Source organism: Anas acuta, chromosome Z, assembly GCF_963932015.1.
Source record: "Anas acuta chromosome Z, bAnaAcu1.1, whole genome shotgun sequence".
Taxonomy (NCBI): domain Eukaryota; kingdom Metazoa; phylum Chordata; class Aves; order Anseriformes; family Anatidae; genus Anas; species Anas acuta.
The window spans coordinates 28742487-28886665 of NC_089017.1; the positions used below are offsets into that span (position 1 = coordinate 28742487).

At 38.2% G+C, this 144179-nt stretch overlaps 1 protein-coding gene across 18 annotated transcripts; it reads right to left on the minus strand.

Annotated features, from left to right (window-relative positions):
- Positions 1-6759: 6759 nt before the first annotated feature.
- On the minus strand, positions 6760-111908 carry MPDZ (multiple PDZ domain crumbs cell polarity complex component). Of its 18 annotated transcripts, none has more exons than XM_068666168.1 (50): positions 111677-111905; positions 103497-103571; positions 102717-102883; positions 94048-94269; positions 92998-93137; positions 90881-91094; positions 88537-88653; positions 86318-86521; positions 83275-83389; positions 78796-78884; positions 76922-77117; positions 76009-76098; positions 73885-73964; positions 69027-69173; positions 68155-68322; positions 66946-67131; positions 61222-61431; positions 59038-59154; positions 56489-56647; positions 52118-52402; positions 51159-51282; positions 47556-47754; positions 44579-44620; positions 40232-40336; positions 39340-39435; positions 38678-38855; positions 36429-36539; positions 35820-35903; positions 33088-33189; positions 31838-31909; positions 28965-29127; positions 28155-28351; positions 26020-26111; positions 25670-25754; positions 25256-25336; positions 23428-23520; positions 23250-23324; positions 22167-22338; positions 19434-19579; positions 19034-19117; positions 18732-18925; positions 18348-18495; positions 15407-15493; positions 13824-13917; positions 13119-13162; positions 11981-12103; positions 10961-11065; positions 10694-10806; positions 9770-9893; positions 6760-8922 (listed from the first exon to the last, which is right to left on the minus strand). In XM_068666168.1, exons 2-50 carry the CDS (start codon positions 103510-103512, stop codon positions 8776-8778), a joined length of 6402 nt encoding a protein of 2133 aa, XP_068522269.1. In that variant the 5' UTR covers positions 103513-103571; positions 111677-111905; the 3' UTR covers positions 6760-8775. The 18 variants fall into 18 exon arrangements, 17 of the variants coding, with proteins under 17 accessions (XP_068522269.1, XP_068522266.1, XP_068522268.1 ...); XM_068666165.1 differs by having other exon boundaries at positions 39340-39432; positions 88537-88665; XM_068666167.1 differs by having other exon boundaries at positions 13119-13159; positions 88537-88665.
- Positions 111909-144179: the final 32271 nt, after the last annotated feature.

A 144179-nucleotide genomic window follows, 5' to 3' on the forward strand; every position in this document is an offset into this window, starting at 1 on the left:
GTTATGAGGGGGAGTGAGAGAGTGGTTGTAGTGGAGCTCATCTGCCCAGCGGTGTAAAACCACCACAGATGGTTAGAGTACCTGTTCTATGTTTTCATATACGAAGAAAAAGTAAAACAGATATATCCGCAGGCTAATAATTAGCACTTGCACGGTACTGTTCCCCAAACCTTACACTATATGTGTATATATACATACATCTTAATGTGTGTACACCTATGTATTTGTGTATATATATATATACACACATTATGTATACACACATATGTGTATACACACATACACATACACCAACACAAACATACACAAAGCCTTTGACAACTTCCCCTTATACATTACAAAGTCTCCTCCTACACCCTTTCCTCCCCTCCGTTAAAAGAAATGGGGGAAAAAAGGTATGAAGTGCAGACAGAAATGATGTGGTTGCTGGCAAAAGCTGTGAATGGTCTGATTTTTTATGTTGGAAACAAAAGGACAGCAGGTGATGACAGCCAGTAAACTTCTAATGAGTTATTTCTACTAAATGTAAATATTCAGTAAATCTGCATTTAAAGACAAAGGTCCAGTTCTATTTTTTATTCCAGCCCTGGTACCTAGGAAAAGTAGAAAGTTTTTTCTCAGAGGGCAGATATAGTCAGGTGTAGTTTAGTGCTAACACAAGCCAAGTTGTTACTTGGAGATAGGGCACAGATTGAAATAAAAATATACTTAGTTTTAACAAGAAGCTCAGCTCAGTCCAGGAGGTTTCCACCTTGTCTGGAACAATTCACTATCCTGGCCAGGAGAGATTTACACTTAATGGAAATGATTTGTTACTCAGGTACAAAACATAACACAAAGGCAATTACTGCTGTCATTCATCGTTGTGAACACCTCTGTAAAATCTCCACAGGAGACTGTGTCCACAAACTTTTTTTCTGAAGTAATTAATGCAGATGATGCTGTTACATACTTGATTAGAACAAATTCTGACTCTATATTAACAAGAAAGCTGAGAAGATAGCTACTTAGAAAATTGTAAGTATATGATAGAACTAAAGGTGGAACAAATGCAGATTCTCTGCATAATCTTTAAATTGCAGCCAAAATGCTCAACAACCCTTTTAAGACTGCACTTAAAGATGGTCAGATTTATGGCACAAACCTATATGACAATGAAAAATAACTGAGGTCCTGCCATGCAGTGCTGTGGAGCATGCTCTCCCTGGGATTTTTTTCTAACCACCACAAAGCTCAGAGAGGAGGTCTGGCAAAATAGTTCCAGAGTTTTGTCTGCTTGGGTCCTAAAATGCTCAATTTCTCATACAGACAGAAATCTGCAGTTATTCTTCTGAAATGCTGCCGGACCTTATTTTCCATTATAGCATGACTTGCAAGAGAAGTTGTGGAGCCTATGCACACTCATTAAATAATTTATCCATGATACGAGGATTCTATACAGTTATATGCAAAACGAAGAAGCTGCAGAAGCAGCTGTTTTTATCCAGCATTTAAAATCACCACAAAATAACACTAATGTACTAGACTAGATGTGTTACTTGTCTAATCTCAGTCCTAAACTACTGAAAATGAAGTCTCTGATCCAGATGCTTTGTCTGTATTTGCTTGTATTCCCTAGGAGAATTTTAGCATTAAGAGCAACACTTTCCTCTGCTACTTGTTTTTGTATGTATCCTGCAAAGTCATTAAAAATGACTTATCTGAAACAATGATCAATTCATTTTTTTCATTAAGAAAACATCAGAAAAATAGCACCTTATTAGGTCTTTGCAGGCACTTTACACTTGGGATAAAGTACAAGATCTGGAGAAAGAGCTGGTGTGCAGTTAATATAAAAGCTTGACAAAAAAAAAAAAAAAAAGAGAAAACACTATCATCACTAACCATCTTCTGATCTTGGTGATGGTAATAAAGGTTAATGCTCATCCCATGAGGCAATCTTTAGTTACCAGCTCTCCTTGGTAATTCCTATCATAAATAGGACTTGTCAGTTAATGCTTGCTGCTTTAATCATTGGAATTGTACAGATATTGATATAACTGATCTGCAACACTCCCTTTTCTACTTCCATCAGACATATTTTCATATTCACATTAACAGAGTAAAAAACATTTGTTTTCAAGCCAAACTGAAATATGTCTATGTCAGTTTTAGTCAAAGATTCTTGCAGAACAACTAGGGAGTAACTCATCTCTTCTTTACTGGAGATGCTGCTCCCACTGCATTTTTAATCATGTAAATACTCTTAAGTGTTGGATGTGGTGGCTACAGCAACCCCATAATGAGAAGGTATTTCAGAGTTACACTCTGCAAAGACTTTTAATGAGCCCCAGCCTAAATACTCATGCAAAGTGCACAACAGGAAACTCTTACAGGGTCTTTCATACATTGTGGTGCCCAAGCTGCACACAGTACTTGAGGTGAGGCTGCACCAGCACAGCACAGCAGAGCACAGCAGAACAATCCCTTCCCTCAACCAGCTAGCAATGCCATGCCTGATGTACCCCAGGGTATGGTTGGCCCTCCTGGCTGCCAGGGCACACTGTTGGCTCAAGTTCAACTTTCTGTTGACCAAAACCCCCAGATCCTTTTTTTCGGGCTGCTCTCCAACCTTTCATTCCATAGTTTGTACATATAGCCAGGATTGCCACATTCCAGGTTGTTCAGAATATGGCACTTCCTCTCATTAAATTTCACATGGTTATGATTGCCCAGCGCTCTAATTTGTCAAGATCTGTCTGCAAGACCTCTCCACACTCAAGGTAGCCAACTGCTCCTCCTAGTCGAGTATCATTTGCAAACTTACTTAGTATGTATTTGAGTCCTGCAACCCAAACATTTATAAAAACATCAATTAGAGCTCATCCTAAAATGGAAGTCTGAGAACCCACACCAGCAACTGGCTGCCAGCCTGATGTAACCACATTTACAATAACCCTTTGAGCCTGACCCATCAGTCATCTGTTCACCCATCTTATCAGAAGGGTACTGTGAGAAAGAGTAACAAAATCTAAATAGCTGAAATCCAAAATAAATGCATGTACTGTTTTCCCTTGATCAAGTAGATGGGTAACCTTACTGGAAAAAGAAACTGAGTTTATTAAGCAGGACTTTCCCCTCATGAACCCATGTTGACTATGACCAATGACTGCATTGTCTGTCAAGTGTTTTTCATTCACCCCCAGAAAAATCTCCATAATTTTACCAGGCACTATAATGAGACTGACAGGCCTGTAATTACAGGTGTCTTTTTTTCTTACTTTTCTTGAAAACTGGGACAACATTTGCCGACTTCCAGTTGACTGGGACCTCTTCAGATTCCCAGGACTGTTGAAAAATAATTAAGAGCTACACTTAATGAAGTGTAGTCAAACTGCCAAATGCTGGAATACCAGAAGACATGAAAAAGTGCTGACAACTTTGAAGCCTTCCATCTTAAAAACCTTTCATCCTTTCATTTTTATATCTATGGGTAAAATGGATATGAACATCTAATAGCAAACACTTAAAATACACAGATGACACTTTCATAGGTGATCCAAACACTACCTGGACATAATCACACACACAAAAAATAAAAATAAAATTAAATATTTATGTATCTGAAGACCAAAAAAATGAAGAGATCACAAAGTAATTAGACGAGCCAGATTTTTTTTTTTCTGAGTCAAGTGAAAACCTGCTTGTTTAAGTTTTTAAAACTGATTTGCTACTGCAACTTAATTAAAAGGATCTCAAGCTAAAAATTAATAAAAATTAATAATTCAGATTGGATAATTGTTGTATGTTGAACAGCTTTTAGGATCAGTAGTTTATCCAAGGTTATTTTCCTCTTCTTTATACCGAAATAAGAGGAGCAACATCTGTTTTTCTCTACCTGTTTAAAGTGATCATTTTTGCTTGAAGAAACTTCAATAACATTGAGGGAGATTTTACCATAAGAAAATCACAACTTACGGCAAAAATTTAAGAAGCTTGATCTACTTAATATACCTAATATGATGCCTGCTCTCCAGTGTTCAAAATGTATCAGTTTAACCTGCTACTGTCAGCATTTTCTGGAATATCAGCTGCATAAGTCTGCAAGCTAACAGATAACCCTACAACAATGTCTATGAACTAAAATGCGGTAAAGTCAAGATCTATGCAGCTGTTGTGGAAAAGGCATGGTCTCCAATTCTGAAAGATAAAAAACAATTATATATACACTGCAGGTGTTGAATGTGCTGAGGACAACAGTGTTCACAGTTTCAATAGCATCTGTAAGAAAGTAAAAATTTTTGTCTATTCTTAGCAGTTTCAAATGGTGCCTGAAACAGAAGTGCTCCCTACACATGAATATTTTAGATGTTTCAAAGGATTTATTTTTCAAAAGCAAGAAAAGAGATGGGGAGGTGGGGGGGAAGGTGAGACCACAACCAGCCTCTTTCCAATGTCACTTAGTTTGAGACAAGACGTGCCTTGCAAAACAATATTAAAAACAGTGAGCTCATCCATGTTATTTGCAAGTCTCTGTCACTAAAACAAAGCTTCTTTTTGCCACTCAAGAACATCTTTTAATCTTCTCTTTTCCCCCCTTTTTTGGGGGGGGTATGAAGGGGAATAAAAGGGAAAGGGGCAAGTGTAGTAGGTATAAGTGGCAAGGTTGGCAAGGTTTTAGTAGCAGGGGGCTGCAGGTGTGGCTCCTGAGAGAAGAGTCCACAAGCTGCCCCATACTAAGGGCCAGCTCCACATGGCTCCAAAGGGACCCACTGCTGTCCAGAGCTGGGCCAATAAGCAATGTTGTTTGTGCCTCTGTGAGAGCAGATTTTAGAAAGGGAAAAACAAACAAACAAACAAACTGCTGCACAACAGGAGCTGGGAGAGAGGAATGAGAAGCAGCCTTCCATATAACAAGGTCAATGCAGAAGGAGGAGGACAGGAGGTGCTCCGAGCAGACAGCAGCAGTTCCCCCGCAGCCTGTGGAGAGGCCCCTGGTGGAGCAGGCTGTCCCCCTGCAGCCCATGGGTCTCACCTGGAGCAGATCTCCACGCTGCAGCCCCCCCATGGGTGGAGGAGCCCCCGGTGGAGCAGGTGGCTGTGGCCTGGAGGAGGCTGCGGCCCATGGAGAGCCCCCGCAGAAGCAGGCCCCGGGCCGGAGCTGCAGCCCGTGGAGAGGAGCCCATGCAGGAGCAGGGGGTCTGGGGGGAGCTGCTGCCTGTGGGGGACCCATGCTGGAGCAGTTTGCCTGGGGGATGGATGGACCCCGTGGGACAGAGCCGTGTGGGAGCAGTGCTTGAGGAGCTGCTGCCTGTGGGCAGCCCCCACAGGCTCAGCTGGGGAAGGACGGCATCCCATGGGAGGGACCCCACGTGGAACCAGTGCAGCGAGTGACCGTGAAGGAGCGATGGAGATGAAGTGTCAGGGACTGACTGCAGCCTCCATTCCTCATTCCCCTGTGCTATTTAGGGGAGGGGGTGGAAGAAGGTGGATGGGGAAAGGTTATTTTTAGTTTGTTTACTTTGTTTCTCGCCTCTCTAGCTTGTTATAATAGGTAATACATTTCTGCAATCTCCCTATGCTGAGTCTGTTCTGCCTGTGATACTAATTACTGAGTGATCTCCCTGTCCTTATTGCAACCCTTGAGACCTATCCATCATATTTTCTCCCCCCTTCCCTATGAGGACGAGGAGTGAGAGAGTGGTTGTGGTGGTGCTCGGCTGTCCGTCTGGGTAAAACCACCACAGCAAGTCTGAGTCTACAGAACACATATCATCATATATCATTATTTTAAAAAGAGACTGGATAGGATAAAGGGAACACAATCCTGAACGGTTATTAATTTCTGCCTGTTCTCTCAACTTGCAATTAACATTTCCATTGTTTCCACAAACCTAACTGAGAAATAAAATCCAGCAGGGGAATGGGAAAGCAGCCATGACAATGATATCCAGTCACTGTCAAGGCATTAAATCTGTGCATTCCCATGAGCCAGCTGTCCTCTGTCCAGATGCACAATTACAAAACATGAGTCTCTTTCATTAACACCACCCTAAGATCACTGGCACTGAATAGCTTAGACCGAAGTTAAAAGAAAAGGCTGTGTATTTGAACAGACTAGGGCTTGAGCCCTTAAAAACCCAAGACTTTTAGCTCCAATCCTGTGAAGTCCCAAAGTTAACATGGTTACTTGAACAAAAAGCTAACATAAACAAAAGGAGAACTTAGAACAGTACCAGTATCTAGCAGCTTGCAGAACTAAACCCTGTAATAGAGAAGTTGCACTGAATGCCAAATGATGAATACCAAACTAATCACCCTAAGCCTGCTAACTTTATTACACCTCATAATGCATTGCACAGCAGACACTAAGTCGTGATCATGAAACAGCTGTCCGGTCACAGGGGCTGGGGGAGATCCTGTGCTCTGAAACAGCACCATGGTCACAGCTAAAAGCAAAATTCCAGGCTACTCAGCTCAGTGTTTTGATTGCTCGTGTCAAGAACCATGCCCAACAGACGACTTTTTAAACAGATTGAGAAATTATTAAATACTGTCTTAAACAAGCAAAGCACTTTCTTACTCCTCTCTAAATAGTTCTGGTATCTTGCCTTATTGATGTGCTAAAAGACTGTGAGTGAAGCTAAAATCTGAAAATACAAATAAAGCAGCTTTTACTGGATGGCTCACAAAAAGAGGAATATCATTAACTTCTTGTTATTAATTAAAAAGTTTGGGTTAATCTTTCACAACAAAATGAACAAAGCCAGCACACACCAGAAATGCACCTGCAACTTTATTTCTTCATCACTGAGAGTTTGCTGTTTATTTAATTAAATCCCCCATTTAGACACAACAGTAGTAACAAAATATCTGTACACTACTTCTGTTACAAATATAGATACTATTTAAAGCAACCTTACACACTCTAATGTATGCATCTCTCATTCTAACCAAGGAATAAGCACACAAGAACAATTCAGTAACAACAGTCAGTAATGGTACCATCTGTGTACTTTCATTTTTTGCCAATCACAGTAACTTCTGGAACAGTTAATGAGACAAAGCTGTTTGTTTGTTTGTTTGTGTTTGTTTTTGTTTGGTTTCAGTTAACTCGCTTAGATCTAGCTACCACCTTGTTAATACTATTTCACAGATGTTCTTAATACTGTTTTTGTTTCTCACTAACACAAACGCTAGTCTTTCACATCTTCCTCTAGTGACGGCCTGCCCACTGCCTGCATTTTCTATTCAGAGAGTTCTCTTAAATGACAATTGACACACATATATATAGCAAGAAGGCCGATATTTTTTTTTTAATTTTTATTTTTTTGCTAATCAACATGAAGGGTCTTGCTGCTACAGTATATGTAGCAGCAAGTATATGGCATGCCAATTAGCTAGGCGGTGTCTTTCACCTTCAACACATTTACTGGCATGCCAAAGGGAGACTACAATCAGCCAGTGGTATCAGTAGATACGATTTTGGGATAAAGTTTTAAAGACTCCTTAGTAAACTGAGGATGTTGATAAATTTATTGACAACTCTGCTATCCAAATAACAGCTCCATGGCTGCACCTTTTTTACCAGAAAATATCTTGCATTTGCACTTTTTAAATTAACAACCCCCAAATAATGTTTGTGATCCTCAGCTGTCCTCTTCAGCTCAATGCTGATGCAAAGACTTTCAGTGCTGTCTCACTGCTACCCTCTTCTCCACTGGAACTGATCTTCAGCTGTCTAACCACCATCAACCCCTGGTTATAGCCCTCCTCAGTCCAGGAAGGACCTTATCTTTGCTGCTATTTATTTTAGAGTGACAAGCAACATTGTAACACTATCATCTTCTGCATTGTATTAACCTAGGCTGTATATTCAGCTAAGTAAATATGTCCTGAGTGGTTTGTTCACGGCTTTCATTCAAGCAGCAATCAGAAACTTCTGCACTAAGACAGTATTTAGGCTTCCCCATTGCAAGAGGACAACCTTTGCTTACACACATTTCACGCTAGGGAGATTGCTTTCACTCCCACATAGTCTAGAAAAAACTACTGTTATGAAAGAAAAGTTTAATCCTTCTAATACTGCATCTGCTGGGCACTCTCTCACCAGGATAAGTCTCCACTAGCAAATAAATTTTCCAGCCTGAGAACAAATCCCCAACATCCAAAACACAATTCAAACACAAGCAAAAAACAAAGCTAAACACAACAAAAAATCCCCTCCCAACTCCTCCTACTTGGTCATTGTAGAGTAATATAAAAAAAAAAACAAAAAAAACCAACAACATACAAGTAAGTCCATTAATTATGTGCCTCCACATTACATGCTTTTCCTCCCATTCCCTAAATTCCACATTTTGTTAATACTTTCTTTCTCCAATAATCTTATTTCTGTTTTCTGACTCTACCATGCCATCCTGTTGTTGTTTCAGTGACTTTATTGTTCTCACATATATGAAATATTCAAAGCCTCTTAGCAAAACATTTAAATTTTGTTGTGAGGTTATTAATGAAAACATTTTTTTAGTGGCTTACAAGTATTCATTACAATATTACTAGGAAAAATATTAATGTCTTTGCCATAGGTGACATAACTCCATCTTCAGTGTTTTGACAGAGGGAGAAATATTTCTATTGCATACAAAAATATGGTTAAATGTTATTTTTCTTCAGTGACGTAACACTGTCCTGTGAATCAGGAAGAGCAAGAAGGCTATACAAATTTCAATTCTCTTTGCTAAGTAGAGCGTAAATAATATAGTCTTGTCAATCCTACCCCTTTCAGCAGCTAGTTCATGACAAAACAGTCAAAGTGACTGTTCCTTTCGTCCTTTTCAAAATAGCAACCGCTTCCTCATGGGTCACCCCTTCTAAACTCTGCCCGTTCACAGCAATGATTTGATCTCCCCTCTTCAGGCGTCCATCTTCTGCAGCTGCACCCTGAAACAATACAACATGTAATTGCAGACTCATGCATTTCTTTTTCTCCTTGCCGCACCATCCCAATGGTCTGAATAAGATGGGTACAGTACACAAAACCCCTTAAACATTTTTTGATTGAGAGTGATTTGACTAGAGTCAATCATAGAACAGTCTGCTAGTGCTGCAGTATGTCCTGCATTCTCTAACTTTCACAACACTTAGATCTAGAGGATGGATCTAGAGGATTTTTATTGTACTTTAATCTTGTTGGTCTATCTAGTATAACTTCTAGTCTCTGGTACCATAACAGCAAGATTTTCATGACCTGAAATAGCTTCCAGAAACTGGAAATCCAGTAATCAAAACCCACCTATGAACTTTGACTTACAACAAACATTTGGTATTCTTCATTACATTTTTTTTTTGTCTAACTCAAGGCTGCTCCCTGAGTTAGTAAATTCAGTATGGATTCAGTTCCACCTGAACTTCTCCAAAGGTCCATATGAGTTCAGTTATTTTATGCTGGTCTACCTTTCAGACTGTAATAAATTGGTCCCTTCTATTACTTGAAGAAAATGAATTCTAAACATAAGGTAGGGGGGCTGTTTTTCGAAGTATGTAAACATTTCCAGTTTTGAGAGTTGAAAAAGACTCTGTCATATGCAAAGTCTCATGCATTTGAAAATTCTAAATCTTCCTGAAACTATATCTTTCAAATGTTGCAAGCACATTTTGATCAGAACTTGCACTGGGCAAGAAAAGCTGTGAGAAACCACTAATCATTTGGCATTGAACTCAGGCCATGCTTTAAGAAAGTGGCTGCTGTGAACTAATAAATGAATTGACTGAACAAATTTACACTTACCTTTGCAAATACTGTCTTCACATATATTGGTAAGTCTCCATGAGGACTGCCATATCCCCCCACAATACTAAAGCCTAGGCCATCTGGTCCTCTATCTAGAGTAATGGTCTTGTACTGAGGAGGCCTAATGAAAGGGAAAAAGAGCATTGATATATTGTCTGAACTTATGATTTAACATGTATAACGTTCAACCAAAAACATTTTTCGTTCTAGTTAAGCAATTTCCATTTCCTCTATAACTACAAATGTACCTCAAATCTCCCTAGCAAACACCTTTAAAAATCCTGGAACCCTTTATGCCTCCTAAAAAAAAAGTCCAAAATTAGCAGTCAATCACTTTGTTGCAAGATTTAATTGTTTCTCTCCTCCTCTGCGTTATGATTGTTTATTTGCACGTATGTGTTTATACAGATAACTCATAGATGTATCTCCACACATACACTTTGACTACATGAATTTTGAAGTTCTATCTTTTAACGTGGGTTTGTGTGCCTAAAGAACCCCATTCCTTCTTTCCCTGTTCCTGGAAAAATGCCTCAGATTTATAACATAATTTGAGGCAATACTTGTTTACGTAGCTGTGCTTTGTAGTATACCAGAAGTGGTAACAATTTTATACCCCAAAAGTTAAATATTTTTGATAGCCTAGAGTTAAAAAAAATACATCACAGAAACCAAAATACCGCTGTGGAAAGAACCTTGCTATGTAAGTCTGAGAATAGCAATTTGGGGTGTATCAACTAATCTCAGGTACTTAGGCTCAGTGAAATGAAGAAAGCTGTATTTAAAATGAAATCAAATAACATTTTAATTCTACTGAAGAGAAAACAAAACAAAACAAAACAAAACAATTTGTAAGCATTTTAGATTGAGTTCCACCTTAAGTAACCGGCTACAGAGGCCAGTTATTATGTATTTACTGACCCTAAATCATCCTGAAAAATGCTGGTTGAAGTTAGTCCTGCAAATGTAAGACTGGATGTAGGTGGCTCCTGCTGCTGGCCAGTTATGACACTCACATCTCCTCCAGCTACAACCTAAGAACAGAGTTCAGTAAAATGAGTTTTTTTAAAAAAAAAAAGCCAGTAAAATAAGAACACTGATACTAAAACAATATATCATAGCAACTAATGTTCAGAAAATATTCCAAATGTCACTGGAGGATTTTTTTTTTTTTTTTTTTTTTTTTACCTGCAACTCAATAGTGCCTGAAGCATTTTTTAAGACACTAACAGCTTGGGAGTGAGTCATGCCCTCAGTAGATGTTCCACATATGCTAACAATCCTGTCCCCAACCTGCAGAAGAAAATGTAGAAAACATAACTATCAATACAAGTTTAGTTACATACATTTATTTGGCATTTTCTTTCAATAAGTGCAGGTTTGAGTACTTGGAGTTACCTACAATGTATCAGTGACAAAGGGCAGAAAGAAAGAAATTAGGAAGAGTGCATGGTACACTTCTCTCAAAGGTACAACATCACTGTGAACACAAGATAACATCACAACAACATTGAAGTGATGGAAAAGTAGACAATCTGACATCAAAATCAGCAGATCAATGTTTAAGTTTAGTGTATTCAGTGTAAAAAAATATTTGTTCTTTACAGAATTAATATTCTAGAAGGATATGGAAAATCATCTGAATACAGACAGGTTGAAGTAGTACATTTTCTTAAGAGATTATATATTTAAATTAATCCTGAAATAACACTGTCTATTTTCCAAGGAACATTAGTCAAATTCAACAACCTCTGATATAGATTGAATACAGTACACGTGTAAGTGCTGTGTGAGTTAAGACTGCCTACTTTGACTTGGAACCTAAAAAAGAATTGTCTATCCTAAGACAGGTAAGCACAGAGAACATGAGATATGAAACAGACTGCACATACAGGAATGACCACAAGACTCACCAGTGTAGCTCACTTAAATAATCCATCATTCTGAACTAGCCTTCCTACTTTGAATTTTCACAAGTTTATCAGCTCTATGACCCAAGATTTCTTTAGGACTTCCTACCTTTCAGCAATTACCTTTTACCATGTCACCAATCTGAGTTACTTTATTGTCAATCCAAATAGTAAAAATTCTTGTCACAGCCAGAAGCAATCATGACTGCATCATTAAATTGCTACCTTATTACCTGTCTAGAGTAATTATTGTGCAGAACCCATGCAATCTTTATAACCTTCTTAACGATTAACTTACTCTGAGTTTCTGAGTCTGAGCTGCAACTCCATTTGGATGCATCATGGCGATAAATATAGGAACATCTCCAAGGGGACTTCCTACACCTCCAGCAATGCTCACTCCTAGTGAATCTGCAGGGCCCTATTATTGTCATGAAAAAAAAGATTATTTTTTTTTCTGGAAAGAAAATACGTATAGAATTGTAGGCTTACCTTAAAAATTAATAAAAATCCTATCATATGAAAATCAGAATATGCTTATCTCAAGCCATTTTTTAAAGTTAATATATTTTGGGAAAGCACAGAGTGTACAATACATTGTTCTTCCCATCAGTGAAGGGTGACAATTTACTGACTCAGTTATATGTTTTTTCGTAACCAAACTGAACACTTACAGAAGTCAACATCAAACCCTTACTGTCAGTATATGCCTGGCAAGAAAAACTGTAGAGATGGGATTGATTGTCCTTTATTATCAGTCTCCTACTAGGAACCTCCTGCAGATGAGAATTAATCTTTATGCTCCCCCTAGCGTCCCACAACAAAACCAGTTATTCACTGCTGTGCAATGCTCAACTACCTAACCACCAAAATTGCTATCTTAAATCAGTATTCACAGATTCAATGTTAAAAAGAGTATAGTTAAACACAATCTGCGTAATCAAGGAAACTGGATACCAGGCAAAGTCAAATAAATATATGTGCTTTACAGAAGCAGTCTATAACTTAGGTCTTATGCTCCTGTTAATGAGAAAGGCAATTGAAACCCAGTTGAAAACCTGGCAGCTGTCATATAAAGGCCTATCCACTAAAAACACATGTCAAACAAATGTGAAATACAAAATAATGGACTTGCAAGTTTAGTACAGTTCCCTTGGCTTCACTACAACTGTGCCTGCATTTAACTCTGTTTGGTAACAGTTACTAATTCTCTCTCCATTTGCTTTAAAAACAGGTCACAAAATGTGATGGTGGAAGTCACGTTATTTTACCTAAAAATATGGGTAGTGGAGATCAGTAGAACCAGCAGACAAATAACTTAACTATTGCCACATCGGTTCCTCCCTCTAAATGATTAACTGGGTGGCCAGACTTCTTCCTTTACATACACATAACATTTACAGAACCCTTACATATCACATTATACTATAACTTACCTTTTTTATCTCAACTGTTCTTAATCCCTGTATTTCAGAAGCTGCTGTCAGATAAATTTAAAAAGTTAAATCAGTATAGAAAATAAACTTTTTCATTAAAGTCATCCAAGCCACTGTGATTATTCTAGCTTTCTACTGTTTCATTACAGACATACATTTTAAAACAGATTTTGAAAGCAGCTGTCATTAAATTAATAGCATTGAAATACTTCTAGAATGGGTGAAAAAGTCATTCATTCTTTCAATTTAAACAACTGTTGGAGTAAATGCTAAGCAATGCTCATGTAGAATAGAAACTATTTGATAGCGATACTTGGGTCACAAGTAACTGGTGTAAATCTGAGCACTGGAGAGCTATTACACAGCTATTCTAAGGTAACGTAGTATCCAGAATTGACCACATACTTTCCAAGAGTGAGTAAGACAGCTCGACTGAAGACATATTAAGATAAAACAGAAGATAATTCTCATTCAACTTAGATTCTCAACATCTAAACTGCTGATGTAACACCTGCTGGTTTCTTTTATAAAAAGTGATTCAAAGAGATATATGATGTACTGTATAATAACCACCAGCCCTGCAACAATTTAATGACTAAGGAATCACTTTCAGGCAGATAGTATGCTACCACTATGTGTTAGAGAAAGCAGATCTCAGCTACCAATACACAGATATAAATTACTGAAAGGGCCAAAAAAACTTACAGGTTTTCTTCAGACCACTTTCAAAGACCTCAGGTGCACTTGAACCAGAAGCTGGAAAGCTGAAGGATGAGAGACTGCCACTTCCTTCACTGACCTAAATACAGTATTACACTGGGATTAGAAAGCAGCTTCAGACACCCAATTTGATAAAATTATAACCCATTGTATTCAGTCTATTTTACTGTATCTTGTTACTTTTTCTGTGCCCAGTTAAAGCTGATACACTGAATTTCTATGTTTCCTGGACACTCTAGAGGGCTCCTTGTTTGAAACATGTCATTAGACTAACAGAGATTGCATAATTACAGACCCATGCAACACTTTGCTTCTGACTGTCCCCTTATTTCTAGATATTTCTACATATTTTGTCACTTGAAAGACCTTCTGGTGAGTACGAAAGTCACCATTACCAAGGTAGGGACACAATACAAAAGACAAATCTTTACGCATCCCCACATGCATCCAGACACTCCATAAACTAAAACTATGACTGGACTCTCCACTCCGTTTCACCTACACAATTTCCAGCTTCCCCTAAACAATTTCCAGAATTTTCACTACGGCCTCAGGACAATGTAAAGGAACAACATAGCTCACAGTGGTTTTAGTTCATTGACTATTACTGACTCTTCTAAACATTCAACACTGTGAACTTGTTACTTAGTAGCTTAGATTAATATCACACAGAGCTTGTGTATTTTTGTCTGGACTGGCATTATCCTTTTCTGAAGAGATACTGACACTTAGTCCTTAACCAGTCTTAACCTATTCACTTCGAATTTCAGAAAGAAAAAGTCCCAGTTTAATTAGGATTCACCTTAAACTATTTACATCTATGTTCAATCACTGATGATAGTGATGGTGCTGTATACCTGGTTTGTAACTACAAAAAGTTCTAAGGTAAGTTGTGAGCTCTCTCATTTCAATAGCTCCTATTGGAAATCCCAATACATACATTGGCACAGAATCACAATGAGAGCTGCTACCACATCAAGGATGCATTCAAATGCAGCAACTGATGTGAGTTATAACATTTAACAATATTAATACAACAATAAAACAAATAAACTTAGGAAAAGCCTGACAGAAAGGGTAAAGGTTTCCTGTTTCTTGTGACCAAGATTATGTTAAGAGTATGAAAGGTACAGAGAAATTCAGTAAGATTACTGAAACAATACCCTACTGCACTCAGCTCTCTCCAGGTAACAGGTTTAAACTGTACATCAACTTGTTCCGGTAATGAAGACAATCAGCTCTCCCTACTTCTCATGCGAGAGCTCTAAAAGTCATACTAGACAACATAGTAGAGCTTGGAATCTCATCTATTATTTCTACTATCTACTCTAGTATATCTGGAATGAACTCTTGGCTGGATCACGTCTTTAACTGATACAACTAGCTAAAATGAACATGTAAAATTACTACCAAAAAGTTGCAAAGTGCATAAAAGCTCCTACTTCTATTCATCTTGGATCAGGTGCATGGAAAATCATTTTAATCATAAAATTAACTATTTGTATTTGCTTCCACTGTTTAACCACATTTTTTTTTCTTCCAGACTAAACAGTTTTACAGTTACAAACCTGGCTGCTCTGGGATGTTCTCCTCTCAGAGTGGAACGGACCAGCTTTTATTCTTCCAACCTCTAGTCTTACCGTACCTAATGAACACTAAAGAAAGAGTCATTTTTAATACATCTCTTGTATCTACAACATTAAAGCCAACAACAATATTTAAGTAACTTATTAGATGGTAGAAGAAGAAAGAAGTATGGACAGAGGGGAAAATATAGCACTAACAACCCTCCAATGAGAACTGAAAAGACAGAATTCATGGCAGGTCCAGAACCATACCAACTATGATTGAATGATACTATTGAATGATATTCAATACAGAGCTGAGAACTTTTTGGATTAAACAGTATTCCAATACAGATGTGAGGACTACATATGAACTTTTCTGTATCTGACTCCCCAGAGGAACTTGGGTGATATGGATTGATTGCACACTGGAATATCTGTTCCAATGTTTCCATTAAGCATTGAGTTCCATTAAGCACTGAGGCATTTCATGTATAGATACCTACCTCAGATGAAAATTCACCATGCAATCAAACATTTAGAAACCAAAATGTTAGGCTTATTTTGATAACAGATAAGTAAGGTGTTATCACAAGAACACTTCAGAAAACTAGGACTCCAAAATGATACAAGTAGTGTAAAAAGAACATCTATCTATCTGCAACATATTTAAATACAGAAATTTCAAAGTATTGTTGCTATTTTGCTTTTCCCTTTTTTCCACTGGGAAGTTGTTACTATGATCTCTGGTACCTACGCAACCAAAGAATTTACTGTTACAGATGTCTGCCTTTATTTATCATACCTTAGCAGTATTACCTTAAGAGAGGTTCAAAAATTTATCAGAAAATTCACAGTAAGAAACAGACCAATATATCAAACTCAACAACATAATATATCCATTCAAACAGGGTTTCTAAACCTCTGTAGCTAGCATATACTAGCATAAACTATTGATATTCTCTTAGAGCTAAGAGAGATTTACTACTAAATTACTTTTTATTTTTTTTAAGAAATACTGACTTCTTCTTGTCCTGGAAAAGACTTGATCAGAGCTCAGACATTAACAGTCTTTCCTGCTGCTTTCCTCCTGTAAAATTACCACATCTTCACATAAAATGCAAGCCCACAAATGAGATTTTAAAGTTATTATGTGTGAAAGTGGGAGGTAATACTTTCCATCTGAACTTGTGAGTAAATCACTTCACATTCTGTCTTCTTACATTTTTTTTTTTTCCTGGAGTCTCCTATTTGATAAATCTAAAGTCAAATGAGGGGGAAAAAAAACTATCAACTTTTCACGTATTTGGGGGATACGTAACAAGAAACACTGCAAGAACGGGAGGAATTTTCACACATTCTTGTGGTTTTATGGCAGTTTAAATACATTTGGATTTTACAAAGATTGTAAATAACTTTCTAACAAAATACATTTTAGGCAATTCAAGACAACTCGCTGTAGATCATTCACTTGTGAATGAAAACCTGAACTAAAAATGATGACTGCCTGTGTGTGAGTGATCATGCTTTTATCCATTTTTACTGTGTGAAAGAAGCAGAACCATTAATAATATCTGAGGTCTTTTAGACACCACATTTCTCAGGGCCAGGACAATTATTTAGAAGTACCACTGAGTGGGATGAAGTATCAAAAACTTAAACATGCATATAATAAGTGAGACTATTAATTAAGTATACTTAATTGTATACTCCAAAATTCTTGCCAGCTAACAAAAATGATAGAAACTTTCCAAATGAAATGGTGTTTTAATTATGTTTTAATGGTGTTTTAAGAGGAGATTTAGAAGTGCAGCATATGAGGAAGAAATACTTCATCCAAAGTGCAGTATGTGAAGAAGAAACCCATTGTCCTTATACAAAATAAAGTATCAGGTAAGAATTGGAAAGTACTATTACCCCAAAGGAGCACATTAACAAGTTCACTATCAGAACACAGATGCAGTTGTGACATTTTCAATTATGGTCACACACTGAAAATATTAAAAAAAAAAAAAAAAAAAAGTGCTCACCCTAGGCAAATAAAAAAATAAGAAAATAATATAAAAAAAGGCTGGAGGAACAATTTAAGACCTGGAAAAATATACCTTTTATAATAATGCAAAGAAGAATGATTATGGCTACATACCCAAGAGTCAGCTATCAATAAAGGCTGTTAAATTTTTTCCAGTGGAAGGTTTTCATTGGAAAACGTTGACTCAACAGAATCCTGACATGCAACCGAGTATTTCAAAACTCTATATGGAAAACAGACAAACTGGCTGACCAGTTGGACTTCCTGCCAGGCCACAGAAAATGTTGTAGTTATGACTTCATTCTGATTTGGAAATGGAGGAGATCAGATACACAATGTTTACTGAGAACAGGAATTCTCGTTCTGAGAACAGCAGCCAGGAGGTTACTTCAGTTATCTTTGTGAGAAAGTGATTTCTTACCCTAGATGCCTTGCTCACTGAGAAAGGCATTATAAAATTTAATGGATGTAATGTGACACAAGATAAACACAGAAAAAAAAAAAAAAAAAAAGATGAACATTAATAACTGTGAAAGCAATCACTTTCTGGCACAACTACACTGATGAGTTCTGGATATTTTAAAGGCAATTCTACGTATCTTTCTAAAAATATGAGATAGTTAAACAAATAGGCATCTGTTGCATAAAACACAGTATTAAGTTCTCGGTTGCTCTAGGTATTGGTCTTTTATTATATAAAGATATGGCAGTTTGTGCTACCTCTATTCTCACTTTTATCAGGCAAAATATGAAAATCTAAATGCTCTAGCCTTCAGGAATTTAAATTCAGATCCAAAGCTTGTTCTCCCTGACATCTCAGCAACAGCTGAACACAGGCTGAATAAAACTTAAGCTTTCAAAAAGCTGGATCTCATTCTCTTCACTTTTAACCATCTCCTGTTTTCCTGATACCTTTAGCAAAGCTGCAACAGCCTCCTGGTTAGCATTTCGAACATCTTCTCCATTCACAGTCAGTATCTGATCTCCTTGCATCAATCTCCCATCTGTATCTGCTATTCCTCCTTTGACGATGTCTGACACAAACACCCCCGTATCATTTCTGTAAACACACACATGAATTTTGAATTACAATATTGTTTAAGGGTCACTTTTATGGCTTGCAGTTGGGAACCCAATAAATATGGTCTCATTTTCTGATGACTCATGTTGGGCTAGTTCCTCTAGGAATGGCACAAGAATGACACATACTGCCTTTACAGGATTTGAGCACAGCACTGCAACAGAAACACATGCATGCCCAAGTCCCAGACATAGACTGTCCATGTATGTTCATACCTTTTCCCAACGATACTCAGGCCAAGGCCTTTACCAGGCTTCTTTTGGAGCTCTATAATGAGTACATCATACATATCTTCCTCCTTGTATTGGGCCTCATCTCTGTATACTGTCAGACGAACTTTTTGGGGAGTCTGTCGTAGAACATTTATTGCTTCATCATGTGTGGCATTCCTGAGGTCAATCCCATTCACCTACAATGAAAGCATACATAGATGAAATGTACAGGACTTTCCAACAGACAAATGAAAGATGTCTAGCTAGCACATGAAAATAAACATTGACCAAAGAAGTAAGTGCACCTCTAATATCTGATCTCCAGCCCACAGTCTCCCATCTTTTGATGCTGCTCCTTCTTCATATACTTCATGGATAATGATTGCTCCCTGTGGATACACAACAAAAATAAATTGCATACTGAAAGAAAATTCCCCAAACTTTGAAGCAAGAGCTACAGAAAATTCCTGCCAAAAATCATTGTTAACAAAAAGTCAGAATAATGACAAATTACCAAAATATTTAAGAAGTTCACTTACACTTTCAATTTCAAAAGTGCTTTTATATTTTTTCTCTTTTTTTCCTGATCTTCAGTAACTTTCTATAAAAGTGCCACAGAACAAATGAAGACAAAATCTCTTCTAACAGATATTTTCATTCCTATACTATTATTTCATGCGAGTAACAGGTATTTTTCCAACCAACCAGCAAAGTGTCTGCTCCTCCAACAATGCTCAGACCAAGACCAGTCCGTCCTTTGGAGATATCAATGGTTGTTTCACATCCAGGAATAATGGGACAAGTAGCGGGGTCAGAAGCTAGTGTGGCTGGAGTTGAAGATCTGCTTGTATCTAAAACAAAAATTAAACATCCTAGTTACAGGATTAACTAAACATCCTAGGTCAGACAGCTTACTATCAGAAAAATGACTTTAAAATATTGTTTTGAGGGACCATACTCTACAGTAAGAGCTCAAGAATCAATCTCCAGGAAACATTTCTAAATTTCCATGTAATACCACTCTCCCTTGCCCTTAGTCAAGTACTGTCCTGTGGTTTTAATAGCAGTTGTCCTGCTTCTAGGTCAACAAGCACCTGGATCACAGTTTTAAGTTTACTGAGATAGTATCACATACAACATGCTGTATTTGTACAACCTACAAATGCTTTTTTTGGATAGCCACAGAAGCTATTGTACACAACAAATGCTATTTCAGAGAGAATTTAAATATCTGTACCAGTAACTCTGCAACACAGATCACAGATAAATGAAGTGCATACAATGTGTTACATACATGGATGCAAGGATGTCAGTCCTACCCTTTTGTAATGGGCTAAGTCAAGGCCCAGCTAACTAAATATTCTGTCTCAGACTCAGATTTGTACCATGAGAAAGAATGTGAAATACAGTGATGTATTCCAAGTTTACCAGTACTTGGTCAACCAAAGGTTGTACACACACGTCATTATATCTAGGAACCCTCAACAAGAACTTCTATACACCACTCATACTTTTAACTGACCATTGACACAGCTTTAGGAAGCCATATGTCTCATGGTATAAATATCATAGACTCGTAGAATGTCTTAGATTGGAAGTGACCCAACAATCATCTTATTCCAACCTCTGTGCCATAGGCAGGGATACCTCCCACTAGACCAGCTTGCTCAAAGCCCCACCCAGCCTGGTCTTTAACACTCCCAGGGATAGGACATCCACATCTTCTCTGGGCAACCTTTTCCAGTGCCTTACCACTCTCATACCAATGAATTTCTTCCATATAGCTGATCTACCCTCTTTTAGTTTGAAGATGTTACTATGTATAAATAATATATATAAAGTTAAAGCCACAATTAATGTAAGTTCCTACAGCGTATACAGTGTTAAAAAGTTCCTTACAACTTACATCCTTATGTATTGATTTATCTGTGATCACAGATAAATTTTTTGAGTAAAAGTTTGCAAATCATACTAAACTGCTAAGAGCTGTAGACTTCCTCGAAGGTGGAGAGGCCTTGCAAAGACATTAGAGACAAATTGTAAGGGCTGGGCAATCACTAACAATATGAAGTTCAACAAGAGCAAGTGACAGATTCTATACCTGGGAACGGACAACCATCACTGTATGCACAGCATGGGGGATGGGAGGCTGGAGAGCAGCCCTGCAGAAAGGGATCTGGAGGCTCCGTTGCACGGTAGGTTGAATATGCACCAGCAGTGTGCCCTTGCAGCCAGGAGGGCCAACCTTAGCCATCAACCTTAGTGCATCAAGTGCATCAACCTTAGCGCATCAAGTATATCATTCCTAGCTGGTCGAGGGAAGGGACTGTCCTGCTCTGCTCTGGCACAGCCTCTCCTCAAATACTGTGCACAGTTTGGGGCACTACAGTACAAAAAGGACGTAAAACTATTAGTATCCAAAGGAAGGCTACAACGATGGTGAAGGGTCTAGAGGGGAAGATGTATGAAGAGCAGATGAAGTTGCCTGGTTTGTTCAGCCTAGAAAAAACTGTTGGAAGGCTTAATGGTGGCCTACAGTTTCCTCACTGGGGGAAGGCAGAGACAGGTCCTGATTTGTTCTCTCTGGTGACCAGTGGTATGACCTGAGGGAACAGTGTGAAGCTGTGACAGGGGAGGTTCAGGCTGGATGTTGGGGAAAGGTTCTTGACAGAGAGGGCGGCTGCACTCTGGTCAGGATACCAAGCCTACTAGAGTTCAAAAAGCATTTGGACAACGCTCTCAGACATATGATCTGCTTTTTCGATGGTCCTTTGCAGACCCAGGAGTTGTAGTTGATGTTCTTTTTGGGTCCCTTACATCTCAGGGCATTCTATGATATTATGAACTTAGTAGTGATATAATTGTGTATCAATACTACTACTACTACTAGTCAATAGAAACATGACTCAGCAATCCTTGCAGTGATGTACATACGAATTAATTGTGAGGTTTCCATTAGTCAATTAAGCTATTAACTTCTCAGTGGTGTGTTGCTTAACCAGTAACTATCATCAATCACTTGCATCTCAAGTCTCCATTGAAAGGGGGAGACTGAAATTCAGCCAGTTCTGAACAGTGAGACCGCCTCATTCATTCTTCTGCTCTAGCAAATATGAGGTGAGTTTTCTCTCTGCTTTAAAGGAAATGGCTCCCACTTCTAGTCATCCATGATACAAGCACTTGCTACACACCTTTGGGACGCAAGATGAAATCCCTCCACCCTTACAACTCTACTACAGGCCAGTGGGAAAGCAAGAGTGAGGTCTTCAGCTTGGAGCCTTACTGCTTTATTTAGATGGATCTGTAATCTGGAAGTACTAGAAACTGAAGTTCAGGAAACAGTTGAGTGCATACAAAAAGAGATAATTTGTTTACAGGCTAGGTCTATATTTTTATCTCATAGCTCTAGTGAAGCTAGACAAACAAGGAGAACCTTACTTTTGACCGCTTCTGGTTCGGGTGAGCTGGAAGGGGGGACAGTTGCTGGTGGTTGGATATTCCTCCTCTCTGCTGGGGTAGTGCTGACCGATGCTGTAGTCAGGCTACCTGCCTCTGCTGAGTTGATTGTAAGCCTCACCATGGTTTTGGACGTCTTCAGAAGACTGATAAACTGAAAGATTAAGAGAAAATCTGATGAAGAATATATATAAATATATGTATATATTTGTGTATATGTATGTGCATATGTATGTATATGTATGTGTATACACATATACATATATATATATGCATGCATATATATATGTGTGTGTGTGTGTATATATACATACATATACAGAATATAGCTGGAGTATCACTTATAAAACAAAAATACAGAAAAATAACGATTCTACAAACGAGCTAGAAGTCACCATCCTGCAGGTTTTCTTCACAATGAACAAGGCCAAACATTTATGCTTTGATAATAAACAGTGTCAGAGTTAACTGTGGGACAGATCTGGCTGAAGTTATTCAATTAGCTTCCCTGAAACTCTGTCATGTTGTTATTTAGAAAGGGAAATAGCTTTCTCCACAGGGTTGAAGTATCAGGCTTGGAATATAACACAGTGATTGTTACAGACCATCCCCATGTATAAGCACAGTACATGACCTAATTTACCACTGATGCAACTTAACACGCATAATACAGACATTTACATTTTACTGTTTCTCATACTTTTAAAGTGTTACATATGAAAATACATTATTCAGAAATAGTTCATGCCTTTTATCCCACATCTAAGTGCCTCTGATTCATCAGATCTGAACCACAGGGAAAAAACAGCCACATGCAGAGAAATGCAGAGAAAGACTATTTATGTAGTGCATTAATACAAAACAGCAACTGAGCTCTAAATGCAGGATTTATCTTATTCTACAGTAGTTTCCTTATCCAGACAAAGCCTCTAGATATTTGGTTCATTAGACAGCTTTGAAAATGAAATCAGAGTACAGTCACAAAAACCTCAGTGGTTCTAGACATATTCATCTCCTATATTTAGTGGTGTGATTTCAATGCTATTCTTGACACTTCAGAAGCACCTTTTCTACTGGATAGCCCACAACAATTTCATCATCCACTGCCAGGATCTGGTCCCCAACCTTGATTCTTCCATCCTGGAAACAAAATAGAAAAAAAAACAAACAAACTATGAGTACTACAGATGCTACTCCAAAAAACATTTTTAATTCCCTATATGGATTTAAAATGTTCTCACACCTTTGCTGCTGCACCATGATCTGTTAAGCTCTTAATAACTACTCCATTAATTGTGTCTTCCTCACTAATGGCAATTCCCAAACCTCCTTGATCCTGGGATAAATAGAAATATGCAAATAGTTAGGTACTGCATTTACCAAAATGCTAGAATACATTCAGAAATAACTAGTGAAGCTTGCCGACGTAACAAAAGTTTTCACAATGCATCAATGTTTTCCTTTTAAACTAATTATTTCTGAAATAGCAGATTTTTCCAACCTACAAATAGTGCATTGGCTACCAAGACAGTTAGCAAGACAAGTCTGAAGCAAATCTAAATTCAAACTTATTCTTCTTGAAACTCTGTACATCAACTGTGATTCAGTTGTTAAATTCATAAACAGACATAAGAATTACAGTAAATCACAGAATGGCTAAGGTTGGAAGGGACCTCTAGAGGTCATATGGTTCAAACCTCTGTGCTTAAGTAGAGACACCTAAAGCAGGTTGCCACAACCATGTCCAAGCAGCTTTTGAAGATCTTCAAGAAAGGAGACTCTACAACCTTGCTGGGAAACCTGTACCAGTGCTCCATCACCAGTACAGTAGAGAATTGTATCCTGACATTTAGACTGAATCTCTTGTGTTCCAGTTTGTGCCCAGTGCCTCTACTCTTGGCATTGAGCACCACTGAAAATACCATCGGTCTCTCCTCTTCGCACTCTCACTTCAGGCATTTGTACAAATCAGTAAGATCCTCCCTTCAAGCTGGACAGTCCTAACTCTTTTAGCCTCTCCTCATAGGAGATGTGCTCCAGTACTTTGATAATCTTGGTGGCCCTCTGTTGGACTCCTTCCAGTATGCCCAGGTCTCTCTTGCACTGGGGGACCAAGAACTGGACACAGTGCTGCTGGTACAGCCTCACCAATGCTGAACAGAGGTGAAGAATCACCCATCTTGACATGCTAGTGGGATTTAGCCTAATACAGCCAAGAATATGGTTAGTTTTCTTAGCAGGAACTCAGAACATTTGGAAACTATAGACTAAGGTAAAACTTCACGATATAGTTTAAATTCTCTATTTGAAACCACAGAAAGAAATACATACAGCAATGGAAAACATAGCGTATGGAAAAATGCATGCTCATCCCTTGAAATTAGCAAATGTTTGGGACAGAGTGAAATTTCCCCAGTGTTTTTAGCTAGAATTAAATCATCTGGATACCATCATCTCTAAGATACTGTGCTGGTTGACAAGGGAAGGCTAGGTGCCTTCCAAAGAGACAAACTTGTGAACCTTTGTGAAGTCTAGTCTTATGTCCACTGAATGTGACTCTTCTTCCCCATGCCAATAAGCAGGAGCTTATTTTTTCTACCCTCATGTGGCAGCTTCACAGTTATGTAACACTTGGCCATTTTCTCTCAGCTGCACAGTTTCAGCAAAATATATATATTATTTTCAGGGGATTTGCTGCTTATACTCTAATGCTAATTAATTTACTTGGAACAATGCAGGCAATGTTTTACCTTAGGCAGCAAACAAACAAACTCTCTGTTCAACTATAGCAACTAGTTACTGAAAATTTTGTCATTAGGTCAAGAGATGACTTATTTCAGAGTTACGGATCACACAGAGAATTTATGTGAAGTTTAAAAGGCAGTCATTACATCAGCAAAGTTTTTGGTTCACTCACAAAAACAAAGAACAAAAGACCCCTAGAAATCTCTATCGTTACTTCTAGTAAGCAAGGGACAAAGTTTGTTTCCCATTAAGTGGGACTCCGTTACAAAAAAATCAAGCTGGTGAACACAAATGTGGCTGGTGTAAATTTAATTTTCAGCACATACCTTAGGGAGTTCCACATACTGAATATTTTTATACGAACTGAAGTCAGAACTAACACTGGAGTTTCCAGCACTGGGATCAATCTGATAATGAAAACACAACTGTGAGCAGCTGTTTTCAGCATTTTTCATCAAAATGAACTAGCATGCATACATTTAAAGTGGGACTGGTCATTTTATGGATCCATTTAAACTGCTATAACCCTATTCATGGCAGTATTAGATTTACTTCTCAGATAGGTGAACATAAAGTAAAAAAGAAATAGGAACAGTAAATGTAGCAGCTGCACTAAAATCTCTTTGTTTTTCCATTGGATTTCTTCTTTTTTTGTAGTATTTGCTAAGTAGACAGAGTATCCCTCTATCTAGAACAGTGTCAGTATCTCAGTCAAATGAAGAAACAAATATTTACTTTACCTCTTGGTTTTGAAGAGTCCCTGAAGTACAAGCCTCTATTGACTTTGTAGGGCAAACGGCCATCTGATTTACTGCATCTTTATTTCTAAAATAGATTCAGTTACAGCATACGGTAAAGCAATGCCATGTTTCTTAGAACATGTTTAAGTCTAGATCTTTTTTTCTGCTTTATTTGTGGCAGTGCCAACACAAATATGAAAACAGAAAACTCAAAACATATTTAAAAACTACTAAGAATTGGGTACAAAAGCATACCTATCTCACCAAAGTTAAAAAACAGAAACATCCCTGCGCAAGAACTTGAGCATATTAAACATGTTTTTTTAATAAAACTTTTAAAGACAACTTACCTGATAAAGATAATTTTTACTTTAGATGGTGCACATTTGATTATTGATGAAGCATTCTGGTGAGTCCTTCCATAGAGCATTTGCCCATTTATCTGTGTAAAAGAAAGTAGAAATTATTTCCGCAAGTATTCCAATTCCCTTAATCCTTTGATTAGGCTTAAAAAATCCACTATCCCACATCAGTGGCTAAAACAGGAAATGTATTAAAATTAAGGAATATGGTGTGTCCAGTTTTCACTCACTTTCTTTAGTAAAAAAAAATCCTTATAGTTTAGTTTCAGTCTAACACTGTCACATAGCTAAAAATGTCATTCTCTGGGTTGTACAGTATTGACTTAGCACATCGTCTGTTTCCTTTTTTTGACTGATGGAGCAACAAAGCAGGGCCATGTAAAATTCTAACCAAAACAAATAAATACATACCTTCAGCAATAAGATTACTACTCTTTATTGAATCACAACTGTGAGCAATGCACTTTATGCAAAGGAGTCTGAATGTTGCTGCATTTACAATCTGAAGATTTGACCTTAGAATCATTGTCTTCATTTAGCTGAGCAGACTCACTGAAAGCCCCTGAAACTCACATGATTCAGATATGGCTGGAGATATCAGTGTGAACTTGCAGAATATGCAAAGCCATAATTGGCTTACATTTTATTATGTTTGTTCCTGCAAATGGAAAGCCACAGTGGATAAGTCCATTTTAAGAATGGGGAAATTATTTGAAAAGGACTGCTTGGACCCACACAAAGGGTAAATAGTACAACATACACCAAGGTAGTACAAACAGAAGCAGAGACGCAGCAAACAGGAAGCAACAGAACGAAGACACTGAACTGAGTGTTGAGTCTAACAGCAAACCCTCAGCTCCCATGCAAGCTGTACCTACTAGGCACTGTCACAAGATTACTGAGCCCTACCATTTACACTTGAAATGACAATCCAGACACAGTAGTGCTTCCAGTGTTTACCCTGCACTTATGAAGAAACATAGTCAATCTGTCAGCTGGGGGATGAGACATGATCCACCACGGCTGATGGGCAGCAACTCTGGAACCTGAGGAGCAAGCTTAGATGCCCCTTTCAGAAGATCCTAAGAGGATCTCTTAGCATTAGGTTTCAGGTTCACAGTAAGTTTATATGAGAACTGGCTCAGATAGATGTGTTTCAATATGTTCTAAGGATATTCAGCATCTGCAATAGTAAGGTTTTTGAACTTTAAAGCTTTAACTGAATCAAGAGAAACACCTAGCATATAACATTGGACTCTGCAGATAGCAGGCATGAGGCTAGGTACCTCAAAAAACAGTAACGCAAAGCCGCAGACAGGCTGTAGGAGTTCAGTATCACCCTCATGCTTTATTCAGTCCCACCATGCCTTTTCAACTACAGTGCATTATTAGACCTCAACATACAGTTCTGAGGTTACAGAAAAGCAGTTCTGTGATGGCAATGTTAACTACCATAACTACTGCTGCTGGACTGGTGAATGCTGTAACAGAATACATCTGCAAGAACATCAGTTGAACTGTAGCAATATAAAAATAAACATTATGCTCAAACATATTGAGAATGTTAGTTGCATAGTCAGTGGTTGTGTTCCTTCGAAAAGCCACTAGAGAAGAACTCAAATTTGTCATGAGATGACAGTCCTTGATACAAATGGATCTGCTCCTATTTCCCCTATTTAATTTCCATTTCATATTTAACACAACGTTAACAGCATTCTTATATTACCACATTTCCACTAGACAAAGAATTAATTATAAAGTCTTAAGCACTCCACAGATGGATGGAGTACAGGACTTCAGTGTTTTCATGGTCCACAATGCATTGCTCTTCCATACATCTCCATGACGCAGAAACTGCTGGATCCCATCATTTTTATCCGCTTTAAACACACAAGCACATGCACTTTTACTCCATACTACTGTAACCAGGAAGAAGAAAAAAATCCCAACTGCAACTATTTCCCATACACCAGCATATATATTTGGTAGCCAGTGTTGTCAATGTGGGTACCTTGGGAATTTCAAGGTCTACTGAAAAACACCTATTTTGCAGCAAGAATCTTATTTTTGTATATATTTTAAGTCAGTATGTTTTGTTGTCAGAATAAATTGCAAGAACTCACCTCTAGCAACTCATCTGCAATCTGTAACCTGCCATCTTTGCCAGCTGCTCCATTTGGATCAATTCCCACTATAAAGACACTCATCCTGGATCGGTCTTTGTTACCAGCAAGACTAAGTCCCAGACCTGTCCTTCCTTTTTCCAGCTCAATCATGTGTAGCTCCCCTGGTAGATTTCCATAGCGCTGCATGATCTTTTCTAAATGTAAAGGTGTGGGCAGCAGAGGTTGGATTTATATTAGAAAGTCTCACAAACCACCCAGACAGTCATGAGCAATATCCAACAGTATCTGATAGCACAATTCCAAACTAGATGAGAAATTTTTAACTATACACCACACTATCATTTCAGCTAAGTCTTAGGTGATTTCTAGTTCTATGTTTTCTTTCCAACTTTGGAAAACAATAAATCTTTTCTTAAAAAAAAAAAAAAAAGACTTTTAATGTATAAAAGCAATAATTTTAACTCTCTTTACTCCAAAAACACTTCAAGGAACAGGAATTACAAGATTATATATCACTGCCATCAGTTCCCTAGATTACACTGAAATTCTGCAAATAGTCCTGAATGAGAAATAGTCTAGACAATGGAGGAACACAGAGATCGAAATGCAATTTAGAAGAACAAATTACTTCTGTATTTTACTTTGTTCCTCTAATCAACCACAAATGAAAGCTGACAACAAAGCTTAACACCCAAACCACAAAACACACAAGAACAAAGTAGTTCAAACTGGACACCCTGTATTTTCTGCTACAATGTTATTTCAACAATGAATATTTGAAAAAATGATCATCAAGGATAAACTTACTCCAGCTGTAACCGAACTCATCCTCTTTCTCCACATCTTCTTGGACTTTGCTGGAAGATGACTGTGTAACATCACAGCTCATTCCTGAAAATGCTGGAGGAGGGGGCAGAGGCAAGTTACAAAATGAAGTCTTTTCTGGCTCTGAATCTGACTGACTGAATGCCTGTGGAGAATAAGAAAAATGCAGTGGCTAAGCAAACGCAGACTCTGCGTAAGGCAACCTAGTATACAAAAATGTCAAAATGTCAATGACTATAGCTTTGAAGTTTAAATACCAAGCAGCTGGAATTCTAAATGAGTAACACGGCACAGAAAAGCTGCAAGAGATCAAAGATGGAAACAAATGCTATGCGAGGTAAGAGAGAACTTCACTCCAAAATGTGTTGAGAAGCATACAGAACCAACAAGAAAAGCCCAATTCAGTAAAGTTTTATGTGCCACTTCACATGTCAGAAAAAAGTCTCTTGTGAAGACTCAACTTATTTTTTACAATATGCCGTATTTGTAAAAGACTTCTATTGTATTTTATTTTTAAAAGCTGCCACATGTATTTTTTCTTCTGATATGCTTGGGAAGCCAAATAGGAGAAAAGGGAGCTCAAACAGAGAACTTAGCGTTTTCAATGGAAAGGACGATTTAAAAACAAAATTAAACAGATAACTGAAAAAATCCACAGTAACTGGACTTTCTCAGTTCTATTTACTGATTTCCTGTAAGTTACATGAGGGAGATCAAGTAAAGTAAGACAGAAATTAAACCACAAAGAAGAAAGATACTTTTGGCCTTGATGTATGTCATAGATTCATGTTCACAAAAAATTAGAAGTATAAACTACTGCAATATAATGCTCAAATGCCATAATCTAATCTAGCAATCCTCCATTCCTACCAAACGAATACGGGAACATGGACTCTGGTCAAGGATTTGGCTAGGCGTTTTAATTCGTACCATTTCACCTGCTCAGAAAAACACACGGGCAAGGAATTCATGCCTGAATATCATCATTCTGAAGCTTATCTATGCCCTAAAGATTTTGTTATTTAGCAAATTGTCTGGTGATAAACAAGATTTTTTTTCAAGAACTAAGGCATTCCAAGTGTTGCACTAGCTTCATAGCCCTGTTCTTATCATTTCAGTTTTCACCTGAAATATGAAATCACCTCTACTACAAAAAATTTGAATACAACATCTCAGATGTTGTCTCTGGGAGCCAAAAACACTGAGATGCTTTCCTTATCAGATGCAACAGCACACAGAATAACAATATACACCTTGGAAGACTTCAATCCTCTTTCAACTAAAGATGTTGAAAAAACCTATAAAGTTAACAACTTTGTGGCACTGAGATTTAAGGAAGTTCCAATTTCACAGGAAAAATTAGTTCTTTTCATTCTCTTTTTACTACAAAGATCTAACGAAAATGAAAATGCCATATTTTGGTTCCCTCATGCTGCTTCTGCTTGAAAAAAAAATATTCTCCTTTCATTCACAAAGTTTGCTTGGAGCTTGATGAAGAAGTCTTTAAATGTCAAATGCCTGGAAAGTATTAATATGGCACACAAGCCAATGATTTACATTAAAATTTCTGATAAATGCCATGTGTTTTTCTTTTGTATCATTGTATCAGCTACGCTGGTCTGTGCTTGAAATCTAAGGCAATGCATATGTTGTGTCACTGAACAACTTACAGTTCATGCAAATTATACTCTAAAACAAAAACCTCAATTGAAGGAGCAAAATTACAGCAAAGAAATTGTATCCATCAGAATCTGAGAAGGCTGGAAACACCAGTTAATAGCAGAGCAATTATTTTTTCATAATAAAAAGTTCATGTATTCAACATGGAGAAAACTTGGTGGCAGACCTCTACATTGAGCATGGATAAAAGGGAAAGTAGTTCTAGAAGCACTATAATTTTTCAGAGTGCTTTCTAGAGGTTTAACTAGAAAGCTACATACAGAAAAAATGAGGAAACAGTGTGTGAGCAGACCAGATTGCTAGATCTTACTGTAGTCTCTGTGTTTGAAATAAAAATCAGCATATCAATTTACTGATGTTCTCGGTAAATGACAGTGCTTCCAAGAACTTTGCAGAAATAAAGAAATGACAAAATATGACAAAACCAAACCAACTAACCAACCAACAAAAAACAAACAAACAAAAAAAACCCACACTGCTGTCAAGGTCTTCTGGAAAAAGATATACGTGTGGACATATGGCTGTATCCTGATGAGTACTTAGGAACTGCAGCTGCAGCCACTGTGATCTGACTGACAGAAAAAGTACTTGTTTCTGTATCTGTATGAATGTATACATACATCTGAGTATGTCTGATTTTTAGGAAAATGCTGAAATGAAAGTAAAAGCAGGGCTCCCTTGTGAAGAGGGTGAGGAGGGTGTTCCTATGCAATTCAGACACTGGGGACCAGGTTCTGCCTTCAGGACTCAGCCTGTCACATGTGCACATCTATCAACAGGAGCTGGCCCCTCAGTTTATGCACACATAAGACTTTTGCTCCCTGAATCAGGCCATACACACACAGAAAAAAAAACAAAAACAAAACAAAAAAAACACTAAAATGCTTTTTTTAACTCATGAAATACTTGCAGTATGCCATGGCACAGTATTTCATATTACATTACTTAAAACACAAAGCATCATACAGTGCATGAACCCATTTTGCTATCAGGGTCACTGATCACAGCCAAGCAAATATTAAAAGTGGCAGCAAACTTGGAGCAAGTATCACACTATCACTTTCAACATAGGAGGCACAGATAAAGAAGAAGCAGTACTTCAGGAGGTATCACAGGCCATGTACAAACACACAGCACACATACAGTATGACCCGCTCACTAGAATCAAAACAAACCTTGAATGGTGTGGGAGCAAAAGGGTTAGTTGGGGAACAACGGAAGGTAACCCTAATGGGATTCGATATCTCCTACAGCAACAGAAAACAGCAATCCATATGTTACAGTACCTTTGGCAATACGCAGCATTATTAATGACAACTCGATTTCATTTTATTAACTGCAGTAGATTTATTAAGTCCATTTAAAAATGGACAAAATTACATGGGGGGTTAAGGACCCTGATGCAGCAAGGTTTCTTACTGTACATGAACCTTATTTCACTACTAAGGAAGCTAACAGACATGGCAAAGACCATTATCTCAATGTAGAAACTGCAAAATCTTTTTTTTTTTTTTCTCTAAAAATATGTGCAATTTTTTTGCAAATACTTTTGAAAATATAGAAAATACAAGCCATTGCTTATGTTATGTTACTACTCCCTTTCTTTTTAACTGTAACACAGAGAGATTTCAAAAACATACATGCAATTATATACCAAATATTGTAAAAGTTCAGTGTACATTTGAGATATCTGACAGACTACAACATGGAAAAGAGAGAGGTTACAATCACTCCCAAGATGTATAGCCGGATAGAACTTCTATTAAATCAGAAATGCATGCACAAAAGAATTAAGCCTTTATTTAATATTGTTAGAGGTTAATTCTGTCCCCAGTATAAGTAACATGCAGTAAGCACTAATCACAAAAAAATAGAATCTAACTTTTTTTTCAGATTTCCAAAGATGCAAGTATTCTGTTCATGGTGCATTAAAAGAATTTTCAAGAAGCACATTTTCAGCATCATAAAGCAAAAGCAGTCAATGTTTGTTGTTTTTTCACGGAGGGGGCAAAAAAAAGTGGTATCAAAACTGTAAAGTTCAAAGCACATAAAAAGAAAACAAAGTAAATAGAAGCAAAACACCTCAAACTGATGAGAGATTTATACCCAGGTGGATAATTTAATAGATCCCACATGGACTGATTTTGTAATTGGTAATCCACTTCTTTGGCAGCTCTCATTAATTCAGCTTCAGCGTTTAGGATTAACAGAGCTGACATTTCGTAACTTCTTTAAAACTTTTTTTCTACTTGCATGCATGTGTGTCTTTGCCTTCTTAATTCACTACACCGAATTCCAATCCTTGTTAGCACAGTATTTCACCCAAATTTCTTACAGTAGAACTTAAAAACAGAGACACTAATAGCAAAGAAGCACACATATAATGTTTGGTGAGTTAAAACCAGACAATGAGTCATCATCCAACCTTGTTAGTGTTGAACTGAGAAGAATCAGCAAATGGGTTAGTGCTGCTGAAGACAGCTGGCCTACAGAAAAGATTGTTCTGCGGGAAAGGCAGGGAAGGGTTCTAAAAGGAAAACATAACAGAAACTGAGCAAAATTTTTTTATATGAATGCTCTGTGACTCATGAAACAAAATGTATTTATTTACTAGTTTGTGCTAGCCAAGCACAAGATCTCCATTTCATATATTTTGGTGCAGTCAGGTAAAGATAGTATTTGCTCTGTACTTTTAGGGTGTACACCCAAGTATATCAGCTACATTTAGCAGAAAGTAGATGAAAAGCATGGATCCTCCTATCTGTTCTAGCCCACAAAATGCTTAAGTGCATTATTCAGCATTATGATCAACATAAAATTTACTTACTGTGATATATGTACAATTTTGCACAAGTATCTCAGTGTATGGGACACTCCTACCCATTAGCTAACTAAAATAGAATTGTGCATTTCTAGATCAGAATGAATCCAATTCTTAGTCATAATGCAGTACAAATTTAGGTTTAGTTTTATTTGGAAAACCACAGATGAGTTCTCATCATCTGATTTATGTCTTGTGGTAACATGTTCAGTGTCCTTTGCAAAATAGAAGGTTGAATAATTTTAGATATCTCTAAACAGAGTTAATAATATAGCTCACTTTGCATCTGTGTGCAAAAATGTGTGATTTCTTGAATTTAATAAAATGAAATTCTTTGGTCTTCTCGTTAAACAATGTGAGGTAGTTCCTCTCATTATTTAATGCAAAAAGTTTTCATATTTAGATGAAATCAAAAGGTGTATTTTGGTCATTTATATTCCTTACGTAGTTTTTGTATTGTACTCTGTTTTCAGATCAGAAACTTTTTAATGAAGAGGGAACAACTCTGACATTACAAAGTATGTTGGAAACATTGTCAAATATATACTTAAAAATAATTTCTATATTACTTGTATCCGTGTAGCTATGGCCTAAATGTCTGATGTCTGTATGCTTCATGCTACTGGAAAATAAGAAGCATCCTAAATGGAAAGGAATGTGAAAGGCTTGCAGCATCAACTAGTACATTTACATCATGGTAATTTAGTCCAGATATATGTTGCAGTTTAAAAACTTTCTTAAACTGCTTTTTTCTTTTAAACATGTCGAAATGTAAAATGCATTCCTACAGATTTATTCTCAAATATTTTGCAAAGCAAAATGCAATGCAATTTAGTAAGACAACACATTTTGGTTCTACAGTGTCTTCAGAACTGAGGAGACAGAGTTCTGTATGAACAAGATTTCTTCATTGACAAGCCACTCATTATCAACAGGCAGTTTCCCTTCAGTACAAGATTTTCCGTTTACACATGTAATTCACATTTGATGTCACCTTTTGTAAAGAGAAGGTTGGGAAATGTAATTTACCATTGTAATGATCCTATTACACTAACAGTACATTAAGCCACTGCATAAAGTTATAAACTGTATTTTGATTAACTTTATGCAGCTAAAATAATTATCACAAACATTTTATATACAAGCAGTGAAGTCCTAGTAAAAAGGGATACACAGGATCAGCCACAGTAATTCAAAATCTTGCCTTTTACCTTCTGTATTGATAGCATAACACCTAAAATATAACTGCCAGTTCAAATTATAATCCATGCAACTGCATCACATTATTTTGGTCTGCTTACCAGGACAGAATATGGGGCACTTATTTTTGTCTGAACAGGTATGTTTTAAACAATGTGCATAAAGCATGTCTTCTTCTACAGTCTACAGCAAGCAAAACAAGTGCTAAAATAAAAGGTACTTTTCTTTTCACTTCTTTTTGCAAAATAAAACAAAAAGTAACAGAATAATTTTGCTTTTTTTATTATTATTGTATAACTTGTGTTCAGCAATTTATTAATGTGTCCAGGATGTGGAGGTATTGGGAAGCAACCTAGCATCTTGTAAAGCATAATGCTGTAACATAGATTGTCTGGGGCCATAACACGGTGACGGAGTAATTCTTACATGTACTCAGAGGTACACAAAATAGAGCAAGTATGAAACACAGATTTGATAGGTAACTGTTTACTAGGAAAATTATTAAACTAGTTTCTCACAACTTCTCTGCATTATTTGGGCTATTCTGGAATACACTTAGGAACACTTTAACTGCTACAGCAGCCCAAATGAAGTAAGAAAAAAAAAGGGGAAAGAAACGGACTCATTAGCCACATCACTTGAAAATGACTGCCATGCAGAACCATATTAAGTACAGCTATTGTGTGCAGGCAGTTAACTATTTGGGTGACTGCACATGAATGAAGACAGGAAATTCCCTTATAAGATCTTACTATGAAGTACAGATGCAAGTGTCAAAGATGAAGACAATAAATATAATGCCATTTACAAAGATCACAATGAAAAGCTTGTGTACAGCAAGAGCATATGCAATGTTTCTGCTCACAAATAAACAGAAGTTTGTTAATAAACATCCAAAAATAATGCACAAACTTAATAATAGGAAAGAAAGAGAACAAAGAACTGCAATTAAAAAAGAAGCATTCTCTAAATATGAAAAGTTGTGATAAAGTAATGGTGTAACATCCATCCCAAACAGTGTTCTGAACATTCAGCAGAGGCAATATTGTTCACATCACAGCAAATGAAGAAGCATTACTTTAGTAACTTGAGTATCAATAACCAACATTCAACAGGGCTTTTTCATGCAACTTTACCTTTGATGACTGATGATAAAATGGGTTAGTAGTTTTCTGCCCACTGGGAGCAGAAGCTGATGAAGGGCTATAAAGAGACTCTGGCTAGGGAACAAGAGTTATGAGACAACTAGTAAATAAACATGCAGTGTACACAGACTACAATGAGGAAATTTAGTTTCTAGTGAATGCAAGCAACTATATTAAAGCTCATTAGCTTTTGTCTGCAATGTCCATGCAGCTTAGTGACAGAAAACTTCCGCGTACTTCTAGGTCCTTTCATTAATGTCCAATGAACATTTTAACAGGTGTTGTATTTCTGCATGCGCTCCTCAGACATGCTGTCAATCTCTAAGAGTTGATTTTAATTAGACTCCTACTCTGCCCCCCAACAAATTATCATTCTTGAGTCTTTTCAAAATAGTTTGAGAACGGCGTGCTGGAGGGTAAATCCAAATCCAAATCGATTTCATTCTAAACGGAAATAATACTTAAATCAAATCTTTGTTCCTGAAATAGCTGAGATGGAACTTTCAGGCTTAAATATCCCATTCCCAAACACCACCACGTTGAACATTCCATTCATCTATTACTACACAATATGTCTCTTTTCATATTTTTTATGCTTACCCTTGGTCTGCTTATAATGCTCTGTACCATAAAGACTACAGGATTGCCTGCCTTCCGTATGGCTTCCACAGCTTGTTCATGGCTGGCATCTCTGAGATCAATTCCATCCACCTGTAATTGGAAGGCCTCATCTTAACATTACAAGATGCTACAAGAATCATGAATCAGCTTTGGGTTTTGGACAGGAAACCTCATATAAAACCTAAGCCCAAACCTGTTGGTGGAAAAGCTTCCAATGACTTGGCCTTGTTTATGTCCCTCACACACAGGTTTGAGACTTCAAAGAACACTGAAAGGACATGAAATAAATGTCCATGATTTTAAATACAGAGTTTTCAACATTCCTGGTTCAGGTGCCATATTTTTTCCCCACAGGCAATGTAATACAAGAGACATGATAATATGAACAAGTTGCAGCATTTGCCAAATACTGTTGCCTATAAAACCTATCTCAGACTAACCTACCTCCCCAAGATCTTAAGTTTACAAACTGACACTGGTTAAGCGCTAGAAGGTCTTTCATTATGAGTTACGATGTCTGTACTTTTTTTTTCTTTCTTTTTTTTTTTTTTATTATTATTAAAAACACCAATAATGTAAAGCCAGATTCAGCTATTAGATGCATTCCCCAGAAGATAAATTTTCAGGTCAGAATCCATGAGCTTTCTCTCTTCTAAAAGAAAACATTTACAAAGGATGGCTAAGGACAATTTTTTGCTTGGTTGCTCCTTATCATGCTATCAGTGTCTTGTTATCCAGGTAAAAACCATGTTATGGTGAAATTAGCATCAGTAAAGCATTCTCACAATGACCACAATAAAAGCTAGAAGCTAACACAGAAAGGTTATTTGTTAGTGGCAATTCTTGCACACAGAGTTATAAAATGAGGATTACCCCTACCTCTTTAACTGTCTAACATAATCTTAAACTTAACTATCAAATACTGTAAAATACAGAGAAAGAAAAAGCAGTTGTGAGAGGGTTCTAAACCTATAAGAGACTGAACAATAACACTGCTTCTCTGCAACCTTCCATGTCTGAAATACAGTATGCACTGATAGAAAGAAAAGCCAAGAAAAGCCTAAATATGCCACAACTTGAGAAACTGAAACCATCCAGTTAGTTAGTCATATTAACAAGACTTTAGTTACATAATTTTGATCACCCACTTTATCTTCTGCAAGCACCATTCTCAGAGACAATCACTGCATTCTTACAAAACCAAGCATTCAGCAATAATGAATAATTATTAACTTTGTAGCCATCAAGCAAAATTTCACCTCCCCATTTGTCGTCCATTGGAAAAATCTTCTATTTTGTCCAAGTGCTGCCTGCATTAATGTATTATTTCAAGGTCCTATATTTAGATCTTGCAGCAGCCACTTATCTCCAGATTTAGTATCACTAGGTAAAGAATGTGCAGTCTGACCCAGGGATAGTATTAACATCTCCATCACTCTGCTCATTACATTCTTACTGATGGACAATCAGATAAAAACATTCAGCAGGATGAAAAGAAGTACAGTTCCTGTGACATGGCATGACAACAGAAACAGGGTCATGTCTTATTTATTGATAACCATCACAGGAAAGACATCCCTTTCAGTACATCCATCCACCCTTAAACATCTTTGAACTAGAATGCAGAAATTGCTGCATAAGCACAGGATTGGATAAACAGAAGATGATGAATCTAGATCATTTCTTCCCTGCAGCACCACCGGTTACACTGTCTTCAGGTATGAATGCAATGCTCTCAACTTCCTTGCAACACCTCTGTATCAAATCCACCTTTCTATATGTCATAAGGAAAAAAAATAGTGTCTTCCTTAATTCCTGAAGTGCACAAGAATGATGTGGGCTGAGTACAAATTAAAAGGGAAATAAGCGTAGCATTTATTTGCATGATATCCTGTTCTCTGGCCATTTCTGTTGCCATCCAGTATGCAAAGGTAAAACTTTTTAGCTTCACCAAACTTAAGCTTTTTCCTACACATGCTGGTTTTATGAGAGGCAGGTAGAACTACTGTTTTTGTAGATCCCTTCTCCCACATCTATGCTTCAGGTTGTAAAATCAACTTAAAACTGCACACAGACATCAGTAGATGGTACTACTGTGTTTGTAACACAGTAGTACACTATGGCTCATGTGGTGACAGCTGTAGCAATTGCAGAGCTGTCTGCCCAAGACCAAACATCCATCTCAGCAACTCTTGAAATGCTAGATCCAAAAGGCACTCAGCTGGTACCTCCACAATCCGATCTCCCGTTTTCAGCGTTCCATTTTTGCCAGCTGGGCTGTCCTCCAGGATGTGTTTGATAAAGATTCCTCTCATCACTTCCCCATTACTCAGGCGGCTTCCCATCCCTCGTCCTCCAACAATGCTGATCCCCAGTGACTTGCTAGGCTCTCTCCAAAGTTCAACCCTGTTGTGACAAAACAAGGAGCAAAATAAGTGATCTATTGTGATTGTGACAGTGCCAACCACTGAAGACTCCTGGATTTACAAGATGGTTTAAGAACATTCAGGAATAATTTCTCCTTGCCTAGATTTTTGTCTTTCAGTGAGTGAATCTATTAGATTGCTCAGAAAGTCTGTAATTGTGCCTGCTGTTGTTCACTTTATTTTGGCTTCTAATTAAAACTTTGTATCCTTCTCTTCATCTTTTCTTATTGGCTCCCAGACAGTAAGCCTGTCTGGGCTTACCAAAAACACATACATAAATAGATAAATAAATAAATAAATTACCAAAGCAATCAAGAAAAGTGTTAGATTGCAGGGATTTAGCCCACCAGCAGTAAAAATCAACAGTGAATTACTCTTGCAATGCACAATATATGCAACAGGTTTCAATTTTTTTGAATTTCAGATTAGATTTAGATTTTATAGTGTACAAGATCTGCACTTACTTTCTGGGCTGGTTCCAGTTACTGAAAGTTGCATTTTGAAGTTCACTTTCTTCTCCCTCCCCCTCTTCACGTTCTGGAAGCTCTGGGATTTCCCTGCTGATGAACATGAGCATGCAATTCATTTAAAAACAATACCATATAATCACTGTATTTCTCTGCAAAATTTCACATACAGGATCAGCATTGTATTTGTACACAGAATTCCTATCAGTACAGACATCTGCCTTATGAGAAAACTGTTAGAACACATACTGCATTCAGGGATTCCCCATCCATTTGTCTCTGATTTTAAGTTGCCAACAACCGACAGCTACAGAACAAAAACCTGTATTTCAGAACTACAACCAAATGTAATTGCTTATTGTTTCCAAAATGGAAGAAATAACAACATCAGAATTCAAGAACAGTTACTGTTGTTGGACTTTAAGTTAAAGAAGACAAAAATCGTTAGACGCTGAATATTTTGGCCTGTAAGTAATGAATTTTTGAAGGCAAGGAAAAAGATGGCAAAATTCATTCCTTGCAGTATACATTCAGGATAGACTACCAATACTAAATTCTCATGGTTGAAGCACAGAATATTTGTGGCAATACATAAATCAAATAGCATGGTATTTAAGAGGAATTTTGGATGAGACAGCATGCAATCTCCTCAGTGGAGAGAACAAACACCTATAAAATAGCCTAGTAAAAATGTCAGAAAAAAATTATTAACCAAAGCAAAAACTGTATTTTAAACAGACTTTTTTTTTTCTTAATGGAGGCTAGCCTGAGGAAAAGTAACCATCTATCAGCTCTTCTAAAAAAAAAAAATTGCCATCCTGAACTATGCGAAGTGTATGCAAAAAGCTAAATCTAAGAGTCCTATGGGATAAAAACTCTTTTGACTCACCTGACTGTATGTGAAGGAAAAAGTTCAATGGGCACAGTTTCCTCTGTCTGTTGTTCCAAACTGGCTCTGTACTCTTCTAAGTTTTCTGCTGGCACATATGTAATACTGCAATAAAATGGAACATGATTAAAGTAGTATGAGCACTGATGGACATACCCTTCATGGGTGTGAGGAATGGATATGAGGATGTCACTCAAGACTACTTCATAACAGGCATTGCCTTCGGAATACGGAGTTACATACAACCTTTGTGACTTTACAGCAAATAAGCATTTATGGTCAAATTAGACAGCTGAACAGCACTTGATTTTTTGAGAGTTGGCCTCAATATTTTAAGTAAATGGTGCTTTAAGAGTGACTAGAGTGTAATAGAGACAATCCTGCTTCAGTCAAAACAGATTCCCCGTGCAAAGACAAACACTGGAAGATCAGTGAAATGTGAAGCACCATTACCATCCTAAAAGCTGGCTGAATATGCTTCTGGAAGTTGGTTTGCAGGTTTTGTGCTTTCTATAGAGGTTTCGTATCTGTTTTAGGTTTCCATGCTTTTGGTTAAAAACACTGCATGGCTTTGGACTCACAAACATGTTATAGCAAACCAATTAAGCTGCAGGGAGCAATCCTCTGCTCAACTCCTTCCTCCCCATCACCATGCACTTCCAGCCAGCTTGGGACAGACAGACAGTTGTGATTCACCAGCCAAATGACATGCTCCTGAAGCCCTGGTGTAACTCAATCATGTGTGAATGCCAGAAACAGAAATGGCACAACAGACTGGGGAGAGAGGAACAAAGAAAAGGAAAAACATTAAGGCATGACAAGTATTTCTTAAAAAACTTCCTTCTACTTCCAGAAACGACACTATGAACTAAAAACACAAATAAAAGACACAGCCCTACTTTAGGCTTTGTTGAGTCAAAAACCTTTGACTGTCCCACATGTAGCTTAGCTATCAAAATGTGGTAACAATTAAGACTGTCAGAAAAAGAACGCAAAAAACATGTGTCCTACCATCCATCACCTAGATGCTGAACAGGAGAAACTCTCCGGTTCTTTTGAAAGAAATTTCTAAATCATCTATACTATCACCTGTTCATTTTTCTTTTCCTTGAGATCTGTTTTTCTGCCTTCAAATTTTTTTTTCAAATACTCAAGTGTTACATGCTTGACACAAAGTGTTCTCATTCTGAAATGCTGAGGAGTATACACTAGTGAACAAACACACAGCATAAGGTCAATGACCTAATATCTGTGTTTGCTTAGATCATTCCAGCACCAAGAAGTGCGCAAGACATGCAGCAGTTATTCTGTGAAGCCTAGCAGTGAAATGGAGAATGGCAAGAGGGAAAAAAAAAAAGAGTAATGATGCTTTTAGACATTCTTCAGTTTTTGCAAATAATCCCAACTACTTCTCAGCCATCTCCAATTCTAAATGTGGTAAATTACAGCGAAGTGCTAGTATTATGGTCACAAAATTCTCACAGAGGCAAATGCTACTGGGGAACCACCACCCAGTAACCCCATAAAACTGCCACTATAAAATGGTAATGGTAGTCTTTACCTCATCCTGCTTTGCAAAGCCAGCATTACCAATCAGCTAAGGGGGAGGCAAAACAGATGTGCTACAGGTTTCTGGGATATCATGTAGATTTTAATTATATGAATGAGTAACTGACATTGTGCTAGGACATTCAAAAGGTGCAGCTCAAATGATGCCTTCCATGCTACTTACAACCATCTCCTGAAAACTGTGTTATGAAGGTAAGCTTCCATTTCTGTGCTCAGCATAGGAACCAAGAAGGAAAGAGGTTCACTCCACCATTTTAAGATTGTGTGTCTAAAACTGAAATACTGTCACCTAACTGATGCAGAGGAATTTAGATAGTATCACTGGCAGCTCCTTTATCTCTTTGGAAAAATTACATTATGCCTATTCTAGTGCTTAACTATGGTTCTAACTGCTTAATTTTAAGAACTCAAAGGAATATTAAATATGTATTTTTTCTCTTTGTTCTTATCTACAACTAAAGACCAATAATTATTCAGCCATTTCACAAATATAAGCAAGAACATCTACTTGCATTTTGAAAAAAAAAAAAAATGTGAGGGAAAGAAAACCAAATTGCATGGATCAAATGTATGAAAAGGTATATTCTGTGTTGGAGTTCATCTTTTTTCTTGCTTGCTAATTTCTGAAGTTCAGTGAGCTGCAAAGCTTTCCTTAACTGCTCCTATAAGCTAAGCTATGTTATTGATGTTACTGTCCGTGAGAATCCTTCTCCCCTTTCCATGATATTGCTTTTAGCAATCCCAAGCACAAATACAGCCTGGGGAGAGAATTGATTGAGAGTAGCCCTAAAGAGATGGATGTGTTGGTTGATGAAAAACTTGACATAAGCCAGCAATGAGTGCTTGTAGTCCAGAAAACCAACTGTATCCTGGGCTGCATCAAAACCAGCGTGGCCAGCAGGGCGAGAGAGGTGATTCTCCCTTTCTGCTCTGCTCTCGTGAGACCCAAGGATCACAAGGCTGGAGCACTTCTCTTCTGAGGACAAGCTGAGGCAATTGGGGTTGTTCAGCCTGGAAAAGAGAAGGCTCTGGAGAGACCTTATAGCAGCCTTCTTGTACTTAAAGGGGGCCTACAGGAAAGCTGGGGAGGGATTCTTTGTCAGGGAGTGTAATAATAGTACAAGGAAGAATGTCTTTAAACTAAAAAGGGGTATATTTAGATTAGATATTATGAAGAACTTCTTCACTCAGAGGATGGTGAGGTGCTGGAACAGGTTGCCCAGAGAAGCTGTGGATGCCCCATCCCTGGAGGTGTTTAAGGCCAGATTGGATGAGGCTTTGAGCAACCAGGTGTAACAGAAGGGGCCCCTGCCCATGGGAGAGGTGTTGGAATTAGATCATCTTTAAGGCCTCTTCCAATCCAAAACATTCTAGGATTCTATGATTATTACTGAAATGAGAAGGAACATGCATAACCCAGCTCTGCTTAAAATTAGAGTTTTATGGAGCATGTTTGTTAGAATTTCATCTTTGCTAAGTCTCTCTCTTTCCTGGTCCTTTCTTCTGTGAGACATGGCAAGGTCAGATTGCACTAACTGCCTTAGATTTCACATCTGCCAAGAATCTGTTCTCAGTTTAGTAGTTCCTGGGCTGAAAGCCCACAGTGAATCAAATCCATCATTTGCTGGATTGCTATTGCAGCTCAGTTTTTGGAGGTCACAGCAAGGTCTGAAGATATCCGTCACCATCCTGAATGCCTCATCATGTGCCAGGAACCAGACTGAGGTGACAAGAGTGCCAGAACATGAAAGGTCCTGGGAGACTCTGGTCAACTATGTTGACCCTTGTGCTTTAAGGTAGAAATAAAAATTCATCAAGGCATCTGAATGGCTCATCCCCAGAAAGGACTAACATCTGCCTTAGTAAGTCACTGGGAAGGTAGTAAGAGAAACAATTGCTAAGAAATATGGATGAAGACACAGAAGACAGGAAACAGGTGAATTGTCTACTATATGCAGGGCTTAATCATTCCCTCTTTTTCATAGCTGCACAGCTTGAAGGAGAAAATACTCTAGTTTCCTTTTTTGGGAGCTACCACCCCCTCACCAAGATATGTGCTAGCAAAGAAAGCAGCAACAATGGAAACACCATGGTGTACATATGAAAACATCTGTAAACACAAGAATGCATGCAGTACATAGGAACATTTATCACATGCTTGACTGAACAGCCACACAAAACCTTGAAACACCAACAAACCAAGTAACAATGTATGGAGAATGTTCAGCAGAAATAACTGTCATTAATAATTAAGTTCTAATTTGAACCTTTTTATACATGAAGGAACTAAAATATAAATGCCGCAGAAAATTTGACATTGATTAATCCAGATATCAGTACATTGTACTCAGGACAACTCTAACAGTGAAGACCCGTAAAAGCACACACTCCCCCCACACACACATGCTCTGAACACATCTGGGGTGGCCGTCATTAGCAGTAATTTTTTTGAATGAAAACATTTGTATTCTGGTTTTACGAAATATGCTATAATCAAGTTTTAAACCATTATACACATATATATTAATATATATTTACACACATATAATATATACACATAAATATATAAAAAAACACCAAAAACACAAGTATACACACACATTTTTTATATATACATCCATACATGCACATGCACACACAAAGACAGAGAGAGTATGTACCTATATCTGGATATATCCCTGACATTATTACAGATGTAATAAAAGCATGGCATGAAATGATTTTACAGACAAGTTGCAACACAGAGCCATAATGAGTTTCTGAATTGCCAATACTCACACATAAAAGAGGGCCTGATCATCAGCAGGTGCTGGAGAAGATCTAGAATGTGAAGCATACGATGCAGCATCTTTTTACAACGGTGTTAACAAATGTCACTGTCTCATGCTGAATGTGAGAGGCATACTTATGGAGTTAAAAGTGTGAGCTGCCTTTTTTTTTTTTTTTTTTTTTTTTTACTTTCTCATTTCTCTTTTTTTCCATCTCTACGTCACCTATAGTTCCCCCAGAAAGCATGGGATCTTTATTACTGTCTACAGCAGTGATTATTAACAAGCATGCAAAATAGAATTGCAATCTGTCTTCTCTTCCTTGATCAGGAAATCATCCCCACGCTTTAGGTTAAGGCAGGTGAATTCTGATTCAAATTGGTGATTATCTGACAGATATTAGAAGCAGCTGTCTCTGAGCAGAAAACCTTGTCTATTATTACAGAAATGTAAGAGCTCCTGGAATGGTGGAGTATATGAAACAGAATGCATTGTGGTAAGGCCACACATCTGGTTTTCCACAAGCAAAGGGAAAAAGAAAAAGAATACATGAAATGGAACTCAGATTGTTGGCTCCTGAACTATAAAAAATTGAATTTCCTTGAATAAAATAAAAAAGCCTTTACACAGCAAGTAAGAATGGCTTCCTGTGTTTTTAGTAAACACTGTTTGCCACTGAAAGACAGGTTTGAAATTAAAATATTCCTGCTTAATCATTTTTTGGGGTCGACCTGGTACCCCCAAAAAGTTCAGCTTAATAGTTAAGGTGTCGGCTTAATAGTTAAGGTGTCAGGCAGCCCTGTACGGATAAAGGGAATAATACAACCACATTTGAGTGGTTGTACACCCTTGTTTCCCTAGCACGACACCAAAAAGATGAAATGCTTGGTTATTAGAAAGGTTGTCCCTTAGATCATGAATCACATTAACTGTGAAACAGCGTTTATATAGCTCTGGACCCCTCTTAGAAAACAGGAATAACTGTCATGAGATAGTGCTCTGTACCTCCAAATTCCTGATTTGGGACACATTTACCCACACATTTGCATCACAGTATTTTTTCGGAATCTTCTACTTCTCCTAAAAGTGCGAATTACTGAAACGTTTATTTATGGTGATAAAGTAGATTTGTATCAAAACTATGTAGGCCAAAAAATATTCTTATTCTTGCAAGATTCCTTTAGAAGCTAATAAAAGATTTGGAATTTTATTTGTCTGACAAACAAAAGATGGCTTCACTCTAAACTCTTATCATATCTTTACCATGAATGCACCAAAGAACATTAAACATAAAATGAAATCTAAAACTCTTAAGTCAGAATGTGAATACCTCAGCTTCTTACAGAAGGAGGTGATGAACTTATCTTTTGGACATCTGAATGTTCACATCTCATGAGATTTTGATATTTCCAATGTATCTGGAAAAAGACTAAGACTATAAAGCAAAACTTATATTCACATAGCACAGATAAAAAGCTATAAAAGAATAATCACAAAAAATGAACACATCTGTGTTGGATCACTTAACTATGGCACTAATAAAAAGACTTTGCAGAAAAAATCGTGCTGTGGCATATGCGTATCTAAGCAGATGTTCAAACATATTTGTGTGTACACACCAACTGATTTCAGTCATGGAAGTTGGAATTACAATACAGTTTGAAATCTTACAAGAATAATCAATATCAAGTTTTATGAACACTGACTTGCTCATATTCACAACAGCATCATTGTCTATAAATGTAACCAGTCGTATGAGCAGAACCCACCATTCAAACAAGCTTGTATGAAGTCCTGATCTTACAAACATGACAGCTATGTAGGTTGTATTAAACCTACAACCCACAGTGAAGATACCTTGCCCACCGGTTCTCAGAATGTCAGGTCTCTTCAAAGGTAGCGTATGACTGAGGAAGAAGCAAATGCCCTGCAGTCTGTTTTTTACAGATAGAAACTACACTGTTACACTGGGACTGAACTGATCATTTTCAAGGATACGTTCTTAAAAAAAAAAAAAAAAAAAAAGTTTTTATTAACAACATCTCTGGTAATTCCATTAGCAGACCTGACCCAGTCCATACTAACATGGGTATCAGAAAAACAGCTATTAGGTTCTTTTTTTTTTTTTCTTTTTTTTTTTTTCTTTTTTAATGCTGTAAACCCAGCACTGACAGGTCTGGAGCACTGGCCACAAGCTCAGGAACACCTCATTTCTAGATGGTGGATATATGGAAAAAGTTAACTCTACAACCATGACAGTTAGAAAGAACTGTACTTTGATGGAAAGTTAAATTTCTGTAAACTGAACTTGAGAAGAAGAAACTTTCTCATTGAACAAGTGGATTTTTCAAGACTCACATTAAATAGGTTTAAAGTAGTACTCCAAAGTATAGACATCTATGTATGTGAGCAAAAACTCCTTCATACGTATTAATGAAAACCTGGAAGTGTCTTAACAGAACAGCCCATTTCTGCTGTTTATTATAGAGGTACTGACATTTTTTAAATATTACTTTTCTGCATTAACATCAGGTATCATACTTTCTGTCTGGCAGTCAAAGAAAAAAATCTGTAAGAAAGGTCTCCATCAGATGAAATCACTTGTGCAACTACCAGACAGTTAACCTTTCAGAAGCACGAATACCTTGAGGAAATCCTTACTTTGTTTAGCAGAATTATACTGTAAATGCAGAGCTCTAACAAATCCTATACTTTCAATATGGACAGATAGGGCAGTAATGACAATGGAAACTAATCACAGCAGTAACTTTTCTAAGAACATCCAGAGCCTCCCACACAAGTGATTTTATCTTTCAGACTTACAAAGCTGTAATTCAATAGTGAATTATTCATCTGAAAGGGTAATTTAAAGATAAATCCACACTGTGAAAACAAACAAAATTCTGAATTAAAAAATCTGCGTTAGTCTCATCAGATTTTGATTATTAGCCTTTTCCTACCACAACTAATGTTCGAGGTGTACCTACTTGATATCTGGTCCAATAAGCGAATGCCTTCTTAACATAGCTCGGGCCTGTGCATTGGTTAAGTTAGTGGTTGACTCTTCATTAATGGACAGGATGCAATCTCCCACACCAATCCGTCCATCACGACTTATCGAGCCTCCATGGATGACACTACGGACTATCATTCCTGAGCCATCTTTATTGGAACTTACTGTCATCCCTACAGTGAAAAAGGCATGAAACATGTAAGAGTTAATATAGTCTCTGAGCCCCAGTTCTGAACGACAAGACAAAGAAATATAACAAGAAGCTGGGAAGGCAGAATACAGCCACTCGACCTGCCAACGTCAGCAAGCCTGAATATTGCCCTTATTCTCCTCGAGTTTCTTTCTTCTAACAGGAGAAAGGAGTTACAAATCACGATCACGGTATCTTGACTTTATCTTATGTTATTTCATGTATCAAGCTCAATATAAGAAAACAAAGAGCAGTGGAAATTCTAAGCAGAAAATAAGCCAACAATCAAATAAGATCTCAACCAAAAAGGTAACATGAATGGCTTCAAAAAACCTGAATTTGTAATTCTGAGTAGTTCAGTGAGTTCATCTGCCACATGTCAGTTTTGTTTATGATGGTTCTTTTTAGGAAAAGAATTAAAATGATTAAAGGATTAACTAGAAGTACAAGGATAATATCAAATATTCTTAATCTTCTGTACAAAATTACGGCATCCCATTGATTGAGCCCAGAAGAGAATGCTGACTTCTGCAAGAGCATGTGCACCACTGACAAATATAGTCCATTATTTGATTTACACAACAATCCTACCAGTGGTAAAGCAGGACAATACTTCTCGAGGCTTATATGCACCATTTAACTCCTTCTTTTCATGAATGGGAAATGAGACAGAAATGGTCTTCCCCCTACTCATCCACGGGGTATCCACTGGCACTTAGTTGCGCTGCTGGGTTTCACGTCTAGTGATTGTTTTTATATGCATGGATTCTCAGTGTAATTTTCAGGGCAGTCAGTGCTCATGATAACAACACTGTTGACACTTCTAAGAAAAAATGTTCTTCACAAAGGCAAATGAAAGGTACCTGCAGGCCCAACAGAGTTTTCCCTTCAACATCTTTGCTGTGCCGAACTTGTTTTCACTCCTTTTTGTGCACTGACCAACAAGAATGTTTTCCCTAACAAGTGGAAGCAACTGAAGCAAGACTGCCTTATACAGGAATATTTACTAGAGAAAGAAGCAGTGAACACCTCACTTGTGTTCTCCTGGTTTTGCATGTAAACTTCAAGATAGTAAGCAATGGGAGTGAAGTTCTGTCTTCATCATCTCTTACATTCTTGTCCAGACTGAGCAGAAGAAGATGATCTTTAAGGTGAAAGCTACCCAGAGCAAAGCCTTCAAGGATACTGATTATAAGAAAATTCTAACCATTTATATATAAACATGACTACAGAAGACAAAGACTGAACATATTACTCTATGAACTAAAGACTGGGGGAGACAGGCTGAACAACAGAAACTGGCTGAACAGAGTTTAAAAAGCAGCTGTAACCCACAGGCTACCCAGATTCAGCCAAACACATAAACATCTGCCTATGTATCTATATCAGAGAAAAAAAATACTTAAAGAACAACAGTAACAGAGACACTAAACTTGTGATTTATCGAACTCCTTACAGAAATCCTTACAAAAATCTCTTAGAAATCTCTTAGTGATCTTAGTTCCTCACATTTACTTGCAGTTGAAATCAACACAGTTGCCTAAGGTGTAAGAAGACGACCCTGACTAACTAGGAAATGTCCAATACACAGACGAAAAGCTTGACATGGGCCAGCAGTGCACACCTGCAACCCGCAAGGGCAACTGCATCCTGGGATTTACCAAAAGAAGCGTGGCCAGCAAGGTGAGGAACATGATTGTCCCCCCTGTTCTGCTCTCATGAGACACCTGGAGTACTGCACCCAGGTCTGGGGCCCCCAGCAAAAGAGGGATGTGGACCTGTTAGAGCAAGTCCAGAGGAGGACACAAAGATGATCAGATGGCTAGAGCACCACTGCTGTGAAGACAGGCAGAGGGAGTTGGGGTTGTTCAGACTGGAGAAGAGAAGGCTCTGGAGAGATGTAATTGTGGTCTTTCAGTGCTAAAAAGGGGTTTATAAAACAAGATGGAGAGAAACTTTTTGCTTCAGCAGATAATGATCAGACAAAGGGAAATGGTTTTAAACCAAAAAAGGAAGATTTAGATTAGAGGTTAGGAGGAAATTCTTGACACAGAGGCTGGTGAGAAACTGGGATAGGTTGCCAAGAGAAGTCATGGATGCCCCATCACTGGAAGTGTTCAAGTCCAAGCTGGATGGGAACCTGGGCAACCTGATCTAGTGATCTAGTGGGTGGCATCCCTGTTCATGTCAGGGCAGTTGGAACTAGGTGATCTTTAAGATCCCTTCCAACCCAGGTCTTCCTATGATTTTATGAATAAGCTTCTTAGACATAGGAATATAAGCACGGGACTTCACTTGTAGCACTACATTCAGCTCTGTGGCCCCCAGCACAAGAAGGATATGGAAGTATTAGAACAAGTTCAGAAGAGAGCCAAAAGGATGATCAGAGGGCTCAGGGAGCACCTCTCCTTTGAGGACAGGCTAAGGGAGTTGCGGTTACTCAGCATGGAGAAGAAAAGGTTCCAGCGAGATCTTAAAGCAGCCTTCCAGTCAGGGAAAGTATCGAAAGAACAAGGAGGAATGGTTTAAAAATAAAAAAGGGTATTTTAGATATTATGAAGAAATTCGTTAATCAGAGGGTGGTGAAGAACAGGCTGCCCAGAGAAGCTGTGGATGCCCCATCCCTGGAGGTGTTCAAGGCCAGGTTGGATGGGGCTCTGAGTAAGCTGGTCTAGGGGGAGGTGTCCACGCCCATGGGAGGGTGTTGGAATTAGATGATCTGTAAGGTCCCTTCCAATTCAAACCATTCTATGATTCTATGACTTGAAGAGGACAAGGAGTTCTCCAGCCTGTTGTGCCTGTTAATGCCACAATGCACCTCTAGTCAGAATGCTCAGGATGTTGCAGATTGAAGATCTTTAAAAACCTGAAATTCTCTAGAAAATGATGACATCTTTAAGTCACAAATACTACCTATTAAATTAATTAATCATCTGATTTGCAAAAATACTGGAATTTATGATACATGTAAAAATCAGTATCAAGGAAGTGAATGGCTTGTTTAGATCCTTTTGACCAGCTTCAGAAAACAAGATGATTTCAGTTTTACATGTATTTGAATCTGCAACTCTTTGACCACAGGTGGTTTTTCATTTTGTTTTGTTTGTTTTAATCTCAAAACACAGCACTTGTTGGCCCTATCTTGTTTTTCCACTGCATTATGCACAGAGAGTAAAAAAACAATGTATGAAAACCGTACTGTTAACATTTAGGATTGACTAACTTCCTTTATAGAAAAAATCCTTAGTGAGAGTGGGCACCTTATTTGCTGTTAAAGGTGACAGACAGCAACTGGATTGATTAATCTTCACTGGTAGAACAGGAAACAAAGGAGAAAAACAGAAAGCACATTCCTGAACAATTTACAAAAAATATTAGGTACTTTACCTAGACTTGAATTGCCTTTTGCAATAGTGATGGTCTTCTCATATATATTTTTGACTGAATTTGGGGTTGTGGAACTTCCCTCCACAGATACTGAGCAGCTCTTTTCCATTGAGAGTACTTGATCCTAACACAAAGGAAAATAACATCAGTTCAGAATGCCAATATAAAAATACGACTAGACACAGATCTTAACTCATCTTACCTTTCACCAAGCTATAATTAATACAGATTCCTTATACAGTCACTAGAAAAGTCAGTCTATCAAAGATCAAACTCATACATGTGCATTCACAATGTAACATAGAATATATTGCAAAATACATTGTTAATTTAGGGACACCAGTTACACTCTTAAAATAGGTGGGATGAATTCAAGGGCTCACTGACTCATCCACCAGAGATGCCTCTCAATTTGCCAATACTAAAGTAACAAAGCTAATATAAAATTGCAACTCTTTTAAGAATTTCTTACGTAATCACTGAATTGAAGGAAATCATAGCAACTGTCATATAAAGAAAAACTGTATTTGCACACACTGGCACTGAGGGCTAGTATGGAAGTTGAACTGTGCAATCTTGCATGAGCACCAGGATATAACTTCTTCCATATGTCCAGACCTGAAGAAGTTAACAGAAAAGCCTTGCTCTAGACCTCTGGTCTGCCCAATGAGTATACCATGCTCCAGCAGCGTCTTGTACTGTGAGTATGAGCACACTTTTAAACACCCACTGCATCTCCAGTCTCTGGGAGATTACTATCTTCAAGCTATAAATTATCTCCTGTTTTGGCTACGTTGACTAAATTCTCAAGTTTGATGTCAGCACACATTTGACTTTCAGCATTACAAGCAAAGAACTATATGTGGGTGTTAGCCAGCATCAACCTCAGCAGACAAATCTATCATTTAATAATGCCTTTACATGGATTGTTTGTTTTTTATTATTAAAAAAATATTTACTTTTCCAGTGCCATCAAGCTGCATGGTAGTAGCAAGGCTTGTACTTTGTGCAAATTCTGTTGTTGTCTGAGATGCAGCCCAAGCTTCTGTGTTTTCATTTTCATTTTGGTTGATAACCGAAACATCCAGAGGCAGATCCTTTTTAGTAAACGCAGCTGCAGTTTCCAGGTTTTTGCCTGACACAGATTTTTGCTCTCTCACTCTTTCACTCAGATCCATGTTGTACAGATTCTTGTTGGATATATGGTAATCATCTGCCACATTTAAAAATTCGTCTCCAACAGCCTGTTAAAAACAGGAGACAATAAACAACCATTATTATTTTGTAGTATAATTAAAATGTATATTTCATGCTAAAATCTTAAGTAGAAATTAATGTCATGGAACTGTTGTGGTTTTGGCTGGAATAGAATTAACGTTCTTTGTAGTGGTTCACATAATGCTGCGTTTTGGATTTTTAATGAAAGTAGTGGTGATGACCCTCTCATCTTTTAGCTGGTGCAGAGCAGTGCTCACACAGAGCCAAGGCCTTTTCAGCTCCTTGTGCTGCCCTGCCACCAAGGAGTCTGGGGACACACCAGGAGCTGGGAGGGGACAGAGCTGACCAAAGACACATTCCATACCATATTATATCATGCTCAGCAATAAAAGAGGTAAAGAGGGAGGAATAGGGGAGGGATGGTGTTTGTGATGGTGCAGTGATGGTGTTTGACTTCCCAAGAAACTGTAACGGAGGCCGCATCTGGAGTACTGAGCCCAGCTCTAGGCTCCCCAGTAAAACAGGGACATAGAACTACTGGAGCGAGTACAGAGAAGGGCTACTAAGATGATAGGGGACCAGAGCACCTGTCATATGAGGATAGGCTGAGAGAACTGGGCTTGTTTATCTTGGAAAAGAGAAAGCTGAGGGGAGATCTCATCAATGCATATAAATATTTGAAGAGAGAGTGTCAAGAGGATGGAACTAGACTGTTTTCAGTTGTGCCCAAGCAAAAGGACGAGGGGCAGTGGGCACAAACTGAAGCATATGGAGTTCCAGCTGAATATGAGAGGGCATTTCTTTACTGTGAGGGTGACAGAACATGGGAACGGGTTCTCCAGAGAGGTTGTGAAGTCTCCTTCTCTGTAGGTATTCAAAACCCGCCTGCATGCCATCCTGAGCTACATGGTGTAGGTGGTCCTTTTTGGCAGGGGGATTGGACTAGATGATCTTCAGAGGTCCTTTCCAGCCTCAGCCATTCTGTGAAATTGTGTGATGAGCCCTTCTTTCCTGGAAGTGACTGAACACCTGCCTGGCAATGGGAAGCAGAGAATGAATTCCTTATTTGAGTTCTCGCAATTTTTACCTTTCCAATTCTCTCCCCCATTCCACCTGGGGACAGTGAGCAATCGACTGCATGGTGCTGAGCAGCCTGCTAGGGCTAAACCATACCAAGAATTCAAGAATTTAAAAGTATTTGTTGTTACATCATTATCTTCAGTAGAATGCTACAGGCATTCTTCTACAGAATTTACTTGATTCTTCAGACTTCTACTTTATAACAGAAATCAATGAATATGAAGTTACTGCTGAGGGCCAAATTCTAATATTGTATCATTCAGGAAATCTTCACTAACTTCAGCAGAGTGGTGTCCACTCAGACATCCTCAAATCAGACACAACCACCACCATCAACTTACTAGAATTAAAGCATACAATTGTCTTCCTGAGGTGGAAGAAATTTGCAAGATCAAAGTCTTTATTTTCAAATCACTTTGCACACTACAAGTAACTTCAAGCAGCCTATAAAATAATCACACAATCTGATTATCTGTTTAACTGAGAAGAAACATGTATCTATGCCCCTTCCATACAAAGAAGAAATAGTAAAAACTTAGTCAAATCTCAGCAAATAAATGAACATGGAAGTTTCATAGTGTGACAGCTCTGCAATACAATGATGCAGTTACAGAAGTTTAGCAATCAGTACTTATTGCTGGTGCATTATTCAAAGCATCATTAAAGGACAAATTTCTTTATATGAAATTTATTTAGATTTCCAAGATCGCAAGGTCTCCCATTGCAAATATTTTTAAGGGATTTCAACAATCACTAGCTTCTGGAAAAATATCCAAACAATCTCTAGACCAGCTTTCAAAGTAATTAATTTTAGAAACATGTAGGCCATTAGATATTAAGAAGATATATCAAAGACTAAGAGGTTGGATGTACAGGTTCTTTATCAATATTAGGGAATTTTCTCCTAAATGCAGTAAATGTAGTCACAAGAATTTCTACCTCTATCTCTTTCAGTTTTTATCTACTGGTCCTATTAATCTTCTACTTTTTCATAAACTGGGAATAAAAACATGATTCACCAATTTATTTAGTGGTACATATTAAATCAAAATTCACATGATTTCAAGAGGTTTTGCAACATTTTGTATCAACAGTCTTAAAATTGTTTTTTTTCCCCTCATTATTTACGAGGCGCATACATGCTTGTTTTGTACCCAGACATCATCAAAAAAGGTTCACCTGTAAACAATTGGTTTAAGTGACATCTGAGAAGATAATTGAGGAAGGCCTAAATACAGCTAATCTGCATGATGTAATCAATGAAATAATTTCCTACCTTTTGGAGAACAGAACACCAAGACTATAATCTATTTAAATGATTTCATAAGGTTTTAAAGAGACCTATGACACCTACTTTTAACTATGTTTTGTATTAATTTCCAAATCAGTGAGATATATTCATTACAACAACCCATACAGGGTTCAACATTTACTCCGTATGCCATGCATGTGTATTAAAGTAGCAGTATAGTATATGCACATTTTTAATTTGTTTCATTTAAGGAAAGCCAATGCTTTGATTTTTGAAGACAAAATTTCAGGAATTTTTAACAACGTCTATGTGGTACATCTTTAGAGCATTTTGATTGGTTTGACTTAAAATATCTTTTCATCACTTATTTTTGACATAATTTGACAGCAAAGGCATTCAGAATCAGCATTTCAACTGCCCTTGTAGTCAGAAATAAGTGAAATACCTCTGCATTGCTTGTTACACCTAATAGCACTTTTTTCATTTTTACTGCATTTCAATTGCTTCTGAAGTTTTCTTTTACCAACCAGTGTCCTTGCAATGTTAACTTTGTGAAGCCATTCATAATCGCACAGTGTAAAATATTACTTGTAGAGAACTTAACACTCCCTTCATACTTGTGCATGAAGAAGAGCAGTGAAATGTCATGACCATAATGTTTAAAAATGAACAAACAAACAAACAAAAAAAAAAGAAAATAAAGCTATCTATAAGTTAAAACCAAAAATAACTTAAGGATTCCTAGGGCAGCAACATGAAATATAATGTAAATCTAACCTTTGTCTCATAAAATGCTTCTCAGCATGCAAAATGCATAATCCATTTAAGTAACAATTACAGAGTTAAACAATGCAATCTGTCCCATGCGGACAGCAGAGATGTGCTCTTCTGTGGATTGGGAGAAGCCATTAAAAGATGAATTTAGCTTTCCAAAACAATGCCTTGTATGGGCCAAATATAAAATGGATAAAGAGACCGTGGCTCAGGCATGAAGAAAAAAGCAGAAGCTACTCTTTTGAAGATCAGAGATTGTAAGCCTGGGAAGAAATCCCTACAATGTTTGGTTCAAAAACGGTGAGTGCTAGGAGAAATGACTCTAAAGACTCTGGATTAGTGAAATAGATCTATAGATTGACAAGATAAAGGATAATGAAAAAACATGGAGAGAAACAAAGCCAACTTTGATTCAATCATAAGGGTATGTGACCAGCAAGAATTAAGATACTGGTCTTTGTAATATTCTTGAGAAATTTAAAAAAGAAATTAGTAGCAATCAGAGGTTTGATATGCTTCATATTTAATTACAGTATAATTATGAACAATTTATGCAAAAACAAAGTAATCTGATTAACAAGTACTCTAACTACAAAGAAATAAAAAAACAAAGCTTAGGATGAAAACTTACTAAATCTAGAATTTTGCAGAACGATGAAGTTATTTTGTGTTACCATTCTTTAATATGTTCTGAAGTATTACCGGTTAAGTTTTTTTTTGTAGTAGACTGTTCACCACAGCTTTAACATTACAAGTTTCTCACAGTATTCTACCTGGCTATACAAAACATAGCCCAAGTTTTCAATCTTCCACCTGCCTCTCTCTTCCACACAGACAACTGGAAGACAACAGCATTATCTTAAATAAAACTGTAATTTAAAATGTTAACAAATGGTTGTGCAGATGGAACAAGGACAACATCTAGTAATACGGCTGCATACAGAACACTGAGCCTTTTCACATTCATAAGCAAGTTTTATCATCAATAAAATCATCCTTATTTTACCTTGGGAGTTGACGAGGGAAGGGAGAGACTGTAGTTCAGTTCATCACTACAGGCGCTGCCATGCAGAGCTAACATTGAAGCCTGGAAGGTGTCACTCTCTGGAGAATACTGAGATTCTAAGGTGGATTCATCCGCTAGATCTGCCTCTCCAGAGTCCACCTAACAACAGAAGCAATTTAATCAGCCAGGCTGTCTGTAACCTTCACGCAACATAAGCCCCAAACACATGTACCTCAGTCGCCACTAACTGACTGACACTTCACTTTTTTTCCCCTCTGCATTTTACAGTGAAGTTAGATTTGTACAGCACAGTAGGAAAAACTTCTTCTTCCAGTTACAAGAGATGTTACTCCATCTTCAGAGATGGCAAGGAACATCTTAATTAAAGTTGGAGTCTGAACTGGAACAAATTGTATGGCTGAAATAGGCTAGTGCCTCCTAATAGAAATATGAGGTGTTAGCAACTACTATTTTCTTTTACATTAATTCTTTTACAATAATTAAGGCTGTAAAAAAAATGAGCTTGACTAAGTGACACAAAAGAAAAGAAACTGCAACTATTTCCAAAACATTTATAAAAAGTCAGATGTCATATTTCTTATAATTTTAAAAATATTTTTTATTATCTTACATATGAAGTAAGATTTTAAAAAGAGTTCCAAACTTGAGTAGTCTTTTTCTTTTTAGGGGTATTCTTGTTCTTCAATGCAATATAATACACAAGTCTTGAAAAGAATTTTCAAATACTAGAATAAAATTAGGTCCTAAAGAACTTAATTCATGGTGCTTCATATTCTATACTGTGACTATACTTTTATCTCCCCTGGCAGAGCTCAAGGGAACATTGTATGCTAACAAAAATAGTCAGTGGAGTTCATAACCATGACTATACTGTAAACTTATATGAAGCAGCTAAGTGTAATCATCCATCTGCAGAGATAGGATCTAAGTGTTGTTTTGCAGCTTTTGAGGTTAATCACAAAATTAATTTATTCATTGTCAGATGGACAATTACAATAGCAAAACTCTACAGTGACTTCAAAAGATTATTTTCTGAGGTACAAATGATCTGGTTTTTACTGTCTCAACCCTAAAGACTTAACAAATAATTCAAACTACTCCTTTGGTGTAATTCACTCTCAGTCCATCTTTTGGAAAATACTCATCAGTGATACTGAAGCTAAGCTCTAAATAAGGATTGTGTAAAAAGGGGAAAGACTAGAGGAATCTGAGCATAGATTTATCTATTAAAACCAGTTCCTTGTGAATGCACTCTGCAAACATTTTGACTTGATGATTGCATATTCATTTTCATATTTTGCATATTTCACAGTCAGTTGACATAGCTGACAATTTTAACCATATAATTATCTGCTATATTCATTCAGCTCACTTTTATTTTTTTTTTTTATGAATCACACATAGAAGTCAAAAAGTTAAGTCCTTAAGATTTAGTCTAATCTTTTCTACCCATCTTTAATTAAAGGATATTTTCAATACATAACCTTGTTTCTTCATACTTCTTTTTCCTTTATAAATAAAGTAAGGCAAATCCTATTATATTGAAATAACTAGCAGTTTAACTAGTTCATCAAGATAACAAACTGAAGAAAAAAAAAAGTATTGTTAAAAAGCACATTATTAAAAACAATTTGTCATTTGAAAATGTGAAAAAATATCAAACACACTGCAATCAGTAATTCGGAGATTTTTCCTTGGAAGGATCCATTTCAGGTTTTTGTTTTGTTTAATTTGTTCCTTAAATGAATTAAGTTATGGTGTTTAGTACAAACTGTTTACCTACTCATATCCCCAGAAAATGGGGGCCAAACAATTAAAAACAACATAAGTCCCAGATCAGTATGAATAATCATGAGGACATATGTTTGGATATTTTTTTTTCTGTTTGCTTATTTGTTCTAGATTCCTATTTCCTTTGACATTTTTCTTTAAATTCTTAATTGTAACTTATGGGCCATGTAGGGCAGTGAACTTTCAGGTAAGTTACATTCTTTGTACAAGTGAACACATTTTGGTTTGCAAATGTCATAATCACTGATTGATGCTGAAGTTTAAAGAATACTATCAGGAAAAAAGCATTGGTAGCTTTTGAAGATGGACAGCATTCTTTGTAAGGCTGGCTTACATGCAAAAAGAGTTCCCAAAACTTTTTTCAAGGCAGCTAGGAAAGTAGAGCCATATAATACGAAACACAGGCAAAAAGATTTATTTACCAAATGAGCAAATGAACACTGCTCTACACAAGCTAAGATTTTCAAAGGGATGCACTGTGGAAGCAAGGAGACATGGGTGGCCATGATCTTTTGAAAATCTCAGCAAATTTTTTTTTTTTCATTTTTTTCCCCCATGCAAACAGTCAAAATCTCTAGATGCCAGTTTCTACCATGTGGGAATTCATCTCAACTATAGTGAATGAGTAACGTGGTGATAGTAAACACTTAAAGATAAGCATGAACAGTGACAACGCAACCTTTTTTCATTATGAAATGCAAAGACTTAAGAAATCTTTTTTAAGTTGGGCCACTAACCAGAGCTAGATCAGCATGGAAGAGGGCTGCATCAGCTGGCCCCTCCTCCTCAAATGACTGGGCAGTGTAGAAAAAGCAATCTTCCTTAGCAGAGACATAGCCCTCTTCTGGTGAAAGCTGCAGAAAGAACGAAGCTCTGAGTTGGATTGAGTGGCCAGCACACAGGGTGTTCAAAGTGCATTATGTGAGGGATGTTTAGAGAGGCAAATCAATTCCAAATGCATCAGAGTTCATTTCAATCACAGTTATACTGTTGAATAGGCAGAGATGTGTTTTTTTTTTTCAAAATTATCTGAATTGATTCAGCTTCACATGTCACTTTAAATACTCAAGTAAAAAAAAAAAAAAACCTTTCCAGCTATACCACAGAACCTACAGGCTAGTCTAAATTAATTCTCAATTTCTGCTCTTACGAAGCATTTATTAGAACTGCCGGAGCTGCTTCAAGGGACAGAGCCTAACAGTACAGGCCTACACAACCTCCCAGGCTGCCAAATATTCCTGATCAAAGGAACACTGAATACACTGCCTGTATTTTAAGGTGGTGTCTGCCAGGTCTAACAGCCTCAGAAGGACAAAACATAAAATTCTCACTGCAAATCAGCACCTTTTTCCAACACAATTTGATGTTAGGTTCATTCAGCTGGTATTGTAAAGAAGCCAGTGACTACTCAAAATGTTTACTTAACTGGTAAAATCATACATGACATATTAAAGTAGAAATGCAGAATGTTTACAAAATTCCAGGAACAGAGACAGAACAACCATGAAGGTTCTCTTTCAGAATGCCCTTTTAAGTAAGACAATGTCGATTTGCAAGACATTTTAGTGTGTGACACACAGTCTCCCCTATAAAAATAAATCTCAAAAAGAAAGTTTAAAAAGTGCCCTCTTTACTATGAGGAGAGTTTCTATGAACTTAAACATTAGCTATTCCCTCCTACCTACTTCACATGCACTGAAAATGAAAATTTGGTTATCTGCACTCACAAGGATTACAAAGATTGTCATTGTGTAAAAAGCAAAAATGAACTGCAAAAAATCACTTGGCCTTACAAATATGGTGAGACTGATCTTTCTACATATAATACCAATGGCATTCTACTGATTTGAATTTATAGACACCAGGGACACTAGTCCATGCTCCCACTTTGGTAGGGATAATTCAGGAGGATACTCTCAGTGGTAGCTGTGACGTAGATTTTTTTAAATTCACTGACCTGAGATGTCACTAAGGAAGTATACACAGTTTAGAAATCACAGGAATCTTTCATTAGTTGTATCCTTACATAATCTTGAAATAGATGTTTCTTGTCCTGGCCAATCCTCTATATTCTCTTTTATTTGTAAATCATGACACTTCCAGATGCAAGAGGAAGAGATGTGGGACAGATGCTGTGCAAATAAGCACTCTTACCAGCCCTCAGAATGCAGAGTACATTATTAAAATATAACCGCACAGATGCAGAACTGCACAGCATCCATACTGACACACTATCTCCATAACCCTAGGTCTTCCATATCTGGAGTTTGTTACCACTGAAAACGACACATACAATCCAAATCTTAAGATTAATAATCTCCCTTTTAAAACTCATTGTGTATTTTTGCCCCAGAATGGCTAAAGGAACGCAATTATTCAACCTCATTCTCCTAATTGCTAGAGACTCCTTTCTAAAATCAAGCCCAGAATTATTTATAGCTTTACCAAAATAACCAGCTGAGATACCTTAAGACTATTTACCATTCTTTAAATTAAGTACATAGTCTGTACAGAAAGACTGCATATGTGCTATACATATAGCAGACCAGACCTTATGAAGTAGTGCAGTAGGCAAATTCCAAACAATGTATAACTGTCTTTATGTCACCACCTTGCACATCCAGAAAATCTTGTAACATACAAAATTATGTCTAGCAGTTTGCAGTCCAGAAAGACTGTGCTGGTTGTAAGATGCTTCACTGTTTCTCTGCTAGGAGACTGGCGTGCTAGGTCCTGAAATCACCACACCTGTCATGCACTACACAGGCCATTCCTGCATGCAAGGAATCTCATACAATCTTCTGGATTTCGTGTGTCACCTGGCTGTATTCCAATGCAAAGAAAGTGTACGCAGAAGTCAGGATCATTATGTACCAGCTTAAATGACATGAAAATTATCCACAGCACTCCCAAATCCTTACAGGCAGTGGTTTGGCAACTCCTATTTTAACTGTTCCTGTTGGGGCTCCTTTCAGTGCTTGCACTGCTTCCTCCAGGCTGCCATTTTCCAGGTTGATATCATTGACAAACATAAGCCGATCTCCAGGAAGAAGTCTGCCATCTTGCTCAGCCACACCACCGGGAACTAATGAGCGAATTACAATTACAGTGTTTGCTGGGTCAACAGGATCCTAATTGAGTAAAAGGAAAAGAGACATTTCATTTTATTTACTCTATCTTGGTAGGCTTATTTTATGTATGCACTTTTAATGACCCACAACGCAGCCCTGCTCCAGATGAACCCTCAGCAGGAACAGCAGGAACACATACCCCTTTCCATACAACTGTATGTTTATGCTTCCTTCTGTTTTCTATTCCTAAATGTGAAAACATTTTCTACGTGATGTTCCATCACAAATCTCCAGCATAAAACACTGTTAAACTGCTGAGTGCAGTATGTATAGTAATGAGTAATCACACCAAAAATGTAAATACTTCCTACTCCTATGACACTGTGCAGACCTCACCCCCTCTTACACTTAGCTGTTTGTGAATAAAGATGGACAGTTCAGACTGGGGAAAGTTAACAATCTCTAGTGGAACAAACAGCTTATTTCAAAAACCACCATGGCACCAGATCTTTCTTGCTCAGCTGGGAAAGCACATTTAAAGAGTAAAATCCTCATGTTTGCCTAACCAAATACTTTACGAGACGGGAACATATCAACAAGGCACAACAAAGTCGATCTTCCTTTCAGAAAGAAAACTGTTTTCAAATCTCCATCCTCCAATGCACTGATATTTTTATAAATAAGCTAACATCAAGCTCTATGAACAGGAAAGTATAATTCTGTTGTAACAATCATAACAGGTACACAAACTTGCATAACTCTTTTAGAAATCACATTCACAAGGAAGATCATTAGATGTTAATGCTTCCAACATATGGCAATTCACCTGTGTGCATGCACAGAAAAATATGAGATATATGTAACAATGTACCAACTTCACTGATAGCAAAGGAAAGAGAAAAATAAACATCTACAAACTGGAAAGCAATTGCAACAATTTCTGTGCCAGAATGTACATCTGAAAGGATGCATGTCGTAAAGGCAGCAACCAAAACCGCAGGAATTAGAGACCTCTGAAAGCTAATGTGAGAGAGAGTGTTTGAGAGAGGGAGTGGGAGAGAGAAGACCCTTAATTATGGCAATTAATGCAATAAAGGGAATGCCATGAGGAAACAAAACTTTACAAGTTGAAATACAGCTAGCATTGCTGGACATCATTCTTGGACCTGAATACTGACACTTTCCTCACTATTTTAACAAGTATTTATACCACCACTTGAGATGATACTGCATGACATATTTTTGGAAAAAAATCAGCTTTCTAGTGCATGTGATTCTTATGTCCCTCAAAGTCTTCCCAGGGGTAAGGAATAATGTACTCTCCCACAGGCCTACCACTGTATGAAACATCAGAAATACAAAATCAACCTTCACTTTATCCACTGTCCATGGAAAATTAATTAAAAAATGGATGGAAAAAGAAAAACACAAGCATAAACCTTACTGTAAATTTAGTTTATTGTTCACAGTCTTAGATGAAAATAGAACTTCTGGAAACAAACTGAAATGTTTTAACCCCATCTCAAAGGTGAGAACACAGGACACAAGTATTATAATATCAAATAAAATAAAAAAAAAAAGGTAAGTAAGTTTGAGAAAGCTTCCTAGGCCTGTAGGATATAACCAAACTCACAGTAGTAAAACATATACAACAATTTAAGGTATTTCCAACAACTCTTAAAAAACATAATGTTTTAAGTAATCACATACGCAACCACATTTTGTATTTACACTTCAGAAAAGGCTGAAGAAAAAATATGCTTTAGTGTGCGCTAATATGGACTCCAAATACTCTGGCTCAGCTATAGTGTCTAATTTAAGAGCATTAAGAGTAACACAATAAATCATAACTGCTGTTTCGTTAAATGAGTACTTGACTATGCCTATATCCTTCAGATTGAGGCCCGTCTGGATGCCTATGTGGGCAACCTGCCCTAGGGAACCTGTTTGGGGAGTGGGGTTGGACCCGATGATCTCTAGAGGTCCCTACCAACCCCTACAATTCCATGATTCTGTGATTACTAAACTACACTGTTCTTCACAGTTATCAGTGTGCAAGTGCAAAAATACCTCTGGGGCATAGATTATTCCTAAGCAACACACCATGGGAATAACCTCCACCTTTAAGCGACCTCCAGATGCAAAGTACAATGTGTGTATCTCCTAGGGCAAAGATTCAGCAGAGACCTGCTAGACCACCAAACACTCAGGCAAAAGCCTGTGCTGACCAGAGGGAAAGTTAGTTGACTTTGATCAGAGATTAAAAAATATCCACTGTGACAACTGGAAACACAGGAAGAACATTTGTTGTATCCTGACCAAGCGGAGGCAGGAGACAGGCACTCAGCTGCTCTGACACAGGGTCACAATATGAATCACACCTTGAGATGTCCAGGAATTTTCAAGTCAAACACAAAATGAAAGAGAATGTCTAGGCACGTCCTAGATAGCAGCTAAGCAAGGGATTTCAGAATTACAGTTCTGGATTTTGATAAATCCTGCTTTAAGAATGTAAGTCCTTTATTGGATCTTTCTCTTAGCAAGGGCACCCTCGCTGCAGATGCAAAATACATGGCAAGATGCCTGAGTATTCTAAGATGTGTACATCATTCCTTACACCTGAGGCACTAGAGGTTCAGCTTTCTCAAGAGCCTAGTATTTTACTGATTATTTATTTTTCTGGATAAGTAAAATCATTACCATGAGAACCTGTAAAATCACAGAATCATAGAATGATTTGGATTGAAAGGGACCTATAAAGATTATTTAGTTCCAACCTCCCTGCTATAGGCAGGGACTTCTTTTGCTAGAATAAATTTCCCAAAGCCCCATCCAACCCAGCACTGTACACTTACAATAATGAGGTATCCGCAGCTTCTTTGGGCAACCTGTTCCAAAATCTCACCATCATCATGGAAAAATCTCTTCCTTATATCCAATCTAAATCTACCCTCTTTCAGTTCTTTTTAGAACCATTCTCCCTTGTCTTTTCAATATAGGCCCTGCTAAAAAGTCTTTCTCTATCTTTCTTACAACCCCTTTTAGGTTTGGAAAAGCCACAAGAAGGTCACTGTGGAGCTTCTTCTCCAGGCTGAACGTTCCCAGCTCTCTCAGCCTTTCTTCTCAAGAGAGGTACTCTCAGCTTCATGTCATCCACAAATGCTGAGGGCGTACTCCATCCAACCAGCTATGCCGTTGATGAAGATATTAAATAGTACTGACACCTGCACAGACCCTTGAGGGAGACCATTCATAAGAGTTCTCCACATGAACACTGAGCTGATGACTGTAGCTCTTTGAACACCATTACCCAGCTTATTCTTTATCCATCTAACAACCCACCCATCAGAAGCATATCCCTCCAACTTAGGAGCAAGAATGCAGTGGGAGATGACATCAAAGATCTCAGAGAAGTGCCAGTAGCTTTTTGTTTGTACACTATTGTAATCACTCCATCATAGGAGGCCACTAGATTAGTCAGGCAGCATGATTTTCACTTGGTCAAGCCATGTTGGCAGTCTCTGATCATCTCCCTGTCTTCCACATTTTGACAAAGCTTCCAGGAGGATATGTTCCATGATCTTACAAGGTACTAAGGTGAGGCTGACTCAACAGTAGTTTCCAACATCCTCCTTATTACTCTTTTTTAAAGATGGGTGCAATATTCCCTTTTTTTCCAGTCACTTGGAACTTTGCCTGAATGCCATGAGGAAAAGTGGCTTAGTGACTTCAACAGCCAATACTCTGCAGACCCTGGGATGCACCTGATCAGGTCCTGTGGTCTTGCAGTATGTTCCTGTGGTATGTTCAGTTTCCTGAAGTAGTCTCAAACCTGATCTTCTCTTACAATAGCTGGGTCTCCCTAACCCCCACCCCCCACCTCTACTCCACCTCCAAGTCCTTGCCTTGAGGGTCAGGGACTTGAGAGATGTGGAAGCAGTGATTTACCAGAGAAAATGAGGAAAAAAATGCTAAGTACCTCAGTCTTCTCCATGTCAGTTGTCACTAGTTCTGCTGTCTGTACCAGGGGGCAAATTCTCTATAATTACCTTTTTTTCTGGCAATGTAGCTGTAAATGTAGAAGTATGATAAGCCTTTCTTATCATACTTCACTCTCCTTAACAAATTCAACTCCAACTCTGCAGTAGTTTTCCCAATCCTATTCCTACATATCCAGGCAGCGCCCCTATATTCTTCCCAGGATACAGGCTTCTGGCTCTACTGCCTATGCATTTCTTTCTTTCACTTTCATTTGACCAGGAGGGTCTTTACTCAGTCATACTGGTCTCCTGCCCTCCTTGCCTGATTTCTTACACATAAGAATCAAGACCTATTATCTTTAGAGAACTGCCAGCCCTGTTCTCCACCTTAATCCCTGAGGGCAGTTTACTTACCGTGAAGTCACCCCCACTAATTCCTCAAACAACTCGGAGTTCACTCTCCTAAAATTCAGGGTCTTGATTTTACTCTTCACCTGTCCCAGAGCCCTTAGGATCATGAATTCCACCAGGGCATGGTCACCACACCCCAGGCTACCACCAATTTTCATCTCTCTAATTAGTTTATTTGCATTGGTAAGCAACAAGTATCTTAATGCTACTCCTCTGATTAGGCTATCTACCTCCTGCATTAAGAAGTTACCCAAAAGTCTCCTGAACTGCTTACAGCTTGCTGTGTTGCTTTTCTAGTAGATGTCAGGGTGACCAAAGTACACCAGCAGTACTACAGCCTGCAAGCACAACACTTCCTGTAGTTGAAGCAAGCATGCTTCTTCAGCAGGTTCCCCTTGCTAAGGTGGCTTGCAGCAAACTCCAAACACAAGGCTTCCTTTGTTGGCTTTCCCTTTATTTTTTACCCATAACCCCTCAAATTGCTCATCACTGTTTTTCAAAGGCAGCTCTGTGCAGTCAGTCCTTTTTTTAAAAAAAACACAATCAAAACAAACAAGCAAACAAAAAAAAAAGACACTGAGGGCAACCCCTCCCTCTTCCCTCCTTGCCAGTTCCTTCTGAGCAGTTTATAGCCATCAACCACAGCATTCCTGTAACATGATTCATCCCACCAAGTTCAAGTCACAGTGATAATAAGTGATCAAAACTTTCTAACTGCATGGTGGCTTCCAACTCCTCCTGTTTTTCACCCATACTACATGTACTGGTATAGAGGTGCTTCAGTCGGGCTATTGCAACCTTTTAAGATGTGTACAACTGAATTCCTCTGAGGCACTTCACACATGTTTTCCTGTTGATTTCTAATACACGAGCAACTCCCGGCTCTTCTCTATTAGTCAAAACTGAATCCCTTTCCCTCTTAGTCTAGTTTAAAGATGCCCTCATAAGTCTGGCCAGCTCTTGCCAGACTTGGCCACATGAATCCCATCATTATTCTTAACACAGTAATACAAATAGGTAATGTAGCTAGTGCGATGCCTGCCAGTAGTGACATCCATTCAGCTTTACTACATTGCCTGGTTTCCATTAACATTTACCACTAAAATACTTATTTAGATCTTATTGCAAGATCCCAATACAGAGCATTGAGTTGCCTACTCAAAGAAAGGAGCACAGAAGTTACCTGGTAATCCAGTATGCTAAATCCAAGACCCATACTCCCCTTCTCCAGGTCTATGTGCTGTACTTCTGTTTCCCACATTGCCAAAGAAGAGCTCTGCACCTCTTCCATACTCTGAGACTCGTCAGCCATTTCCAGAGTTGTTCCCTCTGTGTCTGAGGAGCCAATGAAACCGAGTTCGACATGAGCCTGGGAAAAAACAGTGTATGTTCACAAACTCCATAGAATGTAAATGTTTGCAAATTTGTAGAGACTAAATTCTGTTCACAAAAAGCAAGATAAAAACTAAGTGGTGTTTCTCTAAACACGAAAAAAGTGCAAACAGAGTTAACAAAATTATGTTAAGTCTAGCACAGATTTCACATATTCTTGTAACAAAATATCCATGATGCAAGTATACGAAAACACTCCTTGGAAACAGTATTTACAAAGCAGAACTTCCATCAAACTAAAAACTTCAGAAAGCCTCATTAGTGTATGTATTAAAATACAAAGGAAATATCTGTTATTAAATGGTATGTCTAAAAATGCCTTGATCTAAATATAGTAGCACTGACAGGAGTCAGAACATTTGAAAAAAGAGGACACAGACACATAAGGACATACGGACATACACACAAGTGTACATGTTTTTTTCTCTTCCCTCGGTTTCATAGCAAAGCTTAGCAACAGTAAATTCAATTCTGTGTCTTGCCCAGAAGTCAGAACTAACTGAGCTTCTTTTCATACAAATGCTATTGTTTTGTTACACTGTAGGCCACTCCTACATGTTTAACACATCAGACAGCCCAGAGCTTCGAACTTAAGAGTGACAGAAGTTTGTCTGTCAGGGAGTGCATGCTCAGGCTTGCTCAACTCAAACACAGAAACCTAGCTTCAAACTTACATGAAATATAAAGAGTTTGAAGACAACACAGTTCAATTTGCTATATCCCCACAGCCCACATGCAGAACAAAAATTAAGTATTTGGGTAGAAAGCCATGTGTCTCCAATTTTTGCCAACGTCCCTACCAGTATGTTTATCTTCTGGTTGGCCTAAAGTACAGTTGATGAGTAGAATTTGCCTTTTCCTATTTATTTGGTCCCAAGTCCTAAAATATTAAAAGAGACTTCTAATTTTGTACAAGATCTTTACACGTTTTTTCTCAAGGAAACAGTCATTTTCTTAGTAATTTTTATTAAAAAATACTTATATACATGCATATATATACCTTTTCTGTGAGCTGAACCTCCGATAGACTTATACCATCCAGTACTTCTGGATGATTGATAGGGGGAGCCACTGGACGACAACATACCATTGTCACCTTAATTGGCAGTTCTTTCAAGATATTCACCACATCCTTGTGGTTTTCTCCGAGCAGAGAGATCTCATTCACCTCAAGAATGAAAGAATGCACGGTGTTTAGCAGAAGAATAATGAACACAAATGGAAAAAAAAGAAACAAACAAACAAAAAAAACAAACACTAATTGTCTGATTTTTATGAAAACATCAGTAGATTTTCAGCCCTCAGTTTCTACTCAATTTGATGCTCAGTATCAGTGCAAGGATATGCTTTGAGCTGTTTGAAGAGTCTCATAAATTACATGATGCCATCTTACTAAACACCTTAGAACCCCTGTGTAAAACTCAGAACTTACAAATATGAAAACAAACAACACTAGCAGATTTGCATGGGAATTGGCATACTAAGCCTGAAAACAGATACATCATATTGATTTCTTGCATTCACATGAACAAAACTCAAATCTTAATTCTAAGAAAATGATTTAGAAACGTAAACAGGTGTTTATTCCCTTCACTGTACAGGGGTATTTCTAGATGCTTTTCCTGGGTATTCTTTTTTCGTGACTTCAATTGTATCTGAAATATCAGCTATGAGCTGAGAAATGCAGCTGTGCAGATGCAGTCACATAAGTATGTAGTAAGCACACATGAACTGTGTACACAAACACTTCTGGTAATGGGTGGTATGCTGTTAAGATATCCTACATTCCCAAAGTTGTAACTTGTGCAAAGCAAGTCACTTCTCAAGAATTCTACTGAAAGCAGACTAAAATAAAGCAGAACTTTTTCTTACTTCCAGAAGCTCATCTCCACTAAACAGCTTGCCACTTCGTCCAACTGGCCCTTCTGGTAGGATAGATCTGATAAAATGATGCCCCACTGTAGCTTCAAGGCTTATCCCTAGCCCACTGCTTTCGCTGAATTTGCTAACTACAGCCACCTAAAACAGATTAAAAAAAAAAAGTTACTTTTGTCATATTGAAAGCTGTATGTGCTACCTTCAGATTCAATTTACACATAGTGAAGTGAGAATTCCTGTAGGGATAAACTAGAAACACTGACATGTATAATGCAGGCTTAAAACTGCAAACAAATGTATCAAGTTACTACTTTAAGCTTTTCAGTAGCATTGAGTGAAATAACAGAAGCAGCTTAAAAGAAAGAATCCAACTTCCCAACAGGATGACGAGCACTGAGAGGATAAAACGAATAGCAGATAAAAACTAAAATCTACAGGCAACCATCAGTGTAATCTACACAATCACTAGCTATTAAGACTATTCTGGAAAAAAAAAACATCACTGTGGATTTACAGAGTGTCATCCAGGAACCATGACAGACAAAAAAACATATCTGAAATAACATGATCATGTTGCCCCCTGTGTGTGGATAAAGAAAGATATCAAAACGGACTTCAGGGGATTGGGGCAGTTACTGGATGGAGTGAATGTGTAGGTGGTGTTTTCCTCCATCTCTTCAGTATACAGCGTACAGTCCTTCCTACATCTCTTCAGTTCAGGAGGGATACTGAGTGTACCTGGAAGGCTGAACTAATCAGTATGTGGCTGAGAGTCTGGTGCAGCCGCAGCATTTCTTATTGTTTTTTTTTTTTTTTTTTTTTTTTTTTTTTGATCATGGGGAGGTTTACTTGGCACTTGGCCTGACAGCTGCTGTTGTGTCCCACTTGTCTCAAAGGGGGAAATGAAGGAGGAAAAGGCTGAGGTTCTCAATGCCTTCTTTCCATCTGTCTTTACTAGCCAGACCACTTATCCTCGGAATATTCAGCCTTCCAACCTGAAAATCTGTGATGGGGAGCAGAAGAAACTCCCACAGTTCAGGTGGAAATAGAGACCTGCTGCTCCACCTGGACTGTCACAAGTGCATGGGACTAGCCTAGCAACTGGCAGGACTTGTAGAGAAGGCTTTAAACTAGGTACAAAGGGGAACTGGGGGGGAAATAAGACTTGACAGAGATGAGCCTGGGGGAGCAGTCCCAGGGTTGGGGGTGAGGACAATTGCATAACTGAAGTCCATCTACATCAGTGGTGGTTGGGAGCTGTCTTGGGCAGTGACCATTCCATGACAGAGTTCTCTATTCTTGGTGAAGTCAGAAGAGGGGGTCAGTACAACTGCTACCTTAGACTTTCAGAGGGCAGACTTTGAATTGTTCAGGACACTGGGAGGGAGAGTCTCTTGGAAGTCAGTCCTGAAGGGTAGAGGGGTCCAGGAAGGACCCCTCCTCAGCATGGAAGTCTTAAAAGCAAAGGAGCAGGCTGTCCCCATGTGCCATAAAATGAGTCAGCAGGGAAGGCCCACATGGCTGAACTGGGAACTTTTGCTTTGTGTCTGGGAGAAAGAGAGTTTTTGTCCAGTGGAAGAAGGGACAGGTAACTCAGGGAGAGTATAAGGAAACTGCCAGCATATGCAGAGAAAAAATGACGACGGCCAAAGCCCAGTACAAGGTCAACCTGGCCACCATGGTCAACTAAAAGAGGAAATGTTTTTATAAATATATTAATGACAAGAGGATGGCCAAAGAGAATCTCCATTCTTTACTGGATGCAGAGAGGAACATGACTACTGAGGATAAGGAAAAGGCTGAGGTTCTCAATGCCTTCTTTCCATCTGTCTTTACCAGCTAGACCACTTATCCTCGGAATATTCAGCCTTCCAACCTGAAAATCTGTGATGGGGAGCAGAAGAAACTCCCACAGTTCAGGTGGAAATAGAGACCTGCTGCTCCACCTGGACTGTCACAAGTGCATGGGACCAGATGGGATCCACCTGAGAGTCCTGAGGGAGTTGGCGAATGTGATTGCTGGGCCACTTTCCACCACCTATCACTGGTCATGGTCATTCAGGGAGGTCCTGGATGACTGGAGATGTGCTAATGTGACACCCATCTACAAGGGTTGTAAGGAGGACCCAGGGAACTACAGGCCTGTCAGCCTGACCTCAGGGCCAGGAAAGGTGATGGATCAGGTCATCTTGAATGCAGTCATGCAGAGTATGCAGGACCACCAAGGGATCATGCCCAGTCAGCATGGTTTCATGAAAGGCAAGTCCTGCCTGACCAACCTCATCTCCTTCTATGACTCGGTGACCTGCCTGGTAGATGAGGGAAAGGCTGTTGGTGTAGTCTACCTAGATTTCAGCAAGGCCTTTGACACAGTCTCCCACAATATTCTCTTGGAGAAGCTGGCAGCCCATGGCTTGGACAGGGACACTCTTTGCTGGGTTAAAAGCTGTCTGGAGCACTGGGTCCAGAGAGGTGATGGTGAATGGAGTGGAATCCAACTGGTGACCAATTACCACTGGTGTTCCCCAGGGATCGGTGTTGGGGCCCATCCTCTTTAATATCTTTATTGATGACTTGGATGAAGGAATTGAGTGCTCCCTTAGTAAGTTGCAGACATCATCAAGTTGGGGGGAAATGTCAATTTGCTGGAGGGTAGGAAGGCCCTGCAGAGGGACCTGGACAGGATGGGTCTATGATGGTTTTACCTTGCTAGGCAACTGAACTCCACCACAACCGCTCTTTCACTCTCCCTCCTCAGAAGAGGAGGGAAAGAAGAAAAAGAAAGAAACAACTCACAGGTTGAGAAAAGGATAATTTAGTTAAAAGTAAAAATAAGTACTAAGGAAAAAATATTATTAATTAAATAATTTAACTAAAGGGAAAAGGAAGAGGGAAAAAAAAAAAACAATAAGCAAAGGCTGTCTGAAGTGCAGAGGAAATAAATTACTCTCTACTTCCCACAAACAAGCAATGCTTGACCACATCCTTGAAGCAGGGCCTCAATGCATGTAGCTGTTGTTCGGGAGGAGAGACGTTTTCACAAGAGCCAACCCTTCCCTTCTTCCTTTTTCCACCTTTTATTGCTGAGTGTGACATCATCTGGTATGGAATCCCTTTGGTTAGTTTAAGTCAGCTGCCCTGGTGATGTTCCTTCCCCATCTCATGCCTACCCCCAGCCTGCTGGGTCTGGGGCATAGTTATAGGGAGTCCTGATGTGGTGCCATTATTTCTTGGCAGTAGAAACAATACCGGTGTGATACCAGTGCTGTTCTAGCTCCAAGTGCAGAGCACAGCACTGTGTGGGCTGCTGCAGGGAACATTAACTCCATCCCAGTCAGACCCAGTACAGAGTCAATAGGCAGAGGCCAATGGGATGAGGTTTAACTTGGCTAAGTGCTGGGTCCTGCACTTTGGCCACAGCAACCAGGAAAAGGATCTAGACTTGTTGGTCGATGCTTGCCTGAACATGAGCCAGCAGTGTCCCCAGGTGGCAAAGAAAGCCAATGGCATCCTGGCTTGTATCAGGAGTAGTGCAGCCAGCAGGACCAGGGAGGTGATCGTCCTCCTGTACTCTACTCTGGTGAGGCCGCACCTCGAGTGCTGTGTTCAGTTTTGGGCTACACTACATGAAGGCCCTTGAGCAAGTCCAGAGAAGGGCTACGTACGAAGCTGGTGAAGGGCCTGGAACACAAGTCCTGTGAGGAGCAGCTGACTCCTCACAGCAGCTGACTGGGGTTGTTTAGTCTCAAGAAGAGAAGGCTCAGGAGAGATCTTATTGTTCTCTAAACCTGAAAGGAAGGTGGGGGGAATTGGGGGTTGGCCTCTTCTCACAGATAACCAGTGATAGGACTAGAGGGAATGGCCTCAAGTTGCACCAGGGCAGGTTAAGGGTGGAAATTAGGAGACATTTCTTTCCAGAAAGAGCAGTTAGGCATTGGAATGGGTTGCCCAGGGAGGTGGTGGAGTCACTGTCACTAGGCATGTTCAACGAAAGGTTGGACCTGGTGTTTAGGGACATGGTTTAGTGGCTGACATTGGTAGCAGGGTGATGGTTGGACCACCTGATCTTACAGGTCTCGTACAACCTTAATGATTCTACAATTCAGACTCTGGGGCAAGAACAACTAGAAAAAACTTTTAAGTACAGAAAATGAAACATGCCCAATATAATACAATCCATGTCAAATGTGGAAGAGGTTCTGCATGCTCAAATTTGCATTTGTGTAAAAACAGGACAAATGCTTGGATCAGGGGAGAGTCAGGTAAAAACTGAACCTTTAATCACTTACAGGTATTTGCATATTCAAGTGGGAAGTGTATGCGACAATAGTATCTAATCGTACATACTTTTGCAGAGACCAAAGCTTTGGCACATCACTTTGAAATAAAGTCCTAAACTCAGGTACTGCTTTACAGCTGTATCTACAGTAAATGTCATATGTATTGCTTCTACTGCTGTATCAAACAATCCATTCAGTATGCAAAATGGGTAAGAGATTTCAGGCACTAGCTTGAAATTCTGCCTAATCAAGGGAGCTTTGAAATTTACCTTAAATATTATTTTTTCTCTAATACATGCTTATCCCCATGAAGGCAGGAAATCTGTGAAACAATATCCATCGGCACAGTAACCTAAGACAATTGTGATTATTTTACCAGAATCACTACAGAAAAATATTGTAAATTTTGCATATGGGTATAAAGTAAAAACCTCCCAACAGATTAATGAGTGTATATATTATCTTTATAAATAAATGCATAAATATAATATGCACATATTTGTATTTGTATGCTAACAACATAATACGTGGACCAATTCAAGGACACTTAATAATAATTGAAGTTTACTTACCACTATTTCATAATCTGAACCCATAATCCTCTGCCACTTTGCCTTTGTAGCCGCTTCTTCTGTAGTAGTTAGCTGAAAATCTGTAAGTTATGTCTGAGATTACTATGACAAAAAATAAAAACTTCTGTCTAAACCTATTTCTGGTAAAGTTTACGCACCACACAAGATTACACAATCACTCCATAACGCTAGCACTCTCCTATATATGACTAAAATTTTGACATGTTCTTTATTACTGGGTTTGGGCTTACCAGTACTAAAACCTGCCAAATCATATTTGATCCCAGCCCCAAAGCTAAGTGTACTTTGAAAGACATGAAGTTCAGTCAAAAAGTCTGTCTTAAAGGACAGATTTAAACCAGCCTTGGTGTTGAGTGACGTTAATGCAACCTTATCTAAGAAAGGAATTAAGTGGGCATGAAATACAGAAGCTACATAGATGCCCCACACATTTGTTAAATTAGACTGGTGGGCTGGTCAGACTGATTCAGTGGGATGGCTGAAATATTTACAGATGCAATACTGAATCCTGCTCCTTTTGGACAGAACCTACATTTTACAAAGCGTATCCAAATGGAATAAGTTTTGAAACAAAATGTGGAGGTTTTATATTTTCAAAACTCTGAGCATGACCATAAAGGATCTTTTAAACCTGTAGGCCCTAGAGGGCAGTGGAAGAACATAAGTTGTAGCTCCTTTTTAAAAAATAAAATAGATTCAGATAGATGCACACACATAATGAGAAATAACTAGCAGTTGAAGAGCTGCAATGAAATTCCTGTTGGAATAGAAGGAGGGGAGAAAAGTCACGATGCTGTGAAAAATACAGTGACAAGCTAGGCAGCAAACTGCAGCAACTCTTAACTAGTTTGAATGTTTATCTGCAATCTGAATAAAACAGAAAAATGATTTTCTCCTACTCACTTTTCCCTCATTTGAACTGTTTAGATTTAAAGGCAGGAAACAAACAAACTGAAGGAACAAACAGTATTTAGGTAAAACAGCACAGCAAATTTAGTGGAACCCTATAAGGTCCACAGTCCATGCTGTGCATACAGCAAGCATCAAAATAAACTTCGTAACTGAATGCTAATCATTGACAAAGACTAAAATCTTTATTCAAAGATAAAGTTCTGAACTCCCACTGGTTCTCTGTAAGAATTTAAGGTGACTGACAGCCTCAGACAGTGTCACAAATCTAGACATCACTCAGAAACAATGAAAATAAAGCCAGTTGCTTAGGTACTGTGCAGCATTCAAATATAACAGTACTTCCTTCAAAGCAGAGACCCTGCAGTATCTGAAGGCAAGGTATTAAAAACAAAGTTTTCAGCTATCTAGAATAATGTAAAGCAGCATTTATGAAAAGATATACCAAGAAGATATCTACTAGATAACTCACAGAGATGGATGCTTTTCAGCTTCTCTAGCTATGAAATCAAGGAGATATTAGAAAACACATCAAGTGCTGTCTCAATCTGGAAAATATACATCCACAGAGGAAATTTGAAATGAGGCACAATGCCCTAACATCTCAAGGGGAAAAGGAAATACCCATTATAAAATAATAACTTCCATAAAAGATATGGGAAAGTCAGAGCATGTCAGTGCTCCAGAACTGTCTGAATTTCAAACACTAACAGAAAGCACCGATTGAAATGAATGCAAGCTTGGGAATTTGTGAGAGAGATACTTATCACAAAAGATAAAAGTCCTCAAACTTTAGCTAGATAGCTGCAAGGAACTGGAAAGATAGGGCATGCTGAGTTGGAAAGAGAAAGCATATTGGGGAATAAGGAGGCCAAAAGGTTTAATGAAAAAGTTCAAGTGGAAATACACAACTATAATAAAAAGAAACACAAGCATGTAGAAAGCAGAATGCTTTGTGTGACATCTTTTGACAAATAAATGCAATTGTTTTCAGACACACCACAGTAGTAGTGAAAGACAGTATTTGACTTACAGCACTCAGGAGTACACACACAGTACACACTTTCATGTATGATTACTTCCACTTTCTAGTTGCATAGCACACAGATGATTGAAAGGCACATAAAACAATTGACCTTTGAGAAAGCACAGCAAAGTGCCATTTCACAGAATAAAATATTAAACATTGTGAACCTGTTTCTTGTTGTTTAATGTCCTCTCCAATGTTTATTGCACTGGGACTGCATGGCAATGATGGAGATCCCTGTTCTGTTTCACTGTTATCTGGAAAAAGAAGAAAAAACAACTTTCAGCTTTCAGTTTTATGCATTGCCATTTTCACCAACTTCACAGGCATGTCTCAGAGCACTGAGAGGATGTTACACAGGGAACACATTAGTACATTTTTCAAAATCTTATGCAAATTAAGGATTATGCCTTAATCTATGAACTGAAATATATTTTCTGGACTGGTATCAGCAGAGGTAAGTAGATGAATAAGTCTGTCTATCATCCAGCCTCCATGTGAATATTCTTTCAAGATCTGGTACACATACTTCAAGATGTGCACAGTTAAGATTAAGCTTCACTAATTGGATCTCAGTGGCAAAACTAATATTCGCCATGGCTTCTGAACTTTGTACACAAATGTAATAAATACCCCATCAGATTATTAATGACCTCTACATATAACCCATCACTCTCATACCTCCACCTTGTGACACAGACATGTAAGTAAAAAGAACTGAGACGTGCTTTTCCCAACATGGAGGGTATCTCTTTGCTTGCTCTTCAATGCCACTCTCGTGCTTCAGCACTAATAACATACTCACTGCCTGCTTGCTTTTCAAAGGTCTGCAGGATCAAAGTCTTCAAGGAATTCAGCCAAGAGTGCAGTGCAGAGCTTTCAAGGTTTGCTTTGAAAATGTAGAAAAATAATACTACCGTTTCTAAAAGATTAATCAAATCATAGTAGACCAAATTCTGCCCTCATGCTCTGCCATCGGGAATAACTGTCCAGAATGAAACTGACCAATTTTATTTCTAGTTTGTAATTGAGAAGAAAAATATTTCAAGCCAAATTTAAAGCAAAGCCAGATTTAATTACCTTTGGCTGTGCCACTATCCATTGTTGGTAACAGTAAGTCCCTTTCAACAGCAGCATTGAACTCCTCCTGGGGCTGAATATGATTTTCCTGCTTAAGCCCTCTTCGGATCAAAGTGAGCCGAACTGTTTGTCCTGTATGTCGCAAAACATCAACTGCTTGCTGGTTGGTAAAACCCTGAAGATTTGTTCCATCCACCTGCAGGATTGAGTAGTTTATTAGACAGCAAGAAAACAACCAGAAAAAAAAATGTCCAGGGAAAAATAATGTCACGATCATACCGTATCTGTAAGAGCAAAAAGCAAGTAGAAGGACAAGAACAAAAACCTGGAAGACATATTGATGTTCGGCACACAAGGCATTTTACCCAAAAGCTGTACCAACCTGTACCACAGCAAAGTGAGTGCCTGCCATGATGGGACTATGCAGATAAACTCTGTGAGGTGGAAGAGGACACAAGCAAGAGCACAAGCAAGTGCTGTGCGAGGTGCTCTGGATCAGGCAGGCAGGCAAGCTGCACAAACATCCCCACCTCCGAGCAGAAGACACATGGCAAATAAACCAACACAGCCATGGCTGGAACAGCTTGTGAAAGGGGCATGAGGAGGGACACATTCATTCATTGTCATAGGGAGAACTACGGCGCATAGCAACTCTGGAGTCAGGTAATCTCAGATGCAGGAAAGTCTACTACTGAACACTATAAAGTCCAATTACTGTATCAGTGGTCCAGACGTTATTTATGGTCCAGAATTTTAATATTTTAAGAAATATAAATTTGACCTCTTCTGTTTGAAGTCATCCCGTTACCTCATTAATTCAGTTTCGCTTTCTGAAACTCAAGAAATGTTTTGGCGTTCTCATTTTCATTCCATTGTCCCTAGTACACACAACATTTCATTCTCCTCTCTGCAAGCTCCATGTTACCCTATTCTTTCTACATCTCACGCCTTGGAATCTGTAATTTTTGAAAAACTTCGAAGCAATGTTACATCCCCTTGGCCCATTAATTGTTTAGGCCTATGTATATAGCACACATATCCCATTATTTTAATTCCTCTTGCATGAAGAATGGCTCCTCTTACACCCTTAGTCATTTCCTTGCCCTTCTTTGAACTACTTCCAACTCTGGTGCCCTTCTAAATAAAAAGTAATTAAAATAAGCTGGGACAATTTATTTTTTCCACCACAAGTAAGGAAAACATATTTTTAAAACATTTATTATCCTTTTGCCTACAGTCATCTCAAATCTTTTTCTCCTTCTGCATCTGTAGTAGCAAAAGAAACCAAATTTCGCATTGATTTGTTTCAGCCATTTGAACTCAGCATTTAAAACATTATAAAAACCATACATACTTTCACAGACAAACATGAAGGCATATTCATACTAGGAGAGAGATCATAATTTGTTAGTGCTGCCTTCACACAAATACAAGTACAGATCTAAGACAGACTTAGATCTAAGATCTAAGCGTGGTTCCTTCATTTATGACCAAATTTTCATCAAAAAAGCAACATTTTGTGCATGAAAATATTTTCTTCTTTCTCTGACCATCTAAAATTTTAATAACTTACTTGAAAAATAATTTTGAAAACAGTTGCTTAACTTGTATTAAACTTTGAAACTCTGCCTTATCAGTTTCAAAGTTCCTAAACTTGTAAGATATTTGAAAGTTTCCTTGAAAAAAAAAAAAAACAACAAACAGTTAAAAGGTAGCAAAATCAGAAACGTAATTTAATTGAATGGTCAGTCAAAAGACAACTCACCATTTCAACTCCAATCTTAAATGTTTTAAGTATTACATGAGCGCTCCTTCACAACTTGTATAAGTACAGAGCTTGGCAGAAAAGTGTTTTCATTTCTTTGTTTACTTACAACTATAATTTGATCTCCCACGTGGATTCTGCCATCATGTTCAACAGCACTGCCTTTTGTAATGCTTTTCACAAAGATACCAGAAGGTTCTGGGATGGAAAAACAGAGCAAATAAACAAATTTATTACAGAAACATTTTATATAATGCAACAATCACCTACTAATGTCACCAGCCAAAGGAAGAAAAAGAAAGAAAACCCAATCTTGAGGTAAAACAAGGAAAGAATCATTATGAATGTACATGCTTCCAGTAAAACATTCCTAAAGAATAAGTCTAATTAATGTCAGCTTGCATTACAGCCAATTTTACTCAAAATATTACTACTCCAAATTTACATTGTTTACTGCAAAGGAACAAAAAATATTCTAATTTAATCTAATCTAAATGTTAAAAACAACACTGACAAAAAAAAAGTCTTTCTTACACTTGGTTAGATTTAGAATTGCAGCACAGAAAGTTCAGGTTGAGTGTACTAACCTAGTAAATTCTGTATTTTCTATGTACTTCGTAATTGCTTAAGAAGCTGTATGCTTAGATAAATAAACGCAGAAAATTATAAACTGGCAGGACTACAATGTTTGTTTGAACCAGCTCTTAACCACAGCTCTAAGTCTATTGCATTCAATAGCAAAACAGGCACAAAAGCAAAACAAAAAAAATTCAAACAAACAAAAAAAAAACACATATTTTAGACAACTGCTGATTTTAAATCTGAAAGTAAAAGCCACATATAAAAACATCTACAGAAAAAAAAAATCAATTTGAGAAAAAGCACAGTGCAATTTGAAATAACTTCAGCTAAGGAAAGGGAAAATATCTGGATTTCCAACATTGTTATTCACATTATTATACATAAAGAAAAATATTAGCATGAACTGCCATGAAATCAGGTCTGATGGTCACAAGCCTGTTTTGTTTGTTTCAGAAACTTTAACAGAATCCCATTCCACTCAACAAATGTTCCGGCTCTGACTAACAAGTAGAATCACAGAACAGATTGCCCAAAGCCCCATCCAGCCCGGTCTTGAACAACTCCAGGGATGGGGCATCCACAACTTCTCCAGGCTGTGCCAGTGCCTCACCACCCTCTGAGTGAAGGACTTCTTCCTAATACCTAAAATACCGTTTTTTAGTTTTAAAACCTTTCCTCCTTGTCCTACTATTACACTCCCTGACAAATAGTCCCTCCCCAGCTTTCCTGTAAGCCCCCTTAAGCCCTTAGGTAATGGAAGGCCTCTATAAGGTCTCACCAGAGCCTTCTCTTCTCCAGGCTGAACAACCCCAACTCCCACAACCTGTCTTCACATGAAAGGTGTTCTAGACCTCTGACCATCCTCGTGGCTATCTTCTGGACTCGATGCAACAGGTCCATGTCCTCCTTGTGCTGGGGGCCCCAGAGCTGAATGCAGGACTCCAGGTGAGGTCTCACAAGAGCAGAGCAGAGGGGCAGAATCCCCTCCCTCTCCCTGCCAGCCATGCTGCTTTTGATGCAGCACAGCATACAGTTTGCTTTGTGGGCTGCAAGCACGCACTGCCGGCTCATGCTGAGTTTCTCAACAACACCCCCCCCAGGTTTTTCTCCTCAGGGCTGCTCTCAATCCACTTTCCACTCAGCCTGTATTTGTGTTTGGAATTGCCTCAGCCCAGATGCAGGACATCGCACTTTGAGTACTTCCAATGGGAAGATAAAGCATGAAAAAATGGGTTCTAAGAGCTGTCAAGATACACCACTGTCTACACAGACATGAAGACTCATTTTTTACTTGGCCTTGATATGAAAAATCTTAGCAAGGAGTAGATTATCTTGAGTGTTATCACGCGGCACTTGCAGGGCAAGCAGGCGATCAGGCCCAGTCAGCATGGGTTTATGAAAGGCAGGTCCTGTTTGACGAACTTGATCTCCTTCTATGACAAAGTGACACGCTGGGTGGATGAGGGAAAGGCTGTGGATGTGGTCTATCTTGACTTAAATAAGGCTTTTGACACTGTTTCCCACAGCATTCTCCTCAAGAAACTGGCTGCTTACGGCTTGGACTGGCGCACGCTTCGTTGGGTTAGAAACTGGCTGGATAGCCGGGCCCAAAGAGTTGTGGTAAATGGAGTCAAGTCCAGTTGGAGGCCAGTCACTAGTGGCATCCCTCAGGGCTCGGTGCTGGTGCCGGTCCTCTTTAATATCTTTATTGATGATTTGGATGAGGGGATCGAGTGCACCCTCAGTAAGTTCACAAATGACACCAAGTTAGGTGCATGTGTCGATCTGCTTGAGGGTAGGAAGACTCCACAGGAGAATCTGGATGGACTGAGGCCAACTGTACAAAGTTCAACAAGGCCAAGTGCTGGGTCCTGCACCTGGGGCGCAATAACCCCAAGCAGAGCTACAGGCTGGGAGATGAGTGGTTGGAGAGCTGCCAGGCAGAGAAGGACCTGGGAGTATTGGTTGACAGTCTGCTGAATATGAGCCAGCAGTGTGCTCAGGTGGCCAAGAAGGCCAACAGCATCCTGGCTTGTGTAAGAAGCAGTGTGGCCAGCAGGGCTAGGGAAGTGATCGTCCCCCTGTACTCGGCTCTGGTGAGGCCGCACCTCGAGTACTATGTTCAGTTTTAGGCCCCTCACTACAAGAAGGACATGGAGGTGCTCGAGCGAGTCCAGAGAAGGGCGACGAAGCTGGTGAGGGGCCTGGAGAAGAAGTCCTACGAGGAGCGGCTGAGGGAGCTGGGCTTGTTCAGCCTGGAGAAAAGGAGCCTCAGGGGCGACCTTATCGCTCTCTGTAAGTACACTAAAGGAGGCTGTAGTGAGGTGGGGATTGGACTATTCTCCCACGTGCCTGACAAAAGAACGACGCGGAATGTGTTAAAGTTGCACCAGGGGAGGTCTAGGTTGTATAGTAGGAAAAACTTCTTTACCGAAAGGGTTGTTAGGCATTGGAATGGGCTGCCCAGGGTGGAGTCACCATCCCTGGAGGTCTTTAAAAGATGTTTAGATGTAGAGCTTAGTGATATGGTTTAGCAGAGGACTGGTTAGTGTTAGGTCAGAGGTTGGACTCAGTGATCTTGAAGGTTTCTTCCAACCTAGACGATTCTGTGATTCTGTAATACATCTCTGTTTTGCTCTAATGACTACAGTCAACTTAGGAAGAATAAGACAACAAGTATATTGAAGTCATAAGAGTGACAATTCTTTTCTCTTTTTTCTTAATTTGTTGTTTTACCAAGTTTTGTAAATAATTAAATGCCTCGTCTTCCTAGTTTCCAAGCACTTTCATATCCTGTAACAGCTGTATGGTAAGATGACAAGCTGTTACTTGCCAGTGTGAAGAAAGATTCAACTACAGTTCTCATTGTCCAGCAGTTTCATTGCTGCTTCTGTCACAGCAAAATTGTTTTTAATTTTGACTTAATGATTACATAATTAATCATTAAGTTACACAAGTAACTCCTACTGCAGGTACATGCAGAACAGTAATTTAAAATCTAAAACTGCTGATACTCCAACACTGCATCAGTCAAAATACATTATCAAATCTACTACGTTCTACAACTTTATCTGCCTTTTAAAGATTTTACTGAAAGATGCTAAAGAGTGTACTTAAATAAGCTGTAACCATTCTATGCTACAGAATAGATTGTTAAAATTTAATTCAGCTTCTCAAAGCCAAGTAATTATGTCTATGAACTCCAATGTATCTATTGATACATTTTCCTAACAATATGTACACAGGTAAAAGTCAAAACAACAACTCTTTGAAAAGTTTGATGATGCATCTGACAACTGGCCCTTCACAAAAGTATTTTACTTGCCCCTCTATGGAGGCCTCGCAGAGTTCTAGATCATTTTTCTGCAACTTGTAGTTGAAATTACAAAGTAAAAATATGCAATTGTATATATACACTGATATGTTTTTGTTTTTTTTTTCTTTACATTAATTTTTTCACTGACTTCCAAATACACTAATCTAAATCTGCAACAGCCCAAAAGATTTAAAAAAAATACCCCAAAAAACACAACACTGAGTATAACCACAGTTCACTGAGAAGAATTCTTGATCTGCCAGCAGTACTATACAATAAGTTTTAAAAAGCGCTACTTGCTTTTTAAATACTTGCTAAAAATTGTCAGAATACAAGGTATATTATCTTGTAAGGGCCTTTTAAAAATGAAACTGTGGTTTAAAAAGACCAGCCAGTTCCCATAAAATTGGCTTAATCTGTTTTAGCAATGTTTTTTCAAAAAGATATAAGCACAAGCATAAGAGTGAATTTAAAAACTGATCAAAAATCAGGGGAGATCTTTAATATATAAACTGATTACTTCTAATCTGAATCTCCTCCAAAAAGAAACTAATTCCATTTTTTTTTTTAGACGGTCAAGTGTTTTTAAGAGATGCTATACCAAAACTAAATTACATGCATTCAAATTTAAAGCAACTACACCATACTACATAATAAATTGTTTAGTAGATCACAGGAATCTATCATTACCTGATGTTTTGTCTCCAATGTATCCAGCAATAGTTATTCCTAATCCCTGGATGTTTTTAGTGAGTTCCACATTAAATTTCTCCCCATCTTCACAATTATCAACAGAAGCGTCCGCCTAATAAGAAAAGTATAGTTAGAAAGAAAGTGTGTTGTTTTTTTTTAAAAAAGGTCCACCACACTGTTTCATGTCATTAACATTGATCTGTAAAGTTAGACATAAATTTAAAAAAAAAAAAAAAAAAGAGTACCAACAAGTACCAACTTTGCTTCTGCTCTTATTTGGTATTCAGCAGAGATATACACATAGATAACATTCCTCACTGTAAAGTAATGCAGACCACGCCTTCTCCATCCCAGTGCCCCTGGGATACTACTCTCCAGCCAATAAAGTCATGTGATGAGAGAAATGACTGGTTGAACAAATTTAACAATAAACATCTTGTACAATAAGTTACACAAACTGTGCTTAAATACTATTATACATACCTTACTGCCCTTCTGGTACTTCCTAAGAACCAATTTTGGACTGTTGTGTTCTTAAAAAATTATAATAATCAAAATTACATTCTGTATTCTATTTGTTTAAATTCTTGTTGAATAAGTATAGCTATTTTTCCCTATGCATACCAAGCTTAAAACATAACAAAAGCTGTTTCTACTAAGGAAACTATTTTTCTTGTCTTTGAAAGACTTAAAATTTCTTTTTTAGCAAGTAGCAATTATCCTTCCAGCTAGCTAAACAATGACAGCCTTCAATGACACCTACTACAGCACTCTGAATTTCAATAACAAAGAATTTTAGGGTAAAGAATTCATTTACTTATTGTTAATGAAAATATCTATGACAGGAGGATACATATTAAATTCCCTTTTTAACAATATTGCTTTTGTATTAACAGAAAAAATAATCAACACTAAAAACTTATTTTTCCAAGAAATTTTCATCTTTCAGCTGTCTAAAATGTGTACTTACTAGCCAATTCCATAGCTACTACGGATATATGATTTCACATAGAACCATAGAATCATTTAGATTGGAACATAAAAACCTTCAACTTCATTGTATTTATATGGACATCAGTACTTACACACGTATTTGAAATGGTTGAAATGGGCGTTTATAAATATAGTATAAATCTATGATGAACTTGCTATACTCTGATTTTTTTTTTCTGCTTCTTCTACATGACAAACGAACAACAGCTAACATCTGTAAAGTGCCAATATGGAAACCAAGCAGATATCATCTAAACCCACATTGACTATTTGAGCATGCATGGGCTCAAAAGCAAAAAAAAAAAAAAAAAAAAGTGCGGGGGGGAGAGAAAGGAATACTTCAAGAGAGCTACAATGCTAAAAATCTGCTCCAATTTCAGTAACATCATCACTTTTTACGGGAAATATATCTACATTGAACAGGATGAGAAATGTCAATTTTGGAGAAGCATTCTGCTCTTACTTAGTGTCAAGAGCCTCACATATTCTTTAACCACAATATATTTTCTACAAAGAAACGGACAAACAAAGCTGTATCAGTCATCATCTTCACTCAATTCATGTTTAACACCCAAATCCAAATTACAGAGGTTGCAGTATCATTAACTGAACGTTCACTCCATGAACGAGACTTTGTGCGGGCAAACATAGTTTAAAAACAGTGTGCCTTCTGCCAGAAGTGGCATATGAGTGACAGGGTATTTTTAAACAACGGAAATGAAAGAAGGTGGCAAAAAAAAAAAAAAAAAAAGACAGTTTTTGCTTCTTGTGGGCTTTGAAGCTTTTTCTTGTTACTAGAAATTCCACAATCCTGCAACTGGACCTTAAAATCTCATCACATAACCTCAGAAAGGCAAACAAAATATACACAGACAAATTATCATATTCAACTTTCCTTCCGAAATTGCTGTATCACAGGTATACTCAGGCCATGCATTGATCCTTTTATCTGAAATATAGCCAGGGTCTCATGCCTCAGTACTGTAGAGACACAAAACCACCACTCTCTCCTCTCAGATACTCAGAAAAGACTCAGTCTGCATGTTACGATTAACTTTCTTGGTTAACCTGATAAACACAATAGATGGGATGAACATATCTGTTTCTTTCCCACAGATACCACTACAAGGAACAAAGGCAAAACACTGGTAATCATGCAAGAAATTGTTAAAGAAGGCTTCTTATTAGTGATATATCTGAAATGCACTTTGTAGAATACGTCTAGAAAAAACAACAGGAAAAAGAAAATGAAAAATTCTTTGCAATGCATAAATGTGATCTACTTGTAGGCCCCAAAGCATATGACAATACTACTGTTCCTTACTTCCCTGAAAACAGGTTTTGCAGTAAATGTGGGAATGACCTATATCATTGAGGTTCTGAGGTGACAAAGCTAATGCTGAGAGCTGTAGCTGGGAGTTGTAGAGCAGTCATGGCTAGTCTGAGGAGTAACACTACAGAGTATAATCATCAGCAAGGGAATAAGGGTAGCAGCTGGTTTTCTTTGGAAAATGACTAGTAAATGAGCAATGTCAGGTGATGCAGGAAAGAGGCAGCTTCTGTGTGGTGGCTGGCACAGAGAAGAACTATCTGATGGACGGCTGCAATGATATAGAAATAAGTGCTCCTGGAGAGTAAAAGGGTAAGTGGACAGAGAAATGCTGAAGAAACAGCATGCTATGTCTCAAGAAAATATTACACGGACTCTGCTATTCCTGAAGTATCACTGCATAATTATAAGCAAGTCAAAGGGTAAATCAACCCAGACGTATGACCTTAATAACTTCTAATCCCAAGCCTGGATCCCAGAAGACCTCAAGCATGTAGCTCCTTGCACTATGGACTGACAGCATTTAACGCCTCCCACAGCATAAGATAAAAAAAAAAAAAAAAAAAACACTACTACATATGAAAATGTTGAATTCTGAGAACATAAGCATGAAAGACATTTGAACAGATGTAAAAAGAAAATGAAGTCTAAAGTAAAAGTTTAGCAAAAGTTAAGTATATTTACTTATATAAGTATATTAACTTACATATTGCTTACCTGCTTCTCTGGTGTCGAGATAGGTATTGGAGTACCTGGTGGGACTGCTGGTGGAGGTGGCTCCTCAACAGGACCTCTTGCAATTACCAGTTTCACTCGATTTCCACACTGCCTTAGAACTTGTGCCACCTGCTCACTGCTCATTCCAGCCAAGTCAGTATCACCAATCTTCAAGATGTGGTCTCCACTACACAGTCTCCCATGCTGGAAGAAGAGTGACAATGAAAAAAAAATTAGTAAAATCCCGCAATTTCTCCCATAAATCATACAAATAGAAAATGACTACATGGTTTTAGTTACTTTTAATATATATGAAGTAGGTGACTTTTTTTGAATGCCACATCAATACCCTGACAGTATGGAGAAGACAAGTATGTTGCCTAAGAGCATATTTTTACTAAAAATTTCCCCAGAAATATCCTGAACATCATTTTTTCAAGGAAAGTCACTGGGATGTGAAAAAAAATACACATAGTTATGGTTACTACCTACTAATATTTAACAGCTGTATGTAGTTTAGAGAATTTCAGGTTTCATTTCCAAACAAAGCTTAAAAATGTACACTCAGCTTTATGCTTGTTTAAAAAATGGCCCACAAGATTAACCATAACTTCAAAATAAAATACATTTCTCTCTTAGCGTGATTCAGGTAGTTATATCACCTTACACTCATAGCTATTTAGGTTTACTCCCCTATTTATTTTACCAATAGAAAAGCTTCACAGAAATTTAGCCCACGGGAAAAGCATTAATGTCTGGAAAATTAATCTATCTGCTCATGGACAAGTTTGAAATGGGCTGTGATGACCAATTTCACTTCTGAGCCCTTCAGGCATGAACAAAGGCAGTCTCACGGGCTGTGTCAAGAAGCAGACACATGAGCCCAGATGCCTGTTTCAACCTCAAGTAAGCAAAGCTGATGCATCATTCTTTCTAACAGTTGTAGTGGGTTTACCTGGCAAGGTTTTGGTAGCAGGGGGGCCATAGGGGTGGTTTCTGTGAGAAGGATCCAGAAGCTGCCCCATGTTTGGTAAGGGCCCCACTGCTGACCAGAGCCGAGCCAATAAGCAATGTTGTTTTGCGCCTCTGTGAGAGCATATTTAAGACAGGGAAAAAAACGCTGCACCACACAGCAGCTGGGAGAGTGAGAGGAGTGAGGAACAGCCTTGCAGGCGCAAAGGTCAGTGAAGAAGGAGGGGGAAAGGTGCTCCAGGCGCCAGAGCAGAAGTCCCCTGTGGCTTGTGTCGAGGACCACGGTGAAGCAGGCTGTCCCCCTGCAGCCCATGGAGTACCACGGTGGAGCAGGGTTCCACACTGCAGCCCATGGAGAGGAGCCCACGCAGGAGCAGGTGACCTGGCAGGAGCTGCTGCCCGTGGGGGACCCAGGTTGGAGCAGTTTCTCCTGAGGGATGGACCCCGTGGTACGGACCCATATCTGGAGCAGTTCTGGAAGAGCTGCTGCCTGTGGGAAGCCCACGCCAAATCAGTTCATCAAGGACTGTATCCCATGGGTGGGACCCCACAGCACAGGGGACGAGAGTGACCGAAAAGGAGTGGCAGAGAAGAAGTGCTGTAGACTGACCATAACTCCCATTCCCCCATTCCTCTGCACTGCTCAGGGGGAGGAGGTGGAAGAGGGTGGAAGAGTAGGGGGAAGGTTTTTGGTTTCTTTCCTTTGTTTCTCACTTCTCTAGCTTGATAGTAATAAGCAATAAATCTTAATGTATCCCTATGCCAAGTTTGTTTTGCCCGTTACAATAACTACTGCATGGTCTCCTTGTCCTTATCTCAACCTTTGAGCCCTTTTCACATATTTTCTCCCCGTTCCTCTTTGAGGAGGGGGAGTGAGAGAGCGGCTGTGGTGGAGCTCGGCTGCCCACTCGAGCGGAACCACCACAACTGTATGGGCAGAGGAGGTAAACAGACTGGTCCCTCCTTAGATCACAACAAGTATATTCATGAAAGAATTAGGAGTCTAAAGGCATCAGCACCATGCAGATATAACGTAACAGTTTGGAAAAAGTCATTTGGAGCCTAACCCAGCTGGTACAATAAAATGCACTCCACTAAACAATACATTACTGAGGATAGATTTCATTACTTGCTCTCTCATTTTTATATTTAGAGGAAAAAAGCTAACATTATTCAGCATGAATATAAAAGTAAAGTTTAATTTCACACTATACAGAATGGTAAACAGAAGGTTAAGTTGAATTTACCTGATCAGCTACCCCTCCTGGGAGGATGGTTTTAACAATCACTCCAGTTGACTTTCCTCCAACGATCCCAAATCCCAAACCTGAGCCATCATTCACCAACTCAATGGTCTCCACGTGCTGCCAGTGAACCTCAAAGGAATAAACATTACATTTGCATGTGATTAAAATAAGTACGTATGTATTAAAACTTGCAAAGTATTTTCTCTTATTTCTTGGGTGAGTTTTTAAATAAAGACAGGTAGACTACAGGCAGGTATGTGGGACCTTTTCAACTGTTATTATTACATATAAGATTACATAATATTTAGTAATAAATTCCTCATCTCTAACAGCTGTACCTCCTCTTGAAAGAATCAGATGTGTGTAGAGAATAGAGCAGAATAGAACAAAATAGAACAGTTGGAAGAGACGTTCAAAGATCATCTAGTCCAACTGCCAGACCACTTCAGGGCCAAACAGAGGTTAAAACACATTAATGAGGGTATTATCCAAATGCCTCTTGAACAACAACAGGCTTGGGGCATCAACCATCTTTCGATGAAGCCTATTCCAATGTTTGACCACCCTCACAGTAAAGAATTTATTCATAATGTCCAGTCTGAAACTTCCCTGGAGCAGCTTTGTGCCATTCTCACATACTCTGACATCAGTTAAGTGTGTTTAGCCTTTCAACCTGATTGCTGAAAGAATGTATGCAACAACCTATGATTGTCCACCTCCATGCCTCATTGCAGTCAGTAAGAAAAATAACACTTCTGGGAAATCTTGCAGAAATGTAAAATAAAATCTTCAGATGTGTACATGTTCATGCTGGCAATTATAACAAAGCACAGCAGAAAGCATAAACCCCATTCAGAGGTTGAGACTGAAAGCAGCATTAGACATTGTGAGCTATACATTAGCAGAAGTGTAGTGAACAACAGTTTCTGTGTTGTCTGATGTCAACAGCATTGGAATGAAATAACTTTGACTATAGGCTTCATTTTTGTGGCAGACATAACTGCTCTAAAAGAAAGACAAATAGTAGTTCATATGGTACAGTACTGAGCAGATGACTAGAGTTTTCATGATATTGTTTAGTGTAAGAACAAATCACATCATAAACTCGTCTAAAATTTAAAACCACAGTTGGTACTCCACCAGGCAGGACCTCAAAAATAAGTCACTAGTTTGGAGTAAATCAAGGTGCTGCAAATTTAAAGCCCTGTAGTATTTGTTTGGCTATCCACAGTCTTAACATAAACCAAGGACAATAAAGCAATGCCCTAAGGAAAAAGAATGCCTTAAGATAAGCTGCTTTCCACCAGCAACTGAAAGCTTACGGAACAAGACAAATAGAAAAGATATGCATAAGAAAAAACAGAAGGACCTGGGACAGGTTTAAAAGGAACATTTTTTCGAGAGGCAGATGCTGTTCAGAAAATACAGAGGTAGTCACATAAAGAAAATAAGTATGTAACAGGAAAATTGCAAGAATGTAGGCCTTTTCTATGTGCTGACAGGGAAGGTTAAGCTCATCAGCAACATCTCCGTAAAAATAATTTCAGAATTACCATTTTCTTATGTCACCAAATGTTTTACGTTAATGGATAAAATGAACACTAAAATGGTTTCTTTTTTCCAGGCTGATCATTCCATATACCGCCAACTTTAGACCACCCTGAAGAACAGACAGATAACTGAACAATGAAACATAGAGGAACCAAAGATAGGTTGTATAACCCCAGGGGAAGCAAAAACGTATCAGCCATTACATGAGGAAGACACCAGGAAGAGAAAAGCTTGCGTAATATTACCATGCTTCTGAGCTAACTTCTCATCTGCAAAAGCTTTCAAAAGAAAGAAAATGTAGCAGAACTGCTTTCTATAGGTCCTATAGTGCATACCCACGCATGGCATTTTGATGGCTCCCTGTTGCTTTATGTGAGAGTAACTGCTAAAAAGACAACTGAGGAGTAAACAGAGAAGCACCCTTTCAGCTGGTAGTGCAAATCAGACCGTAATTTCTCAAAAATGTCTGCACACCCAAGCAGAAGTAAAGAAAGAAAAAGATCCTGTTTACTACTAACTCAAAATTGAGCTTTACAGTGTAAGACAAACAGGTTCTATTTGCACTGGTGGACAGAGTTTGGTGATGGGAAGAATGAATATGGCCAACATCAAGATACAAGCAGCAAGGCTTTATATTTTCTACTCTTTGTATGGGACAAAGTGAAACAAATATGTGGAAGAAAAATCTCTAGAACTGTGAAGGAAATATACATACAAGTTACAAAAAGTGTCTCAATACAGAAAGCACATACATGCCCAAAACGGAATAAACATATGTTTGGGGTATACTCACCGGGTTGGAATGGGCTGAAACTGTGCTAGCAGCAGAAGGAGACCGGGAAACTACAGGACTTATGAGCTGAGGGAAACTGCCTCTGGCCACGACTAGCTGGACGTTATCTTTTGCTTTCTGTAGGATGCTGATAGCCTGTTGATGTGTAATTGTCTGATCAAGGGCTTGTCCATTAATAGCAAGGATTTGATCTGCTTCCTTCAGCTTTCCATCTCTGTCACATATGTATAAACAGGGAAGGGGGATGACAAAAACAAAAAAATCAAGAGAGTGTTGCCAGAGAAATCACAGTATTTTGACAATTTTCCAATACTTTTAATATCCTGTTCTGTATTCACCCATTTTTTAATCTTTCCCTGCAGTTTTGCCGAAAGGAGCTGATGTGGCACCCTGATGATTGCTTCCTTTGAAGCTAATCCTACTGCCACTCTCCCCTGGCTGCTACCCCCTAGCTAGCCTTCTTCTCCGTGTACCCCCATCTGAGACTAAGCACATTAGGCCTCAGTCATTCCCAACCATAGCCAACCATAGCCTGGGAACTTATGTTTATCCTTGACTTTGAGTCTCTTGCTTAACAGACCAAGTGCTTTATTTTGTTCAGTGCACCCATTCTGAATATTTATCGAACTGAAGAATGGAACACATTTTCATCAAAATGTTATGGAAACTAATTTTGCTTTGCACAACCCGCCCCCCCCCTCCTCCTTTGGGGGGGGGGGGGGGGAGGGGTAAGCTGAGAGAGAAACAGAAAGAAAATGATACAAAAGATCCCTTCTAAATGAGAAAAAAAAATAAGGTTTGAATAAATTACAGAATAATACTTCACTTTCTGACAAAGGAAACACTGCTGTAGAATTACATACTGAGCCCTTCCCCAGACCTACTTCAAAGGAACTGTATGAAGCCTACACAGACAAGTTATCCTCTACCTTTTCCACCCTTCTATTACTTCCACAACAAACCAGCAAGAACTCTGGAGTCATGCCTTTAGTATCCCGAAGTGGCAGTGCTTTACAAAGCAAACAGCAGCAACAAAAATAAGGCTCCCTATTATACCAGCTTCTACACCTGTAGTGTAGAAGCCAAGGTACTCAGTATCTTTCAGGAAAAACATGATTTTGCCTTAACCAATAATATTTTACTTGTGAACTTGAACTGTTTTTCAGAGTGCTTTGGAAGATTTATTATTGCTGGGCCCTTTCTGATATATGAGTCCTGTAACAGTTGTTGAATAGTTCTCTTCTTGCCAGCAAGTCAGGCAGGACTTGATTCACTGAAGATGGGTCTCAACTCCTTGGAATATGAGGAGCAAAAGTCACTTGGAAGGGAGTGGGGGGCTAAGGGGAAATGAGGAGAAGGGAAAAGAGGGATTTAGGCAATTTAAAAAAATACTGTAATGACATATAGCAGCAAAATGATCCAGCCATCCCCCATGACATGCAGAGTACACCATGAAGCACCTCTAACCAGGATCCCAATCAGCAAATCTGAACAGAGTGATATACCCCACTGAGTCTGCCATGAACCAGTATCGCTGCCAATCACCAATGAGTTTGCTCACTAGGAATCAGTGGAATCAGGACTAAAGTCTAAACCATACTGTCAACAAGCTATTATTATCACCAAGTTTCTGATAACACCAAGTACTTCTTTTTAAGAGTCCACAGACTTCAGGTCAAGCCTCGCTTGAGTTAAAAGATAGATTTCTTACATGTGTATAACAGAGCCCTACTCCACAACCAACCCTTTTAATTGCAATGGATTTCTTAGGATAAAGTTATTTTTCAGTGTAATCAAGGATGCCAACACCTGTATTTTAGTTTTTAAAGCTATGACATAGAACTGTAGCCTCTCTTTTTTTCCCTGTTTAAAGGGAGAGACTACAAGAAAACCACAAAGAAATTACTTCTGAGTACAATTCAAGCATAAATCATACAGCACTCTGTTCCAAAATTATAAAAGCTGCTCTCGTGAATTATTTTAAACCTGGTAGGACACATGGGTTATAATACAAGCAAAGAACACTCTTGTACGACAAATACAATAGCAATAACACCACTAAATCACAGCGTCATGTTAACATTTGGTACAGAAAAATATTCCAGTAATATTCTTACCGATGTGCCACACTTCCCTCCTGGATTTCTTGCACAAATATTCCCAGTTCTCCCCTGTTTTCACTCTTGAGTCCCACAACACTGAAGCCCAGACCACCACTTAGAGGTTTAATTAGCTCAATTGTCTCAACAAGACGACCCTGTTTGGCAGAAGAAAAGTGGATGAATATTAAAAATGTCAAAAAGCAGCATTAATGAGCATGGTAAACAGCTTGGTAAATAAGTTTCCAACTTTATTTCTAGAGCTGTGCAAGGCTACACAAGCTGATAACTGAAATATAGTTCTTCAGTGCTCCTTTCTAGCTATCATATAGAAAGGTAGCAATTACAAAAGATTTGAGAGATAAAGGTTTCTTTAGAAAGGGTTCCTTAGATCAGAAGAGGAAAACCAGAAAAAAAATCAGCTAAATGAGTGCAGGATCATTTATTGTATCTTAGTCACAAGACTAAGATACAAAGGTCTACAAAGTTGGCCTGTACCCTCTGAAATTTTGATGCCAAAAAGAAATGAGGATGAATTTCAAAAAGAGGAAAAAGTAGAACTGTGCAAAGGTGTTTCCAGAAGAACAGCTGAGGACTTCCTATAGCAAGCTCTATTAAAGGTTAATTAGAAAAATGCTAAAATACATGCCTGTCTATTCTCAGCTCCAGCCACTGAAGGGACTCAAACACTACTTTTGTCTACCACAGAAGAGTAGTAAGATTACAGAACAATGCACAGTAAGCCCAAAAAGGAATTTTTCGTCTTATTTCCAATGAAGCAGCACACCTAGACTTCATAAATGATGTAGACAAAAACATGCTTTGACAAAGCATCTCCTGCATGCACATATCAGTCCTGCAATGAGCCCAGAAAGATAATGGCATGCAGATCTGTGAGTGTCACACTGCCCAACTAAAGACAGTATCAGCAGCAACAACATCAAGGATGGTTTTCCAATCCTGCTTTCTCATTACTAGTTGTTCCTCACATGAAGAGATTATCTTAGTTTTTTACAGCAAGTATGCTATTGTTTGCCACATTTTAGGGTCAACAGAAGACATGTTTACCTGGGACATACTTCTGACCAGCTGCTCGAAGTCATCGCTAGAGGATTTCCCATTAATCTGAGGAGTGATGGATCTCATTGATGCTTCTAGCACGTTAGCTGGGCTGCCGTTCTGCTGAGCCAACAAACATGACTCATTATGTGCTAAGGACCCCGCATTCACACCATGGTGGAAAAGCTGGGGCAATTCACCAGTGGAATGTATGGAAGGAGTGATATTTACCTGAAAGAGATTGATAACAACACAGATTTATTCACATACCAGAGATACTCCTGCTTACCACAAAGCACCATGAATAGCTGCTAGCTTGTTAAAAATATTTAAAATCACAATTTGCAATTTTAGAACAACAATTTAAAAAGATAAATTATCCTTAGTATTTATAGTTGACAAGTTGTGAATTATCAGCTAAAACATGAAATAAATTTATGAAAATAATCTAAAATTATTTTGCACACTCTCCCTAAAATTCTTTTGTTCACATCAACACAGCAGCTTGAATAACTCAAACCACAGTAGTGGTAAACAAGTCTGAACAAGCTTTTTCTACATTGCCAGGTTTTTAAAAATCAAATTGTTCAATTATTTTACAAGGAAGAAAAGTATGTGCATTTTGATATAAAAAAAAAAAAAGAAACCTCACATACTATGCAGGAAACAATGGTCCAAATAAAATTTATGCCAGTCAGGTTTTATGCACTGCTATACACTGAGGCTGCCACTGTGACACCCTACATGAGCTACAATTATATACAAAATTACTGAGCAACTCTAAAATCACCAGGCCGATCTGAAAGCTGCAGTTGTACCTTTACACAGACAGCTGTGACAATACCTTTCTCTTAGAGAAGAAAAGAAAATAAGAGAAGTCCCCATCTTGCCCAGACAGAGTAAATTACCCACTTTCAAGCAGGTCTTGGCTGACCAATCTAATGCATGGCTGGGGGTGGGAGAATGGAGACATCACTTCACACAAATGAATGTACAATGCTCAGGAGAAGCAGCCCTCAGCTGCCTCTTATCCCACTCGCCTGATGGTTGTCTGTCAGCAAGCACTGTTTCACTCCAGACCCATCTGCATCACGCTTGCCTGGCATGCTGACCTCTACTCAGGACCACAATACCCTGTCCTCAAATACTTTTAATAGTTTCACAGTGCAAAAATTGCAGCAGTCTCTACCACAACAGACATTGTTTCCCCTTCTTCAAAGCCTTATTTTTATATATCAAGCATCAACAAAATTTCTTTAATCTGGGAACTTATTCTAAAATGGCTACTGTGCCAGCCAGTCTTAACTGTTTAAACAGGCTACCCCTTTCAAATTTATCTTATCATTCTCCTAATTGCCCAGACACACCAAAAAAAAAAGTCAGTACCATTCTCCATCACACAATTCCTTCTCATCCAGGTGCTTTAGGAAAATATAATAGAACAAATATCATTTGCTGAATACCCTATCTGCCTGGAAAGTTCAACAAGTTACAGAAGAATTAATACAAGGCAGCGCTAGAAAGAAAAGCCCTCAATAACACTTAGCCTGCTCTGCCATAACAAAATGGGAAAGAAGAAAAACATGATGTTTATCACAAACATTAATCAGTCATGGATACGTGTTCATTTTCTAAATCACTCTGCTCATAGCATAAAATAGCACTTCACTGCCCTTCCTGCTGAAGGTTATCATCCTCAGAGCTTGCTTGGTGAAAGGAGTCACAAAAGAACTCCAGCAAAGCCAGCAAGGTTAGCCTAGACAATGAACAGCACAGCATGACCAAAACCAACTGATTCTGCCACATACAGTGGTGAAAGTTCATAAAATCACTTTGATGCAACCTTTGGAGTGATAACCTCAAACTAAGTAGGCAAGGCTCAGCAGCTGTAAGTGGTAATGACTTCAGCCAACGTGATTAAACTTGGAGAAAAAAATATATTAAATGCCTTACATTTCATTTAGCACCTTTCTCAACACAACACTATTCCATCTTGGGACCCTTTTAATATGGCATGAACTTAAGTTTCATCAGTCAGGATGGCAGGAAGGGGAAGGGTCACTGGCATTATCATTAGTCCTAAGAAACCCTACCGTCTGTGAAAACTGCCTTTGAATGGTGTGCATAGTCGTAAGACAAAAGAACAAAAAGAAAAAATTATAATTATGCTAGGAGCAAAAATTGAGACTATAAATAAAGCTAAAACCCCTTTGCTTTAGAATGGGAAGAGCCACGCAGGCTAAAACAAACGAAAAAGGGTAAGAAATAGCATATTATGGCATAGGAGCTTGCTGAAGCTCCTATGGAGGAACTGCTGCCGTGCCTACCTCACTGTCTGAAACCCTAGCTTTCTTCATTAATTTCACTTTGAATCTTTCCGTATTACCATATGACATGTGAACTATTATCAAGATAATCCCAGCCTGTGAAACCTCTCGCCATATAGAGCAGCAATGTCCTCCCTGTATCAGGAACACACCTTTACACACACAAATATAGGAAGCAATATACAACTCTGGAAAAATCATGCCGTGCACAAAAGAAATGAGATGAAGCAAAGCACAGTACTCCTAAGGCATGGCACTTTTACAATGGTATGAATAATGTAAATAGTGTTTATTTCTTGGTCTTGTCTTGCTCAAACACAGAATAAAGCACTTATTTTTCTGTATGCAGAAATAGCAAATAGAAAAATGGAGCTACATCTCAAAAATAAAAGGCTATTGAGTACAACACATTCCCTTTACTGTGAATTGTATAATATATGTTTTCTCTGAATCTAGAGTTCTTCTCATGCATTGAGCATCCAGTACAGCACAGCCATCAGTATATAGAGGAGCTCTGTGCACATCCTGCAGGAAGTTCTGTGAACATTCTGCTAGAACTGCATAGCAAAGTATTGCTTTAGGAAGGTCATTTCACTGTTGGCAATGCTCAAACAACAGACCACAATGGACACATTAACTTCCACCTGACCGTATTACTAGTATCATCATTTTCTTCTCTAGATAAGTTTGAAGTTCTTAAATGTGTGTTGTTCATTAAAACATGGCATTTTCCTTTGGAATTTATTTTTTCCTCTTTGTTAGAGGACTCTCACATCTACTTGCTAGAAAAAAAGGTAGCAACAGGCCACAGATTCATATTTTAGCATCACATTGTATGTTTTCACAGACCAAATCCTGTTCAAACTGAAAATACGGACCCACCTTGTCAGCCTGGCACCTTGTCCTTTCTGTACATTTCTGTGAGCTAGGTGGCACACTGCTGCAAAGGTGTGGGAACCGACTGAACCCCTGTATTCATTCTGCCTTCCAAACTAGTGTTGAGATTGAAATTGTTCAGGATTTTCTAAGACATTTTTCCATAAATGCTTATTAATTCATTACTTTAAAGACACCGGATAGGCTTTATTTGCATGACGGTTAATGTATCACTGAAAAGAAGAGCTGCACACTATATAAAACACTGAAAGTTAAAAAGCACCTCCAATTAATATCAGTTTAAATAAAGCTTTGAAAAGTTCATCTCAAACCTTCAGTAATACTATGATTAAAGAATACCTACAATGCAGTATCAAACACTACCTCTTCTCTAACAATTGAAAGTAACACTTCATTTTAAACATTTTCTTTTTAAATAAACAGTTACACGTTCAATAGAGGATGTGCTTAACATGGGAAACATACCTCACATAATGTGGCTTCTGCTTCTGGCTTGTGATGAGAAGTCTAAGAAAATCTACCAAACTGTTAACAGAATGAACTTCTGCATACGTGTGTGTGTAAAAAAACTTGTATTTAAGAATTTGTCTACCTTTCTCTCCTGAAACACACCCACGCATACTTTAAAATAATTTCTATTTGAAAATGACATTTACAATGACCCTAAAGGTAGAATATTAGAATTCCCACACAAACTAAGAACGGGAACATCATGATTCCTTGGTTTTCCTTTCTTCACTCCACTTCTTCAAATACAGGCTTACAGCATGTAAAAATTCAGAAGAACTGGTGTATGTCATTGTTAATCACAGAAGTATATGTCATTTCTGGGGGTGCGATAAGTCACAAGTAGAAATCTTAGGAAGATAATGCTCTTGTAGTTTCAAGAAATAGTTTCCATAGCATATGAGTTGTAATACTTTGCAATAATAAAAGCACTATAATTGCTATAAAGGAACTTCTCAATACAATGTGTTTATTTAAGTAATGTATGAAAGAATGTTGCTTTGTTTTATAATTTGGCTTATGGTAATTGTCCTTGATTGGCCTCTTTCTTACTTTACACAACATCAACAACATATGGACATAATTTGGCATAAGAGGAAAAGAAAATTCACAAATACCATTGAGCATGATAAAACCTACACTACAGTTGTGCAGATAGATGCTAAATGCAGTCAGACAGCACTTATATTTGGTTGTTCAAAATGTCTTTAATAAACAAAAAAAAGTAATGTCTGTAAGCATATCAGCATTTAAAGCAATGCAATAATCACTGCTAGGTCTCAGCTGTCAAAAGAACAAATTCCTGGTGTATCTACTTTTTAAAGTTACCAGCCTCAGAGACCACACGCAACATAAGGCGTGTTTCAACCAGTATGAAAGTGTGCTGTGTAGCAAATGGGGCAGTAGGAGCAACAGTGGTAACAGAAATGGTGAAGCACAAGTCAGCCGCACAGTAGGCCTGCATGGGAGGTCACAGGCAAGGATCAGCTGCCAGGCTCCATGCAGGAGCCTCCCTGCCTGCTCCAAATTCCTCTCCAAAGGAGAAGGCAGCATGCACAAAAACACTGTGAGGGCAGCACCGAAATCTCCTCCCAAGTCTCCTCTGGAACAAGCAGCAGCTATTCATAAGGCACCCTGCTCCCTGGTAATGCTTCAAAGCAATTCTGGTAAATGCTCCTTCACCTCCCTGAGAAAGGGCTCCATCCTCAGGAGGTACGGAGCAGATACCAAATTAGCTTTTCATATGAGTGTATGAACTACTTTGTTTCAAATAACAGAACAAATGGCACAGTTGTAGGAAGGAGCTCAGAATAATAACTAGAAATCCTTGTATGCTGTGCAAATCACAGCGCTAAGCGACCATTCACAGGCACTATGAAAGATGCAGTTTCTCCATCTTGCTCCTTCCCTAAATTTGTCTTGCAGTGCTGGGCACCCAGCTATCACACGCAAATTAGTAGGTGGCTGCACTGCAGGCAGAATTTTTCCTTTACTGCATTGTGTATAAAAAACTATGACTGAGCTCACAAAGAAAAAAAAAATCTGAGGAATGTAGCCTAGCCAAGGAAAGGATTTTTTGTTCTGGTAAAACACTGAGCTGAGTGAAGGAGGGAGGTGGAAGAGAGGCAGAGTAGGTAAGTGAGAGGCAGAAAGGAATAGAAGAGCTTTAGAGGTGCCATAGAAGGGCTGCCAGTGCTGTCTGGGTGTTTTCTTTAATACATTTTATACGCTAAAGAAAATATTCTTAAGAGACCTGGAAAGTTCAAAACATCACAGTCTGTTTTTCTTTTCTGTCACTCCTTTATCTGCAAACAAGATTGCTCTTCACAATCAGAAAGCAAGCATTCACCATGGAATAAGGATACTAAGAGGGAGAAAGAAAATAAAAAGTGTTTGCTTCAGCACTCCTCAACTCAAGGGACTGGTGAAGTCAGGATAACAATTCTCAACAAAACATTCCTTCAGTGTTCCTAGACTCGAGTTCTTAACTCTGCAATGACAGATCTGCAGCATAAACAAAAATTGGTTGCTTATCTAAGAAAAAAACAATCTTTAGAGCACCTATCAATAGGCACCAAAGCTTCATATTTGCTGACTTCGGGACTGTGCCTCATCAATATCCATCTGAAGCAACATACTGTTCATTCCACACAACTCCACTAAACACAAATACAAACTCAAGAGGTTCTCGTTAAGCACACAACAACAATAGAAGAGGATCAGTTTCAATTAATATGCAGAAGCTTTAAGAAAATGGGACAGCAAATCTGAAACACCTGCTTGTATGTTGACACTCTTTTTCAGATCACTGGGTGCTCAAGAGATCACTTTTCTGTCAAAAAAAAAAAACAAAAACAGAAACAAAAACAAAACACGGGAAGCCTAATATTTTAGACCATAAAAAGGTGAGAACACTCACAGGAATGCATAAAGTACTTGTATGCTAAAACCGTGTATTTACATCTTAAATCTTGATAGAACATGACTGATGTTTACAAGATTTGCCAGGACATTTTCAAGACTCACTACACAAACAGAAGATGGTCTCACAATCAACCCCGCACCTTCCAGATACCGTGCCACAAGACAGAAATATATCCTACCCTAAGAAATTTTTGGGCCACTACAGGCCCGCGAGTACGTCTCACTTAGTGATCTACTTCTACTGGGATTCTTGCAACAAATCCATTTAATTTAGAAAGTAAATTGCCATCATTGCTCCTATGCTCCCATCCTCTCCTCCAAGCCAATACTTCACTGACAGATGGCCTTCTCCTGAGAATTTTGCAGTAGTCTTCTAGCTCTTCAAAAACTCATCAACTAATTAGAAACACATTAACAATTTAACAGACTGTCACACTTTACCTTGAGAAGACTGAGATCACGTTTCAACTTCAGGACAGCTTATTGTGCAGGATCAAGAGAATTTAACCATCTTAGGCTGCAGTGGGTAGACTGCTACAACTAGCTCAGCACTACTTGACAAGTTTCAAAGATAGCTGACTGCAAGTGCTTGGGAAACGATGTGTCTCCATCCTCTGTCCCGCACTGCTCAGCCAAAAAGCCTGGTCAATACTCACATGCCTTGCAGTTTTCACCAACTAATAATTTAAGAGTTCCAAGAGCACAGTGCCTTTCCAGCCATCAAAATAAATAAATAAATAAAACTATAGGGCGGCCTTGAACAAATTTGTGGCTTTGAAAATGCCAAGAAATCAAGAAATTTAATTTTCTAACTTGACTGCCTATTACACTTATTCTTCCCCTTGTTTCAATATTATTTATTTAAATAATTATATTATTAATTAAATAATATTAAATAATTAATTATTTAAATGAATTATTTAAATAAAGCAAAGAAGAAACAGACTATCTCATGTTATACTGCAAAGAAGAAATGATTATGTAGAGAAAATATAGGATACCTTCTAAGAGGTGACCCAAATCCACACATGGGAACTCACATTTGCATGTGCAGGCATTCGTATGAGTGCGTATTAAAAAAATCACATACATGTACAAGTGTTTCCCCTGTCAGCTAGATTGGGTACCACGTATATATTGCGCTATATGCACGGAACACTGAAGCTACTGCACAGATAGACCTGCGAGGTTGGGGCTGCTGGTGAAACTATTATTTGATTTTTTTTAAAAAAATGCTCATCTGAAATAACCTATGGACTATCAGTTGCATCTCACTTAGATGACTGTATTTAGAAACAGAAGCAACCTTCAACTTCAAACCTAATGACTAGAAGTAAAAATTTCATCTGCCTTTTAAGCAAATTCCCTCTAATGTTTCAGGCACACCTTGTTTTTGGACTGTATGTTTCCACTGTCATCACCACGTAAGTATCCATGTATTTTTATGTATCACTTTCCAAATAACAGAGTGAACAAATCGTCAGAGCAGCTTTCCTCCTATATTTTTTAATCACTCCAATATTATCAAATCAGCACATACCAAAAATGCAAAATTCAAAAAACACTGCCACATGTGGCACAATAGGCACCACTCTAACGTATTTCTTGATTATGTAAAATAGCATCAAGATGATATACAAGAAACAGCAAAGGGCCAGACTCTGCCCTTCTACCATGCAGTTGTATGAGCCTCTGGAAGACAAGGACTCTTCACCAGCTACAGCCTGGCCAGAGACCAGATGCAGCTACATATTGATGATATGGTCAAAACACAGGGGCTGCTTACTCCTACTTCAGCATTTCTGCATACTAGTCACACAGTCACCCATCTTGCAGAATTCAACAGGAAAAAACTATTTGCAGAGCTAGATATGTAGTTTAGTTACTGAACTACATTTTATATTTAAGTTTTTATTTCCATGTCATCAGAGCAAGATGACAATAATAAATAAATTCAATAAAAATAAGATGCCCCTTTTCTCTTCCTCACCAAAGGAAGGCATAAAAGTAATACTTTTACTTAAACTCCTGAGCAAGGAGAAAGGAGGCAGAAACTCTCACTTTTTCTTAATCTCTTACTCCAATGTCAAGAAAAATATATCTTCATCTCTTTATGAAGCCAACATTTCCACAGCTTCACTTATATATTCTCATTTTAGCAGGATAAGATATAAGGAATCAATAGAAGGTTCATAGGAAAGAAAAAAAAAAAAGTGAGACCACAAACAAAACATACTGCTTCCTTTTGAAGGACAAACAGAAAGCTGTACATTAACTTACTACCCAGTACCACTATTTCCCTACAGTGCACATCGTATCTTACAAGTACGTACATAAAAAGTGCATGCATACACTACGGGCCACGATAAAACCCAGAAAAGTCACTTGGTATATCCTCCTCCATTCTCTGAAGCTTTGGATCAGACCTTTAATTTAATGATTTCACTACACAACATGCAAAGAGATACACTTATTTTTGCACCTTCAATTTTTCTCTTATGTCTGGGTGGTTGCTTTTCCTACCTGATCTCTCAGCTGTTGAACAGAAGTCTGAAGGTTGAGAATTTGATTAAAAAGAGGACTCTGCAGCACCGATTTTAATAAGCTCAGTTTTTCCTCATTTGCAATGTCACCTCGATCGCGTAGCTTTGCCTGTAAGCGCTCTACGGCCTGGAGAGCCCGATGCGTATCTGTAGAGATAATTCACTCCAAGTCAGTGTAAATTTAGGAACAGACACATAGGAAGCACACAATGGATTTTAATAAATCCCTCTTCTGTTCAAACTACAGAGGACTTCAGTGGTTCAGTTCTGAACAAAAAAAAACATCCCAAACACATCTTAATGAATCAGGAAGTCAGAGGCAGAGCACAAGACAGAGAGCAAAGAAAATTACACTTCTTTCCACTATAAACTGGGTTGCAAAAGTGAAAGAGCCTTTATTAAAATTCATTTACAAGAACTGTACATAAGTGTACATAACTGTACAGGCAACTGTAAATAAGAAGTGACACAAATATCTCTAAAAGGAAACATTTGTCTTTTCCATACGAACTTCTAAAATTCTACTACAGACTAAAACAAAACAAGTTGAAAAAGATAAATACACTAAACAAATGATGTGTTTTCCTATGGTAAAAAAATTATATATGTATAATTATATGGGCAAGGTTTTTTTGTTTGTTTGTTTTTTACAAAACCTACCTCAGCTGTATAGAATATATGGAGTATATACCAACATCCTACATCTATTAAGCACACTTAATTTAGCTAAAAAATACAGTGATACAAATAAAAAGATTACCAATTGTTTCCAACATTTTTTCAGCTTCTCAGCTTCTACTCCAGTATGGTAAGTGGTAGTAAATACAGTATTTTCCTGCAAAATATCAGACAAGGAAAACAGTCACATTTATAGACTATTAAGTACTGAGTTCTGAAGGAGAAGAAAAGTTTGACTTCTGAAAGCAATATATAACCTCCCAAAATAACAACCCACAAAAACTACATCTCCTTGAATAATTAGAATAACCTCATAGGTGACCACATTCTGAGTCACTTTACAGCTTAAAACCTTCCTGAAAATTGCTTTTAGGAATATACTTTGTAATATTTTTACATTTCCATATCAAAGGCTCTGTCTGTATACAGCTCCACAACATCTCCTGAATTGCTCTAATCAGAAGCTATGAATCACAGCTGTCACTGACACTTTACAGCATTTCACTGCTTTCCTTTTCAGTGATTCATAAAAGCATTACCCCTGGGTTCAGTTTTCAAGCCCTATGTTGACAATTTCAGTTGCATGAGTTGCAGCTTACCTTTTAAAGTCACCTTTAAAAAGAAAAGTCACTGAAGCCATGACATGTTAATGCTATCCAGGCCTGTCACACTACAACCTCCACTATTAACATACACTGGTATTAAAAGTCATATATGAATGACAGCCAATTTTTGCAAACATAAAGTTTCCAGGCAGGAAGCTCTGTCCTGGGAAGAATAAATTTCTGAAACTGGTCTGGTTTTGGGGGGTTGGTGGGTTTTCGTTAGGGTTTTTGCTTTGTTTTGTTTTTTAATAGCATGTCTTACGTTGTTCAGAAATTTGTAATGTTGGATTAGTGGTAGAGTCCCTCCATGCATCCACAACAATGATGGAGATGGGTAACTAAAGGGAAGTGAGGAGTTCAAACTTCATTGCAGATACATGAAATCAGCTGTGCCTATTATCCTCCAAAACAGTACCTTCGTTTTCTTGAGAATAGGAAAGCAGTTTAAGACAATATCCCAATTTCAGTCTGGTAAGCAAATCACCACACAGAGAACAGTGATCAGTAACCACTCAGGAAAAGTGACTTTTTCTTCATACATAAAAAGGAAAATCAGGAAAGGGTGATACTGACAGATCTCTGGGGGTGAGAGCCTAACTAAAATTCAAGAGCAGAAATAGAACTTGTAGAAGCTGAGCAGGATAAGCATGAGTCAATCCTCACAATAACAGCGAGAAAAAAGTTTTCAACACAGATTCAGTTAGAAGGACCACAAACCAAGACAAATATTTTGACATGCACATATCATTTGCAGGTTGTATAGAAAACTCAATTCAAGTGGATTTATAATGGTTTCAGGTTCCCTTGCCAAGACTTCCCTAGTTTCAATATGCCTGAAACCTCGTATCAGTTTATTTGTGTCTGAATTTACTAATACATTGCCTACTAATTTACTAATACATTGCCTACTAATTTACTAATACATTGCATTACTAATACATTACATACTAAAACACTGATCATCATTTTTAGGACAATATACTACTTATAGAGAGGCATGAAATTCAAGCCTTCGTGAATGTTTTCTCACTTAACAAGGTAATCCCAGCACATGACTACCAGATCTGAAAACAAAACCAAAGAATATCTTACGTTTTCACCTTGTAACCCTTCAAAATCAAGACCAAAAAAAATGTCTATTTCACATGGGATAAGTCTATTTAAAAATCAAGAAAGAAGCTGGATTCCCCAAACTTTAAGCACTGATAGCTTTAAGATTAAAAAAACAACTATCGCATCCTCTATTCAGAGCCCCTATTTACAAACAGAGCCATTTATGTCCTGTTTATGTCCTTCTCTCAGTGGCAATGCCAACTAAAGCAGATTTTCCCTGTTTCACCATTCCAGCTCTTTCTGTACAACTGCTCATGCACCTGTGTTGTGGATGCAGAGAACTGCATCAAAAAAAAAAAAAAGATGAAATTACTTCTGTCACATCTGTCCCATGACCCTTTTATTATGCTATTGCATGCACATGCACACTGCTATCATACTTTAACTCTAACCTTTTGATGAACTAATCATGAAAATTATAAGCTTACTATTCTGCTTTAGGTCCCTTAGAATCTCAGGAAGAGAAGCAGCTGTAAAGAGCAAACATCTTTTGAGGCTGCAGGATCTTGCTTTACATTATGTTTCAACTTGCCTAAAATATCATTCTTAGTGTGCTGTGAAAAGCATGTTTTACAGGTGACAGAATGGACAAGGTCACCACTGTGTTTGTGCAATCCTAGAATAATGATCTCTGATGATTTGTAATGGAAGCTTTCTCAAAATAGACACTTATTAACAGAAGTCACTAAACAGACTCTAGAGATAGAGATGATCCTATTTAATCTGCAATGAAAAAAAGTGCTTAGCTGTGCTAAGGGCACTCATGATATACTTTATATTTACCTCATGCACTAGAGGTAGGAATACTGCTCCAGAGCTACCTTAATGTCAGCAAATCATTATTTTTTTTTAAACTCACACTTTATTTTATTTCTCCTTAATTCTCCTTATTGTGTGTTTATATTGGCAGAAATTGCCTCCTCAGCCGACCCACTTAATGCCTTTGTTGACTGCAGCACCAAAAGGGATCAAGACTGAAACTGCCGTCAGGATGTTTTCCTTCAGGACACTTCCTCTGACGCAGAAGCAAGGCACTGAGGCGCACCAGTATTTCTGTGTCTCACAGTCCAAGATGACCCCTCTTTGCCCTGTGCACACTCGCAAATGGCGAAAAACCATGTGACCGCGATCCTGCTGTGTCCCATCCACGCTAGCAAGCGGGATTTGTCAGCACCAGCTTAGTGGCACATCAATGTAGCCCAAGTACAAGAGCAGCAAGCACTGCACAGACACCCATAATCACCAACCACCACCCACTGCAGCAGCAACTGCTGGCATTTAAAGCAGCTTGATTCTAGGTATTTCAGTAAAAATGCACTGGAACAAATCTTGTCCAGGGAGAAGTGTGGAGGGAGGGATGCACAGTTTAATTTGTTGAAAGAAGTATATCCATCATTTGCTACAGAGAGTGTTTTTATAATACAATGACAAATTCTAGAGACACATATGAGATATTTATTTCTGATTGTCTTACTTTCCATTCTCCTGGCTGTCTGTATCAGAGGAGTCTGAAGCCCAAACTTACCCTCCTATAAATGACACAAATATTGTTCGTGACTCAAAGAGCTTAGTAGCTTAATTCAAAGTGGCTTTAACGATTTGTGTGTTTCAGAGCAAAAGTTCATTAATCTCTTCACAGTAATAAGAACACTGACTGACTGAATTGCACTTTTTTATTGGATACTTGAAGAAGTACTGCTAAATGAGTAGCAAGTTAATCACACTTCAATGTTTTTAAAAGGCACAGGTATCTGACAGATCCAGCTTAAAAAAAAAAAAAAAAAAAAAAAGACATCTCTCTTCCCTCCCATTTTTTAAGAAAGTAAAAAGCACACACAATTTTAGCCAGGTACACAATGAAAGATATGTAACCTTCTACTAAGCATGCACAGAAGATAAAATATGGTCCCTTCCATATACTCATTAATACACTTGCCCTTCTAAAATTTGAAATCCCCACCTAACACACAAAAAAATATGTGTTATGTACCTCTACACCCTTCAGCTACCCTTCTTCTGTAAGGTATGTTTCTGTTGCCAGAAAAGAGCTGACATGCTGCAGTCTTGATTTCTTAGAACATACTCCTAAAACACTAAAATCCATAGGTATAAGAATTTTAAAAAACAGACATTAAATTTATATTTACCACCTCCTCTTCACTGCAGCTATGCAAACTATTTAGTGAAACAGACAGAAGATTCACCAAAAAAAATTAGTCACTTTTAATTATTACTCTTTCACGATCATGTAGTTTCAACAAGGAAACTTACTCTTTTTCATTGATGTGTACTCCATCTACAATTTCATAAATCCATTTCAGAAAATACCTCAAAAACTAACACTCATAGCACGGGATTAACAAACATGCAGTGACAAAGATAGAAAACATGGTAATAGGCTTTGACTTATAGCTCTTGCATTACTTTAAGTGCTCTCAGGATACAAAGGAAACACCTATCTTGAGAGCGATCTCTAGGCACAAAGTTTGCCTAGGAGCTGCATGAGATTAAAAACCAAATCTGATTCAATTAAATGACATGGTAATCACCACCTATATTCTGTAGCTGCTAAAAAGAGCATTTCAAAACTCCTAATCTAAATTTCAACACCTGGGCTTGAATTTGGCTGAGGTATATATATCCTTCTGTACTTGATCGTTATCCTCTGTCTTTCCTTTCCCCTGCTTTCTGTCACTCAGACAGGCATGTTAGCCCTGCTTGGCACAAGAATGAAAACCAAACCACACAGGAAATGGAAGATACTAATTACCGCTAAACCTTCCGTATTGCCTGCAGTTTAAAGGAGCTCTTCTCTTTCACCCAGCTACTTCTGTCACACTGGCTACTATCCCTGTGGAGAAAATTAAGGTGATGCCTGGACTCCTGGAAGACAAGACTTGTCAATATAAAGGCAGCTGTAACTATCCAAGGTGAACTGAAAGGTCTCGCACTTCCTATTCATTCTTCCACTGTCGTGAAGGGAGCTCACTTTCAAGGACTACAAGCAATATTAGATGGGACTGACCACTGCAGCTTGACAGGTATAGCCTTCATTACTCATAATGAAAGTGATATACATACCTGAGCACGGACTGAGTGGGTGTGGAAATAAATGCAGGAGAGCAGTGACAAACAGGGGAAGAGGGGAAAAAGAAACAAAAAGTAGAAATGAATAGAGATGTGAAAAAAGGCTAGCCCAGTACTCCACTGACAGGTCACCAACACGCAGGTAACAACAACCACCTGTTTCACGAGTCAAGGAACTGCATGCTCAGACTGCATGCTTCTGTATGACAGAAGAGGAACTGATTCAATAAAAGAAAAAGCAATTTGTAAGAACTAAATACAGGTAAAATTAATGTGCTCTCTTCCACAAGGAACAAAGCAGATTTCCACTGACTACCGGGAACGTAACAAGAGAAATGTGAAATTTACATTTAAAAGCTTTATTAATGCAAAAATTGTTCTGAAACATTCAAAGCAGGAAAAAAAAAAAAAAAAGGTGGTTCACAGATAGCATACATTAAGACTATAAGCAGTTTGGTTTGAAAAGTGACGCTCCCTGAAATTTAGCAAAATACTGAATATATCAAAAACACGTAAAAGGGTGATAGTAGAAGCTCTACATGTCAGAGGAAAGTCCTTTGAAAGAGCTAAGGAACGTCTTTTGAACCAACTATGAAAATTAAATTTTGAACACTCAACTGATTTTAGCCTTCTGTATACATCACACTAATGTTTTAAGGAAACTTACAGTGCTTTCACATAAATGCAGAATCTTTTCCTTTCTGTTGAATTAATAATGTTCTGTAACTCAGTAAGAACCTCTACATGAATGTAATATTCATGTTAGTTGATGTACAAGTTACCATTACAACCTGGAACTGGGTCTAAACTACACTTTGTGCTTCTGCCTTCTGCTTAAACTTATGTGATGTAGGATATCCTATACTCAGTAAGAGTACTGAAAAAAAGCAACATAGCAGGGGAACTTTTTTATGGTAAGTAAAGTAATAAATAGATAATCTGTTTACAAATATATATACATTTATTTCAGTAAACAGTTTAAATTGGCATTAATTGAAAACACTTGCTTCAAACACCAGAAGTATAGGATTAGCTTCTGAAACTGAAAAGCAATTTTTAAGAATATGCAGAATATATGTGACATTACATATCCTGAGTCAGTATAAAATCCAGGCATGGTTACTGTTGCCTATTTACTTCTCTAGTATACAGATTTGATTAACATATTCATTAAATTCATTTAAGCTTAATTAAATGCAGTTCCAACAACAGCTGCATTTCTTAACGTATACTGGTCTCTTCACAGAGGTGAAAAAAGTACTCATAAATGAATAAACAAGAAGCATCATTGATGAATTGCCACTAATCTTCAATGAAGAGTTGTCATCTTCCTTTAAAGCTGAAGACACTATAGAACTTCTATTATATTTTGTGAAAATTAAGGGAGAGTAATGCAGGAAGTCATTACATCATGTAACCAGTCTACTGTACAAGGTGATTCAGATGTAAGGACTTGCTCTGAAAACCCTATTAAAAGAAATACTTCGATCTGTCTAGGCCAATTACTTCATAAGCAGCAGCAACAGTACTCCAAAGCAATTTGTGTTTGACAAGAGGGCACTAAACACTCAATGGCACAGTTATGTATTGACTCGCTGTGTATGTCAATGGCAAAACAAAATTGTTCTTACCAATGATGATACACCATACTATCGGCATAGTACTGTTCTGGCTTAAACTGCTTCATCGGGATGCTTCAATAGAAAGCAGATTTTAAAACTTACTTCATACCATCTACGGAACTTTAAATTTTCATATAGGAAACACGGACCAGACAATTTCAAAGGCCTTTATTTTGGTTTTCAAGGCACTGATTAAAATGTTATCAATTAAAACCATTTACAGTGATCTGAGTACCTGCAAAGTTGTATGACATTAATCTCCACAGAATTCACAGACAGTGCCAGACAGAAAATAAAGATCATCTATTAGTATGTAAGTAGTGCAGCTCTTTTTTCCATACTGCCGATAGCGATCTAGCTTTACTAATACACTTTTATGTGACGAGAGGGAAGAACACATCCTGTTCCGGAAGAAAAAAAAATCTTGGTAGCACAAAGGAAGTTAGAAACACTAGCCATAATCAGTAAATGTTGCATGCATGCTCTGTTAATGCAATATAGACATAAAAAAATATATACGTAATCTAAAAATGGATAACAACTTAAAAAAATAAGATGATGTTCTCCACCACTAAAACACTGCTTGTTAATGTCTATGCTGATATGCCCTTAGATATTTTAATTCTGCATTCTTTGTCTTCTAATGTTACATTATTTTCCATTTCCATATAAACATCACAAATATTCTACTTTCCGTTTCACTAGTTTAAACTCTTCCCTCCCAACAAGTTGTTATCTTGGAAAATGCACTGCTGATACGGAAACCGCAAGGCATTACACAACAAACTCCCACAACAGCTGAAGCCAGGCCCTTTAATTTGATCAAGATACAGACAGCTCTGCTTGGGCAAAGGACTCCAGCTATCCTTTCCAGTACTATAGCCAGTAATGATATTTTCTGTTCAACAGCTTACGCTAATAAAGTCTCTTGTGTGTGAAAGGGAGCAAAAATATACAGGGATGAGGCACTGCTTTTAAAGCTGAAAGAGAAAGGGAAAAGGAGAAAATAACACTGCTTAGCCAAGTTATAAATCAAATCCATTAAATGTGGTACAAGTTCAAAGGGTCAGCTTTGTGAGGGTTTGCCTTGTCATTCGTCCCAGTCATTCTTCCCAATAACCCAGGAATGCAGAGGATGCAGGGGAGGGGCACCACACAAGAAACAGACCGTCCCACAAAGCAAACCCTTCTCTTCGCACGACCAGACCCACCAAAAGGCAAAAAAAACAACTCTCAGCCTTGCACCTCTCACCCCACCCCACGGAAAGGACCGTGCTTCACGCAGACCCGGCGGGGCCTCGGAAAGCTCTGGCGGGCTCCAGCTCCGCGCAGCAGCAGATACAGGCACCCTCCATCCCAGCCCCAGGGCTCCGGCTCGGCGACAAGCCGGCCGCTCTGCCCCGTTCTCACTTCCAGAGAGCAGCCAAGTCCCCTCTTCTCCCCCACACCCCCCACCCCCAAGACCCGGCTTCGACCCCCGGCGCCCCCTGGCAGGGGAAAATAAAAAAATAATAATAAAGAAAGAAAGAGATGTGGGAGAGGCACGGGGGCGGCGCGGCTGTTGTTTACATGCGGACTGCCCGCCAGGCCGGCACGGCGCGGCGCGGCCGGGGACCGGGGACAGCAACGGGGACAGCAACAGGCTCAGCCCGGCACGGCCCCGCGGCCTCTCTCCTCCTCCCAGCCGCCCCCCGCAAGCCGGCGAGAGCCGAACCCCCCACGGTCACGCTCCGGGAAATAAATACGTTTCACGGGGCCCCGCACGGCCCCGGCACCACCACGGGTCCCCACAAAGGCGGGCGGCCCGGCCCGGCCCGGCCCGGCGCCCCGCTTACCCGCCCGGCTCCGCTCTCTGCCTTCGCCCTGCCCGCCCCCGAGTAACGGCGCCGGCCGCGCTGCGCCGCGGGGCAGCCGCTGAGGCACGCCCCGGCGGCCTGAAACCTAATCCTGACCGCCGCCCCCGCGGCTCGGCTCGGCTCGGCTCGGGGGGAGCCGGGGGGTCTTCTGCCCGGGGCCCTGCCAAAGGTTTCGCGGCCGTAGGCGAGGCTCCGAAGGGGGCCGGGTGGCTCCGCGCACACCCTTCGCCGGGATGGGACCAAGCGGCTGGGCTTGCCCTCCCCTCTTGTCCCTTTTTATTTTTGTTGTTTGTAAAAAGTGGGCACTCGCCCGCGAGCTTCTCGGGTTGTGTCGTGCGCCGTACCTCCTGCTGCAGGTCAGCCGGGCCCAGCCTCATGCAGGCGCGGAGCAGATCACGCAGCTGCCTACCCCTGCTTGCACCCCAGAGAACCACCATCATCCCCGCTGGGTCAGCAAGATGAGTCTGGGGTTGAGTGGAGGGAAATGGGAAACGTTTGGAAATAAAACATGAAATTAGCCAAAATGCTGAATGAGGTCATAAGGCTAACAAACAGGTGATTTTCCCTCTTTTTCAGCAACTAAAATAAGGTGCTGTGTATCTTTCACGTAAGTATAAACACCATGAGCATAACGCACATAATGAAGAAACGGTTGGTAAGACAGTAAAAATTAATTCTGAAAAAAAAAAAAAAGAAAAAGTGCAATTATTTCACTTCATTTCTTAAGTTTGCATGCATGGACATCACATCATCAAGACCGTCGGCTCCACTGCTCCTTGCCAAGAGATAATGCCATGTTGCAAATGCAGATGGCGGCTCTGCTGCGATGAGACTCTTTGTGGTGAAAAGAGCCCAGGGTCTGCAGCTGCTTGGCGCCCAGCTCTCCCGCCTGCCTTCTCGCTTTGGCTTGGTTCTTTTTGCAAATGGATTTGAGTGTGTTACAATATTCAAGCAAGATTTTTTGTTGTTGTTTTGTACCAAAAAAAAAAAAAAAAAAAAAAAAACAATTAAAGAATATAATTGTTTTGGAGATAAGGTAGAATACCAACCTATTTACCCAAGAGAGGATTGATGAGTGCAATACCGTACCGGTACTGGCGGTTTCAAAAGCAGAACATTTCTCATGTAAATTTAAAGAAACACCACTCTTTGTACATGTAATGTTTTTATTATTGTTGTTATTATTTGACAGATTAACTTATGAAAAAAAATTGACCCTCAAGACAATGTTTTTCATGAATTACACTTGGCAGATTGAAGGACTCCAAATGATTAGCGACCTGTTTCTCTGATACGTGTTCAAATCTGCATGTAATTATATGTTTAACAATCATTCTTCCACTTCTTGGCTATGAAAAAAAAATCATTTTCAATATTTAATTCACAGGTTATATTGCTCAATCCATTGTGTGCTGGTGAGCATACTGCCCATCAGATCAAATATTGGGGCTCTGTTTGCTATTGCTATAACAGTAAATACCCTATAAATTGCCCCACCTACTTTCCATGTTACATTAGCCTTTTTTTGACTCTAGAGTGAAATCTTATATATAAGGCACAACTTGCATGTATAATTATTTAACAAATAATCCACAGTCAAATAGATAAATGCAAAACCAGACAGCTATTGTTATTTATTCTGTTGTTCTGGCTTTAACCACAGCATCCCAATGAAATAAAATACAGTGAAGTCTGTAAGTTTATTTGGAGCTAAAATGATCAGAATTAGGTGCAGTGGTATTTTACTCCTGACGCATAACAGCATCAGCTATGTAACAGTTCCTCACAGCAACCTGTGTTGTATGGGATATACCTTCCAGATAATCTTTTAACATGCAATCTGCTGTTCTCAGGTAGAATTTCAATTACATTCAGATCTTGTCAAATCCCTTGAAGTATATGATAAGTAGGTTATACCTACTGATGTTCAAAACATCATGCTACCTTAGGCCTTGTCTGTTCTAAAAGTATTTTCATGGGCTTAATTATACTCACATAACTGTACCTGCAAAGCTAGCCTTCTCGGTAAATGTACTGTACTGTGAATAACCATCATAGTAAAATAATGAGCTCTCATTTACAATAGTCAATGACACTTCTGAAGAGTCATGCAGATGCAGATCTAGCAAAATAGCAAAGAAAACCATTTGGGGTTAGACTACAGTACTAGTCTGGCGGATATGCCTACTAATAGGTTTAGAAAAATAACTAGACAGACAGAAACAATTATTATTATTTACTTCTTTATTGTTTTTTACCAAAAGTGTTACAAAGTAGGGCAAAAAGTAATTCTAGTGATTCCACAGTAAGGAAACCATTTTACCTCTTTAATCCTTCCCCAGGAAAATAAATAAATAAATAAATAAAATAAATAGATAAATAAATAAATAAATAAATAAATAAATAAAAAGTCTCAAACTATTAAAAATTCCTCAAGGTAGGCTAGGTGATATACACCTAACACACAACATTAAATTTGTGTTATAGCTGCATTAGCATAAGTAGAGCAGCCATTATTATGCAATTTTGAGGGATGCTGTCCTCAATATGTGAGGGAAGAGAATCTAATTTGTATTTCAAGCCTAAATGTGTTCACAATTTTTTTAAAGCAAATACACAAACAAAAGATATATCTACATACATATATCAATGTGATTTTAAAGTAAAACTGCAAACAGCTTTTTAAAACAGAAACTTTCTTCAAAATACCATTACTACAACAAAATCTGTAACGTTTTATTTTGTCAGAAAGATCTCTTAAGGAGAAGATGAATGGGACCTAAAAAAACATTCAATGTTCTCTTATATTAATCTCCAGCAATATTTCATTTCTCTAGCCGATTTAAGACATACTCATGGTGGAAGTATGAATATTGGATGAGATAACTTTTTGACTTAATTCTGTAGTCATTGCTTACATCTTGCTGGTAAAATAGCAGAGGTTAATATTAACAAGGCACTGCTTAGATTAGAAGACATGAAGGATAAGTGAACTCCAAAAAATGTCTTTACAAAAACACAAGGATATGTGTCCATTAAGTCACAAGTCACTGTATTTCTTAATACAATAAAATAAAATAAATGCATTCACAAAAGCAATTGTCTGCTTTTATCACACTGGATTGTGTATCAAAACATTTTGTTTGTTTGTTTTGTGTTTCTTGTTGTTTGTTTGATTTTTGTTTTTATTTAATGGTATTTTTGTATGGACATTGCTATTGGATGTCCAGCTGCAGGATGGATAGAATATGTATTTTAGATACATAGAAGAAATGTGAGAGGAAGAACTCTGAAATATTTATATATGTTATATTTAGGCTTGAAAAATCCCATCTCTGAACTTAAGTATATATATACATAATAGTACAATAAACCTTTTTTATAAGCACTAGCTTAAATAACAATTGAATACATTTCTGCTTTTATAACCTTACTGTTCAGTACTAACAGTACTTATTTTATTAATGTTTATGCACATGTACTTATGCATACATATATATAAAATTACACTTCTGAGCAGAGCATTTATTCAAAATTTAGGTTAAACACCACTAATAATCTTCCTTGTCAGAAAATGCTAATTATTCCTATATATCAAATCTTATTCCCAGATATGTACACCAAAAGTAATCCATTGCATTAAGCAGAATTAAACTAGAAAACAATCTGAGATCAAAGGCAACTGTGATCCTAATTGCTATAACTGCTAGACTAAAGTTTTACTATGTAAAGTTTTATGTTAAGTACGTGGTTATGCATTCTAACTTTATCTGTCCAAATAAAGCTGGATCAGCATCTTTCCTCTTATTTTTCATGGAACTCATTAGAATACAATACTTCTTTACTACATTTTCAAGAAATTATACTAGAAGAAGCACACAATCAAGTTAAACATAACATTTTTCTCCTCTGTTACCTCAACATAAAAGTTACACTTCAAAAGTCAGACAGCGACAAGTAAGTATGCAGTAGGAGGTAACACCATGCATGTTGTTATGCAAAGTTAAAATTAGGAACTTTCTCTTAAGTTTAGCACTTGAAATTTATTCAAGTTTTGGATTATTATGCTGGTAGGTACAGAATATTAGTTGCACTTACTGGAGCATATGTGCTGGCAAGAATGGTGTGTAGATTTACATTTTAAAGGTTTTTAGTGAAATTGTCTCCCCTGGGGCCATACTTCATAACTGTTATTATTGTTATTGGAGGTTACACATGTGCGTAGAAGAGAAAGTATGCCCCTTAAGGTAGACTGGAGCAAAAAAAAAATCATAAAAGGTATGTTAATTATTTATGACTACAAAACAAAATACTTGAAATTATGGCAAATTAAAAGGGCATTTATTTACACACAAACAGGATTGTTTAAAACCACAGGCCTTGCCCATAGCAGAGGAGTGAAGCCAAGTAAGTAACAAAGCTTATAAACATTATCATAGATTTCTCAGACACAAAATACCTACAAGGAGAGTCTGGTTTGTTCAGATTAAGACTTTTTTTTTTTCCTTAATATTACGTCTCGTTGAAGGTAAGCACATATTTGGCACACCTCACTCTCAGAGAATCTAATTTAAATGTTATTTATTTATTTATTTTTATTAAGTGCTTCAAGGGACACAGTCCAGAGCACCATGTAACAAGGGGTAGTCACCAATACAACAGTTGTTCCAGTATTTGGAAAAAAATAAAATAAAATAAAAATAAAAATGTGAAATATCTTTAATAAATTCTGTGTTAGAAAAATAGATAATTCTTACATGAGAGTACTCTGAGCTTTAAAATCAGAATGGGAAGAACTGACCTGACCAGTTTAGGAGTATGCAGTTAATCATGTTGCTGTTATGTATTGAATTGTATTGTATTGTATTGTAATTGTATATGTAATATACATTGTATATTGTATAAGTAATAGAATTGTATGCAGTTAACCATGTTGCTGTTACGTATTGTACCTCTTCCCTAAGTGTTGAGACATTAGAACAATGATATAAATTTATTTGAGAAAATGCCACATGATCAACCAGTTGGTTTTACAGACAGCTAAACTACAGCATGCTAGATAGGAGGGAGCCACATTTACAGGAAGAAAAGGAAATATTTATCTGGCAGGTTGATTTATTTTCAGAATAAATCCTCTTGAAGATGAATTGATGGAACTAAACTAAAGCAAACCAGTATGCATAGATCAATTTGTCACATGGCTCTGCAGTTCATCACACAAAAGTACCATCCCGTTTGCCCAAATACTTTGTATTTTCCTCCATATACACTACTGAGCTAATCAGCATGTTTGAGATTCTGTCCTGGTCTTTTTCTTATTTGCTTCTGATCCAAACTGTGAAATTAGAGAGCTGTTTCTGTTCAGATTTACTTTAGTGGTTTTCAAAGTTAAAGGCACAGGGAAAATAAAGGTTGGCATTTACAGTCTTGAGGCTTGGGTTCCCAGGAAGAGTGAAAATATTACCTGTTTGGGATAAACAGCTTCCTACATATTGGACTACCAAAATGGTGTCTTCCAGTTCCAGGCATAAACCAGCATCAGAGCTGTAGTCTGTTCAAGAGGGCAGTGAATGACCACAGAATTTACTGGCAGTTTTGCCAAGTAGTTTTGTGTATGGAGAAACTTGGCAAACAACTGCTCCATGACCTTCCAGAAGGTGCTTTTCCGATGAGGATGCTTCCACATGACTCTTTCAGTTTTAAGTTACGTGTGGAGACTAAGCCAAAATGTGTATCTGTGTCCTTCTTTCACTTTGTTTATGATGTAGCTGCACATTGGATTTATACTAAAAATAGTGTGACTAGATTTATTAAATGTCAGCTGACACCTCCAAAGGAAATAGTTATAGTCTCTTGAAGAGGATACCTAGTTAAAAAATAATGGTTTATTAGCAATTAACCATGTCATCCCATGCCAATGATATTTTGTCTAACAAGATCAGCACTTGTAAAGACAGGCAGAGTGGGTAACCTTTCCCATATTGAGAATATCTCCTATTCTGTGAGCGGGATGAAAGAATGAAACTTCTGGTGCTCTGTGTTGCAGACTCTTGGCCCAGATGTGAATGAGCATGCCTATTACTGGCCAAGTTTTTAAGATCTTAGGCAGGTTCACTAATGCAAAAATCCTTACTATTTTCTTTGATTGGTACCAGACTTGCCTTCCCATGTACATGCTCAGCCAATACAGAGGCATTCATGGTTTCTGCACACCACCAAGAATATAACAGGAAAAAAATGAAAAAGGAATGCCACTTGGAAAGAGTTTTGAACTAACTGAAAAACTGGAAAAGGGTGGCATTTCTGGAATAAGCCCATTTTTACAAGTACCTGACAACTGTATGGTCAATTTTGCATCATTCGTAAATAGGACTTTAGTATTAAGTGAAAATCACTTTAGCAAATGAAGCGGATATGAATTTAGACCAATGGGACTCTCACTAGCATTAAAAGAGCTGTGTTACTCTGGTAAACTGATTCAGTAAATCCCTTTTTTCTGTTAAAGTACACCTCTTCAGTTAGGTCATCTGCTTCTCATATATAAGGGTTTCTTCTCACAGTGGTACGGCTATGAGGAGCTTTTAAAGAACTTGATATGCAACATGTGAAAATTTGCCCTTAGCCATTCTGTAAATGCCAGACTTACATCATAATTAAAAATAAGAATGAATATTCTATATAAAAACACACAGTTGTGGTAATTCCTCAATTTCAGCAGTAAAATGCTCTCCTATTTTTTATTTTATTTTTTGGTGAAAATTGTTTATTTTCTAACTAGATTGTGTTGCCACTGTCATTAGCTAAGTCTCTCTCTCTCTCTCTCTTTTTATTTTTATTTTTTTTTCCCAGTCTTTAAGAATTCATACGGTGTGCAGAGCACAGGGCAAGATCACAAAGCTCTCATAAACTTCCCTCCTCCAATCTTCTGTCTTGAGCCAACATCAAGTTAGCAACCAGACAGAGTCTCAGAATGTGTTATGCAAAGACAGGCTCAGATGAGATGCAATTTTTTTTTCATCGTATGGTTGCCTTTTTATTTTTGTTGCCAAGGGGACAAACTGAGAGGAAATGGATTTAACAACTGCAAAGTGATGAATTTTAAAGCTGCTGTTACTAATATTTGAACTCTTAATCTAATTTGTATGCAGGAGGAATGAAGAATAACAATGTCATTTCAGAAAAAAAAAAAATAATAAAAAAAATAATAAACCAGACTTTCCCTCCTGTGTTCCTCTCATGTCCATATCATTTGATAACCTGAGCTTTTAAATCTAAGTGCCCAGGCAACACCTGAAACAAGGGGAGGTAAAGGGTGCAAAAACACTGAACCCATTGTGTCTTTTAACCCTATATTACCTTAACATGCATAGACATTCTTAAAGGTCCAAAATGCACATCTGCTTTGTAAAAAGCTATTCGAACAGCAGAAAGGAGCTACTGCAGACAGTAAGAGACATTTCTACACTTTCTTCTCCCCCTTGAATGTTTTTTCAATAGGAAAAACTTGAGGGAAGCTGGTAGAAGAACAGCTCTTGTAGTTTTTAGGACTCCCGTGCATAAACCAGCTGGGACTCTGTAGACCGCTAGCATGGAGCCCCTCACCACCACCACAAAACATAGAGCCCTTCATCCAGTTTAAGTGGCTTAGAGAAGCCTTTTGTCCTCCCTCCTCCAGGTTACTGTATTTGTGTCTTCCTTTCTGGGACCTAATGCATCACAATTGGCGTGGACTGCAAGAACATTGCTGATGCCTTCACACAGCTGTGCCTATGCGGTGGTTTTACCAGACCCAGTACAGCCTACAAGGTCACCTGCACTGCAGAAGTCTTTTGTTGTTGCTTTTTCTAATAACACTGCTCTCTATTCCAGTGTTATGAATTAAATGTTAGACTAGACGTTGAAATATCCTCAGGAAAATAAAAATAAATAAAAAAATAAATCAGTTTCTAAAGAATTTGCTGGAGTTGAAGAGATCAAAAAGTCTTTCTCTGGATATATGTAAGTACCTAAAGAAGGTTACTGGTAATTTTACACCTCACACTCAGACTTTCCAAAGTCTGCTACCTGTGACCTCACTCTTTGAGCTCTATTAACATTGTTTGGGACATTTCATCTACCTGGATGACTGTTTCCTGATACACTTGTGGTTTACCTTCTGGTAAGGTCTGCTAGGAATCCAAACATACTTCTATCTCATTTTGAGGTCTGAATCCAGGCTTTTCCATTAGAAGATACCTTCCTAACCAGGTACCATAATGACCAAAGGATACTATGCTTCTCCTTCACTGTTTTAAAGCAAGAATCAGGCAATTAGACAAATCAATAAATTTCAAAACCCTCTTGGAAGGGATTTAAGCTCACAATTCTTGCAAAAATAAGCTGGACTATCCTAACTACAGTTACTCTTAGGCACAGTTCCTACATTTGACACTGAGTGTTACACTTTGCAGACTGCATACACAGTGTCACATACACTACATTTAAAAGCAGAATTCTTAAACCACACTTACTACATAAATGTCATATCAGTGTACTTGATCAAGAAAGCCCTCAGTCCAAACACAGGGAGGAATGAAAATTGAGTTAAGGTCTGCTATGCAATAGACATAGAGCCTGTACACTGAATTATTCTGTGTGTAAGCGGACATCTCTACTACAGGTGGAGGAGAGCAACTTGTTATTTCAGGTATCAGCTACTCAGAAAACTTCATTATTTGAAAATCATATATGACAAATGCCTCAGTCCCACAAGGGAGAAATATTTCAATACCTGTGTCTATATTCTTCATAGCTGAGGCAACTGCTGTCCTAGTGTCCTTTAGTAAGACACCATATACTTTCTGCCCATATCTTAGGACTTTCAGCAAAGCCCTAAAAGCTATGAAAGGGACTAGGCATGCAAATACATTTGCGAACTTGAACCAAGCTGGACTAATCACATTTTCTTTGGATTCAGGTCCACACTTCATACCAGGGTTTTGTTTGTTTGTTTGTTTGTTTGTTTGTTTAATCTCAGGTCTCAGGAAAGGGTCCAAATAGGTCTGTCATTAATACATGTATAACCTCCCAAACTTTGGGAGCGTCTTGTCTTTAATACTTTTGTGTGATTTGTGAGGGGAAAGTTCAAAGTATTTCAAACAGGCAAATTCATCCTCAGAACAGTGTAATAGGACTTACTCTGCAATTTTGTTGAGGGACAGCAAGTTTATACCCATACCCAGCTATAAATAGTTGTGGAAAATAAACAGATAAAAAATACACTTACCAGTATTGCCTTCAGACTCCCAGCTGCATCAAGCTTCCACTAGGCCATAAGCATCATCAGTCAGAGAAGGGAGCATGTACCATATACAGCAGCAGTAACAGTCACACATTTCTTACAAGGGTATTTTCCTTTAAAGTGTGGCAGAATGTGAGAACATAAACTTTTTGTAACCCAGAGGTACTGAAGATACTCATTAAGACCAAGCAGAATTGCAAACTCTAGAAATTAAGGAATTTGAACGTCTGTTAAAACTCAAGGAAGTGTTTCTTCAGTGAGTGAAATAATAAATCTGATAGACTTCCATTGTAGAATTTTGGGGATAATCAACAAAAGAGATTTATACTTCAAATTAGTTTGGCATATGGCTCAAAAAAGGTTTTCTTAATTTCTATTCAAAACTGTAAATAAATCAGGTGAACACCCAACAAACACTAAGAGAAGTTTAAGGACTACTTCTATCAAGTGTCTGATGAGGAGAAACATTAAGTATAATGGAGTGTATCTCAACTGTAACTTACGGAACCTATTATAAGCTCATACAGCAAGAAAGGCAGCAGTTTCTTTGCAGAATTGGTCTCCAAAGTGACCTGTGGGACCAGTCCTGACTTCTTGTCAGTGGTGCTGTTGCTACCTCAAATATACCTATGTGGAATTATGCCCTGCTGTGCAGAGATAGGCAGTATTGGCAGAATATAGGCAGTATTGGCAGTATAGGCAGAATATCTTTGGGCATTCAGAGATGTTTGGTGCACCTGAAACATAAGATCTGCGTTAGTGCAATACTCTGACACTGCTTATTTGCTATGGGCAGAAGAGCATATCAGTCCGGGCAGACACTGTCCTAGTATGACCACACTGCTTCTGACACCCATGTGGCTCCATCGTGATGCACGGAAGTACCAAACATACATTACAGGCAATAAACAATATATAGTGCATGCAGGCAATTAACATACCACCACTATCTTACAATACAGTAAAATGTAAGCAAGGATTTTAAAAAGATTAAAATTAAATGTATACAAATTAGCTCACTGGTGCAGCATCAGACATTTTCACCCAATAAACACCATAATACCTGGTACAATCTTTGCTTACAGGAAGTCCACCTGATTGAGGGAAACTGTAGAGTAGAGAGTGATACAAGGAAGGAAAATGGGGAACAGTAGTTCATTGCCTTGTCCAATGCAACCACTAGGAGCTCTCAAATTAAACTAGAAGGGAAAAATTAGAATAATGTAAATCTTTGTACAATTTGTGGAACTCCCTGCCACAGGAAAGAATTTTTCAGGGAATGGTTAGAAAAAAAAATGGATAAAAAACTATTCAAAACTTAAATATAAAGACATGAAAAGCCATAAGACAGAAAATATTGATTACTTTTAAAATCATAATTTTCTCAAACTCTTCATTAGGACCAGTCATGTAGTGCCTGAATGCCTTCCTGGAAGAAGTGCAGTAGCTAACTAGAAAGTAGAATCTATTAAAATATATTCCAGTGATCTTGGCAAAAGAAGACCCTACGTAAAATCTGATGCCCCATACCTTCCAGACTAAATTAGACTGGCTAGACTAAAATTTCTTTCATGATCACAATATCAGTGAATTGACAAGTTTATTCTGGAACACGCTTTGTTTAAGGACAGTATTTCAAAGGTAGATGCCAAGTCTACTGCCGTGAAGAATGTGATAGGTTTGTCAAGATGGTATAGGTTGCAAAATTTTACAACATTTAAGGTATAAGCTGGAAAAATTAGTCATATAGGTAAAAAAATAAAATATCTGTAACAAGTTAGCAGTGTGCTCACCTTTGTCTCCTTTTTCAAAGAGCAAGCTGTATTGCAGAATTCTCACACTTTGAAAATGAAAGGTTTAGTTAAGCTGTTTAGGGTTCAAAAGTTGAATTAAGCTGTCTAGGGGTATTAAGTTCTCATTTCAAATATTTAGGTTTTCTAGTTACAGCAGCATTTCCTTAATAACTTAAATAAGATCACTATTTGCAGCCCTGGATGTCAGTTTAGATTTTCCGTTACCACAGCCTTAGGATTTATTGAATGATATACAAGAATTATTTTGTACTAAGAAATGCAGAAAGAATGTGTTTCCCATAAATTGACACTGCAAAAGAGCTATGTATTAAAACTAGAATTTGTAAAGTATGTAGTTGGATGGCCTCAGCTAAAAGCTACTTTTCATATTGTTACCATCTATAGCAAATATAAATCAGTCTATAAAAGAAAAGAAAAAAAAAAAAAAAAAAAAAAAAAAAAAGAAGAAGAAAAAAAGAAACAAAAACACAGTTTAAAATATTTTTAAATAATAACCATTTATTATAAATGAGTTTATATTCCTAACGCATTGCTCTAAAGCCACATTGAGAACATGCCATGTCATGATGGGTCAAGATGGGTTAGACTGGGTCAAGTTCTTGTGATTTTTTTGTAGTTTTAAAAAGCTTATATCACAACAGTAAAGGGAAAGCATTTAACTTAGTTATTGGTCAGCAGTTTCCCTTAGCAAACAGTAGTGAGTGATGCATCCTTATAATAACCAAAGCATAAAAGGATAAATGTAATGTAATTATGAATTTTAATTTACAAAGAATCTGAAATCTGCTCACATACAATCCTGTCCAAAGCTACTGGTAATCAAGATATTGAACAATAGTATCAAATCCTAAATTACATTTTTAATCACTTCTCAAGAATAATGCTCCTTCACCTCAAACTTCATAATTTCTTACTGTTTTGATAAAGTCATAAACCTGAGATTAAAAAATATATATATAAATCAAATTTAATAAACATAACACTGTACTACTTCCAATCTGACTGCAGGTAAAACATCTATCAACCATTTCTAAGGGTTACCTTGTTAAGTCTAACACACTAAAATGTGTTATGTTAATGTTTTGCATTAATGAGGTCAATTAAATGATGATCATAGCTAAAAATCAAGCAACAGCTGCTAAATACTTTACACCTTCCATTTTCAAGTGGACTTTTCAACAGACCACATCAAAAATCCTTTGAAAGAGGGAGCATACAAATTTCTTGCTAAATCTTAGAGGATCTAGTTTCTTTGTCTTTTTTTCTCTCCATTCCTGGCACAATGACCGTTGTGTCTCTTTTCTGGTCAAGATGAGAAATGTTATTCTGCAGTCAGGGGACTCTCAATCATAATCAGACAGAACATTTCTAACATTGGATATATATATATCAGCATGTTCATTTCTAATAGGATTTCATTTCATTTCATGATGTGTTCAGCCAGCTATAAATTAAAAACTCCTCCATGAAGTGTTAAAATAGCTTTAGTCAGAGGTGATTGCAGGAGAGAGATGGTTGTTTTTCTGTCCTCATACAGATGCTGGGTTGCAGGATGTCTGTGCTGTCAGAGTGATAATGCAGCATTTCTCATGTAATAGGAGGGCTATTTTAAACCCTGACTTGGAAATTTTCTGCCTACCATTACTTTTGTGTTCTAACCTTTTTGTCATTTCAATCACTTGAGTTTAGCAGTGCGTTATCCTGCATCATCACCAATCTCTTTCAATGTATGACTAAGGGGTAGTGAAATACCAACCCAAATTTGTTGGTGTACCAAAAACGTTAACCAAAATAACCAAATTGTAACCTGTTGATAGGTTGAAATGAAAATGCATTTCCTGAAAATATATCCTATTATTACCAAGATGTCAGTACAATAGCACAGTTGGTTTTGTAAAGAGAAAAAGAAAAAAAAAAAAAAAAAGAAAAGAAAAAGAAAAAAGAAAGAAAAAGAAAAAGAAAAAGAAAAAGAAAAAGAAAAAGAAAAAGAAAAAGAAAAAGAAAAAGAAAAAGAAAAAGAAAAAGAAAAAGAAAAAGAAAAGAAAAAGAAAAAAGAAAAAGAAAAAGAAAAAGAAAAAGAAAAAGAAAAAGAAAAAGAAAAAGAAAAAGAAAAAGAAAAAGAAAAAGAAAAAGAAAAAGAAAAAGAAAAAGAAAAAGAAAAAAAAAAAGAAAAAGAAAAAGAAAAAGAAAAAGAAAAAAAGGGAGGGAAGGGGAGGTGAGGGGAGGCGAGGGGAGGGAAAGGGAGGCAAGGGGAGGTGAGGGGAGGCAAGGGGAGGCGAGGGGACAGGACGGGAGGGGAGGAGTTGCAGGGAGTGAAAGTTTCTATAACACACCTAACAAGCTAGTCATTTCTTAACTCAAATACAACACAAAATAATTTAAAATATTATTATACCAGTAGATGTCAGTACAATCATTGTACTCGACTACAAGATAGTAGAGTGTATTTTTCTTGTTCAGTGCTGCAGCCAAATGAAACTATACTGATGAAGATTAGTATATCATGAAATAGATTGATTTATAGCATCAAGAGTTTGAAGAGATTTTCAGTGTTAAACAATTTAAAGTTATTTTTATCTTGAACAGCAACTGTAATTTTGCATTTTCTTTCCCCAATCATTTGTATGCAAAATAATGAATTCCTAGCATTTAAAGAAACAGTTTGGGGCCAAAATTTGGTATTAGAAATCCAGCCATAGGTTACACATGATCACTGATAACTGTAGTTTTCTTTGACCATTGCAACACAAGTCTAGACTTGAGAGGACAATAACTTTTGTTCCATTAAACCTGTATTACAAAATTTTCCTTGACTTTCAAGGGATTGGGAAAGTTGAAATAAAACTTGAAGTTGTCAATAAGCAGAGACCCAGGAACTGGTTACCCTCAACATAAAGAGGACATAGGAATGGCACAATAATAGCCTTAACAAGTGCTGAACTAGACTGTCTTTATACTAGATCCCATCCTTGAGGGAATGATAAACCTTCATTATCAGCTTTGGTCTGGGAAGATTTTTTCCCAGAGTATTCTCACAACATTTCACCTCCTCTCATTCCCTTTTTAATCTCATGCTCCTTGAGTTGAAAACTTGACTAATCCTCCAGGAATCCCAAAGAGCTGCAGAATTAGCACTACAGGTAGCATCAAAATAACCTGAAATCTATCTTTGGTACAACATTCCCTACTCATTACACCAATACTGCTATACTTCTACCTGGTAGCCTAATAGCTTCAACAGCATACCACACACACACACACACACACACACACACACACACAAAGTATATTTTCTTAGGTATACAAGGCATGCATATTTGAGAATACATGACCCTGGTGTTTAAAACAGGCTAGATCCTGGATATGAACATTACAAAATGGTAATACTCTGACCATTGAATCCTTATCATCACAGATTGGTTTCACTTACCTCAGACCAAAACAGGCCAGTAGCACCCACTGCAATTTAGAAACTAAAATAAAGTGGACCTAAAATAAAGTGGACCTTCAAAGTTAGCTGTTTCAGCTGCCACAAGCAAATCATTGTTTTCCAAGACTTTCGAGTGACACCTAGGCAAACAGATCACTGATCAGAAACAGACATATTAATTTACAAAGTATCAAATTGTAGCTTATATTCATGCCTGTTACATTTGTGTATTTGACATGCTTATCCTCACCACACTCCACAGAAATATAGAAATAAGCCTAAAGAAATGGACGTTGTGGCTAAGCTGGCTTCCAGGTACGTGGATGTCACTGGCTATGCTTCTTTTACACGTTGACATTTCCTTTCCATGGAAGACAGGGAGGAAAGGGCTGGGGGGAGTGGGAGAGAGCATGGTGGGTGCCTGGGCATCCTGGACATTCAGGCCTTAATGCTTGGACTGCACTGAGCCTAAGGAGGACAAGTAAGCCAAGGAGGCAGCACAGGGTCTCATTTCCATGTGATGCCATCCTTTCTCCCTTCCAGTGACTATTAATCAATCAGCATTGTAACAGATTTCTAGTACTAGTTTGGCTACTTTGGATTTATGTGCTTGTAACTTCCTGATGTGGGACTTCTATATCATTAAGATGAGTGTTTGCTTCAGGACATTTTGGGAGAGCTGTTGAAAAGAGCACTTGCACTTAAAGTGTGGCAGTGATTGGTTTCTTGTTCTGTTCCTCCAAGTCCTGCAAATACAGTTTCCTTGATTTTTCAACTATCCTTGTATAGGCGACAAATGGATCCACAGGATGTGAGACTGAAAATACAAATTCCTGGCTTCTGTCTCTGGATTTGAACTGCTCTGACAGCTGTCTGCCCTCCTGATACTTTGCCATCTGAGGATAGCAAAGTGTTTTACACACTGGAGCTAAACACAACAAATGTTACAGGAGGCCCAGTTAAGCCCTTTTTTCTCATAGGGAGGAATTCATGCCAATGATGAAGTCCAAGCTAAGCAGAAAGAATTTTCTTTAGTTTGAAACCCCCCACCCAACCCCCCTCCACACACATATTTCACATTCCTGCTATACTTCTATACATACCTCTCTCTTTTTCACACACACACACACACACACACACACACACACACACACACTCACACACTCACACACTCACACACTCACACACTCACACACTCACACACACACAAATACATATATAGGCAGATAGTTTAGTTTACCAGGACCAGATATATTGAACTGGTAGATTTATAATCACATTAAAGAGTAAAATAGCTGATAATGCTATTCTTCTATATTTCACATTTTCATATGCCAAGACTGTGATTCTTTATTGTTTCCTGCAATAACTGCTGGTAGTCCTAACACCCAAAGCAGAGCACAAAGTTAGATTCTTCAGGATGATTTAGGTGTTAGTGATGTCATTAACTACTCACAAAGAAATGCAAAATTCACCCCAAGAAATAAAGTCCTTGACTGATATGCAGGATGAAAACAGTTGAGACAGGCCACTGAAACCAAAAAAGCAAAAGCAGAAAGAAGAAAAAATGTCTATTAAATGACACTTTTAAAAGAAATCTTTGTCTAGATAAAGCCATTATGGGCAAATTGCTCTACTTCCTTAGGGCTTAGAAGCTCATACAAGATTTTTCAAGGTGGAATGTGGTTTGGAGCACAATGAAATTAAAGAATTTCACCAAGACCTGTCTCCTCCCACTGATTTCTGCTATCTGTCTTGGCTATGCACAAGTATCATTTTATTACAATGAGGTGATTTGATGAATGATTCGAGAAATGAACATTGTGCTCTAAAGAGGCCACTGTAATCAGCAACAGGTCTGTTCTTGACTAATATTCTTCTTGGCTTCATGAATCATAGCAAGTTTAACATCTCTTCATCAAACTTAACAGACTGTATTATTTACAATCTCCACAGTTCTCATGAAAGTCAATAATCAGTCCCACATTGCTGATCATTACCAGACAGCTGGCATTAAGATGTATAAAATACATAATACCCAATACAGGAGGATGATTACAGAGCTTGGAATGAATATGCCTCAGTGACATTAAGTTCTCTGACCAGCTATGTGAGCAAAAAGAAGAGAGTTGAAATCAGGCCTTCAGGAAACCCTGCTTAACATGCAGACTGGGAAATGTGATTAGGATCAAAGATGGAGAAGAATAGATATTTGGTATTAAGGGAAGGACAAGCCTCTTAAAATCAACATAAACCAGAAAGCAAATGGAACGTGGCGTGTAGTGCTGCAAAGGCTTTGACCTATTTCTTGGGTACTTTGATCAATCACACAGCAATAAGTACTGTATGAGAAGGGATTGTCTCTGTGAAAGAGAGACAAACTTTCTACTTGTTCCTTTCTGAAGAATCAAATGTCTAAGCAGCCTCTTTTATTTTGACAAAATACAGGGGAAAACTTTGTCCCTTCAGTAACCAAGCTCCTGCTAAAAGGAGAGAGAAAGATTTTTGACCACCTTGCATTTGACCACCAATGCAAGATGCATTTCACAAAATATAGCATAACAAATACAGACTTTCTGGAAGAGAGGGTCGTATTTAGTTAAGTGCTATTGTATTTTACTCGGACTTCAAAAAGTGATAGAAGGACTTGGACTTTAAAAAGTACTAGCAGACTGCCCATCTCAAATTGCTAGGCTGCATAATCATTCAGACTTTGCTAATATTTGCTGGCTGAGTGTTCCCTTTGTCACGTCTTTGCCATACAAGCAAGATCTTCATGCTGTTCCATGTGCAAGAACTTTCAAGGCTTTAATAACTCTTAAGTGGCTTGACCTTACCACTAGGTCACAGAATTCACCCCAGCAAGGAAATGATAAAGTCCAAAAGAAACACAGAACCTTCCTGGATAGGGTCTAACTGACACGCAGCTCCTCTGTTCACCTCAGAAGTGCCTACTTTCCTTCACACATCTGTACAGACCCTAAAACAGCTGTCCTGTCCCTGGTCACTAGAGGGGCATCCATCTAGGCATGGGTGAGCTGACCTTCAACCATAATCCTCTTCAGCTTGTGGAGGGTATCCCGACAATCAGCTGTGAAAAATGATAGCTCACCAGGTGGTGGCATCACTTAACAACAAAAGAAACTTGGCTAAACCCTGCTTCATCCTACCTACTTTCCAGAAATTCAGCAAGCACCAGTTGTACCCCAACAGACTAATTCTGCTCTTCCATGAGGCATTGAGATACTGTTGGACTCCAGTTACTATAACTATACAATGAGTAGTGGATGCAACTTGATGATCATCACTAGCTTACTGGAAGCTGGCGTGAGCAGCTGTGTGTTTCCTTAACCTCTATACCCTGTGCTGGTGTTTCAGAAAGTAAAGGGAAGGATTCACTGCATAACAAAGGCAGCACCTCTTCACTCTTTTTTTTTTTCTTTTTTTTTTTTTTTTTCTTTTCCTCCCTGTGGAATACTGCTGGTCCTTTTTACTGAAGGGCATCTTCAGTAGTGTGAGTTATGAGAAATACCTACAAATGCGACATAAAAAGTAGCCTGCCCTAATAAAGCTCTTCAAAGCAACAGAAATAAACAGGTCTGCTGGTGGCACCAGCAATTATTCAGTGGTCAGTGGTTTGCCTCAGTGGTATGGTGGCTTATTGCAGAGGCAATAGATTTATAGTGCTGGGAGGCTGGTATTGAAGATCAAATCCACAAAGCATTTAAACAAATAACTCCTTGCCAGAAACTCTCAGAGAATTGTGCACTTGGCCTTCAGACAGGGCAACAGAAGAAAAACATCATCTGAGAAAAGAACAAGGCAAAAATACAGCAAATACAATGAAGAGTCTACCCTGTTGTAGCTTTCTTCACTCCTTTTTCTAGACACTACCAAGTGCCTAGCAAATCAGGGCTGGCTTCCACAAGGGTGGGAGAAATTACCTTAGTCAAAGTCCAATTTGCTGTTGCATTACTTGATGGTATCTGCAGCATTGTGCTGCCATGGGCCCAACGGCTTGGTATCAACAAAAGGCTCACAACATTTCTAAATATTTGGAATTAGTTAATGTGCACCAGGAAATTGTGACTCTGCATTGATGGAAGCAGAACTCTAAGTTTTTCTGTTGATGCTTACCAGACCTGTAAGATTTTTATTTATTTTTAAATAAAAAAAAATCCACAACATCTGACTTGTAAGACAGATTACATGTGCATGTTTTATATCCATGGTAGAACCAGCTCAATATTTTAATTTTCAAAGAGAATAATGTCTAACATCCAAAGAAGACCTAATTATTAGTAGAATAAACTGGTACTTTCAAAATACAGTAAAAAGAGTCTTCATAGAATTTTGAGGAAGAGGAGGTTTTTTTTGTTGTTGTTGTTGCTGCTAATAAAAACTGCAGATGCAACTAAATGTTGAAAACATGGAAGGTATTTGGAAACCTAGGCAGATGCAAATTTTGTCTTTGTTTCTTTGATGATCTAACTGAAATGTGAAAATCAGAATATTACAGAGTCAGAGATGAGGTAGTAATAGAAATCTGGGTGTGAATTCTGTGATTCAGATGTGTTCCTTTGTACATTCCCAACCACTTTTAAGGACACCCCCATCTTTATGTAAATGATGAATTCTGAAAATGTGCACCATATGATTTACAGAATGACAGTGCCCTAGTTTTGCATAAATTAAACAGCAGATCCTGATAACTAGGCTTTCCCATTTACATTATGCCTGAGTTCCAAATCCATGGGATATAAATGAGAGCAGCATATGGTCCAGAAATGGGAAAGCTGTGGGACTTTCATGTACACACCATGGGAGCAAATGGCTGTCCCACAGATGGTGGAGTATTTAGATGCATCTCCTGTATGATGGATGCCAATGCGCAGGAGGATGAAGCCATGAGCAGCCTCTAGAGGTCTCTGCTGGCTGGTATGCCAAGGACAGATGCTAGATCAACACAAAAGGTTTGTAAGGATAACTCCTCTTTTTATATCCTGGCTTTCCATTTTCAGTGCTCAGTGCTTGTATGTGGAAATTTGTGGCATAGATGAATAATCTTTCCATTAAAGCAGTACTATAGTTATAACTTGTTTGGGAGAGCACTAATAATAAAAAATAATTTTGTTTCAAATTAATTGCTTCAGATTTTTATTTTTATTTTCCATGAGCAATGCAGGGAAAAAACACTTTTTTTTTTTTTCCCCGCTCTTGGCCTGGGGCTGTGAAGAAAAATTTTTGAGGCAGTGTGGAAGATATAGAAAGATAGGAGAAACTACTTCCATGTCGCATAGTATTCCATAGGCATGAGCTGTATACAACAGTATTAACACTGTATGGGGTAGGCATTTAGACACAGCCAACAGGGAGAATATCATTAGAAGGAAAGTCAGAAATATCTTTACATGAAGATTAAATTAACCCAGTAGTATATTTTGAAATAAAAACCTCTATTATTAGGAGAACACTTTTAATACATTGAAAAAAAATATGTTTTATTTCAAAACCTACTGAATCCTTTGTCAGCTATAAATAAACGAGTAAGGCCACAGGGCCCCTAGCATATTGGTGCACATGTCATCCTCTGTAAACCAAACTTATAGATAAATGTGTGGAAAGACTATCACAAAAAACATATATGAAAACATTTGTGTCAAATAAAAGTGTTGCAAGGTACTCTGATCATAAGAAATTCCTCTCCTGAGCTCTTCTCCCATGGCTGACCATGTTGATTGCCTCACACCCACCCCATTCTCATACAGCCATGCTCCTTAACTCTTCAGATGCATTCATGATTATTTTATAGTGTTGCTAGCAGACTTTCTACTGCAGGCTGGGAACTTGATATCCTTCTGATATTGCCCAGTTTGGCTGTGAAAAGCTGGTTTCCGCATGTGTTTTGGGGAAGGCAAGTGGTGGGTTCTAGCACAGTAGATGAGAGAATTGATCCTTTTCTGCTGTCAGAATGGGGTTTTCAGAGTCAGAGCCAGGGTAACCAAAAGGAGAGTGGTGTTAGCCCAGCCAGACATAGTGCAAAGTTAGGGCAGCAACAGTGTGTGGGGGTAATTTTATAGAAGCTTGATGCTGCTGGAGATACCCTCTGCTGTTGTTGCTTTGGACCCTAACTCCTCTACCACAGCACTGCAGAAAGTTTGTTCACACTTTCACCTTCTTGCACTTTTCTGCCTCCATCTCAAAAACAGTTTTCTTTTATGGTATGGTTAAAACGAGTCAGTGCACACCCTCACACAACATCATCACCGCCCTTCAAAAATTTATACTGATACTTTGTGCAGGTAAGAGGCAAGAAAGCACAGGGATTTACCAGGACTTTTTTTTTTTTTTTAACCTTTGTACTGGTATATCTAAAATCACACTTTGTCCTCAAGGTATCATAAGAAAATATTAGGTATAAGGAAAAAAAATGTTAGCTTTTCTGCATTTAATAACATATACCAGATACAGTTCTGGGATCTCTCCAGGAGGTTCAGTGAAAAGATGGAAAACAAACAAACAAACAAACAAACAAGAGGAGCTTTTTATCTGTGGCCATTTTGTAAATCAATAACAGACTGTACATATATTGTATGCTATAATAACCTTATTCCTTCATTTTATAGTTTTTTTTTCTTTGTCTTTCCTTTAGCTATTTGTTAGAATTTTTATTCCATTTGAGTTTACAATTAACTTTATAAAGAGCATTTTCCTTCATCTTTTCTGCTCCAAATATTTGTTTTTCTAATTCTACTTCATTTTCTCCCCTCCCAAATAGTGATGAATCATTTTTCTTCACAGTCTTTCATCAGTCTTTTCTCAGAAGTGTTTTGAGACTTAGCAGAGGTTTTTTTTTTGTTGTTGTTGTTGTTGTTTTTCTGTGAAAATCTTGTCACCATTTCAGTTTCATTTTTTTGAAAGCAAATGAGTTCAGTCTCTTTTGTCTTCTACTTTTTTGTGTTCAAAATCTTACTTTTTTTTTTTTTTTTTTTACCATTAAACACTTTGCTAGATACTGTGTATTGAGAACAATAGCTATTCACAGACTGAAATAGAAAATTAAAATCAATTCCTATACACAGAACTCTCACTAAGAAGCCCATTGGTATGCAGCAGATACCATCAACAACCATAGGAACCATGTACATGTCTGTGTGACATTTTATAACATGCCATAGAGTTGCATACCTGGAAATTTGACAGCTAATTGTGTCTGATTTTATAAAGTTAACTGCCCTCCTCACCCCCAAAATATTTAAAGTAGTGAAGGGAAAGCAAATTCAGGTGTCCACTTCCCTCCTATAATGAAAGGTGTTATGCAGAATTAAATTAAGAGTATTTTTTCTTTCTTCATTGGGCATTATTTAGTAAAAAATCTTCCTTGCTTTTCTTCTACAGAGATGCTTAACATCATGTTGCATGAGAGAGAGTCTCTGTGACTTAGTTGCCCAATGGGCAGCTCTGGTCACTCAGCCTGGGAGTGCACTTAGTTTTGCAGACTTCCATGGAAGACCAGTCAAGCTGTTATGACAACAGGTCAAATTCCTGTGCTTAGCATGGCTTGTAGGAGACATACCTCAAAATGTCTTTGAAAAGAAGGTACAAGATAAAACAGCATAGGGGATAATATATATTTACTGGTGTATTTGCATGACGCTCACTGGAGTAACAAAAAAGCTAAATTTGGCTCATAACATTCTGTTAGAGATCAAAGACACATAAAAGATTTAAATGTATAATGTTAACAATGTAAAAATAATCACATGCATAGCTGGATACTTTTTTGTAATTATCTGATTTGTATTTAAACTATTATATTTTATTTATACACTTACTCAGCAGGATGTTCCAATTACGTGCTTATAGCACATGCAGAGCCTGACAGCTGGATTGGATACAGGCATTATCAGTTAACTAAAAAAATATCATTAGACTAACTTTCAGAATAACAAATAAATAAATAAGCATAAAAGGGCAGGTAAATTACTAGGAACTCACAGCCAATTTCCAAATAAAAACTGAATCATCTCTTCAGTTACAATGGTATAAGACAAAATGAAGACTCTATATTTTCACCAAAATAATTGCAAAGGAATTTCATCTTTTCATCTTAGAGCTCTTCTTCCTGTTCTTTTGTTCACTACAAGATGATCACTATGTTTAAGTAAAGCCATGAGAGGCTGAGAGGAAACTTATTCTTTTATTTTTTATTATTTTATTGTTGTTGTTTTTAATATAGTATGTGCCCTCTAATAGCTCAAATTAAAAGAAAAAAAAAATCCTGCTTGTCATGAAAGTGTAGCAAATGAGCTCTCGGTTTTCATTGCACTTAAAGTTCCAAGCTTTAAAGTGGACCTGTTTATTGGCACCCAACTGAGTAATGGAGGAGTTTTATTTGGAAATACTTTTGGAGAGTATTCAATTCACTTTTGGCAGCATTAATTTCACTGTAGTTTGGGGAGATTTTCACCTTTCTTGGAGTGTGTTACTTACTGGCATTAACCCAGGTATAATCTACCAGAATCATGTAATCAAGTTTTTAAACATGTTCACTGAACATTTGGGAAGAGTAACTAAGAAGTCATACAGTATCTCTTTTTTACATGTAGTATTTTACCTTTGGCCTCAAATGAAGAACTTCAGATTTTTAAGTACATGTACTCTTCATGGAATGAAGCATCTTTAAATACTCTTCATGGAATGCAGTAAAAGGCCATCAACTTTTGGAGATGATCTTAACATTCACTCACTCCCCCTATCTCTCATTGAAACTAACCTGTTAAGGAACAACTGCCAAAATAGAAAATGAATGCCATCTATTGCATAACATATATTTTTACTCACCTACTCCATCTCTGAAGTTCAGTTTTCTTTTATGTACTAGAAATATGAACAGATCTTTCTTTTTTTTTTTTTTTTTTTTTTTTTTCATTTGATTTAATTGTATCAGTCACCAAATCATAGGCTACTCTTTCAGTGGACTCTCTCTGGTGTATCCATGTCTCTCTTGTCCCAATGAGCCCAGAACCCATCATAGCACTCCAGGTGTGGCTTCAGCAGTGCCGAACAGAGGGAAAGGATCATGTTCCTCAATCTGCTGGCAACACTTTGCCTAAAGAAGGCCAGGATACCATTTGTCTACTTTGCTAGTAGGATATGCTGCTCTCTAATGACCAACTTGATGTCCACCAAGACCCACAAGACCTTTTCTGAATAGCTGCTTTCACACCAGTTGGCCTCCAGCCTGTGCTGGTGCATGGAGTTGCTCCTCACCAGGTACAAGATTTTGTATTTCCCTTTTCTGAACTTCAAAGTTTGTGTCATCCTATTTCTTCAGCCTGCCAAGGTCCTTCTGAAAAACTACATAGCCAGTCCTCATGGTTTTGTATCACCTACAAACTTCCTGAGGGTGCAATATGTCAAATCACCTATGTCATTAAAGAAGACAGAAACATGATTGGACCCAGTATTGACCCCTGGTGTATATCAGTAGTGACTGACCTCCAGCTGGACTTTTTGCTTCTCATTGGAGAAGCTTCAACCCTTGGAGCCCAGCCACTCAAACAGTTTTCAATCCACCTCACTTTCCACTTACCTAGCCCATACCTCATCAGCTTGTCTATGACATTGCTATGAAAGGCAATGACAAAAGCCTTGCTGAAGTTGAGATGGACAAAATCCACTGATTTCCCCTCATCCAGCAAGCCAAGCATCCCATTAGATAAGACTATGAGTGTGGTCAGGGATGAAGTCCTCTTCATAAACCTGTGCTGACTACTTCCAAACACATTCTTGTCCTCAGCATTTGGAAATACGCCATGTCTGTTTTTTCAGCAATCTTCCTGATTGCCTTGTGGAGGCAAGGTTGACCAGCTTGGAGCTCCCTAGAGCCTCCTTCTTGCCTGTCTTTAAGAAAAGAGTAACTTTTGCTGTCTTCAAGCCCTCAGGAAACTTCCTTGATTGCCATGACCTTGCAAAGATAACCAAGAATGATGTCATGGTGACATGTGGCAGCTCTCTCAGCAACTCTGGGTGCACCCTTTGAGATCCCATACTTCTGTACATCTAATATGCTTAAATATTCACTGGTCTGGTCCCCCTCCACTAGGTTTAAGTTTCCTTTATTCCAGATGCATGTCTGTTGGTTTTAAATGACTGTTCCCTAAACTTTAAATTCATTTTGTGAGGGGTATTCATATGACTAATGAAATTTAATAAACACTTTGAGTCAAAACCCAAACATCACACCTTGAAAAATTCCCACTAAAACCTAGCGCTATTACTTTTGTCATTTGAAGGCAGAAAAATTAAGAGCTACATAAATACAAAAGACTTTTGCATGAAGAGTGTGAGGAGAAAGGTTGGATAAATGTTACTGTAATGGCCTGAGACAACTAAAAAATTCTTCATACAGAGCTAAACTGTTCAAATTGAAATAATTAAAATTATTAATATCAGAATACAGTGTTGAATAAACGTTGCATCTATGACCTTTCTGAGATGGTCTTTTCTCAGTTCTCCCAGATAAGGAAAAAACTGTTGTAAAAGTTTGTTGAATTTCTAAGTTGAATTCTGTTGAATTTCCAAGCTCAGTCCAAACTACAAATGTACAGAGGAAAGAGTTCTCTTTGAGAGCTCTCCCTCCAGGAGTAGGTCAATGCAGACTAGTGAATTTGTGCAGAACTTGTTCCCATCCATATTAGAAGAGTTTACGGGGGAAAAAGAAGACTTTTTTTTCCAGTTTGTAGTGACATCAAAACGTCTTTTGTACAAATACTAAGATTTGTAAACAGAAACAGGCTTATTTTGAAGATGAAATATATTTTAAGCATAAGGAACTACTTAAGACAAGGTAAAAAGTGAGTATCCCCACTCTTGAATTATAAAAACATTCTAAACAAGAAAACAACAGATCAGCAGTGAATGTGTAGACCTCATAACTATAAAATTGCCAATAAAATAAAGTTTATCTACATATAGTAATGACAAAAGCATTATCTTATGTGCAAATAAACCATCACCTATGTGGTAGGTATGACATAAGACTGGACAAAGCAGTGGAGATATAATACATAGGCAAAGATGAGAGACTAGATGTAACTTCATTGTTTCAGCTCTTTTCTTCCTTTACATTCAGGCACACCACCAACTGCTGTGTCATACATAGCTCAGAGTAAAATGAAGAGTGAGGAGAAGTTTGATCCACACCAGCTGGCAGAGTTATATTTTTGCCAACTTTAGTAGGACATACAGAAGCTGTGTTAGAATTCAGTTCAATACATATATATATATATAACTATATGTAGGCTTCAATAATATATGCATGCTGAGACATCAGCTATCTGACTTATCTGCTTCTGCTGGGTGTTACCTGCCCGGAAACAAGTGTTCACCACCCAGAAATGTACTTTGATATAATTCAGGAAGGATTGTGCTTTTGGGAGAAGGAAAGGCGGAAATGAGCTGGGAAACAGTGATAAATGTTGAAATAAACCATCAAATCTACATACATATAAATACTCAGTGTGAGCTCAGGAAACAGGATATGTGCATGGTATTTATTACCCATGCAGTGAAATGAGCTCAGCTGGCTACATGTCCCGGAGAGGCCATGTATACATGATAACATGTATACATGATAACAGGATAATCCTGTAATTAACATTCACACCACAATGGCAAAAAAATCCTGTTGGTCATCTCATATGTGGGGATGGAAGTGCAGAGCGTGAGTGGAGCAAACAGCTTATAAAGACAACTGTTAGCAGTTTTTGAGGAACTGACTCCACATGGTATTCACAATACAGTGTTGCTGGGCACAGGCACACCCTCCAGCAGCCCAGCAAGTTTCTAGGTGTCCTGCATCAGGACATCCTGTTTCTTAAGTACAAACACACAAGCTGTACTTCTATTGGAAGCCAATAGACACTACTACAGAAACCTAACATGAGAAATAATTCTGCCAGTGCCTTGAGGCAACAATACAAGACAATTAATGACCTGGATGATGTGACAGGTTGCACCCTCAGCAAGTTTGGTGTCCTGAGCTGTTTTACGCAAAGCGTTGCCAGCAGATTGAGAGAGGTGATTCTTTCCCTCTATTCAGCACTGATGAGGCCACACCTGGAGTGTGGTGTCCATTTCTAGGGTCCCCAGGACAAGAGGGACATGGAGCTAACAGACAGAGTCTAATGAAGGGCCATAAGATGATGAAGACACTGGAGCCTTTCCTATAAGGAAAGGTGGACAGAGTTGGTACTGTTCAGACAACAAGAGAGAAGGCTCATGGTGGGGGGTGGGGATCTTGTCAATGTGATAAATAGTCTCTTTTCAGTGGTTCCCAGTGACTGGACAAGAGGCAATAGGCACACACTGTTCAGAGGTTCCCTCTGAACATCAGGAAACACTTTACTGTCTGTGTGAATGATTATTAGCACAGGTTACCCAAAGAGATTGCGCAGTCTCCCTCCTTGGAGATCATCAAAAAACATGTAGACATCATCCTGGGGAACTGGCTCCAGGTTGTCCTGCTTGAGCAGGATGGTTGAGCCACCAAGTGGATGACGACTATAGGCACCTTCAAACCTCAACCATTCTATAATTCTGAAAAAAATAAAATTAAAAAAATATACTCTTCAAAATTTAATTTTTATCCCACCACCCCTCACCGTGAAAAGGATTCCTGAGATCACATCATAGTAGTCAAATGGTTGGAGATCACTGGGGGTCACTCTTTGTAGGGAAGAAAAGATTAACAAATTTGTTAGCAAAGATGTTTCACTGCTCAATGGATATTCCATGCCTCCAAATTTCTAAGAAGGCTATTTTCTTCAAAATCCTTTAAAATTTAATATGAACAGAGAATTTTGTTTAATGAAGGAGTTAAAGAGTTATTTTGACAATACATCCATAGAACTACTAACAGTTCATATTGTTTGCTCCTTCATTCACAGATACACAATAATGATTCAACAGAGCAATACACAATAATGATTCAACAGAGCAACAGAAAAACTTGTTGTTTATGAAGGACCATTTAAGAATGGACAGATTATTTTCTTCCACTGATGGTTTTTTGTTTTTGTTTTTGGTTTTTTTTTGCTGGCTAGAAGAGAATGTGGTTTGATGGCAGGACTATGCATAAGGGAAAGTGTGTATGGGTGCAATAACTCATAACAACTGAGCCCTACTTGTAGCATTTTAAAAAGAAAAACTCAGTTTATGCAAAAATGGTCATGCTCAGGCCTGTTTTCATGAGGCTGCTCTGAGGCTATCAAAGGTCAGATTTTAACGATATGAAGAAATCATAATGATTGCATCACAGATCAGCACTACAACATGGTCTCCTTGATTTGACTAACCCAAGCTCTGTAAAGAGAAAAAAGGATCAGAATTCTTATTTTGGTCAGAGATAGGCATCCTCCTCTGTCTAATGATTTCTAGCTCAGCCTTAGATCTTACCAAAGAAACACAGCTCTGCACTTTTGTCACTGAACAGCAGAAGACTTGGTTTGAGGATATTACCTCCAAAACCCACAAAAACATGATAAATCTTTGGCATTAGGAACAGTCACAGTAGTGGCAGCTTTTCCAGCTAATATTAACACCTCTAAAATCACTAAATAATGTTTCATTTTGTCCTGTCTGACAGTGGAAAGCATTACAGGCAGGCTATACAGAATATCAGTGTTTGCCTCTACTTTCTTCAACTACTGCATCTGAAGACATCCATTCCACTGTTTGCCAGATCCCCTTGGTGCTGCATTTGTCCCATACTGTTCGTGATCTGAATATCAAAGCCATGTCATTGTAAGCAAGAGTGAATAAATAGTGCATGAATTCTCAGCAATGTTTCACTGACATACCATAATGGGAGCATGAACATTTAAAAATCCTATGCTCTACTCATCTCTGAGTGCTTAGCAAGAGATGAGGGATTAAAAAATTCTCCCCATCCCTTCTGAAATACCACTTTTGTTTTAGTGCTACAATAGTGTCCAGTTCATTTGTGTCTCCCAAAAGGGAACTGTTTGCAAACAGCTCTTTCCTTTTCACCCTGCTTGCAGCCCTGCCTGTATAAACCAGAGCCTTCATTCTCCCAGCCAAGGTGAATGGTTTGCAACTCCCCTTGGATTTCATCCACACATCTCCTTAATTGGCTGGAGAGATTTCTACCAAGTGGTGTGAAGAGCTCTTCTCCACAGGGTCAGATTGTGCCACCTCTGCAGGGCTACCCACACCTGCCAGTCAGCAGAGCAAGCAGAGTTGGTCATCATCAGGTACAACCCTGCCTAGTTACAATACAAAACTTCGAAGAGCACATTCAGAGAACATGTGGTATACACCTGAATGTAACATTATTATTTCTGGTTAGCACTTTTGCACTGGGTGTTCAGAATGAGTCAGCACATGGAAAACAATGTCTTTCACTTCCTAATCTAGCTGCAGTGTGGACTAAATAGCAGGTATTTAATGCTACCTAACCAGGGGTGTCATCAAGAGATTACAGCCAGGGAAAGGGCACAGGTAGTGATGAAGTAACAGAAGTCAGTGCTTTGTCTTCCATCTCTGTCACCCACGACAGAACCCCTTACAATTCTACTGTCTGCAGGATGACAATCACAGAAGAGAAGGTTTGTCCAAAGAGATATATCAGCCTAAGGGAAAGAAACCCAGGGTAAAATACCCAGCAATATCAGTCTTTTAAGTGATGTGTACTTACTAGCAAAAAATGAGCTGTGCTGGTTGGCAGCAGTCAGTTCTTGCTTTCAGGATCATTATGAGCAATGCACAATAGAAACTTTTTTCAAGCTGGTGCAGCTGCTCAGCTCCATCAAGCACCTACTGAGTTGAAGGGTAGGTACTTCATTTGAACACTACAGCCTCAATTTTAAAAAGGCAATTGAATTTCCTGAAATGTGCAAAAGTGTTAGCAAGTCATGCAAATAAGTATACAGGAGCTGATCACAGTAATCTGAACATTTAACTTGGTTATACTTTTTCTTAATAGAAAAAATAATAATAATAATAATTTAAAAATCAATTAAAAAAAAATAAATCCTGTGCTTTGTCTCTAACTCTAACTAGCTAGTCATTTTCAGTCTGTTTGCAGATCCAAAAGACAACATGAACTTGAAAGGCAAGTGTTTTGGGACTAATTTAGGACATGTTTTATAACAATGTGTAGAGAAAAGCAAATACTTTATAGATGAATATTCGACTAGCAAATTTCATATTTTAGCCCATTCATTACCCTAAGATTTAGATTCCCCTAAACATATGTCTTTCATATATTTTGTGTGTGTGTGTATGTATAATTCTTGTTTTGCACTCCATCCAACAGTGTGTAGTTGAACCTCTATAATGTTAAAAACATGAAGTTCAGACTGCATTTTTAAGCTTTTTTCAGGTAAACGTGTTGCACTGAGAAAGGTTAAAGCCAGCTCCACCCATCCTCCAACTTCCCAGCTTAAGCATATTACTTTAGGGCTGAAAAGTAGTACTTGTTACCTATCTCACAGTCTTTAGCCTATGTGTCTGAATGGTTTCTAGCAGAGGGCCATGCATGGTACATACCTCATGACTCACTTTCACCTGCCACACCAGTTATGCTATAGGAGTGCTGGTGTATAGCTGGGTTTTGTGGACGCCTCACCTGCCAGTCAATACTCATGCCTGAGGCCACCAAACAGCACAAATGGCAAAGCAACCCTCAGGCTGACTGAAACTTTGCTGAAGGAACAGCAGTATATTTTGAAATCCATGTTTAAACAAAGGAAATGCCATTCTTGCAGCCAAGTCCTTCACATTTCACCCCATGATCATTGCTAAATGTGAAAACTGCACGTCTTTTTCACCACTACAGAAAGGATTTCACATTTACAAGCTCCATCTCTCCTCTCCTCTCCTCTCCTCTCCTCTCCTCTCCTCTCCTCTCCTCTCCTCTCCTCTCCTCTCCTCTCCTCTCCTCTCCTCTCCTCTCCTCTCCTCTCCTCTCCTCTCCTCTCCTCTCCTCTCCTCTCCTCTCCTCTCCTCTCCTCTCCTCTCCTCTCCTCTCCTCTCCTCTCCTCTCCTCTCCTCTCCTCTCCTCTCCTCTCCTCTCCTCTCCTCTCCTCTCCTCTCCTCTCCTCTCCTCTCCGCAGAAATCTGAGACAGATCATCCACAATGAGCAAGCACTAAAAGCAGGGAAAAACACTAAAAACAAAATTAATGTAAAAAGCTCATGGATACTGCAGAGGAATGTTGGCCCTATTCATCACAGTGTTGCAGCACTTGTCCTAAAGTGGGACATAAAGCTCAGAGGATAAACACTGGAGTTTGTTTGACTTCCCGGTGCAAGTAAGATCTCTTCAGGACAACTTGAGAATTCTCAGAATATTGTTGAAGAATTTTGTGCTATTTCAACTCTCTCCCCAGAAGTATTACATGAAAAGGAAGATATGATTGGGTCCTGTGCAAGCTCATTGCACAGGAGAAGAGTTTATCCAATGACAATACAAGCTATGAATACTTGGAAAAAAACCCTGCTGCATAGTTTGTTCTCAGGATTGGATGTAATTCTATAGAAATGTAACAGTCTGGCCAAAAGAAAATTAAGGAAATTAGTTTTGGTGGGGTTTGGGATTTTTTGTTTTGTTTTGTTCTAAATCAGAGAACATTGTGTCTTAGCAAATTAAGTACTCGGACATGAAATTCAGAGCTAGGAAAACAGATATCTTGAAAGATGAACCCTTCTTAATCAAACGGGATGTCAGCAATTGAAAGAATCACTTTCTAAAACCAGTTTTCCAGCTGAGGTGTATATTTTGTGTGTGTGTGTACTATGCTATCATGTAGATAAAAGTGGGAATAAATGCAGGATCTAGTCACAGAATCTCATTTTTACCATGCATAGTGGTGTAACTTACAGCTCCAACCTTGAAAAAACTTACTCTCACCCCATCTGCATGGGTTCAGTGGAATTAATCACTGTGTGTGTAATTCATACCAGTGTTTAAAGATTTCTTTCTCTACATTATATACTCCCTCACTTGGAACTAGCTGTTAGGGAAGAAAAATAAAGGTAGAAATCTAGACAATAAAAAGCGGGGACAAGATTTATAAATGAAGCTCTGTTACTGCAATGGGAGAAATAATGCTATTAATTGGCCTAATTGCTAGTTTCAGATTTAATTAAAAATCACAGGAAGTTATGTAATATGACTATAGATTTCCACTGAAAGGTACTGGTAATACTATAAACCAGTAAAGTTCTGTCAAGTTCCAGTTCTTACAATTCTGTCAGCTCCATCTTGTCTGCCTTTCAACTTTTGGTAGTACATCCATGCAGTCAGCAGCTGACAGAGTCCTCACTAGAAATGCAGGAGATCAACACCTCATGCTGTGCTTTCTTCTTAACCTCCCTAGACTTGCAGTTCAAGCTGAACAGTTATGTAGCACAGAGTACTACAGTTTCTTTACAGTTTTGGGGAAAACTTCATCGAACTTGTCTCAGAGGTGAAATTCTTGCCATGTTAAAATAACAGTGAGAGTTTTGCTATTGTCTCAATTAAGGTAGCTTGTCAGACCATCCCTTTCGTTATAACATTTTCAGGCAATATCACAATTTTTTTTTCAACTATATCTCCAAACTTTAGCAAAGATATTTATATATATATGCAGTTACCTCGGTAATCTCATTACTGATGTTGCATGTGCAGATAGCCAGGTATGAAGACAATAACCCAGCTAATTCCACATTTGGATACACCTTCTCAATCTTAACAGTACTAATTTTATGTAGATGTATTTAGCGGTGGTGTTTTCAATATTCAGCCATCCATTAAGATGTTATGATCTGAAAATTAGGCTGGAATAAAAAAAAATAAATGCTGTTTTTTCAACCAATTACATTCTGTTTGATAACTCAATATTTCCTCCATCTCTTTACTACAAACATTCAAAATGACTGAAGGAAA

Bases quoted from the DNA above. Each gene is read 5' to 3' on its own strand.
- MPDZ (XM_068666163.1), bottom strand. The intron at 59,155-61,221 runs GTAAGGATTTGG...TTCTTTCTGCAG, and splicing joins GAGTTGCCAAACCACTGCCT to CTTTCACCAGAAGAGGGCTA. The intron at 31,910-33,087 runs GTTGGATGATGA...CTGTTGCTGTAG, and splicing joins CTCAGTTCAACACTAACAAG to GAGATATCGAATCCCATTAG.